The following is a 143,367-nucleotide window of genomic DNA, read 5'->3' as shown; positions in this document are numbered from 1 at the left end:
GCAGGAAAAGAAAAGGGGAAATGCTATAATTATAATCTCAAAAAAAAAAAATAAAAGCAACAAAAACTTCTAAAAAGCCTAGGATGGCAGTGTGTAATTGTAATCCCAGTGCTAGGGGCTGACTGGTCAGCCAGCATTGCCTAATCAGTAGGCCCTAGGTCCCAGTGAAAGAACTAGTCTCCAAGAAGCAAGGTGAAGAGCTCCTGAGGAAAGCCAGCAGAAGTCAGGACACACACACACGCGCGCTCACACACACACACACACACACACACACACGCATGCACGCACATGCACACACAGATTTTAGAGCATGCTTTTCCATCTAACAGGAACAAAAGAAAGACAGATCCACGATTATGAGGTAGAAATGTAGCACTCTCTCCCTGTCCAGAGCAGACATTGGCGTCCTCAAGACTTTCCTGTTTGCCACGCCTTGCCTTCTCTACTTTCTCCCCAGCAGTTCTGTACCCTCAGCTCTCTAGTGTCATCCATCCCAGAGCCCTGTTCCCTCCACCTACAGCAAGGGCACAAACATTGTCTTTTCAATAGCCTTCAATGTGCATGTACAAATGTGTGTGCATGAGTGTGTAAAGGCCAGAGGACAACGTCAACTTTCATTCCTCAGGAGTCACCCGTGTCTCTTGAGATCTCTCACTGATGAGGCTAGACTGCCTGGGCAGCAGAGTCCCCAGGGACCCTCCTGTCTGCCCCTCCCCAGTGCTAGGACAACAAGCATGTGCTTTTCAAAGTGGGCTCTGCGGATGGAACTCTGGTCCTAATGCTTCCGTGATTACACTCCGGCAACTGAGCCATCTCTCCCTAGCCTGTTGTCCATACTTGCCCTGTGCTTTGCAAAACAAGGCACTTATGTACATCTCAAGATATACATAAAAAAACCTGTAATCATCACAAAGCTTTTCAGAAAATATGAAACCTGGGTTTTAGCAGAGAATGTTACAGTTCTATCACACAGTTACAGGCCTGCTTTCTCCATTCCTGCCGGACAGAACTGTTTAAGACTTCTTAAAATTCTATTTCAATGTCATAGGTGTGTTTTCTCAGGCTCTGGGTTATACTCAGGGACAGTGTGTCCTGCTCAACAGGGGACCCAGTGGTGTGGGGACCCAGGGCTGTGTCCTGGTCAACAGGAGATTCAGCTGCACGGGAGTGTCAGACAGAGTTCCTGCAGAAAAGGGGCCTGAGCTGACCCAAAAGGAGCAGCAGGCTGCAGAGACAGTGAGCCCAGCATCTCTTTTCTGCTAAGCAAGCACACAGGCAAACAAGGCACAAAGAACTGGCTAGCATCCTCTTCTTTCCATGATAATCCCATCAGGAAATGAGTTCTTTTCCCAAAATAGAAAGATAACAAGAAACCAGATAGTTACATAATCAAATTCTGAATCCTCTCACTGGGTAATATCACCAGAGGGAGTCAGTTGTACATGTATTTTTATTTTGCCAGTGAAATAAACTATATTTAGTCTAGCTCTGCTGGAACAGACAGAAAAGAAGTCACACAGTCAATGCCCTTGAAACCAGACTTGACCCAAAAGGAGAAGTCAAACCTTGAGTGAAGAAAGAAGGAAGCCCACTGGATGTAACTGGAGAAGGGGAGAAGAGACAACAACAGCATCAACTGTGTGTGTGCGTGTGTGTGGGTGGGTGTGCGTGGTGTGAAATGTGCATGAGGAAATGGAGGTCGACTTCAGGTGTCATCCTCAGGTGCTATTCACATTGTCTTTTCAGACAGGGTCTGTTACTTGATCTAGAGCTCATCAGCTCAGCGAGGCCTCCTGTCTCCTCAGCACTGGAGTTACAAGCACATGCCACACCACATTGGGCTTCCTTTTACATGACTTCTGGAGACCGAACTCAGGTCCTCATGCTTACAAGGCAAGCAGTTTACTGGCTGAGTTATCTCCCCAGCCCTACGCATCAACTTGAGGGACAAATGACACATTTGCTTAAGAACGTGAATAGAAGGCATAAAGGCGAAGGATCTGGATGAAATCAGCACTTGAATCGGTACTCAGTATGCTCAATAGAACAGCCCTTCCTAGTGTGAGTGGTCCTCATCCAAACTAGTAAAGACTCGAATGAGACAAAGAAACATGAGCAAGAAGAAATTCTGCTCCTTTGTGTCCTCAGCCAGATGCGACCCAGATCAGGTCACCTCTGTTATGTCACCATCTTGACAACTCCAGGACTTGGAATGTCTTACTGGTCCTCATAGTCGTATAAACACACACACATACACACACACACACACACACACACACACACACACACACACACACACACAGTGTCTTAGTTAGGTTCTTTTGCTGTAAAGAGACACCATGACCCAGGCAACTCTTATAAAGGAAAGCATTTAGTGGGCTAGCTTACAGTTTCAGCGGTTCAATTCATCATCATCATGGTGGACATGGCAGCATGTCCAGACACGGTGCCGGAGAAGGAGCTAACAGAGCAGAAGGGGCTACATCTTGATCCTGCAGGCAACGGAGGGCGATCTGAGACACTGGGTGTGGCGTGAACATATATGAGACCTCAAAGCCCACCCCCACAGTGACACACTTCCTCCAACAAAGGCACACCTTCTAATAGTGCCACTCCCGTTGAGGGGCATTTTCTTTCAAACCACAAGAGACAGAGGAAGGTGGGGTGCTCATAGGGTGGGGTTGTATCCTGTCCTGGTTTCTTTTCCTGTTGATGTGACAAAATACCTCACCAAAACAACTAAAGGAAGGCAGACTTTGTTTTCACTCACAGTCTGGGGGTGCAGTCCATCATGGAGGGGAGGGCTTAGAGCAGGAGCTGGAGGCAGCTGGCCACATGGCATCCACAGTTGGGAAAGAGAAAGAGATGAACACTGGTGTGTTTTTCATTTTTATATAGTCCAGAAGCCCTGACTATAAGATTACACTGCCCACATTTAGGGTAGGATTTCCTCTCTCCGGGCGGTGGTGGCACATGCCTTTAATCCCAACACTTGGGAACGGCAGGGAGATCTCAGTGAATTCCAGGCCGGCCTGATCTACAGAGTGAGTTCCAGGACATCCAGGGCTACACTGAGAAACCCTGTCTCAGTACAAAACAAAACGGCAGAGAGGATTTCCTGTCTCAGTCTAATCAAGAAAATGCTTCATAGGCATGCCTTGGGGCTGACCTAATCTAGACAGCCTGTTATAGCCATGCCCAGAGGTTCCTTCCATAGATGATTCGAGGTTCTAATAATCAATATAAACCACCACATATCCTAGTAAAGCTCTTAGGAGTAAAAAATGTGTTACTATGCCTGACCACCGAAACACTTTAGCTTAGCCTTTCCTGCCTTGACCATGCTCCAAACAGTCTCAAAGGCAGAAACCAGATCACTTATGGAAACTCTGTTTTACAATGCTGTGCTGAGCAGTTCTTGTGGTCTACTTTACTATACTGAAAGTAAAGGCAGAATGTGGTTGTTATACTTTTGTGCCATCGTATAGAACAATGATGAGCAACATCACTGTGTCAGACATCTATGAGTGTATATTCAGTACACCTAACAGAAGAGCTGAGGTCATAAAGCAGGTCCTGCCAGATCAATGACATGAAGAGACAGACAGACAGACAGACAGACAGACAGACAGACAGACAGACAGACAGACAAAAACTGGCAGGCTGAAACAGACATGCAGAAACAGGGCTGACAAGAGCTGGGGATATGGCTTGGTGGTAGAGTATCTGTCAAGCAGAGAAACAGGGTGCCTGACTAGCATGTGAGGTGCTAGGTTAGATTCCTGGCAATACCAGAGAGAGAGAGAGAAGCAGATGACAGGTACACAAACCCACATAACCAAGAAAGCAGACAGGCACACAGTTATCCAAGCAAACAGAAGCCAAAACATAACCACAGAGAAACAACAAAAATCTCATGATGTAGCCTGTGATTTCCAAGGCTTTGTTTCTGTATTTCGGGAAACACATGTGGGTGGTGCAGATGACCCTTCCACTTCAACCTCCTCTCTGCCACAGACACCTGTCAGCCGCCCACCTGCGCCGGCTGCACAGAGCCCAGGTGGGGCCATCAGCCCTGACATCCCCCTGATACTCGGGAGCAGACCCACAGCTGCTCCACCAGCCTGAGACATGGTTTCACTTCTGCAGATGACACCTTCTAAGCAAGACAGCCCAGCACAGACTGGACATCTCGGCACAGCCGCCAGCCAGAGTAACCCAAGGACCTGGAGTGTTCCTGAACAATTTCATCCAAATCTCCAGGGCTGAGGTACACTGGTATGTGATGCTGGGTCCAAACTACAGAGAAATGCAAGCAGCCAGGTTTGATGCCATAAGTATATGACATTTAAGTTACCATCCACAATTTGAACTTTTTTTTTTCTTCCCTCTCCTCTTTTTTTTTTTTTTTTTTTTTTTTTTAGATGCGGTTGTGTCTTGTGATTTAGCCCCAGCTAGGCTGGTTCCACCCATCCCTAAAGATTTACTGACAGTTAACTATTGCCAGAGGAGGGACTTATGAGGCCCCGCCCCTCCTGTCTGAGGCTATATGTGCAGTTAACTGTTGCTGGGGAGGGAGAGACATTTTCTTCAGTCATGTAGCCATCAGTAAGGCACCCATGCTCCTGTAAGCAACCCTTCATGTGCACATATGCACGTGTGCGTGCACACACACGCGCACACACTCACACATAGAAACATGAAAGTCGAAAGGTGACTGATTGAAAAGAGGAAGGAGATCTGCAAGACTAGGAGGGGTCAGGAGAGGGAAATAAGGGGAGGATATGATTATGAAAATTCCATAATAAAACCCACTCCTATATAATCACTATATTGTCTTAGGGTTTTCTATTGCTGTGAAGAGATGCCATGCCCATGGCAAATCTTATAAAAGAAACATTTAATTGGGGTGGCGCACTTGCTCTGCCAGAGGTTCAGTCCATTATCATCATGGTGGGAGCATGGCGGCGTGCAGGCAGATGTGGTCTGGAGCTGAGAATGCTACATCTTGCAGGCAACAGGAAGTCGACTGAGACACTGGGAGCAGCTTGAGCAAAGGAGACCTGGAAGCCCACCCCCACAGTGACACACTTCCTCCAAGAAGGCCACACCCACCTTAACAAAGCCACACCTCCTAATAGCGCCACTCCCTATGCGATCATGGGGGCCAATTACATCAAACTACTACGATAACAAGAAATGCTAAAAGTTAATATGTGCACTAAAAATACCCATATGCACTTTTTAAAATCGAGGGTCAGAAAGGGGAAGTATTTACCAAGGTCAACAGCCAGTGACAGCATGCATGGCAGAGGCAGGTTGAACACCAACATTGCTCTCTAGCAGAGTGCAGAACCACGCCCAGGAGCCACTGGAGTTGGGAGCAGCAGGAAGGGTGTTTGTCAGCAATAAGAATAGAACCCAGTACGCTACCACTGACCCCCATCCCTATCCAGTTATTCAATTCTGGCTTTGCGAGCTAACCACCATCAAAACCTCTGAGAAGAAGCAAGGATGAGGAGCTAAAGCCCCTTCATTGACTTTAATTAAGCTCACAGGAGAAGAAGGGCACAGGGATTCCACAGAACTTTCTGCAGCTTTGTGTTTATTGGTTTTAATTCCAGAGTAACAAAAAATGTTTTTCCCAGTTCACCAGGATGGAGCCTATGCTATTCATTAAGAAACACTGCCATCTACTGTCGTGTGTTCACCATTGTTCAGGTAAACCAAGAAAATTGCATAGGGTTGCTAATGCTCTAATATGAATGGTTTCCAACACAAAACCCTTCTTTCCGAATGTCTATTCCACACTTAAAAATGTATATTATTTTCTTTTACACACACAAATGACAAATGGGTTTGGAATGATACTAGTGCTTTCAAATATCAGCCTTGAAAAATGGAGGCTACAAATTAGGATTTGAGTAGGTGGCACCGTCTGGTAGCAGGGCCTTAGTTGAGAAGCCAAGGAGCTCAGTGTCCACGTCATTGGGGAGCTGCACCGCCAACCTGGAAAGGCACAAGCTCCACAGTCCACAAAGCCAGGTACCTAGGAATTCGCCTAAAAATAAATGCAGAAAACAATTCAAAACACCTTTCTAAGCATGTAGAGGCTATGGAAGTGTCTCGCAGAGCTTGCCTAACACACACAAAGCATCCCCAGCACTCCATAAACTGGCTCAGATGGTGCCTATCTGCAATCCCAGCACTCAGGAACCAAAGACTAGAAGATCAGTTGAGGTCCTCTGCTCTCCCCAGCCCCACACCAGGCTTTACACAGCAGTCACACTGGCAAACCACACACTTAGCTCAAACTCCATGTGCCACATGATGTTTGCAAACAGTTTTTAATGAAACACAGCCACATTGTTTTCATAGTACCTATGCCATTAATACACACATTAACAACAGCAGAGGTGAGGATGGACTGCAGCTTTATGCATTATTAGTAAAACTGTAAATTAGCCTAGCCACATGGAAGTTCATTAAATTTTTTTTTTTTTTTTTAAATGGAAAGACAAAGGAATCCAACCACGCCCCTCTTGCAAAGGCAGGATTCAGTAGACACAAGTATTATTCTCATGTTTATCTTGGCACTACTAGAAATGGCCAAGCCATGAATTCAGCCTAGATACCTGCCGACAGACGTGTGTGTGTGTGTGTGTGTGTGTGTGTGTGTGTGTGTGTGTGTGTAAACATTCTCAGCCACAAAGAACAGTGTAGTTTCACAGGGAAGTGTGTGGATGGAAGGCCATCAGATTAAGCAGAACAAGCCAGACTGAGCAAGGTTTCTATTGACAGGTGCAGTGATGTGCACGTGGGATCCCAGCACTCAGAGGTGCCCGCAGGACAGTCAGGAGCTCAAGGCGATTCTCAGCTATATTATGAACCTGAGGCCAGCCTGACATACATAAGACCCTCCCTATCTCAAAACAAAAAGGAAGGAAGGAAGGAGGGAGGGACGGATGGACGTACGGACAGAGGGAGGGAAGGAGGAATCGAGGGAGGGAGGGAAAGAGGGAGGGAGGAGAGAGAAGAGAGAAGGACAAAGGAAAAAAGAAAAAGCCATGTTTTGTCATTATTGGAATCTAAAAAAATTGAATGAGAAAGACTATTGGGGAAGAGGGAGGGGTCAGAGAATGAGGGATTATTTGAGGGTAAGGAACGGTGAATGTGATCAAGGTATGTCACATGTGTCTGTGGAGAGTCAGGGTGAAGTCATCTTGTGTAAGTAATACAGGTTAGTTAAAATGGGGCAAAAGACAATGGCAATGTGAATGGTTGTGGGAGACCATACAATGCACGAGGCTTAGTATAATTTCCATTTGGCCTTTTACAGGCACTACAGCTGTCTGTTTCTACTTTATTAATTTTCCTGCGTTATAATTGTATTTTGCAAGACACACACACACACACACATCATGCATAAGATAAATCCACTTCCTTTAAACGTACAATCAACTCTTGCTTTAATTAAATAGGTTAATTACCTAGACAAATCGTACTTGTATCCAGAACTGACTAAACTCAGAAATCCACATTGGCAAGAAAGTGAATCACCTGCTTTCATTGCGAACGCTTTGATGATGTTTCTTAAAGACGGGTGGATGGTACTTGACGGCACTTGGCGACAAGTGCCTTGCCAAATGTTGCCACATTTCTATTTGAGGTGCTCTTAGAAGACAGAACCAGGTATCTATAAACACAACAAAACTCGGCAGAGGGATCGTGTTCCATCAGCCCCATTTAGTCAGTAATGTTTGGGAAGGGACTGTTGAAGTAGCCTCTCTGCACCCAGTAATTCACCCAGTCAAAAACCTTTACCGAGAACCTACCGCCTAAGACTTCTTTTATTCTAATGACTAATAGATATCTCTCAAACGTTTCGTATCTGTCCCAGCCTTTCACAGAGGTGAGAAACACGCTTCTCTTTATGATTCAGTCTCATTGTGACATCGAAGTGGGGCAAAATAAAATGGTTCTCAAACACAGCTCAGCCCTTTACAGAATTCTAACATGCAAGGTGGACACAAAGACACCGGGGAGATGGGAGTGGGAGGGCCTCACCCTCGTCATCTCCCTGCTGCACAAAGCCTTCCCACTATGGGAGCATGGTTGGAAGCTGCCATGATGCTGTACGGAGGTGGGTAAGAAGGCTGGTGCTGAACGCAGGGACCTGCGTTTCTCTCCGGGACTGTCTAACCTGTACAACTCCACTTGCTCTGTGGTGTGCAGGGTGTCCACAGTCCCTCCGGGTGGCTGTGAGTCTCCCTTCCGGGTCTGGCCCCTCTGCTCACCCACCCCTGCTGCCCGTGCTTCCTGAAGCTATGGGCTGAAGACCCCCAGGCTTCCAGAAAGAGTGGCATGATGGTCGATCTTAACATAAACCTGATGGGATTTAGAGTCACCATGGAAACAAACCTCCGGGCATGCCTCTAATGGGGTTTCTAGACTGTAATAACAGAGGTAGGAAATGCATCCCTTCAAACATGGGTGTGGCTCTCTTTCATGGCTGCAGTCGGCACTGGGCGGAATAGAAGGGAAACTGGGGTGGGCATTCATCTCTCTCTCTTCTCTCTCTCTCTCTCTCTCTCTCTCTCTCTCTCTCTCTCTCTGCTCCCTAACTCTGGATGCAATGAGAGCGGTCCCTAAAGTTCCTGCTGCCCTGCTTTCCTGACATGATGGACCATATACACCCTTGAACTGGGGGCCCTAAATAAACTCTCCCTTCCTTAAGTTGCTTGTATTGAGAGGCTCTTGCTTGAATTGGTAACAGTCTTTGCGATTTCCCAGACATTTTCTCGCAGCAACAGCAAACAAAACTGACATAGTCCTCTCATTACTTATTGCCTGCTCCCTAACTCGTGTGCTGAAACCTGATCCCCAAAATGGTGATATTAACAGTAGAGTCCCGTGGGGAATGCTGAGGATGGAAGTGGGAATTTCATGAATGGAATTAGTGTCCCTATAAAACAGCCCCAAGAAAGCTGCTTCTGCCTTCTGCCTTCCCCCGTGTGATGATACCGCAAGAAAACCATATATGGGCCTGGGGATGTGGTAGGGTACTTGCTTAGTATCATGAAGCCTGGGCTCCATCTCCATGTTCGGGAAAAGGTCCAAGCTCACATCCAAGTTTTGAAAAGCCACCAATCCCTAAGCTCAAAAAACCACTAATCTCTGAGTTCAAAATCCCTCCAGTTCCTGTGCTCAAACGCCCACCAATCCCTGATCTTGCCCCAAGGTAAGGTCACAAAATCCCACCAATCCCAGGCCACCCTGGGAAGCTCTACCCACCCCAACCCCAAGAAACCCTACATAAAGCCTCCTTCCTGCTCAGTTCCTTGCTGCTTCTCAACCGAGCAGAGGCAGCGCCCTCTAGTGTCTCTCCCAATAAATCTCTTGTGTGAGGTTTGTTGTGCTGTGTGACTTTGTGCTATTCCTTGGCTCCGGGCTGTCAGGATACCTTTCCCTTCTGAGCTGTAACACTCACTCGTATGAGCTAACCTTTCCCCCTAGCGCTGCAACACTTACAAGCACTGCATAGACCGGGTTTAGTGGCCCACTCCTGTATCCCAGTGCTGTAAGGAGGAGGCGAAAGTTCACGGTTTCTTTTGCTACATAGAGAACTTGAGGTCAGTCTGGGCTAGAGATCCTGTCAAGAAACAAAACGAAAGGCGGGAGAGAAGGAGAGATGGAGGGGAGGAAATACCATCTATTCGTGAGTCAGGGACTGGTTCCAGCAGACAAAGATCTGCCAACACCTTGATTTTTGCCTTGTTGTTTGCAGCCTTCAGAAGAGTGAGCAATAAGTTGTTTCTAAGTCACCAACTTATGGAATCTGCCATAAGCGATCAAACTGACTGAACAAGAATTTGTGGCTACAAATCACACTCCCCCTTAAAGCAATTAACAGATGGCCAAAAAGGACTAAAATTAAGTTCTTTTAATACACACACAGGGTGGTAGAGCATTTGTTTATCCTGAGGTATTTAGCTCTATGGTTAATTCCTAACACAGCAATAAATAAACAAACAAACAAATAAAGTGCATCATTCTAGAAAAAGAAAATCTGCAGAAACATTTAGTCTGACACAAACTATGAGGTGTTATGGAAATTATCATATATTCAATGCCACCTCCCAAACTCCCAGCTCTTTTAGCTTGCTAACAAGGTCGAGAACAAAATCAAATTGTCTCTCACCTTTCATTTGAGAAGATTTGAAACCTATTGCTGCTCTCAAACAAACATCAAATTTATAGATTAAAAAAGCCTTCTTAACTATATCAGAAGGGTGCCAAGCCACATGGAATTATTCAACAGCCCTGTACAAACTGATAAGACTCAAAGTACGCCCAAACCACTTCAGAAACTGCTGTCACTTCTGCTGAAAATATTAATGGGACACACACACACACACACACACACACACACACACACACACACACACACTTAAACTAGAGTCAGGGTACCTGTCCTATTGACACTGGGGTGTTTCATTAACTAACTGTACTCACTGAAAGACCACAGTCCTTGAAATCACACAGAAATGCTTTGGAGACCCCTGGTGGTGATATATGATTTTGCGAGCAATGTGGAAATAAGCGTAAATGCAGCAGTTGGGGCCTGAGAACTGGCTGCATAGACTGTCATATGCCTGACTCCAGCACCATCAGTAAGTACAGTTCATCTCTCCCCAGCATAGCTGATTTGACCTTACATTAAGCAGCCCCCTACCAAAGAATAATATCATTTTCACTCTCTCTCAGTTGGCTATTTCTCAGCCAGACTATAATTGCCCCATATTCATCCGGCAACATCTCTCTCGCTGATTTTTTCTTTTCAAAACAATAATCTGTACCACTGGGTACTACCTTTCTTTTTCAAGTCTTAATTTTATACATTTTCAAATCGCATGTATTCGTGTGTGTCTTTGTGAGGATATGGGTACACGAGTGTAGTTGCCCACGGAAGCCTATGAGGCCTTGGATCGCTGGAGCTGGAGTTATGGGCTGTTGTAAGATGTCTGACATGGGTGGAGGGAGAACTCAAGTCCTCTGCAGGAGATGTGCATACTCTCAACCACCAAGCTATCTCTCCAACCCTACTACTCACTGCCCTTCAACAGTTTTCTAGTAACTTACAGAACACATCAAACTAATTCTGTTTGGTTTATGAGGCCTATAAGCCAGTGGCTGCCATTATTCACCTCCCCGGGCCCAGCTCATGATCCCATCTGCTTGAACTTTTCTAACATCTGCCATGGGAGCCTTGGTCTCTTTCTTTGAGCTCCCCTTGGCACCAAACCCCACTGGAACTTCACCCTTTTTACCTTGAATGTCACCCCACCTCCAGCTCTATTCACCCTCTGTCATTCATCTCCAGGTGATGTGGGGATCCATCATAGTTACAGGATTTGGAATCACCTAAGAGACACACCTCTGGGCACGTCCGTGAGGGCATTCCAGAGAGGTGTAACGGGGTTAGAAGCCCCTCCCTGAATGTGGCCAGCACCATTCACTAGGCTACTGTCTCAGACTAAATGAAGGTACCCATACCAGAACTCATCTCTCTTTGCCTCCTGCCTGTGACTGACATGTGAACCGATGCTTCACATTCCTGCCACCGTGGCTTCCCCACCCTCAAACTGGGAGCCAAATAAACCCTCCCTCCCTTAAGTTGCAATGTCTGGTGTTTTTGTCACAGCACAAGAAGGAACTCACACAGGTAAGATGATACTCCCTTTGGGAATGTCTGTGTCACACACCTGTGCTTTTGAATGCCATAAAACTCAAGTCCTTCCCAAATAGCAAACACTTCATAATGTCACTTCAACTATCAGGGATAGTGAGATGGCTCCGTGGTCAGGCACTTGCCAAGCCCGATGACCTGAGTTCAATCCCCAGGAATCACGTGGCAGAAGGAGAGAACTGATTGCTAATAGCTTTCCTCTAATTGCTATGGGCACAGTAGCATGTACAAACACACACTTGTACACACAGACACGTGCACACACATGTACACTCAGACACGTGCACACACATGTACACTCTAAACAAAATGTTTTAAATGAGTAAAAATTTAAATTAAAAAATAAAAACACTGACCAACCCATAATATACCAGATTAGTAGCAATTAATAACAAAAATACATATTCCAGGGTTTCCAAAGATGACTCAGTGATAAAAGTACTTGCTGCTTTTTCAGATGAACAGAATTCGATTCCCAGAACCCATGTCAATCAGCTCACAGTCACCTGTAACTCCAGCTCTAGAGCATGTGATGCCCTCTTCTGGCTTCTTCGGACACACATACACACACACTCATACACACACACACACAGAGAGAGAGAGAGAGAAAGAGAGAGAGAGAAGGAGGGAGGGAGAGAGAGAGAGAGAGAGAGAGAGAGAGAGAGAGAGAGAGAGGGAAGGAGGGAGGGAGAGAGAGAGAGAACTCAAACAATAAAATAAACATTCTTAAAACTTGTATTTAAGTAAGTGAATGCCTAGTCATTTGAGAAGACTCAACAACGCCATGTCATGCTTGCTTACACTTCCACACTCAGAACGCCATGGGAAAAGAGTCCCAAATGCAGACCATCACAGGGCTGCGGTGCCTGCGACTCACACCTCCATCAACAGCTTTGTCACCAAGGACAAGGGTTCCAAACACAAGACAAACTCTCACGGGTTTCCAACAGCAAAGACAAACCGTTCCCTGAACTGGCACCGAATTAAAAGCTATGAGACAGCTTTATCAAGAGTTAACAAGACACCTGCTTTCAACGAGATCCATGACAACAAAAGTCGAAAAGGCCCCAGACTTTTAACTTAGGATACATTGGTATGGACCAGGAAAATGGCTCAGTGAGTAAAAGTGATTGGAAGACTGACAACATGAGTTCAACCCCCAAAACCCAGGCTGATGCTGTAGCACAATGTATTCCCAGCATGCCTACAGTGAGATGAAAGGCAGAGACAGGAGAAGCCGCAGCCCAGCAGCAAAAAACAAGACAGACCCTACTTTGAGTGAGGTAAAAGGACTAACTCCTGCCAGTTGTCCTCTAACCTCTACAGGTGTGAATGCACGTGTGTGTGCGCACACACACACACACACACACACACACACACACCAGAGAGAGAGAGAGAGAGAGACTCTGATATGATGTAAATTATTTAGAAATATGATAGCATCTACCGGAAGAAAACATTAGAAAGTTATAAGCAAGGTAGTACTGGATTGAAGATTGGGAGTGGAAGGCATATTTCTCACATGCATTAATGTAATGTAAAATAGCTTGCAGATATATATAACAGGGAGCCCAGTTCCAAGCACAGATAAATAAATACTTGACTACTCATCAAATGCTCAGCAGTCAGGTGGGATGAGACTCGGTTCCTTGTGTGCTAGACTGACTGCACTTTGAGGTGGGAAAAAGGGGGTCACATTCCATTCCTCTAACACAAAATGTCTCCAATTATATGAGGACAAATGAAATGTTCTCACAAATTGTACCACTCCCTCAGTGGTCACACTGCCCCTGTGGAAGAGTAACAAAAATGTCACCCATATTGTGTAACCAACTTACATGCTCCCAAAGACCCCTGGTTCTGCCTTGAGATGATTCAGTCACTGAGAAATGCTCCCAAACTCTCCTACACTGAAAATACATAGAGGAACAATTTCATTTACCAAGCATGTGCATTTTTTTTCCTATGTTACTTCCCAAACAGCACAGAAGAAAATTCATTTCCAGAAAGCTTACATCATGTTAGGTGTTACATGTTATCTAGACATGATTTGAACTCTGGGGGAATGTACCTAGCTTCTATGCAAACATTACAGTATACGGGTGCAGTGCCTGGAGAGACCGTGTTAAGGCATCAGACGCCCCAGGGCAGGAGTAAAGTGCAGCTGTGAGATGTCCCTGGGGATGCTGGGGAAAGACCTTGAGCCCCCTGGAGGAGTGGTAAGGGCTCTTAAGGACTGAGCCTCTCTCCAACCCCTCTGTCATTCTGTAAGAGAGAGTGGAACTGTGCTGAATTTGGCCTTGGTCTGGGGAAAGTCACACATAAGAAAATACTCTTGGGTGTCAGGTCTTAAAATCTTTCTTGTTATAATTAATACACGTTAAGTCTCTCCCTGTGTATGCTTCTCTTGTAATTGATTAGGTTGTATTTATCAAGCAATATAAACCTACCAATTTCCAGAATATATTGGTGTCAAGCACCCGGTTGAAGGATCTGGCAAGACTGAAACACTGGGATGGGGATTTCAAGACAGGGGAATATGTCTAAAGAATAAGCATACCCTACCTTGCATCTATGACATATTAGGACCTTTTAAAGTTAAGCAATGCACACAACAGGAGCTAAAGAGATGGTTCAGCAAGTAAGATCATTTGTTAAGCAACCATGAGAGCCAGAGTTTAAATCCAGCATCCACATTAAAAAAAAAAAAACTAGTGTGGCCACACACTTCTAGCCCTGAGCTGTGGGGAGATGGAGACATGGAGACAGGAGGGTCACTATGCTTGCTGGCTGCTAATCTTGTTCTGGGTTCAGTGAGAAACTATGTGTCAAGGAGTAAGGTGGAAAGTGGTAGGAATAGGACACCCATGCATAGAGAGAGAGAGAGAGAGAGAAAGAGAGAGAGGGAGAGGGAGAGGGAGAGGGAGAGAGAGAAGGAGGGAGGGAGGAAGGGAGGGAGAGAGAGAGAGAGAGAGAGAGAGAGAGAGAGAGAAAGAGAAGGAGGGAGGGAGGGAGAGAGAACACACAGTCACACACCAAAAGTATTTTTATTTTTAAAAAATAGTCAACTATTTCAATGACTAAACAAAGCAATCAGATGTTTGAGAAAGATGAAAAGCTCCACTGCATTTGGGATAATATTTCCAAGAGGTATAAAGAATGGACCATGAAGGTATCACTGCAAACAACAGCCAGGGTTCAGGAAGGGACGTAGTTAAGAAGCCTTCTCTCTTTAAAGAACAGGTTTTAAATTAAGTATTTTAAATTAAGATGAAATAACATGTGAGCTACTTAGAAATAGGACAGTATTTACCAAAAAAAAAAAAAAAAATGAGTTTAGGAAGACAAGGCAAGTGGCCATGGGGACAACAGATGTGGGAGTCTCATTTTTCATTGTAAATGCCACACCACTTTGTACTTTTCATGTACGCAACTGTTACCTTGGTAACTTTTAGTTCTTGTGAAAGGATGCGTTTATCCCCTTGAGTCCTGTATTTGTGTGTGTGTGTGTGTGTGTGTGGTATTATGTATTCCCAGAGGAATAACAGAGTTTATAGAATGAATGTGTGTATGTGTGTATGTATATATGTGTATATGCACATGAGAGAGAGAGAGAGAGAGAGGTGAGAGATGGGATTTATTAGAATGACTTACAGACCACAGACCAGAAAATCCAACAATGGCTGGATGTGAATGTTGTCTAAGAACCTAGGACTTGCTCAGTCTATAAGGCTGGGTGTCTCAGCTGGTCTTCAGCATATGCTGGGATCCCAAAGATGTGGGCTCTAATGCCAGCAAAATGAGGGCAAGCATGCAAATAATAGAAGCTCCCTTCTTCCATGTCCTTATGCAGGCGTGTCTTCCTGCCTCGTGATCCCAATTAAAGGCATGGGTCTTCCTGACTCGAGATCCAAACCAAAGGCGTGTGTCTTCCTACCTCAAAAGCCATCTCTTCCAAAGGAAATACATGACCATGGGTGCTGCCCAAAGCCCTGCCCACTGTGAAGATTTCTCTTCACCATCTTTCAGGGTTGCCCCGGAAATGGGTTGCGATGCCGTCCACTTCTGAGTGGTGCCTGCATAACATACAGAACCATCAGTAAACCAGGCCCTAGTGTGCTTTTCCTCAATCAACAGAGATAGGGAACACCCCAGGAGGCTATAGGTGCATGCTTGGCAGCAGACAGCGCTGTAATGGAGTAGAAACCATAGGCACTCGGTAAACTTACTCATGTGTTTGAATGCTTAGCACACACGAAGTGGCACTATTAGAGGATGTGGCCTTGTTGGAGTAGATGTGGCCTTGATGAAAGAAGTGTTGTCACTGAGGAGCTTTGGAATCTCATATATGCTCAAGCCACACCCAGTATGACAGCCTGATGCCTGCATATCAACATGTAAAATTCAGCTTCTCCAGCTCTGTATCTCCCATGTCTCACCATGATGGTAACGGACTAAGCCTCTGAAACTGTAAGCCAGCCCCAATTAAATGTTTTCCTTTATAAAAGTTGCTTTAGTCATGGTGTCTCTGCACAGCAACATAACCCTAAGACCCTAACCATAATAGCCCTCGCTCCACAAGGAACCAATATGAGAATTCTTCCAACTTTTAAGTATAGGTACCTATCCCAATTATACATTCGGATTGAGAAAAGAAAAAAGAAAAAAATAGTGTTTGGGGACCTTCAGAACCTACCTACTGTGAGTCAAAGTTCAGGCAAAATTCTATTAATCACCTGACCTCCTATAGTTATATTATTATTTTCCTACACTTTAACTGGAGGAACCAGTATCCAACAGACTTCAGAAAGTCTGATTGTTTCATTATCCCCAGTGTATAATGACCCTTGTAAAAGGCTGTAGGTCCCCTTGGGGAAGGACTGGAGAAAGGCTAACAGTAAAACTTTTCAGGAGTTTTATCAAGGTCTTTCCTCAGGGGAACCTGGTCGCCCATTCATTCGAGGGGTCTGGGTCTGCAAACTGGCTCAAGTCTGGAAACTGATTCACTTTTCTTTCATTTGCTTGAGAATTTTTCCACTTCTACAGACCAAACAGAAATTCAGTAGGCTTCTTGTCTATCTCATGCCTAGAAACGCCGTGATTAACTAGCCGGTACCAAAAGCCCACACAAGTCATGCCGCCATAAAATTCACTTTGCCGGTGCTGACCATTATGGGTTAGGCAATTCTGGACACTGCTTTGTCTATACTCCCATCATGATAACTACGATCACCCTGTCCCTGGCAATTCAGGCTTGCCACCTGGCCCCTGCTACCTCAGGCTCAAATAAACTCATTGTATTTAATTTGCCCAACTGAGCAGCAGCATCTCCAACCCTAAGGTCTGGCACAAAGAAAAGGATGGCAACAAAACGCTTCAAATATGCTGGCACCCTCTCACCAGTTTGCATCTTATAGGAAGAGTGAAGGGCATGCATCTGGGCCTTCCCATTGCGGAGGATTAGGTTTTACACTCCCATTAGCCACTCCCATTGCAATTCCCCAGAGCCTTACAATCCCTTCGTCAACACTAAACCAGGGGATATAAGGCATCTCCAACTCCTTTTGACAAATGCTTCAGCCAACTATTCAGACAAACTTTTGACACATTTTTTTTTAACTGTGTGAGCTTCCATATTAAAGCTAGAATCCCTACTCAGAGGGCCTATACCAATAAACTAAGCCCAGTTTTATGTTCCTTCCACCATAATCCCCAGACTTCTACTTGAAGGAATTAACAAATTTATAAGGTCTCTAGTAGTGTAGCACCCCTTCTCATGAACTACACTTCCTACCTCCCTCTAGAAGCCTGCTTTGCCTTAAGTCTGGTTATTTAGCTCTGAAGGCAACTATTGGTGTGCCCTGAGGGACATCAGTATTGTCTGACATTTCCTTCCGAGAAAGGCACTGCTGGTTTACCAGGCGTGACATTAATTTCCTCAGTCAAAGGTGAAAAGGGCAAAGTCTCAAGCAGTGGGACTGAGGGTACCACTTCCTCAGACAAGACAAACCCTTGAAAATCTGAGGGTTCAAGGTTCTCTGTTTCAAAGGGCTTCTCCCAGGCAACCCCAACCCCAGTTCTAGTATCCCACTCTTTACCAATTAATGCACTTACTTTACCTGCCAATGCACTCTAAGGCTGAGACCTGAATTTTGCTATAACTCAGCCAACCTTATAATGAGAGCTTGGTTTGATTTTCTATAGTTCAAGCTTTGTGGCTGCCAGAGAGAAGATTCTCTTTCAGGACAAACTTAGAATATTTTAGACTGTTTAGGCACATTTGGAGCCACTCAATTTTATCACTAAGTCCATTGTGGCCCTTCACTATATTCTGAGATGCCAGACATTGATTAATTTTATCATGGGCTCCTTCCTATTCTCTATCAATTTATCCAGAGATGCTAAGAGCAACCAACCAGCAGTATAATTTCCCTTATTTCCCCCTTCTGGCATGTAGACTTACATGCAGACAGAATACTTCATACATATTTCTAACAATTCTAAGGGGTTGGTAAAATAGAGTGATTTCTTTTACCCCATGAATCAAAGGCCTTCTCTTTTTGATTAGAGTATATGAATCTACTTTTTACTTTATAAACATTGCTTTTGGTTTACGGATTCCAGGAGAAAATTCGAAGAATAGAATGGGTAAGGCATAGTCTGTATAAATTAAATGGCCCAGGGTGTATTGTGCATGTATGTGTGTACATGCATCTATATGTATGTGTGCATAAGTGTGTGTGTGTGTGCTTAGCTGTGTGTATGCTTGTATAAGTGTGTGTATGCATGTATGTGGTATGTGTGTATAAGTGTGTGTATGCATGTATGTGTGTATAAGTGTATCTATGTATATGTATGTTTAAATGTATGTATGCATGTGTATGTGTGTATGTTGATCAAAGGATTGCATTGTATTAATCACAGTTCTCTAGAGTAGACAACTTATAGAATGAGTGTGTGTGTGTGTGTTTGTGTACACATGTATACAGAGAGATTTATTAGAATGACTTATAGGCTGCAGTCCAGTTAATCCAACAATGGCTGGCCATGAACAGAAAATCCAAAATTCCAGTAGTTTTTCAGTTCACAAGGCTGGGTATCTCAGCTGGTCTTCTGTATATGTTGGATCCCAAAGAACTAGTCTCCAAAGCCAGTGGAGGAATGGATATATATGCCAGCAGGGCAAGGGCAAGCCAGCAAAGAGCAAAAGTCTTCCAGCAGAAGGTGTGGCCCAGATTAAAGGTGTGCCTTCCAACCTCAAGATCTGGATCAAAAGTGTGTGTCACCCTGCCTCAAAAGTCTGGACTAGAAGTGGATTCAGCCTCTTCAAACCAAGCAAAAATAATATCTCACTGATGTGCCCTCATTTCTGTACTGTAGTTCATTCCAGATGTGGTCAAGCAGACAACCAAGAATTGCCAGCACAGATGTTCTCAGGCACTGTCCACCTTGAGACCATTTCTTCTGGGCCTCGGTCTCACCGGGATGCTGGCCACTGAGCCCCACTACAATTGCCCTCCTTTCTATAGGGAGTAGATGAACTCAAGTCTGTGTGCTTTCAAAGTGTGCAATCACTTTCCAGACTGAGCCATCTCTGCAGCACCAATTAAAATACTTCTACACCTTTAGGAGCAAGAGTGTAGCTCAGTTGGTATGGTGGCTGCCTACATGAAAAAAGACCCTGGGTTCAAAACCCAGCACTGCAACACTGAAGACTCCATTAGCAAGCCACACACACACACACACACACACACACACACGCGCGCGCGCGCGCGCCTATGCACAATGGATGCTGAGCAAAAACTTCACCCAAATATTCATTCTGACACTTGGATCAGGTAGTGCATGAACTTCCTGTCAGTGTGTGCTCTGTAACTGTGTTTTTGTCTTCATGGAAGTCGTGTAAAATCCAGTGTCTGACCTATGGTGTCACCTACCACACAACTAGCACAAGATAAATAAATAATTTGGAGAGCCCTGAATAATCGAGGGGTTGTGAGGAAAGACATTTGTATGACAAAGCGCCAAAGCAAGAAGGTTCTGTTTTAAGGGGAAGGGACTAGCCTAGACATTGCCATGTGAAGGCCTGGAACTCAGAGATCCACTTGCTTTGTCTCCCCAGTGCTGAGATTAAAGGTCTGCACCACCACGCCCACCTCCCAAGCAAAAAGCTCTGAAGGCTTTAAAAGTACTCAGGAAGCAGAGGCAGATGGATGTCTGTGAGTTCGAAGCCAGCCTGGTCTTCAACGCAAGCTCCAGAACAGGCTCCAACGCTACACAGAGAAACCCTGTCTCGAAAAGCCAAATTAAAAAAACAAAAGTTCTGACCGGAAAGTAGTGGAACCGCTCTGGCAGTGAAGGGAACAGAGTCTGAGCCACGAGGATTCTGTCTTCCAATTGGCCCTTTTTGTCCAGTCTGGAAAAGTCAAAGTCCTCCAGGGGCCAAGGGGGAGCTGCGCGAAAGTCGGTCTCCAAATTGACTTTGGCGCGCGTCGGGCACCGCTTCCGCCCAGAAGCATTTCCGCCCCATCGCGCGACACACTTCCGAGTTCCAACTGCGCACGTGCATCCGCTGCTCAGTGCAGCCGGCTGGAGAGGCTCGGCAACATGTCGCACTTACAGATGAAACTCCTGCGCAAGAAGATCGAGAAGCGGAACGTCAAGCTGCGGCAGCGGAATCTGAAGCTGCAAGGTGAGCTGTGCTGAATCCCGAAACTCCGCCGTGCGACCGGGCAGCTTCTGGCCCGCGCCTGGGACGCGCAGCCGAGCAGGCCGCCTGGGTCTCAGTCCCCGTGGGCCTTTCATTGGTCCCAGCCTTTGCTCCCGTGGGTTTCTCCGATCAGGGTCGGGGCACGAGGCCTGGGGCTTGCTTCCCAGGCTCCTGCTGGCTGGGCATCCGGCAAAACCTAGCTGTGTCCCTTCATCTTAGACGCCCCTGTCCCCTGTGGGCTCCACGTAGAACTTTAGACCTAGGTACCATGCGTTTCCGTACCCGACTTCTACTGAATTGCTGGATCTCATCTCCCGCCCAAGCTTAGGAACTTTTTCCCCCTCGGCGCTTTCCCAGCAGTGATACTCCTTTCCTCTACCGTCGGTTCAAGCCCGTTCTCTTCATCCCTGCAGCGATCCTCGTCACTTGTTAAACGCAGAACCCTCCCCGGCTTCTTGTCACACCCAAATTAGTTTGTAAATCCCTTAACGTCTTGGTTTTGGCACAACGACTTACATGCAAAGTTGACACAAAATATTGCTTTTCTTGATGCAGTTTCTGTAGCTTTTTACCTGTAGGATACAGGTCAGTGGTCCCTAAACTTCCTAATGCTTCCTAATTATTTTCGTTGCTGCTTCATAACTGTCATTTTGCTTCTGTTATGAATCATAATGTAAATATCTGATATGCGACTCTTTGAGGGTCGCGATGTACAGATGGAGAATCGCTGGATAGATGCTCTGGGAAGTGCTGGGGGCTTATTGTCACATCCCACATAATATTCAACAGATAGCAACTGAAAGAAAAACCTAGAGGGGGGGATAGGTTTGAGGTAAGTTCTTTGATTTAGTTCTGTAGAATAATTAGCACCAATTTTAGTAGCTACTTGGTGCGGGTAATGTAAACTAAAGGTAGTGTCGCTTTCATCCTCCTTTTTTTCTATGTACAGGGAAACTTTGTAAATGTAGTTTGGGGCTTTAATAGGGCAAGCAAGTGATTTTCATTAACTGAATTTTCAGTTCTCCAGAGTCTAGGAGAGTTGAGTTTGAATGATGTGAAATTATATACGCAATAGTTACAGGAAGTAAATGTCATCCAGTTATGTTTATCAAATACTTAATGTTAAAACTGTATGTCTTCTCGTGGCTGTTTTCTAATTCCATTGTTGGCATTTCCTGTCACAGACTTCTGTATATCCTTAAACAGATAAGTCCCTTTTTTATTTGTTTGTTTAATTTTTGGGGTTTTGTTTTTGTTTTTTTTTTTTTTCCCCAGGGTTTATTTGTGTATCCCGGGCTGGCTGTCCTGGAACTTGCTTTGTAGATCAGGCTGACCTGGAACAAATGGAGATCCACCTGCCTCTGCCTTCCAAGTGCTGGCATTAAAGGCATGCACCATAACACCTAGATGAGACAAGGTCTTTTGAAGTTAAAATAAATCGACTCTCCTTTCCTGACCTCCTCCCACCCCCATCCTTGTTTCCTAAAGAAAGCAGGGCCTTTTCTATGCAGGTGGTTTCAGCTGTGAACTCAGAAGGGAAACTAACTGATGGGGTTCCAGACCCCGTGGAATTTCTCCCTTCGAGGCCAGTTTATAAGGAAGCTTGCTCTTCCTTGTCACAATGTGAGTTCTGTGTTTTTAAACAGAAGCATCAGACCCAAGCGTATCACAGCCTCAGAATGGAGATGTGCCTAAAGAAGGGAAAGCTAAGAAGGCCAAAAAGCATTCTGTGAGTGCGGGCTCAGCGGAAGCACAGAGTGGAGGCCTGCCTGAAGAGACAGTGGGACACTCGGAAGCTAAAAACTCACCGCAGAAACCTACCACTTTAACGAATGGAGAGACAGCCGCGACTCCATCTCCTGACTCAGAACCGAAGAAGAAAAAGAAGAAGAGAAAGAGGAAAATGGCAAATGATGCGGGACCTGGTAGGCTTGTTTTGAGTATGGGCCATTCAGATAGCTTTCTAGGCTGCTGTCCTCATCCCTCCATGTGTGCTTACAGCTTCCTGGTGTGCACCAGCCTATGAGAGATCAGCCTGGCAACTGCATTTTACTGGTAGAGAAGGGAGCTACATCTTAGTTTTTTCCCCCAAATTTGTCTCATGTTTTTAAATTCTCTCACTGCAGGAAAAAACTCACACTTAGTAATAATTTCTTTAGATTTATAATACTCTACAAAGGACTGGGGGAAACAGTTGGGCTTTTTAAATAAACTGAGTATATCTTGGCAAGCATTTTGCATATTTGAGTTTCAGAACTTTAACACTTTAGTCTGGGCTGGTGATGGGAAGTATCTCTTTGGTCTTAATTATATGAAGGTACTTGCTAATTTTATAAGGTGCCTCTTAACTTACTTGTCTTTTGCCCGTGTATTTTCTGTAACTCCTCTCCCCCATAAGGAGGCTTCCTTGCAGAGCATATAAAATAACATGTAGAAAAGTTGTGAACAAATAGAACACTGATTTCCAAGTGTGTAGAAAGGACAGGCAGGGTTTGAAGAGCAGGAGGATAGATGAGGATAGTAAATTCTGGTGAAGGGGTGAGCCTCTTGTTGAGATGTGAACAGATTGAGATGGTTGGGAAAGCCAGGTCAGCAACCCCTCCAGCTCACTTGAACCTGGTGTGCAATGCTTAAGAGTCATGGGTAGAATCTACTGAACTGTAGCCGAGCCATCCTGTGAAAGTTGAGAAGCTAGAAGGCTCTGCCTCTCCTTCCCCACAGCCGTCCAGTCTCTGTCATCCAGCTAAGGAACCGAAGCCCTTGCTTTAGTCTTAACTGTCTGTGGGAATGTGAAGAACCCCGAGCTTTTAGTAGTGTTCACGTTCAAAGCAGAAGTGACTTGCAGAAATGTAATGGCATGAGGAGAAAATGTTGGTGTTTGTATGAATTTAATTTAAAATTGCTTCAATTGCACATGTGCCACTTTTTTCATAAATTGTGGAGCTGCCCTGATATTACTTAGTGGGACTCAAAAATGTCTTTTTAAGGATAGGGAAACACTTTAAGAAACTTTAAAGCATTGTTTTGCTTGCAAGTCATTTCTACCCCCAAATTTTAAATCTTGAGCAAGACTCTTCCTGAAAAAAAGTTTCTAACAAATAAATGTTGAATGGTGTTAAACTTTGAAAAATATTTCTTTACATTATAAATCTTTTGTTTTGAAGGGGTTTTATTTGTTTACTTTTTTGTTTGTTTGTTTAAAACCAAGACACCAAGAAAGCAAAACCGGCAGAAAGCACTGGGACTCAAGAGGAAGCAGAAAGTGGCGGGGAGAAGCCGAATGACAGGGAGGTGCCCAGCCTGCCCCTGGGACTGACAGGTACAACTGCCACTCTCCTCTGTTGCTGTTGAAGGTTCCACCGTGACTTTTAATCACCAGGGAAAATTAATTAACAGCAAGCGATGATTTTTATAGCTTTGTGCTGTTTTTCTTTATCTTCGACTTTGTGATACCAAGGCACTATTTCCATGTTTGTTGGTTTGGTTTTTTTTTTTTTTTTTTTTTTCTAATATTTATATGGTTTCTAGATAGAACAATAAATTCTAATCTAAATTCTTGATATTTAAGAATCACAGAAACTGAGTCTGTGAAACCTTATATTCCTCTCTGCTCCTTTTCAACCTCCTGGGTGGGATTAAAGATGTGTGACTCCCACGGGCTGAGATTCAAGGTGTGAGCTACCACTGCCGGGCTCTGTTTCTCATTTAGACCAGGGCAGCCTTGTGTAGCCCAGGGTAGCCTTGAACTCACAGCAATCCATCTGCCTCTGCTCCCAAGTGCTGGGATTAAAGGTGTGTGCCACCACCGCCTGGCCTCTGTGGCTAACTGGTGGCTTGGCTCCACACTCTGATCTTCAGGCAAGCTTTATTTGGTAAAGAACAAGCAAAGTATCGGCACACTGAGCCATCTCTCCAGCCCAGTGTTTACACTTTGATTTCTCCGTGGGCTACTTCCTCATTACTACCAGGTTAATGCTCCAGCATTAGTCTCTTCTTACTGTAAAACGCTCTAAGATTGGCTCGGATTAGGCAGCTGTGAGGGCACTCACTGTAAACAGACCAGCTTGTTGACCGTAAACAATCTTCCATGTAGGCGCTTTTGAGGACACTTCCTTTGCATCCTTGTCTAACCTTGTCAATGAGAACACTCTGAAAGCTATAGAAGAAATGGGCTTCAAGCGCATGACTGAGATCCAGCATAAAAGTATCAGGCCACTTCTGGAAGGCAGGTACGGTTGACATTGATACTGGGACATCTGTGTCTGCTCTTAAGACGGGAGCTATGAAAGAAATGCATGTGTATCCCTCTGCTTTTGTTCTCTGGATTCACGCCTGGCTTACGTTAAAGTCTTGAGTTACTTGCTAGTGTTTGAAGAAAAGTGTAGCAGTCTTCCTTTGTGAGTGGGGTGCATCGAAGGTGTCTAGGCAGGGACTGTCTGTGCTTTGGAATTGTCACTTAGTGCCTGGAACCTGCTCATAGCTCATGGCGGCTGTTCGGTATGCATCTGCATGAGTCGAATGAATGCCCTTCTCTTCTGCAATACTCAGGGATCTTCTGGCAGCCGCGAAAACAGGGAGTGGTAAAACCCTCGCTTTCCTCATCCCCGTGATCGAGCTCATTGTCAAGTTGAAGTTCATGCCTAGGAATGGTGAGCGTCTTATCTCTTTCTGCTGTAATTAGCAGGAGAGCCTCCTGAGGACTTGTGGAGATGTCCTTCTGTCGCCCTTTGCTTTTTAGGAACAGGAGTCCTGATTCTCTCTCCTACCAGAGAACTGGCCATGCAGACCTTTGGCGTTCTAAAGGAACTGATGACACACCATGTCCACACGTATGGGCTGATCATGGGTGGCAGTAACAGGTCTGCTGAAGCACAGAAGCTCGTCAATGGCATCAACATCATCGTGGCCACCCCAGGCCGGCTCCTAGACCACATGCAGAATACTCCGGGGTTCATGTACAAGAACCTCCAGTGTCTGGTTATTGATGAGGCTGATCGTATCTTGGATGTCGGGTTTGAAGAAGAATTAAAGCAAATTATTAAACTTTTGCCAGGTGAGTAATCGTCATCTGCATGGGGCTCACAGAATAATTAGCGGTCTGTGGTTGGTGATCGTGTAGGAAAAATAGTTTTAATACCAGAATTTCACTGTGGCTATGTGAGGAATTTGTACCTGTCAACTTCAGAAGTACTCTGAAGTGCCTCAAACTTCTGCTGACTTCTCACAGAACATTACCATTTCATAAGCGAAAATGCAAGCTTAATGGTTTTACTGTAAAGATTCCTTGTAAGAGTTGAGCAGTTGGGCTGAGTCCCTGCTCCCTGCCATCCCTTCTCACCATGTAAGCTTCTGTGTTCTGTTCTTGGCTGAGGTCTGTCTACATGATAAATTGCTTCTGTTTATAGTAATGCTAGGATCCTGTACCTTGTACAGTGCCGTACTGAGATACATAATTGACAGAAGAAACCTATGTTATTAGCCAGCCAGGTCATCCCTGAGACCTTCACTCCAGAGAGTTTGACCCCAGAGCTACATGAGACTCTGCCTCAGAAAACTGGCCGAGTGCCTAGAGGGTGGCTCAGCAATTAAGGACACATACTGCTCTTGCAGGGGACCCAGGTTTGGTCCTCATCACCCACATCACATGGCCACCACCTGGAGGCACCTTAGTTAGTACGCAGACACACATAATTTAAAAATAATGAGTAGACCATTCAAATTAAAATCTGTGGGTTTTTTTTTTTTTTTTTTTTTTTTTGATGTTCTAACATGTGTAGCCCTGGAAAATCATTACTGCAAGCGAGATGGTGGGCATGTCCTCGCCCCAAAAGTTCATGCCCACTTGCAGCCAGCCCCCACCCCCATACAGCTGTTCACCTGCTTTCTCTGTCCTCAAACATGAGCCTACATTTTCTAAATCTGGTAGCTTCTTTTAGATTCTCAGTGACGCTGCATTCTGAGTACTGTATGTTTTTTCATTTCAGCTGTTGACAGTTTGATGCTGTTAGTTGTAGACATTTCCTATAAGTGATCACTTCCAGGAATTCCTACTTAAAGTGGAAGCATCAGGTGACTGTGAGATTGTTTGGGAGGTTTGGGTTATTTTTTGTGTTGTTTCAGTCCGCAGGCAAACCATGCTCTTTTCGGCCACACAAACTCGAAAAGTTGAAGACTTGGCAAGAATTTCCCTGAAAAAAGAGCCATTGTATGTGGGTGTTGATGACGATAAAGAGGTTGCCACCGTGGATGGGCTTGAGCAGGTACTGTTATCCGTAAATAACTAAAGCCCGATAAAGACAGAGCAAGTGGATTGGCAGGCCTAAATGGGAGCAACAGACATGGGTGTGGGGTCTGTGGCTTAAGTATACAATACCGTGAACTCAGTGTCCCGAGCCTCTTTGTTGGTGCTGCTTTCTATGTAGGAAGCATTATCGGTTGCTGCTGATTTTCAGTGCAGCTAGAACTTGCTTTTAATAATCTCCATAAAGTGCAAGGGAAGTTGGGAGAGAGAGAGTAGGCTACCCTGGAGGGAGCAGGAGCATTGCTGTGCAAGATAGGAAAGAGGTGCCAGGTCTAACTGAGTTAATGAAAACAAGATTAGTCTTAAAAGTGTGTGTGTTTGTGAGAGTGAGTGTGCACATGCCTGTGATACCGGATGTCTTCCTGAGCACTCACCATTGGAATATTGGGGAGGGTCTAATTCATTTACCATTGGAATATTGGGGAGGGTCTAATTTGAACCCAGGGCTTGCAGACTCAGCTAATCTAGCTAGCCAGCTTGCCCCATTAATCCCATCTCCTGAGCATTGGGATTACATATTGGCTGCCACACTTACCCAGCATTTACATGGGTGCCTTTTGGTCCTCAGCCCTTTACATGCTGAGTTGTCTTTGTAACCCCAAGGTAAACTCTTGACAAGTAAACAGTTCTGTATAATTGGAGTTGATGAAGTCCTTAAATGTGGCAGAAAGGCCTTATGGTACATTGTTATGTCCAAACACTTTGGCTTAGTGAAGCTGGAAATGCGTTTTATCTGTTCATTTGTACCATTTCAGGGATATGTTGTGTGTCCCTCTGAGAAGAGGTTCCTTCTGCTCTTCACATTCCTTAAAAAGAACCGGAAGAAGAAGGTGATGGTCTTCTTTTCCTCGTGTATGTCCGTGAAGTACCACTATGAGCTACTCAACTACATTGACCTGCCTGTCTTGGCCATCCATGTAAGTGGTGTGGTGAGCGTGTTGAGGAATGGCTTAAGCCTGTGAAGCTCTGTGCACTGGAGGAGTGGTTGACCTCCCAGCAGATGATCGGTGGTGTGGGGGTAGGGGACAAGGATCTGAGAGCAGCTGTGACTGAACAAGATTGGACGTTGGGAGGGACTGACTCTAGTGAGGGTCGATGGGAAGCTAATGGTTGTTAGAGAGACGTCTTCAGTGGTGTAGCACTGGTTGAATGCCCATGTGCCTCTCACTTGTGCTCTTGTAAGGGTATTGGATCACAGGCAACGTGAAAGGGGAAGGGCATTGGTTGGGGGAGGAAAGAATCTGCAGGAGGGGGGCGGGGACAGGGGAGGGTAATGGCGTCGGTGTGATCACAGTTGTGATAGTTCACAGGAAACTCGTAACTAAACACAAGTAAACGCAGGCTAATAAAATCTGTAAACGAGTACTAAAGAGGGAGCGAGAGAGACACCCTCGCTCTCATAAGGCTTGGGGTCCAGGTGGGGACGTAGGGCCTGGGCCAGTGTAGACTTGAACTAAAGTGCGGTGGCTCCACAGTTGACTGGTTCTACATTCAGCTCTCACAAACAACCTGAACGGGTTTGTGCTCTTGTTGCTTTTGAACCTAGGGAAAGCAAAAGCAAAATAAGCGAACAACCACGTTCTTCCAATTCTGCAACGCAGATTCAGGGATACTGCTGTGCACAGATGTGGCGGCCAGAGGACTGGACATCCCTGAAGTGGACTGGATTGTTCAGTATGACCCTCCTGATGACCCCAAGGTATGGTGTCTTCAGAGTGGATCTATGCGAGGGACGCCTGGTGCCCAGAGAGAAGCATGTCATTTCACATCCATGACACTTACCTGTATGGGACGGCCATTCGGTCAGCTGTAGGAACTGGTGTTAATAAGTGTCAGGGACCTTGCGGGGCCAAGAGGGGTGTGTGCAAAGAGGTTTGAGGGGTGTTGGTGACTTTAAGTTAGGAATGTGAGATCCCTGAACTGATGTGTCCAGTGGTGTGTGAAGGAAATAGCAGTGTATACGACAGTAGGTAAAAGTCAGTAATGTCTGTAGTAAGATAGGTCCCTGTGTTAAGGCCAGGCCTGGTAGAGTGTATCTGTAACCCCAGCGGTGGCAGGAGGAAGGAGGGCGAGGGAGACAAGTGGGTTCTGCAGGCCACCTAACTAAAAGAGCAAGCTCCGGGTTCAGTGAGAGATCGGCCGGCCTCGAAAGACACGGTGGAGAACGATAGAGTAAGACGCTTGGCTCATACCTCTGACTTCCACACATGCATGCATGGACCATTCATGAAAAGAGTGCCTTCAGTAAGCAGTGAGATGCACTCACTTATTGGTCACTTATTGGCTAGCATTGAAACACGATTTTCGTAGGAAGTGACTTTGAAGATGAACTATATCTAATAGCTACCTTAGTAGGTCAGCGTTGATGGGACTTACACGGTGTTGGTGTGGCTGGAGTGTGTAGCTTCTCTTGTCTTGGGGCTTTGCCCTGTTAAGGGGTGGAATCTGCAGAGGGGATGCTGGCCCAGTGTGCAGCGATTGTGGTGAAGGTGAAGTTGGCCCTGCCCTGTGATCGCTATATATAACCATCTTATACAGGTGTCCGTCCTGGCATGCTTCCTTCAAAATGCTGGTTGTGGATTCGTGAAGAGGTCATAACCCAGCTTTTCTTGCCTTGCCACAGGAATATATCCATCGTGTGGGTAGAACGGCCAGGGGTCTGAATGGAAGAGGGCACGCCCTGCTCATCCTACGCCCTGAAGAATTGGGTTTCCTTCGTTACCTGAAGCAATCCAAGGTAAAGGCCTTTTGTTGGGAAGCCCTAAGTTGGGAGGAAACTCCTCTTGCTGTGAGGGTTCTTCTCAGGTACCATCTCCATGGATGGCCGAGTAGGGGCTGACTGAAGTTGTGGCTGTCAAAACAGGTGCCGCGGGTCACTAGGGAAGACAATATGTGCTCCTGGCCCAGGAGGCCGCGACCGAAGGGACCGGCCCATGGCCCAGTCCCCAGCTCTGTTCCCTCTATCTGTTGGGGCTCTCCTTTCCAGTTCTCTGCAGCCCCGTTCCACCCTGCCTGCTCCCCCTGCAGCCTGCTGTGTGGATCTCTGAAGAGCAGCAGGCCTGTACTCCCCTGTGCCAGCCTCCTCCTCCCTTGGCTCTGACTCTTGTGACCCCAGTGCTTTACCATCTCAAGTCTCCCCGTGCAGCTCTGCTTCGGCCCTCGCCTCTGCCTCCTGCGGCGGCTCCCTTCCGTCAGGGCTGACCACGGCCCTGCCTCTGCTCCTCGGCCTGTGTTTTTGGGCATGTGCCTTGTATATTTTTCTGGTCGCCATTTGCTCAATCCCCTACTTACCTGACTTTGCCCCTATCCCAGCTTGCCTGAGCCAAATACATCCAGACTACACTTGGCCTCCTTGTTGATAGGCCTGCTGAGTGCATGGCAGGCCTGCTTGTCCCTGACACTGGCCCTGTGACACACTCCTGGCAAGGTCTCACTTACCGCATGAATTTTCCTTTTCCTATAATGAGGTACAGTTCCCTCAAGCTGCCCAGAGGCCTCTGTACCCTCGCCTAGCTGCTCTTCCTGGATCTCCACAGGACACTGGTTTTGGTGGGTTGTCTGATCTCTAGCGCTCTGCTCCCAGCATACAAATGTTCCATCACTTACCTGCATGCTCTGTGGGACCTTAAGCATTCTGTCTGGGCTAGTCCTTGCAACCCTGTTTTCTTCCCCTGTCTATAGCACAAACACAGGAAATGGGTAGTAACTGATGGATCCTTGGGGGAGCTATATCATTCAGGCATGGGCTTGGTCTCATAGGCGTCAGACACGAGGCAGAGTGGTACAGAGAAAAAGCAGCAGTCATCCCTGGCGTGGGCTACACACCTGGCACCCAAGAAACAGGCAGGAGGGTCTCAGCAAGTTCAAGGCCTGCCAGGACTACGTAGTGAACCCCTGTTGGGGAAAAAGGAAAAGAGAATGTAGCCATTTGCCACCCTGAATGCCAGCGTCTGGGAGATCCTAGGGAAAGCCTCAGCAGCCGCTTGCCTCTGCTCATTTCCTCACCTCAGCGTTTGAGGCTCCCCACGCAGGAGTCAGGCTAACTCAGCAGGGCAGAGACGGAATGCCCTACTGACAAGAAGGCATCTCTCTCCAGAACCACTGCCCTTTGCTGTCATCACTACTGACAGGACACTTCACCTTTCGTATAGCTAAAACTGGGAGCCCTCTTACTGACATTTGGACTTCTCTTTCTCTAGGTTCCACTGAATCAGTTTGACTTCTCCTGGTCTAAAGTGTCTGATATTCAGGCTCAGGTATGCGTTTTGTTTGCGTGAAGTATCTTCTGGGGACCAGGTCGCCTGTCCCAATACTGCCTTACAGAGTTTTGGGGCCACTCCCCCAAGCTCCCGCCTACTCGTGGATGATGCTGGCTTGGGCTCTGGGCTCCTTAAGGTTTCCTTCTGCCTGCCTTCCCAAGAGTTCAAAGCTAAGTCAAGTGTACTAGGACGAGTGTTTCTGTGGGATAACTGTAGTGGCTGATGTCTGCCCTTTTCTTTGTTTCAGCTGGAAAAGCTGATCGAAAAGAACTACTTTCTCCATAAGTCCGCACAGGAAGCTTACAAGTCCTACATACGAGCCTATGACTCCCACTCGCTCAAGCAGATCTTCAATGTGAACAACTTAAATTTGCCTCAGGTGGCTCTGTCTTTTGGTTTTAAAGTCCCTCCTTTTGTTGATCTGAGTATCCTTTTCTTTGTTATTACATTGTGCTGCAATTAAGGGCTTTAGTGGGGCTGTTGGAGCTTAGCAGTGAGTTGGTACAGCTGCCAGCCAAAGGCTCTGGTGCTCATCCCGTGTCTGTCTGTGTGCAGCAGCGTAGGACATGGGACTAGGAAGGGGTCGGCAAGGACTGGTCACTAAGGTGGAAATTACCAGAATAAGGCAGCTCATGATTTAAGTCTCTAAAGAACTTGGAATAGCTTGGTGGGTAAAAGCGTTTTCCCAGCAAGCCTGGCGACCCAGGTTTGACCACCCACCCTCCCCCCCCCAGGACACTCGATGGAAGGAGAGAACCAAACATCTCAAAGTTGTAGCACACTGCATCCATACACATCGAATAATACTGGGGGCAGCCAGGGTATGATTGTCAGTGAAAGATGGGTTGTTGTGCCTTCAGGGTAGAAGCAGAGAGGTGGGAAGTAGCTGGAGAGAGTGGGTAAGAGCTTTCAGGGTTCCCAGTGTTGTATAGCCATCAGAGGGTTAGTATCTACAAAGAAATAACAAGGCTGGCCACAGGAAGCAAGCCTAAGCCTGGCTCCGTCCAGGTAAAGAGCAAAGGAGCCTCCCAGTTGGTCCCATCGCAGTGCCCGTGCGTGCATGCATATTGACTGTATTTTCAGAAGGAAGAACCCACTCTGAAGACTTCAGTGCTGCTACAGTAGCTCGTGAGGGAATTCCTCACGATTGGTTAAAGTCATGCCTGTTGACTTGGTCTACAAGCTCATCCTCAGTCCTGGTCTCCGGCAGGTTCATTGTCCAGCCTCAGCCCCCCATGCCTGCATTTGTCAAGCAGGGAAGTGCACAGGGCTGGTGCTGGCCATGTGGGGCTTTCTCTAATGTGGCCTGTCCTCTTCCTTGTGTGGCTTCCTTAACATTCACCTGTAGACGTGAGCAGCCACGATGGCAAGCTTAAAAAGAGAGGAGGTGGCGGCGGATTCGGCTACCAGAAAACAAAGAAAGTGGAGAAGTCCAAGATCTTTAAACACATCAGCAAGAAGACGACAGACCGCAGGCAATTCTCTCACTGAAGGGGGCGGCCCCCGCCTGGACTGACTTTGCCCTAACTTCCCCTTTCTCTTTAAAAAGGAACCTTTTTTATCACCTTTAGAATCTTCTTGTCTTTACTATGCTGATAGTATTTTATTTTTAAATATTCCCATAAAACAAATCCTATCGTTGTTCTAATGTATTGTATACCTTTCCCTTTTGGTATAAGGAGGGTTGCAGTGATGGAGAAAACGGGCTCTTTTATTAGATCTTAGCAATAACGTGAAGCCCCGGGAATCCCACAAATATATAAGGGCAAAGACTGGTGGGTGTAAATTAGTGCATACCTCTAGTGTTGTCCCTGGGGCTCAGAAGATGTGGATAAAGTGCCCACTGCACAAAGACTAGGACCTGAGTTCAACATACACAAAAAATGTCGAGCATAGCAGTGCGCGTAACTCCAGTGCCGTGGAGCCAGAGACAGGCAGGTCCTGGCCAAACACAATTCCATTTTCAGTGGGAGACCCCATTTCAACAGCAATGTGGGAAAGATATTCCAAGGTAGCTTCTGGCCTCTACAGGTGCACACCTAAACGTGGACAGAAAAGTAGTGCGGCTTTTGTGTATTCCGCAGAGCACACATGCCAGGGAGACATAGGCACCGCCCTGTGATGACTGATGGCCTGTGGGTTTGAAAGAAGACCCTGTCTCAGTGGAATGGCTATCACTCAGACCTCTGCTCCCACACACATACACGTGAAAATGAGAAAATAGGTAATGTTCATTTAGATTCTCCATGTGTAAGAATGGGGTGAACCTCATCCAGCCCAGGATACAGGGGACAAACATGAGCCACCAGCACTCCAAAACTTCATCCTGAACGGTGCTTGGCCTTGGGTCAGAGCTGACTTGGAGAGCCCTGTAAACTGTCCATTGGGATGACAGCTGAAAGTGAACAGAGGTCAAGTCCTTGCTCCCTAGAATGCTCTGTATGGCATTTAAACTACAAAGCTGTAGTTTGTTGTCATTTTTGAAATCCAAAATTGCGGGATGTCACTAAATTCTAGCTACCTTTCTTGAGTTTTTGCTTTTAGTTACCTGTATACATTTTCTGCATGTGTGTGAGTACAGTTACCTTGCAGTCCCTGCAGACAAGACACTAGGGTTGTCTTGGCACACCCCGGGAGGTTGCTTAGCTGATTACTAATGCGGCAGGGAACCGGACTGAATGGTTCTCCTTGGGTTTGGAATTCTTGAGCCCCCCTGTGTAAGTCTCTTAGAGCACCTTGTCTGCCCTGGCCATCTCGGTTTTTTTTTTTTTTTTTTTTTTTTTTTTTTTTTTTGACAGTCTCACTGTGTAGCTCTGCCCGGTGCTTGCTCCGTGGACCAGACTAGCTTCACATTTGCAACAGTACCTCGGCCTCCTGAAGGTTCACATCATGGGCACTCTGCTGTGGCGTTGACCAGCACAGGAAATGGTGTTAATATGTGTAGTCATCCACAAAGCATTGTTATCCTCAGGAGGCAGATGCTCAAGCTTGCTGGAGGGAAGCAGCTGCGCCTTTGATTGAATGTCTTGTGTGGGAAGAAGCACGCTATAAGGCAGCCTGGGATTGCTCAGTAGTGCCCATTCACTCTATGGCTTGGAATCCACACAGGAGATAAAACATTTTCCTTGGCCCTGTGCCCTTTGGAAGGAAGTCATCCCCTCTTGATTCAGCATCCACACCTGTGATGGGAAGGATGGATTTTGGTTTTGAGTTGGTGTGTAGCATCTACACTTCCTGTTTGGGAACCATACTGCTCAAGCCCTGAAGGGCTGCTGAGGCCACCTGAGGTGGTTAATGGTGACAATCCAGTTGGTGGGATTTGGACTCACTGAGAACAGCTCTCAGTGTGACAGCACTATTCCGCCATAGGCTGCAGTCCTGCAATGTTTCAGCCTTCACATCCCTGCCCCCTGGCAGCAGATGCTCCTGCCTTCCCCCACATGGGGCACTGTGCCTCCAACTGTGAGCCACAGTAAACCCTTCCTCTTTAGTTGATCTTGCCAGGTATTTTTTGTCACACCCGTGAGGAAAGTAACAACTCCATCAGAAAAGCAAACAGCTTTCCTGTGACTTGGTCTGAACCAGCCAGGTACATCTGCCCACACTGATTCAGATATAGATTGAAGGAGCAGAAACAAGCATTGCTTCTTTGGGAACAGCTGGTTCCCGCAGAGCATCCAGGCAGCAGCTGAACTTGGCACCCCACTGGCAGCAGACATAGCCACCCACCCTCTTTCCTAAGTATTTTCCAAGCTGGTTCTCTACCGCCATTCAATAGTTTGTCAAACAAGGTGCCCCGTGTCTGTGATCCCAGCCTGCCGGAGGTAGAGACAGGAGTTCAGGGCCATCCTCTGTTACATAGCAAGTTGTGAGGCCAGCCTGGACTACTTGAGAATCTCAAAACAACTAAGATGTTTTTCCAGTTCTCCTTTATTAAATTATTAAAAAAATTTTAGATCTCGTGTAGTCCAGACTGACAGCAAACTGTGGTCATGGCTGACGGTGAACTTCCAATCTTCCTGCTTCCTTCTGGAATGCTAGGATTATAAGCAAGCATCCCACGACTGTTTCAGTGAACTGGGGGGCTCTGCGCACGCTAGACAGGCACTACCCAGCGAGCCACACCACCAGCCCCAGGTTCCTTTTTAATCACTGGCTAAGAACCCAAAGATGCAGCTCTTATGACATGCTTTCTGTCTCTGCCTCTGCTATTTGTGAATTGGTCAGGCAGTTCACTGTATCCCTGCTCTCCGGGGCCATTAATCAGACTGCTTGCTGCATTTTGTTCTCGGGGACCACAGAGCCTAAACTCGGGGAAAGAAATTACTTTCAAGCAGACGGGTTTGGGAACATCTAGGCCAAGTACATAATCAAAGGAAGCACGTGAGGGAAGCTCATCCTGGAACAGCCTGCCTGGGTCTAAAAGCTTCAAGGGCATTAGGGAGTGGGGATGTTGCCACTCCTCCATGGGGAGTATCAATAATCTGGAGAAGGGCAGAGCAGAGAATGTCACAGCTTCCAGGACAGCTTCTCCGGATCCTGGGAGAGCCTACAGTGAGACATTGAGCAAGTGACTACCCCTCTCTGGGCCAGCTGTTCATCCACAGGAAGGCAGGAAGGGAGGTCCAGGGATCGCATGCACGGTCAAGCCATGAGCTCACAGAAAACAAAGCTGTGGATATCAGCAGTCAAACAAAAGGTCCTGCCCCTCACACCCACTCCGCATGAAGCCTACTTTAGGATGCTTTAGGCTAAGAAGCTGCCAAAAGAAACCTTCTTGGGGGCTGGGGAGATCCACATGGTTCAGTGGGTAGAGGCACTCTCCACCAAGCCTGATGATGGGAGTTTGGTCCACATAACCCACAGGGCCCAAGGAGAGACCCAACTCTTACACATTATTCTCTGATCTCAACAAGTGTGCTATGGTACATTGCACTCTCTTGTGCAGTCATTTTTTGAAGTAGTCTTTTTTCAATACTACCAGTTCCCCCATGTTGCCAGCAGAGGGCCTCTGAGATATGCCCAAACCAAAGAGGACAGCTACCTTGATAGGCCTAGCCTGCTGGCTGGGCAGGGGCAACTTGGACCTGAAACAGTGGAGCTTTTATTTGTCTTTGTAGGGAGGCACAAAGCAGTAAAAGACCTGAACGACATACTGCCAGGCCCTCTCATGTTTAGAGCTGTTGGAGAAATGAATCTGACCCTATGCTGACCAGGCTCTGAGCTAAGTAAGGCCTTGAGCATCTCTGATCTTCCTGCATCATTCAAGAGCACCAGGATTGCAGGTATGTGCCATCACACCTGGTTTTCCTGAGCTAAGCCTTTCCTGAGCCTTGCCTTCTCCAAGCACCTGAGCAAACCTGACAGCCATGGTCTCATCCTAGTGCTAATAAGGATTTAACACAAACTAGAAGAGGCCATACATAACCCATACATAACAGCTAATGAGTGTCCTGGCCCGAATCCACCCCAGAGCTGAAATTCTTCCAATCTGATGAAAGCTAACTGAGGTGGCCTGTTGTCCTCCATTCTTCCTGTAGAAAAATGATGGCTGAATCCAAAGACACAGGCAGGGGAAGTCACAAGAACCAGAGTCCAGATGTAGGGCTGTGTGTGAAAGCAAAGACCAAAGGCTTAGCCTCAAGCTGATGCTGCATAGAGCTGCTGACAGCAAACCAGACACCACAGCAGCAATGCCCTTGACCTCACTCTCATAGCATGTATTTGAGCATCTGAGAAGAGTCTGGGGGTGCAGGAGCATCACAAGTTCAAGACCAGCCTCATCTATTTAGTGAGTTACGAAACCAAATAATGGTTTTCATACTGGATTGCCCACATGGACACACTGCGATCTTGGGATCTTTATGAGGCTAAAAGAGTAAGGGGCCAGCCAGGTGTCTGGATAAAGGCACTTGCTGCCAAGCCTGATCACCAGGATTTCATCCCTGATCCACCCAGATGGTGGGAGGAGAAAACCAGCTCCCACAAGTTGTCCTCTGACCTCTACACACATGTACTTCTCACACATACAAAAAAAATGTATAAGTAAATAATTTTCAAATCAAGGTCAGAACACAAGATAAAACACCAGAGAGATTTGAAGGATGGCACAGCTGGCTTTGAATAGATAGATAGGACCCCGGCCATGCAGTGTCTGCTCTAGAGCTGGAGCAGGCAAGGAAGCAGGCTCTTCTCAACACCGCTGGAAGTTCAGATCTTCTGACTATGGGATAGGATTGTGTGTGTGTGTGTGTGTGTGTGTGTGTGTGAGAGAGAGAGAGAGAGAGAGAGAGAGAGAGAGAGAGGGAGGGAGGGAGGGAGGGAGAGAGAGAGAGAGAGAGAGAGAGAGAGTGTTTATATGTGAAGGTGCATGAATCAAATATTGCTTTTGGAGATAGGGTGTCCCAGCGTACAGAAGGACATCCCCCATCAATAGGGGCTTTCACTGAACCTTGAGATGAGTGATCTGATGGACTGGCTAGCCAGTGAACTCCGAGATCTGCTTGTCTATGAACCCCTCCCACTGTGCATCATGCTCTTGTGTGTGTGTGTGTGTGTGTGTGTGTGTGTGTGTGTGTGTGTACCATCACATGCATGTGGAGGTCAGAGATAACTAGAGAGAGTCAGTTCTGTCCAACAATGTGGGTCACAGGGACTAAATGTAGGTTGCCAGCCCTAGTTGGTGTTGGTTGGCTGTCTCTGCCTTACTGCCTGCGACAGGGTCTCTGACTAATCTTGAAGTTAGGCTGACAGGCAGCAAGCCCCAGTGATCCCCCTGTCTCCACTCTCCACAGTGTGGGGGTTACAGGCACCTCCTGTCATGTTTGACTTCTCATGTGAGTGCTATCTGTGTATTTGAAGTCAGGTCCTCACACATACACAACGAAAGCTCCTAACCACTGAGCTGTCTCCCCAGCCTCTGTGTTTGCTATTTTAATACTTTTCTACATTATGTAACGATGGAATAAAAATAATTAGCATCTCCATCCCCTTAAATTTTCCTTAGTCCCTTGGGATGAGAATACTATATGTTTAAATTTGTATTGCTTTATTAAGTCATGTGTATGCATGCTGTGTGTGCCAAGGCACAAACGTGAATGTCAGAAGGGTCTGTTCTTTTTCCACCTTTATGTGGGTTCCAGGAACCAAACTTTACCAGCTGAGCCATCTCACTGGCCTGGGATGAAAATATTCTTCTTTCAAATACCTTTTGGTGATTTTGGAATCTGGAGTGCTCTGAGTTTTACTCCAATTTCTTTTTGTTCAACTCTAAGTATCTATTTTCCATGGCACAGTAAGTTACCATGGTAACATGATCTGAGCAATAGGTGAAGTGATCTGCACTGATGCAGGTGTCTAGGAGAAAATATCAGTAATCAAGAAAAATCTACTCATTGAGCAGAACCTAAGGCTACAAACATATAATGGATGGTTCTGGAGGCATCAGGAAGTGCTGATGTCACCAGCTCAAATAAAACTCACTGTGGGAAACCACACTCCATCCTCAGTGTCCACCTACCCATCTCCAAACCCTCATCCAAGCTGCTCAGCTGATTAATACAAACTGGGAGGAAGAGCTTGCAACTCAGAACAAGCAAAGGATGTTGCACAGAGCTATCCTGCGGAAATTCTGAGAGGTTGGCTGCCCCCACAGACCGGAACACAATGCAGACATAAATACAGATAAATCTGTACTAACTCAGGCCTGTACTTCCAGCTGCTGAGGAGGCTAAGTCTAGCCTGGGCTACCTAGTGAGAATCTATTCTGGAGATAAAGACTAAAAAGCCACAGACAAGTTTGTTATTCACAACCCCTTCCTGTCTTATCCCTCTGCTTCCTGTCACCATGATGTGACCAAGTCTTCAACACTCATTCCTGCTGCCATGGTATCCTGTGGCACGCCCTGACAGCACAAACTGAAGTAAGTCCTCCCTCCCTTAATTTGTCCCTGCCAGGCAGCTTGTCACCACGATGAGCAAAGTAACTGATGTGATTGCCTTTGCCAAGAAGAAACTCACAGTTTGGCAATGTTCAGGGGAGGGAAGGGTTTGTTTGGTTCATAATTCCATGTCACTGTAGTCCCTCATTTCAGCCAAGTCAGGGCAAGCTGATCATATCCTATCCACAGCTAAGAGCAAAGACAGAGTACGTGTGTCCTTGCTTGCTTGCTCTCAGCTAGCTTTCTTCCTCTTAAATTGTTCAGGACTCACTGCCTAGGCAATGATGCTTCCCACATCAATTTACAAAACAGTCCCACACAGACATTCTCACAAGCCAGTGTGATCTCGATAACTCCTCATCAAGAGTCAGTCTTTCCGCAGGTGGCTCTAGGGTGCTTCCAGATCACAATTAAAACTAATCAGTACCAGTAGCCTGGCCTCGTTACAATGACTAGTTCACCCTCCCCGGAATATGGGGTGAGAGGATGTGAGGGGCAACATAGAAGGAACTGGACACACTTGGAACATCAGCACCTTTCTGGTGCGGTGTCAACGCTTCTACAGCCTCAGATCCTAACTCTCCCTCTACACCCCACCTTCCTCGTTTCCAAACCAACAGAAGTGAAGTGCTCCGTGATTCTAATCAATTGTGTGATTCTGTCACAGCGCTATGGTTCTCTCAGAGTCCAGGCACTCTTCACTCCCCATTGGGATCTAATTGTGACTGTCATCTGTCGTCTGTCATGCTTTGGATCTTGGATCTTGAATGCCCACCCTAGACCAAAAAAAAAAAAAAAAAGGAAATATTTGTGATGCTTAATTTATTTCTTCATATGCATATCTGTGTGTCTGTCTGTGGGTGGATGTAACCCTGGGAGAGTGGGCCTGAAAATGAGGTGGACTAAAGTCTCATGCAGTAGCCCACTTTATTGGGAGTATCAGACAATTTATACTCTAAGGGTTAAGAGTCACATGAGTAAAGTGTCCAATCACAAGGATAAGCCACATGTGGGAAAAAAAAGAAAAAAGAAAGAAAGAAAAAAAAAAAAACTTGGGGCACAAAAGCACATTCCAAGAACAATTCTGTGTTCTTGAAGAAACTGAGGGCACAAGACTCTAGTCTTTTTTTTTTTTTTTTTTTTTTTTTTTTTTTTGAGTTTTCTCATAAACAGAATTCACACGTGATTCCATTCTTGGACTGTGTTCCAATAAGTGTGTATACATACATGTGTGTGTAGGTAGCCACAGAGGCCCAAAAGAGAGCATTGGATCCCCTGGAGCTGGAGTTACAGATGTTTATGAAGCACCCAACATTGGTAACTGAACTCAAATCCTCTTCAAGAACACAAAGAGCTCTTAACTGTGAGCTGTCTCCCCAGAGCTGCTGAGGTTCTTTAGGTTATTGGAGCCCTTCCACACCAATGGATGTACCACTGGAGAAGACTGTGGGCCCCAATCCCTTCTTTGCTCCTTGCCCGTGTGGTTGGGCTAGTTTTGCCTTGATGTATGCTCATGGGTCTTTCTGTGCATGTTATATTTGAGTGGAAAATCATGACACTTCATTAGCCACGGATTTGTGCTGCAGCATCTACCTGTCTTTATGTGTGTGTGGATGCCTAAAAAGGCCAGAAGAGGAGAGTGGATTTCCCCTGGAGCTAGAGTTCTGGGTGATTGTGAGCTTCCCAACATGGGTGCCCAAACTCCAGATTGCAAGAGCAACAAGTATTCCTAACCACCCAGCCATCTCTCCGATCCCAGAGTCCATTAAATTCCTTCCTCTGCATCCAATATCTTTTGCCTTCCCAGCATTGGGATAACAACCATGTGCCAGCCATAAGCAATTTGATAGTTAATCTCCGTTCTCAATTGGATGAGCCTTAGAATCACCTGAGAGATGGAGCTCTGCCTGCCCACTGTGGGTGACACCATTCCCTGGGCTGGGATCCTGGATTGTATTAAAAGGAGGAAGTGAGCGGAACATAAGCATTCCCCATTCTCTGCTTCCTGGCTGGAGGCAGTGTGGCCCGCCGCCTCTGGTACCCTCCACAATGAACTGTGACCATGACTCCAAACCAAAATAAACTCTCTCTCAAGTTGTTTTTACGTGGGTATTTTATCACAGCAAAAGAAAAGCAACTAAGACACTGGGCTCTTTTGTAAGAATTCTTGGATCAAGTTCAGCCCTTCCTGCCTGTGGGGCAAGTGTTTTACTGACTTGGCCACCTCCCACCTCCCCTCCCCTTCCTTCCCCACACCCCTTCCCTCCCACATCTCTTGGTGGGTCTAATTGGGAGCAGAGTGAAAGAAGGCAGTAGCTCCCTGCCAAAGGTGGGCATCTGTATTAGATACTCTCCTGGTGATGTGTTAGAATACCTTGACCAAAGCAACTCAGGGAAGAAAGACTTACTTTGGGCTCACAGCTCTGGAGAAGACACAGTTCATCCTGAAGAAGGAATTATAGCAGCAGGAGTGTGAGTCTGACCTGACCGGAAGTAGCGTGATCACATTTCATCTACACACAGGAAGCAGAAAGGGAAAGTTCAGGAGGTAGCCCTAGGCTATAAACCCTCAAAGTCCACTGTTACGAGTAGTTTTTCCCTGCCTCCGGTCCCACCGCCATGCCTGCCCCCAAATAACCCACACAGAGATGCTGTAGTAGATATAAAGCTGTTGGCCTGTTACTAGCATTTCTTACTGGCTAGCTCTGTCTTAAGTATTAACCCATTTCTATTAATCTAAGTATTTCCACGTGGTCTCATCTTACTAGAGAGTGGGCCGGGACCTCTGTTCTCTCCAGTCTCTACATGCTGACTCCTCCCTACTACTTTCTCGAGTCCTCCTTGTCTCCTAGTCCCGCCTATTTTGCCAGCAGTGCTTTATTCATTGACCAGTATGAGAAACATATTTACAGAATGGCATCACCCATCAGTCCATCCTCAGTGATATGTTTCCTCTAGCAAGGCTCAGCCTCCTAAAGGTGCCAAAATTTTCCTGAACAGTGCAAAACTGGGGAGCAACCATTCAAGCACATTCAGACCCCCCAGCACCCTCTGCACCGGCCAGCTAGCTCCATGAGGGGTGGAGGGGCGGCAGGAGTTAAGGGCATGTGTTGCTGTTGTAGAACACCTGGGTTTGAGTCCCAGACGCTACCTGGTGGCTCACTCTTGTTCCCGGGGATCTAACGCTCTCTTCTGATGGGCAGCAGACATGCACATGGTACACATATAAACATGCAGGCAAACCAATCATGTACGTACAATAAAATAAACAAATCTCCAAAATAATTACAAGTTTAAAAAAAGACAAGCGTCATGACCTCAGGTTCTCCATTGCCCCCCTACATCACTGAAGGTCATCAAGACAATCCTTCACGTTATTAACCTGACAGAGACAATTACTCAACTGAGATTCCTTTTTCAGGTGGTTCTAGGATGTGCTAAGTTGACAACTGATGCTAATGATTCCCCCAGCCGATCTGTCCTGTGCAATCACTCGGTGGGGTCCATCGTGTAGCCCTACAAATGAGTCCGCACATGCACACGTTTCTGAGCTACTCAGAAGAGCCTTACTTTCCCTTTCCTGTCCCGTCCTCACATGCTGGCTAAGCTGGGGCATGCTTTCCTGGTATTTATGACTTCTCCACTCCTTCCCCAAAGCCCTCCCTAGTCAAGCTTTTCCCCATGAAGCCACCCACTGTCCGCCATGCAGCTGTTTACAGATGGCTTGGACTTCTCTTTTCCTCTTCCTCTTCCTCTCCCTCCTCCCAGCAGCTGCCAAGGCTCCTAGCTTGTCTGCTCAGTTGTTTTCTCCTAAACTCTAACAAGATTGACCTTAAGGTCCTTTTGTGTCCATTTCTAGCCTCTTTTATTAACACCACTAAACCCTGACTTCCCTGGCAACACAGTTTTCAGTGATGAATTTCAGAGTGACCGTTTTCAAATTATGAGCCTCAGAGTCCTTTGATTGATTCTGCCATTTGTCTTTCGTGTTCCATTCTTTGAATTTAGACATTGAATCTGTTGGCTTTCTAAGGCTGTGGATCCCATGACCAGATATGGGGTTAGAGTCTCTGAACCTTGCTCATGAACTGAGGGTTCAGGATGCAAATTAGCTGTGAAGGTGATGACCATTCCCAGGGTTCATTCCAGCCTTCCTTCCCAACGTGGCCTTCTGTGAGCTTCTTAAAATACAGAAGAGACTAAGACAAACATGGTCTTCCAGCCCCTCACCCATTCTGGTGTGTGTGTGTGTTTTGTGTGTGGCACTATTCTTAGGGAAACATGAACAAACATCTACTCACCCCCTGACATGGAACTAACAATAGACCGAAGTAAGGACATCACCAAAGCCTAACTTGGTATAAGACAGAAAATCTACCAGGAGGAGCTAACCAGGTGCTGGCAGGCTTTTATTAACTCTATCAGGCTCCACTCAGGATAGGAAGAAATGCAGCCCAGGGGAAGTGACAGATGTGAGCTTCAGTGGGTAGGAAAGGAGCAAGCTTGGGGTGGGCTAGTCAGGCCCTGATTGGCTGCAGCCCAAACAGTTTCCAAATAAGGGCACAGGAACATTCTGTCTAATGTAAATTCAGAAGATGAGGAGTGTGTGTAGTGATATAGACTGAGGATCCAGAAAGCAAAGTCAGCCACAAGCCACTAAAGCCAGGCGCATACCTTCAATCCCAGAAGCCAGGAGGTGGTGGGTACACACCTTTAATCCTGGGACTCGGGATTAAGAGATAGACAGATCTCTATGAGTCCAAGGCCACTTAGATCTACAGAAGAGTGAATCAGTCTAAAAGAGAATTATAGCTCACACCTTTAATCCCAGCACTAGAAGGATAAAAAAGACAGGAGCAAGAAGTCAGTATGAGGCATTCATTCCTCAGCCACGCTGAGAAGAGGTTACAGTCTGAGGCTTGGTGGAGACAGGATCAGCCCAATCAGCTCGAGGTAGAGGTAAGAAGCTAGTGGCTGGCTGCTTTGCTTCCCTGATCTTCAGCTTGAACCCCAATATCTGTCTCTGAGCCTTTTATTTATTCATGTTACGTATTCGTGTCACAGGTGTGTCCATCAGAAGGGTCAAGACCCATCTATGTTGTTATTGACTGACACAAGATGGCGTCACCAGTGTTAAACCCTATGCATATATGTACCAATGGCTTTTATTGATTGAATCGATTCAAAGACAGCTGCATTACCAAAAGCCCACTCCAGTAAGGGTGACAGCTCATGAGAGCTGGGAACCTGACGCTCACTGCATAATTTACAGGCCGCTCAACAGGCTGGAAGTGTCTTTTCTAGATAAGACAGTGTGGCTGATCCCCTTCCTGGCCGGTCAGCTGGCATCTCCCTCTTCCAGGCAGCTCAGCTGGTCTGAGCTTCTTGTAGGTCTCTCAGCAGGTCCTCACTGCTGAGGGCAAGGCCTTCGTGCTCACAGACAGCACTGGAGAAATCAGCAATGTTAAACAAGCAGGATGGCATTTAACTTGTATAACTTGTTTTGCACCCAGAAGTCTGGAAATGGAGGTGCCTAAGGACCTAGGTAACCCTTGCACTATCTTTAGGGCCAGGCCATACCTGAATCCCCTCACCTCCCTCAGCCACGATGGGAAGTGGCTAATAGTCTAGATGACCTCCGCACTATCCGTATGACTGAGAGCACATGAGGTCCTCCCCCAAACCCTTAAGTTAACACAGGAAGCCTAACTCTAGAGCCCATCTTCATGGAAGAAGTAACATGTGCTTTGAGAAGGGTTTTGTTATAATTGTGCCTCCTTGTGCACAAGGGATCGTGTTGCATAAGGAAACTTTTTTCCCCCTAAATTGTATTGTACTTAAACATGCTTAAAACAAACCGCCTCGTTTCAGACTCTAGAAGGTTGAACCACCTCCGGCTACTGAGTCGTACTGAACCAAACTTTCTTCTTGCCTCACACAGATGGTTTACTGTACTGACTGTGGCTTTTGCAGAGGCCCGCCCCTCCCCCACTGCTGATGTAGGCTGGAGGAGGAAGGTGCACAGTGATTCTAGCTGATTCTAGGGACTTCCTTGGCACCATTGAGTTGTTTCCTCCCTGAATTTTCTCGAGCTTCCCTGTGTCTTGAGGCATTTTCTTCCGGGCTGGGATTTCTGTTTAAGAAGTTGGCTATGAAGCAGGGGGCGGGGAGAGCGTGTGTGTGTGTGTGTGTGTGTGTGTGTCGCGGTCACCTGAGTGGACCGGGTTCTTTTCTACCGCTGTTGATTCCAGAAACCCTTCCGTTCTCGGTGACTGCTGCTCTTAGTGAGGAACCGGCATGTTTGAGAGCTGTATTTGAATGTGTGGAAGTTTGAAAAATGACTTTCGGGTATAGGAAACGAGGCAGCTGGGAAGACGGAGGGAAAGGAGCTGCTCTGCTAATTAAAACTGGGAGACAGTAGGAGGAGGAACAATTACTCTAAGGCACTATATCTCCCCACATTTCTGCAAACAAATTAGCTTCAACACCCACGCAGTAGGAAAAATAAATGGCAATTATGCTTAGATGTTTCCTGAACTGTTTGCTCTCTCCATCTGATCACTAACGTTACATTGATAGTGGGTTGGAGTAGGCCTGCTGCTTTTCTGGATGAATGATTTCCTCCTACCTTTCAACGAAGCCAAGACCATAGCAGTGAGGAGGCTGGGACCTTGTACCGCACTGAGAACAGATAGAGCAAAGGCTCTGGGTGGGTCAGCATCAATAGCAGGCTTTTATCTACAGAGGCGGAGAGTGAGCATTGAACCATTAAATTTCAACAGAAAACTTAACGGAACACATATGTTTAAAATAGTTACATAAAGGCAGATGAAGCTATGGCATATGTCCCTGAACAAAAGATGTAACTTTAGGAGCTTTTGAGATGGCTCAGTGGGCGTGGGCACCTGCCACCAACCCTGATGTCCTCTGTTCAATCCTTGGGACCACATGGTAAAAAGGAAGAACTGACTCCTATAAGTTGTCTTCTGATCTCCACATGTGCTCTGTGGCGCATGCACACACGCACACAGAGATAGAGAGACAGACAGACAGAGATGGGGAGGGAGGGGGAGAGGGAGAAAAGGGGAAGGAAGGAGAGAGAATATAAAGGAAAATCATTTTAAGAACCAACCTCACATTTGTCTCCAATGTAGATATGATGCCTGACTACGGTAGACCACAAGATATATTTGGGGGAAGTAGTCTTCAAGTTTCAAGTAAACACAAGTAACAAAACTACAATCAATGCATGCAGTTTTTTTTAATGTGGGCATACTTTTTTGATCAGTTTCTATGTGTGTTTGATAAAACTTGATGAAGCCCGAGTGAGATCATGTAGGGAGATGGCGATCTCAAAGCCACAGGTAAGATGACTTGGGAGCAGACTGGAACAAGGACGAGAGAGGGAAGATCCCAGGCGATGCCTGCATTTCAAGTTCTTTCATTTGATGCTCCATTCCAGGCATCATGGTGGACTGAATAACTCCGGTTTTGGGGAATGTACTTCTGAGGGGGGTTGAGTGTTGTTGTCTAGGTGAGCAGGGACTAGAGCAGGAGAATTCTTTTTGTTTCTGACGGGAGCTGCACTGGACTGGGCCTGTCAACGGTCAATCATGGATGGGGGAGGGTCTCAGGGGGCACTACTTCTCTCCGCTGAACTCAGATGTGTTCTTGGAGAAGGGCAGCCATAGTCACCACTTAGATCACCAGGCTTCACGGTACAGACCTAAACCCATGCTCACAGAGACAGCTCCTGTTTAAAAAAAAAAAAAAAAACAGTGTGCCACAGAAAGGAAACATGAATATGGAAAAGAGACTTGTGAAGTGGGGGGGTGGTGGGGGGGGGTAATAGGGAGAAAGGAGACTAGGGGGTTAAATATCAAAGAAGATATTTAATGAAAGTTAATTTCCGAGAAGATGCAGGCATCACGTAAGGTTGTGGATGTGATTTACCTGGGTCACATCGCATGACTTATGAGGAGTGTTTAGTACAGTGACTGATAAAGGACTCGGTGTTTTATACAATGTTTTATACAATGCTTCATGGTGCTTTCCATGGAGGAGTGATTGACATGGAGGATTTAACAGGCAGACAACGGAAGAGGAAGCGAAGAGCAGCATGCTACCCTAGAATGGTGGTCATGGTGTGTTCCTCACCAGCGCAGCCCCTGGGTGGAATGTCCTGGTCCCCGGCCCAGAGCTGACACTTAGGGCAGGGTCAGGAATCTGCCTGTTAGCTGCTGCTCCAGGTAACTAACTGATGTGCCCAAGGGTGACACCCGGTGAATCCTGGGTACAGCTGCACCACAGGAGTGATTCCCAGCCCTGCCAAGGGTCTCTATTCACTGTAAGTGATGTGAACATAGGGGAATAAAAACAATTCCATACTCTTTCCTTATCTTCCTCCCCTCCTCCCCCAAGGCAGTGTCTCATGTTTCCCAGTCTACTTTGAACTCACTATGTAGCTGGGAATGAACTCGAACTCCTGACCCTTGTACCTCTGAGTGCTGGGATCTAGGTGTTTGTCCCCAGTTTATGTGGTACTGGAAACGGAGCCCCAGGCTTTGTGTAAGCTTGGCAAGGACTCTGCCAGCCTGGCTCTCCCTGGCTCTCCTGCCTTTTCTCTGGCTATTTACTTCCTTTATTTTATTATTATTATTTTTTTTTTTTTTTTTTTTTTTTTTTTTTGGTTTTTCGGGACAGGGTTTCTCTGAGGCTTTGGAGCCTGTCCTGGAACTGGCTCTTGTAGACTAGGCTGGTCTCTAACTCACAGAGATCCGCCTGCCTCTGCCTGCTGAGTGCTGGGATTAAAGCGCGCACCACCAACGCCTGGCTTTCACTCTTTCGCTGATATATTTTCCTCACTTTTTTTCCTTATTTTACATATCGATCACAGTTCCCCCTCCCCTTCCCTTCCTCTTTTCCTCCCTCCTTCCCTCCCTCCCATGCACTCTTGGAGACTACCTGCCTTCCCTGATGCCCTGAAACACCCAGAAATAGTCTCTTATCTTCAGTGAGCTGGTATTAGGTCCCTCCCTCCCTCCCTCCCTCCCTCCATTCCTCCCTCCCTCCCTCCCCTCTGCCCTTCTTTCTTGTTTGCTTGTGTAAGCCAGGCCTCCAGTGGGCAGCTTTGTGGAGATCCCTGGCCATATCCACCAGGAGCTTACCATCTGGTGGGGAGGCAGAGGCAGGCCCCAGCTGCATGCTGGCTTCTGAGTCCAAGTCCAGGTAGAGTCCAGGTCCCAGGAGAGCTGAGCCTGAGGCAGAAGAGCAGTTTCTTTATAGTTAACGTCTAAGAGCTGATGAAACAGGAAATGGGCTTGATAAAATAATATTAGGAACCATCTGGAAGAACACACAAGAGCAACAGTATCAAACAATGAATTTTTTTTTAATAACAGCATGAAAGATCACCGCAGGAGACATGGGAGGTCTGGAGAGATGAAAGGTCCAGTTGAATAATAGTGGTAGACCTGTTCTATGTACATTTTATTTGTCTCCCTTTTTATTAATTTTTATTAGTGTCGAAAATATTAGGTCTCAGGGCTGCAGAGATGCTCAATGATTAAGAGCATTTGCCACTGTTGCAGAGCTCCAGAGCTCAGTTCTCAGAACCCATGTCTGGCAGCTCACAGATGCTTATAACTCTGGCCCCAGGGGTCCCAGTATCCTCTTCTGGCTTCTGCAGGCACTTACATATACAAGTACACACACACACACACACACACACACAGGAATAAATCTTCCAAATAAAGCAAAAACAAAACAAAAAAAAAACCAACAACAACAACAAAAAACAAAGTATTAAGTTTCATTATGGTAGTTTCAAACAAAATTTGTCTTTGTTTCCTTTTTCCATGCTTTTGGTGATATTTTGTCACAGAAACGACAGCAGCAAGATAGCTAATCCAGGCATCTAGACTGGATTCACTTCCCTGATATTGTGAATAACGCTCGAATAAACATGGATGTGTTGGCATCCCTTTAGTAGACACAGAGTTCTCTGGGGACTCAGAAGTGGTAGAGCTTGGCCACAGAGAAGCTTTATGTTTAAAAATTATTTAAATAAAATGTTACCAATTGTATTCATTCGTGCATGTTTTAGAAGGGGGATGCAGGCACCACCAGGCACCACAGTGTTCGGGTGGAGGCCAGAGGACAGGAGCTGTGTCTCTCCTTATACCTTGTGGGGCCCAGGGACGGAACTCAGCTGTGAGGTTTAGCAGCAACCTTTATTCTCTGAGCCATCTCTCTGGCCCTGTTTTTTGTAATTTTTTAAAAGATACTTCCATGCTTTCAATTTTTCTCTAAAATCAAAACTTGACAAGCCAGAAGTAAACAGACTGCTGCCGAGTCAGGGATGAATGAACTGTTGTTTGCTCTCTGGGGATGAGGGGGACAAGGTCTTGCCTAATCATTCTCGGTAATGGTTTGGTTTTATTCTGTTATTCTTGTTTTGCCTGCTCTGTTCACCTTCCTCCTCCCGCCAGGCATGGCTCTTACCTCCTCTCTCTCCAATTTCTCAATGAGATCCCTATATTTAATGTCCAAGTCAGAAGCAGCCTTTCCCCAAGAGGACCTTTGTTAAGTATCTCTAACTGTCCAACACATCTCGTTGCAACATGGCTATTCTATAACTAGACCTGGTCTCTGGCAGATGGAAGGTCTTTGTCCTAGTTAGCGTTAACTGCCCACTTGATCCAGCCTGGAAATCACCAGAGAGGAGCACTTAAGTTGAGGAATCCCACTGATCAAATTGGCAGGAGTATGTCTGTAAGGAATTCTCTTGACTGTTAGTTGACATAGTAGGATCCAGCTCTGCTTACTGAGGGCACTTCTGTTCCTCAGCTAGGCAGTCTAGGGTGTACAAGGAAGCTAACTAAACATTTAAATTGATATATAATCAAATAAATACCAAGAGTCTTTTAAAAGTGGATGCTTTTTAGATGGGGCCCTGGAGATGGCTCAGCTGGTAAAGGAATTTGCCACAGAAACCTGATGACCTGAGTTTAACCTCTCTCCATTTTTTCCATCTGCAAATGATAACTGCCTCAAAAGGCTGCAGGTGGTGATGGCTTATACTGATTGTCACCTTGACGGGACCTAGACACACCTAGGAATGGAAACTCTGGGCATGCCTGTTGTTCTTTTGATATAATACTTGCCTAAGAAACACAAACACGAGACTCAGTGCACACGGGAGTTTATTGTTAGAGGGGAGAGAAAGGGGGGTAGCTGGTGGCCAACTGAAAGCAGGGGAGAGACAGAGAGAGAAGAGAGCAAGAGAGAGAGGCACACTTGGCGTGCTTGCTTTAAAGGGAAACTTGTGCGTGCATAACTGAGTCCCCTGCGCAGCCAGGTAAAGCTTGAGCAGCCAGGCAAGTCATGACTTAGAGAAGACATGGCCATGAGCATGTCTTAAACTATTTTGAGAGGTGTGTGTGTGTGTGTGTGTGTGTGTGTGTGTGTGTGTGTGTGTGTGTGTACACATCACTGTGCAGGTGCCTACAGAGACCAGAATGGGCCCTGTAGAGCCCATCATCAGGGGGCGGGCTCAGCAGACTGCTGGGTTCCAACAATGCCTATGACTTTATAGATGAATTTAAACCACTGTGGATGTTAACTATACCATTTGAGTGACTGGGATCCTATACTGAATTCAAAGGTGAAAGAGAGCTGAGAGCTAGCATTCCTCTGCCTCTGACCAGCTTATCATGCTCCTGCCATCAAGCCTATCCTGCTATGATGGATCACATCCTCAAACTGTAAGCCAAAATAAACCTTTCCTTCTTTCAGTTAGGAGGTATTTTATCATAGCGACAACAACAAAAGCAGCTAGCACATTGGTAGACAACAGAAAAGTGACTGATACACTGGTAAAGCCAACTAAGAAGCATGTGAAATAAAGTGTTTTGTCATCATGAATACTTGGCAGATAAAAACCCGTATAAAAAAATGATCACACTGAAGACCAGAAAAGAATTGATCAGAAGGTCTGGGTATGGAGCTAAAAAGAGCAGAAACTGTCAACACTTACTGAATGCTGGCACACCCCGTGATGCTGGCTTTATCTAATGTCACTGTCATACAATCTCACATGAAGTATGATAATCTCCATTTAAAGTATTTTGAGAGGTAGGTGTGTGTGTGTGTGTGTGTGTGTGTGTGTGTGTGTGTGTGTGTGAACATCACTGTGCCTACAGAGACCAGAATGGGCCCCATGGAGCTGGAGTTATGAGGTGATTGTAAGCTGTCTTGTATGGCTGAATGGACCTGAATTCAGATCCTCCACAAGAACTGCAAGTGCTTTTAATCCCTGAGCTTCTCTCCAGCCCCAATTATCTCCATTTTTTAAGATAAGACAGCTGTTTCAGAGATTCTAAGTAGCCCAAAGTTCTTCAAGTGATAAATGGTATCACACACACACATACACACACACACACACACCACACACACACACACACACACTACAAAGAGAATATATAGTAACATGAAAAACATTGAGGGAAATGGGCAAATAAAAAATTGATTTTTGGCATGAAAAATGTATGTGAAGAGAGGATCAAAGACTAAGAATAAAAGCATGCCATGAATTTTGTGCAAGGTGAATTTTCCTACCTTTTTAACCTCCTTGCTCTTTGTTCGATAAGCTGGGGAGAATATTATTGCACATGTATTTTTCTTAAAGGATTCTTTTCATTCCATTTGTTTCCTCAAAATCACCCACTGTTCAACCTGCAGCCATTGGCTGTGTGTGGCCCAAGATAACTAGGAATGTGTCCAGACACATAATATCTGAATCATACATCTGTAGGGCAAGATTGCCCAGGTGCCAGGGATGATGCTTCTAGCAGAATTAGAGAAGAAAGTCCATTTTTACTGGGGCTGGGGCTTAGCAAGTAAAGCATTTGTCACACAATTGTGAGGAGTGGAATTTGAATTCCCAGAGCTCATGTAAATGCAGGCTGGGCATGGTGACCTATAATCCAGCCTTGGGTGGCAGATGCAGAGCTGACAATCTCCAGAGAAAGCTGGCAACAGAGAATAGCCATGTTACGAGAGACCCAGCCTCAGTGAATAAGGTATAAATAAGAGTTATTGAAGATCATTGCTGACACCAACCTGGGACCTTCACATGCACACCTTACACATACATATTACACACACACTCACACACACACACACACACACACACACAGAGAGAGAGAGAGAGAGAGAGAGAGAGAGAGAGAGAGAGAGAGAATCATGAGGTCAGAGAGCAACTAAAGGAACTGTTGTGTTGTCTCAGATCTCAGGGATGGAATTCACATCTATGGAATTCAGATATTTAGACTTGGTGCCAAGTGTTTTTACCCAGTGAGCCATCTTTCAGGATCCCGATTAATATCTTAAAAAGCATATCAAGGAGCCAGGCAGTGGTGGCACACGCCTGTAATCCCAGCACTCGGGAGGCAGAGGCAGGTGGATCTCTGTGAGATTCTGGTCTACATAGCTAATTCCAGGACAGCCAGGACTACAGAAAAACCCTGCCTCGAATTAAATAAATAGTATGTTACTGATCTGTAACTGAGAAGGCTAAGCTGGGTGCTCAGAAGAGCTACTGAGCTCTGCAAGTTGTTAATGAACCCCCAAGAGGATGACCCAGAAAGACCTCCCAGGCTAAAGCAGGGGAAAGGGCTTCCCCCGGCCCCATCTCTCCCTCCCTCCCCCTCTGTCACACACACACACAGACACACTTAAAAATGTAAAAATAATTTGAAGTATGAAAATGGGAAGAGAATTGTTGGTGGATGGTGAAGAGAATTTCACCTACGGTTTTTTGTTTTGTTTTTTGCTTGTTTGTTTGTTTCCTTTTTACTTAGCTGTTGGGCGCTTGCTGGGCTCATCCCCAGGACTACAAGGCAAGATTAAAATTTCAACAACAAAACCTCTGGCTTGAACTTGGAAGAGGGTGGTAGTACTATTAGGAACGGAACACAGGGAAGCACCCTGTTAGGGGTTTGGCAAGCAGGTTGGAAACCGTCCCTCTTCCAGATCTCTGCCAAGAGCTTCAGCCTGGAGCTTTTTGCAGAAGGCACAGAGGGAAGTGGGGTGAGGGCGGGAATAAACTCCAGTGCCCAAGAAGCCCTCCCTCCCTAGGACCTGGGAGCCAAGCTATCAGGATGAAGATGAGCTCAGGGTTTCTCTCACTCCAGTATTTGGGACTCTTGCTCCGGATACAGGTAGAGTCCGGGCTCCAGGAAACCACGATGCCTTTGGCTGGGACTCCAATGTCTTCAGCGTCTAACAGAGCCACCAAGGCCGCAGGAGGGCTGTGCGGAAGTGGTGGCTACGGAATCATGACAGGACTGTTAAAAACCTTCCCGGGAGGAGGCGGAGGCGACTGCTGCTAGGATTCTCTCCGCCCGCCACGCCGGCGGGAGACAGCTGGGACAGCGTTACGGCTCCAGCTCTTATTGGTGGAGGCTCCATACCTCCTCCTCCCACTTCAGCTCACACCAGGAGCCCCCCGGGTTCCAGCCGCTATCCAGGGGAAGTCTCTCGGAGCCATCCCTGCGCTCAGGCATCGGTCCCCAGCCCTCAGCAGCCAGTTACCCCACGACCACAAAGTGACAGGGGAGACTGATGCGTTGTGCAAAGCTGGATTAAGGAGTCCCACTCGTTTTTAATCCCCCTTCATCTGGAAAAGAGGGCTCGCGAAAGCCACCGAAAGAAACGCTAAAAGGAGGGAGGCTGCAGTCTGGAAAAAGAACCAGGGTGGCGCGCATATTTTGCCACCCTATTCACAGTCCATGCCACCGCGCGCACATCTGCCCAAGAGCCGAAGTCCCTGAACAATGGAAGTCTCTAACCTCTCAGGCGCCACCCCCGGCATGGCCTTTACCTCGGAGCCTTGGAGCTGCAGTGACAGCCCAAGTTCCAACAGGGGCGTGGGGGCCACCCCAGGTGGGCTCCTCTTGCCAGGCCGTGAGCCACACTTCTCTATCTTCACTGTGCTCGTGGTGACTCTACTGGTGTTGCTGATCGCGGCCACTTTCTTATGGAATCTGCTAGTTCTGGTGACCATCCTGCGCGTCCGCACCTTCCACCGCGTGCCGCATAACTTGGTGGCCTCCACAGCTGTCTCCGACGTGCTTGTGGCAGCCCTGGTGATGCCACTGAGCCTGGTAAGCGAGTTGTCGGCTGGGCGACGTTGGCAGCTGGGCAGGAGTCTGTGCCACGTGTGGATCTCCTTCGACGTGTTGTGCTGCACGGCCAGCATCTGGAATGTGGCTGCCATCGCCCTGGACCGCTACTGGACCATCACGCGTCACCTTCAGTACACGCTGCGCACCCGGCGCCGCGCTTCCGCGCTCATGATCGGGGTCACCTGGGCACTGTCCGCGCTCATCGCGCTCGCCCCGCTGCTCTTTGGCTGGGGCGAAGCCTATGATGCTGGGCTGCAGCGTTGCCAGGTGAGCCAGGAGCCCTCCTATGCCGTTTTCTCCACTTGCGGAGCCTTCTACTTGCCTCTGGCGGTGGTGCTCTTCGTGTACTGGAAGATTTACAAAGCCGCCAAGTTTCGCTTTGGCCTCAGACGGAGGGCTGTGGTACCCTTGCCCGCCACCATGCAGGTGAGAGGGACTGGTTGTGGATTTGGGGGAGGGGGATGGGACCCTGGGAAGGATGAAATTTAGAGAAAGGGAAGAGTAGGGCAGAGCTTGCATATTGGAGCATAAGAGGAAAAACTGTCACATCGGGAACGCGGGAGGAGATGGCCATCTGCTCTTATGAAAAGCACATGGGATGGCTTATCGCTTGTGCTTCTAGCCAACTACCTGCGGGATATACCCCTGTGAAATGGTTTCTTAGCTTGCACATTAGGACTAGTGCTGGAGACCCCAAACCGTGTGTTTGTGTGTGTGTGTGTGTGTGTGTGTGTGTGTGTGTGTGTGTGTGTGTGTGTTGAATCAGATTCTCATGAAGCCCAGACAAGACTTCAACTTTCTTTGTAGCCAAGGATAATCTTAGATTTATAATCCTCCAGCCTCCACCGTCAAAGTAGAAGATTACAGACATGCACCACCAATCTCCCTGTATGCAGGGAGTGGGACTCAGGGTTTCTTGAATGGGAGGTAATTCAGTGTACCAATTCAGCTACATCTCCTGCCTGACTTTCTAGATGTTGTCAAATCGCATCTAATTAGTTGGGCTCTGGCAGGCAGGATGGCTTATCTGGTCAAGGCACTTTCCACCAGGCCTGACAGCCTGAGCTCCATCCCTGAGACCTCCATGTGGACTGCCCCTGCACACAAATGAATAAATGTTTTACACACACACACACACACACACACACACACACACACACACACTCTCTCTCACTCACTTAGCAGCACTCTTTATTTCTTAGAGACTGGAGAGGCTCTGTCCATGTCAGTTTTGGAGCTGCCAGCTTCTTGATCCCTGCTAGCCGGACTGTCCCGGATTGGGGTGGGGATGTCATTTCCTTTAATATACACAAATAAATCCATGTAGCTTTCACTCGTTTCTGCTACTGAATCCATAGTCTTCACAGTCCAGTGACCATATTCTAAAACTCTAGAAGCCACTTCCCTGACAGTGTGTGTGTGCGCGCTTGCTTGTGCGTGCGTGTATTTTAAAACAAAAATTCTATCACCACTCTCCTTTGTTTATCGCAACCCCAGTGATGTCCCCTGGAGACCTGGGGCATGGAAACTGCTGCAGTTCCAATCCCAGACATCCATTCCTTGTGACTCGTTTTTCCTCACCTTTACACAAGTTGGTTATTACTTTTAATTTCGTTTTTTGAAGGCGGGTGTTACAAGTTGACCTGGAACATCCTGAGTAGCTGAGGATGGCCTCGAACTTCTGCTCTTCCTCCCCTTACCTCTCAGGAACTGGAATTAGAGCCAAGCACCCCTGCCCCTGCTTTATATAGAGAGATCTGGGAATGAAGCCCACAGCTTTGTTCATGTTGGGCAAGCATTCTACCCACTGAGTCACATCCCCAGCCTTAGGTCCTACTGTATGAGGCCCCCGGTAAGGATCCCACCAACTGAAAAATGGGAAATATGCACATAGCACTGGCTCACGGTGGGTGGCGAAATTAGCAGAGGAAAGGATGTCTTAACAGCCCGCCAGTTTAGGTGAATCAGTAGAGCTGCAGGTTCAAAGAGAGACCCTGTCTCAGAAAACAAAACAAAACAAAACAAAAAAAAAAAAAGTTGGACAACAACTGAGAAAAATAACTACTGTCACAGAGCTCTGGACCCCACACACAGGCATATATACCCATGCGCATACACACACATACAATTCGTGGGCCCGGAAAGGGGTCAAGTTAAAGAGAGCTCAAGATAGGAAAGACTGCCGTAGTTTGTTTGACTTGTGCAAGTGTATGCATGCGCTTTTAGAAGTAGATTCTTTTCCATTTTAATTAAATGGCAGAGGGATTTTTTTTTTTCTTTAACACGAAACAAGAATGTCAAGTCTATAATTGGAAAATGTTAGAAGGCGAGTTTTATTCAGAATTAATGATGCTCTTTGAAAGGTCCCTCGGAAATGCCCGGGGTGATCATAGCTTCTCCGTCGTCTGATAGCAGGGGTAGGGCTGACTTTTAATAGCTCCGTCAATCATGTATGCATGCGCCTAGGAAAATCACAGTGAACGGACGCCCGAAAGGCTTGCCAAGCCTGATTTTACTCTTCGTTTTGGTAGAAGAAACAGTTTTATTTATTTATTTACTTTGGTTTTGTTTGCTTACCTTGCCCATCAATCAGAGTCGGGACCTTATGCTACGAAACACAACTACCACTTGGCACTACCCCTGGCCCTTGCTGTTCACTTCAGACACAGTCTGTTTAGAAAGGTCATATGAAGAGGTTAAAGGACAGCTGGCTGGGCAGTCAGAAGCAGCCTGTGATGGGGATAAAGAATTCCAGAAGGCAGGGCCAGAACTGTACTGAGTTACTCTTTAGAGGTAGAGGAAGGCCCACCTCCACTCTGGGCCTGGGCTTCTACAATGCACACTATTATCCCTGTGATGCTTTGAGTGTGAAGTGCCCCCCATTGGCTCATGTGTTTGAGTACCTGGCTCCCAGCTGGGGACGCTGCTTGCGAAGGCTGTGACATCTTTAAGAGACAGAGCCTCCCTAGAAGAAATGAGTCACCTGGGATGAGCCCTGATATTCCAGCCCTATTTTCCTCCCTTCCTAACTAGAATGCAATGTGACCAGACACCGCCTACCCTTGCTACCATGGTTCCCTCTCCATGACAGACTGTGTCTGAGAAAGGTAAGGAAAGCAATACAAAAAAAAAAAAAAAAAAAAAAAAAAAAAAAAAAAAAAAACCTCACCCCTTAAATTGCTTTTTGTGAGGTATCTGGTCAGAAAAATGTTTAATGCCACGAGATGGTTTGCTTGTTTATTCATTCTGTGCTTGCTTGCTTGGTTTTCATTCATTTTGAGGCAGGTTCTCTCTAAGCAGAATAGACAAAGCCCCGGGTATTCCAAGCTTGGCCTGGAATCCTTGATTAGGGAGATGGCTCCGTCAATAAACTGCTTTCCTTGGAAGCATAGAGCCTGTGTTGGGCACCCAGAATCATAACAAATGGCTGAGAGTAGTTATGCACATGTGTGACCCCAGTGGTAGGGAGGTGAAGATGGGTGGATCCCTGGGGCCCACTGGCTGGCCAGTCTAGCCTACTCAGCTAGCTCCAGGCCAGTGGGAAACCCCACTCAAAAAAAAAACAAGCTGTGGCTGGAAGGTCATCCCATGTACCATTTCCAGCCTGCCAGCATGTAGGTGATGACCTCTCTGGAGGTCAGGAATGGAACTTTCGGCCAGTGGTGTCATGCGGATGCTTACGAAGTTTAGATCTGGGGATGCTTTGGATTTCTGGGTTTTGCAGCAGAGCTGGTCCTGTAAGACTGATCACACGGGGTTGGTGTGAAGATGAGTTAGTTCAAAAGGTTAGAGTTCTCCACAGTACCTTTCCATTCCCCTGTGTGTGCGCTGAGTACGTGTGGGTGCACTTGTGAATGAAAGCCAGAAGACGACCTCTGTTGTTTTCCTTTGGGTCTTCTTCCTTTTCAGACAGGCTTTCTCTCGCTGCCTTGGTGATCAGCGAATAGACTACCCTGGGCAGCTGAACCCAGGGATCCATCTGTCTCCACAACCATGCCCAGCTTTGTCTTGCTGTTTCCTTCCTTCCTTCCTTCCTCCCTTCCTTCCTTCCTTCCTTCCTTCCTTCCTTCCTTCCTTCCTTCCTTCCTTCCTTCCTTCCTCTATTTGGTTTCTCTGTGTTAACAGCTCTGGCTGTCCTGAAACACGATTTGTAGACCAGGCTGGCCTTGAACTCAGGCTGGCCTGCCTCTGCCTCCCGAGGGCTGGGTTCCAGGCATTCGCCACCACCACCGGGCTTGTCCCTCCATTCTCTAATGGAATTCACATCTTGAACTGGAAACGTGAAAATTAATTATTATGAGCAACTGACTCATAGCCTTGCCCCCTCCCCCTTCCCACTGCATCTAGGGCCCCCTGTGTGCTATCCAGACTTTACCACTGAGCTATAAACCCAGGCCTTTGTGGTTTCTTAGAGGTTCCCTTCCCTTCCGGTGTCCCTCTGTGTGGGGGCGTCAGGCTCAGGCTGGAAAGCCGTGAACACGGGGCTTCTGAGAACACGCAGTGAGAGAGCATCCGTGGACTCAGCTGCCTGCTTCCCTGGCGGAGTCGGTCTCTCTTGAATGAATGATTTCATCAGTAGACTTCCCTTCCCTCGGGCTCTCTTTGAACTTAACGCACCCCATCCATTTCTCACACTGTCTAGCCTACCGTGGACAGACTCCAGTGAGTGGGAGGTTCTTAGCATTTTTTTAAATTTAATTTATTATTTTACATGTCGATTCCAGTTCCCTCTCCCTTCCTCCCTCCCTCCCTCCTTCCAGCCCTCCCTCCCTCCTTCCCTCCCTTTTACCCTCTCTGTCCTCTCACAAGCACTCTAAACACCCTCCCCTCCCATCCCCCACCCCAATTCCGTATGTAGGGGAATGCCATCCAGTTGGGGTCATGTAGATCTGACAGGTCCTGTGAAGTAGGGACTAGGGCTTCTCTCCTGTCTCTAGATTAAGGCAGTTATCCCTCCATGGGGGATGTGTTCGCAAAGTCCTTTTGTGCACCAGGGATACATCCTGGCTCCACTGTCTGAGGTCCCTTTGACTGCTCAGTCCTTCTGGCTGAGACCCATATTCAGGGGGGCCTGAGTCAGTCCCATGCTGGCTTCCCAGCTATCAGTCTAGTGGAAAAGGCCCTTCTTTTGCCCAGATTTCCATGCATCTATGTTTAGACCGACTTAGTGATTTTTTTTTCCCAAACAAACAGAGATAGGACCATGGGAAGATAGAGCAGGAAACAATCTGAAGAATTCCCAGTGCAAAACCAGGACACCTGGAAACCCCACGTAGTGCTCACTTTTATCGGAGCTACACCAGGTGAGAGAGGATGGGCAAGTAGATGTGCTGAGAGCACAGAGTCCAGCATCCTTAGTCCTGCTGTGGTCCTGATGGTGATGGCTGCCTCCGGGATGGCTGGATCTGGGAGAAGAGCTGGAAACACTTATTGCTTGGCATCTTCCAAGAAGGAAGAGAGAGAGAGGCAGATGCAAGCCACTGTGCTGTAACACTAAGCCATTGGTTGGGTGGCTATTTCCTGGGTACTACCAGGGAGCGGGGGCTGATGCTAGGTAGTTCCTGTACAGGTCCTTCCCCTATTTCAGATGCAGACATCACACGCATCGTCACCCAAGCTGCTATAAAGGCAGAAAATAAGGTTTAAGGTCTTAGTAACGGGAGTCATGGATGAATTCAGAGGATCATAGGACCATTGTTTGGGAACCAGTACCCCAAGAGGTGGACAGCAACTCTCTCTCTCTCCCTCTCTCTCCCCCTCCTCTCTCTCTTACACACACACACACACACACACACACACACACACACACACACACACACACAGAATGCACAGAAATGGTAGCTAATTTGTATTATTTTGTCTGTATATGTGTGTTTACATGCTAGCTTTTAAGTGTGGGTGCACAGGCATGTGTGTGCTTGTGAATGTGGAAGCCGGAGGTTAACACTGGGTGTCTTGCTTGATTGCTCTCCACCTTACCTCAGGCTGAGCCAGGCAGGGTCTCTCATTTGAACCTAGAACTTGCGGATTTAGCCAGCCTGGCTAGCTAGCTTGCTCAAGGGATCTGCTGTCTGCATTTTCCTTGCTGGAATAACAGGTGAGCTGGCATGTCTGACCAGCATTTACATGGGTGCTAGGAATCTGAAATCTAGTCTTTACCCATTGAGTCATCTCCCCAGCCTAGTTGTTACTAGGTTTATGATACAGAGGCATTTGGAGTTTGTTTTCTTTTAATCTACGCAAAGCGGAGTTATTACATTTACCGTAGCAATTATACGACACATTGCCATGTGCCAAGTCTCTCTAGAGCAGATTCTGTAAGGACCAGGGCTGTGTCTGCTCCACCCGCAGCTCCAATTCCAGTCCCAGTCTCCACCATGAATATGGAATGGGTGAATGTGTGTGTCAGAGGCTGCTCTGGGCATGGACTGTGTATCCAATGCTCATCTTCCTTGATGCCTTGGTGGAGGAGGAGAATCTCATCAACCCGCTTCACAGATGGGCAAGCACGGAGAAGCAGAGAAGCTTGCCCAGTTTCAACCATGGGTCTGACACAAAAGCTTTTGTTCTTGTCATCCGGTCTTGTGGGGGACCTTTATTCTTCTCCCAAAGAATCTTTAGACCTTACCTTAACCTGTGTTTTTAATAGATTTTTGTCAAGGATTATCATAGTTTTCTTCCTTCCTTACTTCCTTCCCTCCTTCCTTCTTCTTTCTTAGATTGTTAGTTGGGTTTATCCTTGTAGATCTCTGGGCATTTCCCTAGTGCCGGATTTCTCCTTAAATCTATAATGGCTCCCTCTATTATGGTATCTCTTTTCTTGCTCTCCTCTGTTCTTTCCCTGTCTCAATCTTCCTGCTCCCTCATGCCCACCTTTCCCTTCCTCTTCTCTGCTTCTCTTTCTCCTAACTCCCTCTCCCCTCCCTCCATGCTCCCAAATTGCTCAGGAGATCTTTTCCCTTTCCCCTTCTCCTGGGGACCATGTATGTCTCCCTTAGGGTTTCCTAGCTTTTCTGGCGGTGTGAATTGTAGGCTGGTGATCCTTTGCTCTATGTCTAAACTCCATATATGTGTGAGTACATACCATGTTTGTCTTTTTGTAACTAGGTTACCTCACTCAGGATGGTTGGTTCTAGTTCTATCCATTTCCTTGTGACTTTCAGTATTCCATTGTGTTTTTCTGCTGAGTAGTACTCCATTGTGTAAATGTACCACATTTTCTCTATTCATTCTTCAGTTGAGAGGCATCTAGGTTGCTTCCAGATTCTGGCTATTACAAACAATGCTGCTATGAACATAGTTGAGCAGATTTCCTTGTATGAATGAGTATCTTTTGGGTATATGATAAGAGTGGAATTACTGGACCTTGAGGTAGACTGACTCCCATTTTCCTGAGGAACCGCCATATTGATTTCCAAAGTGGCTGTATGAGTTTGCATTCCCACCAGCAGTGGAGGAGCCCTTTCTCCACATCCTCTCCAGCATAAATTGTCTTTGGTGTTTTAGATTTTAGCCATTCTGACAGGAGAAAGATGTTGTTTAGATTTGCATTTCCCTGATGGCTAAGGATGTTGAGCACTTTCTTAAGTGTCTTTCAGCCATTTTAGATTCCTCCATTGAGAACACTCTATTGAGTTCTGTACCCCACTTTTTAAATGGATTATTCGCTGTTTTGGTAACTAGCTTCTTGAGTTCTTTGTATATTTTGGAGATCAGCCCTCTGTCAGATGTGGGGTTGGTGAAGATCTTTTCCCATTCTGTGGGCTGCCGTTTTGTCTTGTTGACTGTGTCCTTTTCCTTACAGAAGCTTCTCAGTTTCAGGAGGTCCCATTTATTAATTGTTGATCTCAGTGCCTGTGCTACTGGTGTTATGTTCAGGAAGCAGTTTTCTGTACCAATTTGTTCAAGTGTACCTCCTGCTTTCTCTTGTAAGAGGTTCAGTGTGGCTGGGTTTATGTTGAGGTCTTTGATCCATTTGGATTTAAGTTTTGTGCATGGCGATAGATGGCTATACTACATTTTTAAAAGGATTTATTTTTATTCACGTGGGTGATGTGTGTACGTGTCCCTGTTTATTCATGCCTATTCCCCTCAGCGGTGAGTCTCTGCGTTCACTGGTTTCTATCTTGGAAACAGCATCTGAGCCTTGTGAGCTCACTTCTCTGACGGAACTGAGAAGAGCTGACTTTTTTTTTTTTTTTGTGCTCATCTGTCTCCCTTGTTCTGCGATTTTAATTCCATATTCCTTTTGTTCCTAGGCAAAGGAGGCACCTGAGGAGGCTGAAATGGTGTTCGCAGCACGTGGCCGAACAACAGTGACCTTCCAGACAAGCGGAGACTCGTGGCGGGAGCAGAAGGAGAAGCGAGCAGCCACGATGGTGGGGATCTTGATCGGTGTGTTTGTGCTGTGCTGGATTCCCTTCTTCCTGACGGAGCTCATCAGCCCGCTCTGTGCCTGTAGCCTGCCACCCATCTGGAAAAGCATATTCCTGTGGCTTGGGTATTCCAATTCCTTCTTCAACCCCTTGATTTACACAGCCTTTAATAAGAACTACAACAATGCCTTCAAGAGCCTCTTCACTAAGCAGAGATGAGAAGGGCTGGGAGATATAAGGGAAGACCAGAGAACAGCAAGGGGATTTGCAATTCCCATTTCACCTGAGAGACCAGGGACCTTGTCTCCACCACAGAGTAATGACACTTCCAAAGTCATACCGTTGGGCCTGGAATGTGGACGGGCTCTCATGAAGGGTGGCAGCTGTTTGGCAAACACACTCATGCCTTCTATAAAAGGACATGACAGCCATCACTAGTGGATTGTGGTATACATGTCTGCACTAGGCAGCAACCCTGCCAGACAAACCCCTACAGGATGTATTTTAGGCATTACTGATAATGCATTAGACTTGACCCGTGACAAAGCTGATTTGCTTTTGTTTTAATAGTGTGTTCCTCAGCAAGGGTCTCTCAGGGCTTTCCTGAGACTATGTCCCTGACACAGCTTCTCCTCTACCCTCAATCCACCAGAGGAGTCCACCTTTCTTAGTCACATACATACCCTCCGCAAGGCGATGATTCTCAGTTTGGGAACAGATGAACCTCATCAGAAACCTTGTGAAAAAGTGTTCCAAGCAGGAGCCGGTCTTCAAGACTTCCCAGTGGACAAAGGCACCTGCCACCAAGCGTGGCCACCTTGAGGCTTCTGAGCCTTGGACCCACACAGTGGAAGGAAAGAGAGAAAGTTACTGCAAGCTGTCCCTGACTGCCACACTTACGCCAGCTGCCCTCTCCTCCATGCGCACCCAAAATAAATAATGCATATAAGTCAAAACTAGAAAAAGTGTTCAGTAATTCACAGACTGAGCCAGACCCTCAAAGAGGCCTAGTGGTCTAGTATTGCAGTGTTTTTTCTGTCTTGTTTTTTTGTTGTTATTTGGAGATAGGGTCTCCTATGTAGCTCTGACTGAGCTGGGACTCAATATGTAGATTAGGCTGGCCTCTAACTAAAGAGATTCACCTACTTCTGCCTCCTGAGTGCTGGGACTAAAGATGAGCATATTATCATGCTCAACTTTTTATTATTTGCTGGTTTGGTCTTTTAAAAATAGTCCATGTGAGATACTCCTGGGTGCTTACATTACTCTTCAAAGTTTTGTTTTTTTTAATATTTACTTTTATTTTTACTGATGTGTGTATGTGTGTACATGCTGGTGTCTGCAGGGATCAGCAGATGGTGCCAGCAAATGGAGCTGGAGTTGCAGGCAGTTCTGAGGTGCCCCATGTGGATGCTGGGAACTGAACTCTGGTCCTCTGCAAGAGCAAATAAGTACTCTAACTGCTGAGCCATCTCTCCAGCTCCTTTCTTTACTCCTTAGACCAGTTAAATGGGCATTTCTGGGAACGATCCAGAGAGCAGGACTTCTTGAAGCTTCCCACATGGCCTGCTGTGAAGTCTTCTATTACAGGGACCGACAACTGTGAGAGGCTGCTCACGCCTGTATACCTGCAGGCACACACACACACACACACACACACACACACACACACACACACACAGAGTGTGTGTATGTGTATGCATGTTTGTGTGCCTATTGTCTGCGTGCCTGTGTGCTTGAGTATGGATGTGTGTCTTTGTGACTGAGTTTTTGTGCCTGTGTGTTTGTGTGCATGAGTATGTGTGTGTGTGTGCCTGTGTGTGCATGAGTGAGGATGTATCTGTGTGACTGTGTGTACATGAGTGTGCTTGTGCCTGTGTGTGTGTGCCTGTATGTCTGAATGTGTGTGAATGTGTGTGTGTGTGTGTGTGTGTGTGTGTGTGTGTAAGCAATAAAAATACCTCCGAGGTATTCATTTCTTGAAACACTATCAATTTATTTATGGTTCCTACTCCAAGATTGGGAGTGTAATGCTCACTGTGGACTCACAACCCACACACAGATGGAAAACTTACAGGCTGTGTGTGGTTCAGGAAGTCCAACAATGGCTGTCTAGTTCACGAAGCTGGATGTCTCAGCTGGTCTTCAGTATATACCAGAGTCCCAAAGAAATAGCCTGTAATGCCCGTGAAGGAATGGAATTTACAGTGAGAGCAAGCACGTAAAGGGGGTGGGGATGGAAGCTTCCTTCTTGTGTGTCCTTTATATAGGCTGCCAGCAGAGTGTGGCCCAGATAAAGGGGGAACCTTCCCACCTCAAAGATCTGGATTAGAAGTGTGTCTTCCCACTTTAAGTGATTTAATTAAGAAAAAGTCCCTTGCAGGTGTGCCCACTTGTTTGGGTTTTAGTTAATTCCAGATCCAGTTGACATCCAAGAACAGCATCACCCTGCTGACTCCAGTGCTTTGCTTTGTTAAGAAAACAAATTAGCTGGGCATGGTGACACACGCCTTTAATCCCAGCACTCAGGAGACAGAGGCAGGTGGATCTCTGAGTTCGAGGCCAGCCTGGTTCTACAAGGCAAGTTCCAGGACAGCCAGGGCTACACTGAGGAACCCTGTCTGGAAAACAAAACAAAACAAAACAAAACAAAAAAACAAAAACAAAACCCAAAACCCTAAACCAAAAAACCAAAACTCCAAAACCAAATACCCAAATCTACTGATGGGGGGCAGAGGGGAGGGGCGATGTAGCTCATTTGGTAGAATGTTCACCTATCATGGAAGAAGCCTCGGGTTTAATGCCAGTCCTGCATGAACTGGTTGTGGTGACAGACACCTGTGATCCCAGCACTGGGAGCTGGAGGCCAGAGGATCAGAATCTCAGGTTCACGGTTGCTAAACAGAGTTCGAGGCCAGTCTGGGACACGTGAGACCCTGCCTCAATACCATGTGTCTGTCCCCCCCACCCTGAAAGAAAGGAAGAAAGAAGGGAGGGGGAGGAAGAGGAGAAAGAAGGGAGGGAAAGAGGGAGGGAAGGAAAGAAGGAAGCAGATTAATGGAGGTGGAATCTTCTCCCATGATTTTAAAAAAAATGATGAAACCAAATGAAACTTCAAAAACTATTTATTTTTGAATAGATAATACAAAAATTCCAGAATACAAAAGACAAGTGGTGAAAAGTCATTCCCACCTTCTACCAAGTGGCCACAGAGGTTGGCAGCCTACAGGGACACTCTAGGCACAGGCAGGCAGGCGTATCACAAGCATTCGCGTGAGTATATGCACACACACACGTGCATACACACACCTACAACACATGTATTTGTCTCTGTCCCAAACACTAACATTTCATGCAGGTTTGTGCCTGTTTCCTTTCCCCCATGTAACCAAGTGGCTCTAAGAGCCGGCAAAACATGGGGCAGGTCTAGTCTTTTAACTGTCTGCTAAATGCCCCATTGTAGAGATGGGCCGTGGCTTTTCACCCCTGTTCTGAATTAGTGAGGGTTCCTAACTTTTCGTTATTACAAAGGCTGCTTTGATAAAAGTTTCTGTATATAAGAAAAGTTCCTAGGCATCGGCACTGCTGGTTCAAAAGGCTTGGACTTGTGATATATGTGTTATTCAATCGTCCTCCAAGGAGGCCGTGGGTCTGTAGCTCTGCCATCACTGTATGGGGTGCTGCCGCCGCCCACAGTTCAGAGCACCACCCGTTTCCGTGGATTCCTGTGGCACAGGTGCATCTACCATAGCGAAGGGAGAACACACACATGATCCTATCTGACATTAACGTGCCCTCCCTGCCACAATATTAAACATCTCCAAAAGGTGATCCTGGTTAAAGGTTGGAAACTTATGGGAAACTCTCTTTCCATTCCACCCTTCAGAGATAGCGGCTGGTGAACCCACGCCTTACAGAACGTCTCTAACGCGGCTGACTAGAACTGCCATACTGTTTCAACCGGAGCATGGATTAGGTTAGATCTATATTCTGCTATTAAAGGAGGTAAAGATACAATCTGGCGGATAGAAGTGGAATGCTCTGACCTGACCGCCTGAGGAACTACAGTGAGGTGGACAGGGTTCCTGCTTCTGCTGCCCTTACACATTTCAGAGGCAAAGGACTGGGGGCCTAAGCAGTGTCCTTAGGACAGACAACGGGGATGTGGTGGGTGGACTGGGATGTGATCAGGAAGCCAGTTTAAAAGGGAGCACGCAGGTGACCATTGAAAGCCACTACCCAAAACCAGGGAGAGGGCAGAATCCTAGTCAGAGGGCACGTGAGGAAAACACCCATGGAGGGTGAGCTGGACCCATCTAGGAAACTGATCCAGGATGATGAGGATACACGGGCAACCCGCCGTGGTGCCAAACACACTGCAGATGAGGTACTAACGCCCTGCTCATGACCTTATACATCTCGTATATTCTGAGAAGATGGAAAACGTGCATTACTTTTCTGATATGCACGTTCCTATATGTGTACAGTGTGTGTGAGTGTGCCTGCGTGTATAAGTCATTACTTTTCTGTATATGCACGTTCCTATATGTGTATGATGTGTGTGTGTGTGCTCGCGCGTGCGTGTATAAGTCTGTGCATCTGAAGACCAGAGGTCAGCTCAGAGTCTTCTTGATTGCTCCCCACCTTACTTTATGAGACAGGTTTTCCTACTGAATCCGGTATTTACCAATTCAGCTAGTCTGGCTGGTCAGTGACGCCCAGAGACCCTCCTGTCTCCGCCTCTCTAGTGCTGGGGATACAAGAGCATATGGCTCTGCTTGGCTTTTTATATGGTGGCTGGGGACCCTAACTCAGGTCCTCATGCTTGCAAGGCAAGCACTACTGACTGAGCCGTCTCCCAGGTTCTCCCTTTGGCCTGCTGCTAGAAGGGCGAGCATGGTTGACTCTGAGACTCTTCCCCTGGCCACGCTCAGCCGCAAGAACAGACAGAGGCATCCACGTCACTCTTCCTTGTACTGCCCTGCACTCAGGCGTTTCTCTTCTTGGTGACAAGCCCCGGAAAATGAACGCATCCTACAACACCCCCGTACAGTACTTCTCAGAGCATATTTCAACTCAACCACCCGAACCTTCACAAGCCAGTCACTGTTAGAAGTTGTTGCTAGGATGCCCCGTCCCCTTAACCTGACGGTCCATCACCGGGAGAGCAGGCGGGACAGAACCAGGGGGAGGCAGAAGGGATGCAGAACATACAGGCTGCAGGTCAGGCTGGGTGTTGCGGATACACCTTCAGGAAGTGTCTACTTTACTCAAATAGACAAGGTGGCTTTGTCAAAGTGACAATCCATGGGACGGCACTTTGTGAGGTAGTAACAGGGCTGTTGGAGGGCCTGCCCCATGTGTCCTTCAGGGTTTTGAGAGGTTTCCAGGGACAGTTTGAAGAGGAAAAGGTCCTGCCTGGTGATACCGGTCTGTGTCTTGACTGTTCTTGAACCAAGGGCTACAAACCCGCAAGATCAGGGGCATATGCCCAACATGGACTCTGCTTCAGCAGGGAACACACCACCCCTTTGGATTCAGGTTGGCAGCTGCGCTATGGCACCCTGTGCTGCTGGCCGACTAAATATTGAACACGGGAGGAAACAGAATGTCCCCACACCATTCCAGACCTTTCACTATCACCTCATTCTTGCCCAGCTCACAGCTGCTCTGAGCTTGATCATAACCAGAGCACCCCCAGGGACTCCATGAGAAGCAAGAGGAAATGAAGGCCACTCCTGACCTAGAGGATGGTCCTAGAGAATGGCACCAGGCGCCAGCCCTGTAAACAACCTCACTGCTCGGAATCTGGTTTCTCTTAAAGTGCACCCTGAAAAAAAAAAGTCACTTACAGATGTTTCTCCACTGTTTTACGACTCTGGTAAAAAGCCAGTAGGCTCAGAGAGAATGCTACACCACATCTGGGCACAGAGGACACTGCTCTGGTAGGCCCCTCCCTTTCTCCAGTCTCCAGGTAGATTCTGTAATAACCAGGGTCCCCGGGGGAATCTCCTCTGTCTACTTCATGCTGGGAATTACCCACAAAGGTGCTGTCTTACGTTTCAGGATGTCGGAAGCAAATGTCAGATTCTCAGTGCTGGCTTCTGTAGCATAATTCAAAGAGTTGTTCGACCAACCCAGCCAACCCAGAAGGCTCCAAAACAATACAGGTTAGCCATTGCTCATGGTTGACCACAAGGCGAGATTGTTCTAGAACTAGACACTACTACTTTAGAATGTAGGTCACAGAGAAATCAAGATGGTTCTGAGCTAGAAGCTTCCTCCCTGGTGGCTAGCTTTCACAGTGACAGGTGTTGGCTGCTGGGGAGCGTGTCATCAACAGTCTTCCCTAGCTATGAACTTGCATGCTATAAGACCAACCAGCCAGGCAAGAGAAGAGCATTGGTATAATAGTGGCATGACTGTTATGGAGGTAACCAACCGTATTTTGTTCAGATCTGTGGCCTGCTCCTCAGGAGGGAGTTCATACCTGGTACTGTAGAACTAGCAACCTGAACCTCTCACCATCTATATTAAACCTTGTGGGTTAAAAAAAATAGGACGAGGTATCTACTAATTTCTCTCTACTGGGAGTGACCAACCTTTCAATAGTATAACGTGATACTGTCATCTACACAAAGTACACATAGGACACATAATAGAGTTTGGGGGGGGGGACAGAGACACAGAGAGAGAGGGAAAAGAAAGGACCTCAGTGTTTTAAATTACAGTTTTGTGTTGGGTCACATTCACGGCTGTCCTTGGCTACAGGCAGCCTGTGGTTGAACATGCTTCCAACCATACCAAAAGTAACTCCCTAGAAACAATACCAAATAAAGGTTTCCATTTCCAGAGCCAATTCTGGTTGTTTGAGATCAGTTACTCCACACCTCTCCCAGACATAGTGCACTCCAGAAATCTTGACCATCACCTGCCCCCCACATCCCTACACCTACTGACACTGGCCAGGGCTCCTCGTGAACGGGCTTCTTCTCAGGATAAGACAGACAGATGGTCCTCTCCCCGGAACTATAGTAGTTCTAACACGGTCAAGATGCTGTCTCCCCCTTCAGAGCACTACTCTCATTTTTATTAGCATCATCATTATCTTACAAGGATTTAGTGCAGTGACCGCGCAGGTCCCTGCGGAGGCGGAGGTGCACACAGAGCTCACTAGGAAGCGTGTGGCACAGGGGAGTGATGCTTTAGGTGCTGCTGTTCCTACCCAGCTCATCACGGCTCAGTGACCCTGGTCCAGGAACTGACGATGCTGTTAAGCCTGCATGGCAGACAGCCGTATGTAGCCCAGGCTGCTTTCCACGTTGCTGCTTGGCCTAGGATAACCTTGATCTCCTGGTCCTCCTGACTCCACTTCCTGAGAGCTAGGATCACAAGCGTGCCCTGCCATTTCTGGCTTATGTGATGGTAGGGATGGAACCTCTCAAGCACTCTGTCAGCTGGGCCCAGCACCTTTCCTCTAAGTCTGTATGACTCATGCCTCTTAATCACATACATTAGGAAAGAAAAAATGAACGTTGCTTCTGTGGCCGCCCAACACCCCACCTGCCTCACATAGTTATGCTCCTGTCAAATGGCCCCAACCTGCTGCTTAGGTCACGTGTGTGCCAAATTTATGCAGAATGGAGCACAACCCTCACCCTGGGGTTTACTGAGCACGGCCCAGTTGCTAGGTTCCTGACGGCTCGGGGGAGCACTCTGCAATTGCTTTGGTCTGTTCATTTCCAGAGTCTAAAACCAAAGCTATTAAAGGCCCTCCCTCCCATCTCAGCCAACATCCTGTTCCTTTTAGATCTAGCCCAGTACCGTTTCCTTCACGGAGTCCTCGTGCTCCATGCACAAACGTGCTTTTCCTCCATGTTCAGCACCTGGTGTCTGTCCCCATGTCTGTCCCGACAGTACCAGACAGTATCCTTAGACTCTGACATCTGCAGTGCAAGAACATGGGCCCATGCATATAGGAAACTTCCAACTCTTATTGAAGGCGCATTTGCATCACCTGAACCTGGGTGGTGTGCAGGATTAAAGGGATGCCACCGAGCTACCCTGACAGCTACCCTTGACCACGTGCAGCCCAAGGCCTGGACACACCTACAGCTACACCGAAGGAAACACTTGCGAAGCATGGCTCCAGATGGAGGGTTCCCTGTTTCCAAAACCCACCACAGTCACTTTGTATCAGTCTTCTCCACACAGACAGGCGGACTCCTGTAAAGCCAAACCTCATTGCTTCTATCAACCCCTGTGGGCTAATTGCTCTGCATGCCAGCCCAGCCAATGGTCTGTATGCACTGTGAGAAGCCGGAACAAAGGCACAACGGCAGGTGCGTAGCCAAAGCCAGCAGCATGAATGGGCTGCCTGCTCACCCAGCAGCCTTCTGAAACACTACAAGGGACAAGCTTCAGGGGTCAAGTGGGTTGTATCTGCTCTCTGGGCCCTGCCAGAGGAGAAGGGGCAATGTTCTGCATTCTGCTACATTTACCTCAGGGCTCATTTTTCAGCATTGCTCAATTAATACTTGCTGACCATAATGCTCTTTATTCTCAGGGCCCGTACAAATCCAGGTACCTTCATAAATGCAGTGTTTCTGGAGAAAAAAAGCTGAATGGACAGAGTGAATGAGCACCGCCCACGTTTCTTCATAGGGGCTCTAGGTGTCAGCCAAGCCACGGCGTCACTCTATCTGAGTCCCCCCCGGCTGCAGCCAGGAGAGATGAAATGAAACAAATGGGAGAGAGCAAACATCCATTCAGAGAGTTGAAATGAATCTTCCTGCATCTCTCTGCCATCACTTTCAGAACCGTTTCAGGATCCTGCAGTCTACACATGCCATTAAAAAAATATCAGCAACATACAGAGATGGAGATGGATGTTCAGGAGGCCTTGGCTTTGATCTTGGACAGCAATAGCTCATTCTTTCGGCCCTCCTGGAAGCAGAGCAAGAGAGAAGCAATGGCTGTTAGTCACTGGGACTCACGTGGGGCCTCCGAAGACGCCCTGACCGTTGCCCCAGTCCCAGTAACTGCCCTTCCCTGGCCCACCACACTTTGAGGCAGAGACTCAGCCTAGGTTGGTCTTGAACTGGCTATGAAGCCAAACATGATGCTCCTGCCTCCACCTCCTGGGTACTAGAATGACAGCCGTGTTCTCAACTGCCAAGCAAGCACGCTACAAACTGACCTACATCTCTTGCCCCTTAGTGGCCATTTTCTGACAAGTCAGTCTCCTGGCATGAAGCCACCAGGATAGCGCCACTCCCTGGTGACCTACTAACTTGTGCCGAGACAGATGTGATGAAGCCTCTGGACTGAAGGTGGGAAACCAGGCACTGCCATTCCTACAGACAGAGCTTTCTACAATCTCCAAGGGGCAGAAGCAGAAAGCGGACAGGTATCTTCCAGTCTGCTTGGGGAGGTGAGAGAAGGGGCCTGGGGGACTGTACCCCACGAGGTGAGCAAGGTAGCCCTAGTGTAGACCCAGCAGGTGAAACACTGAGGGGTTCTAACAGCAAAGATGCCGAGCATCCTCAGCCTTAAGAAACAAGTGCACAGGCGATGTGACGAGAGCTGTTCATGAGGGGACTTCCTTCTCCCACCATGAGATGTATAAGGGCTATGACTAAACACTTTGGCGTGCCATCACTGACAGATGCCACTGGTCCCGTCCCCTGCAGATGCTGTCCAGTGTCCTGAGAAACCACTTACCCTTCTGCCAAATTCTAGACCTGTTCACTTGACAGTTCAAGACTCTTTGGTTAGCAAACCCCCAACAACCCCAGGTCCTCCCCAAAGCTTCCTCACGGCTTTGACCAAAAGGGAGCTGAGGGGTTGGGGAGGTGGCTCAGTGCATAAGTGTGCCTGCTGAGGACAGAGTCTGAATCCCCATCACCTGCACAAAAAGATGGACACTACTGAGCATGCCTGTAACCCCGGTGCTGTGGGGATGGAGACAGAGGACTGCTGGGACTTCCTGGCTGCCAGGCTAGCTCTAGACCCAGCGAGAGATCTTGTCTCAAGAGAATATAGCAGGACAATAGAGCAGACATCTAATATCCTCCTCTGGTGTCTGCATGGACATGCATGTGTGTTCTTACACACATATGTACATCACATAAGTACTCCATCCACATCAGTCGCTGGGCTCTTCCTGTGCCTCAGGACCTTGGCTGTTCGCTCAAGCGCCCTTCTCTCCCCACAGCTGAGCCCTGATCAGCCCGTAGAGTATGCCCGTCTGCAAATCTGCATTTGTCTCTGTGCATGGGAAAGTTTGCGACTATTAATATCATTTCTTTCTTAGCTTCTCATCTGTATCCTTCAACACAGTGAAGCCCCATGAGGACAGAGACCATATCTGTTTTACAACCTGATTTATGCCAGAGGCAGCGTGTGGCTGCCAGAGTTTTCTTGTAAAACAGAGGGTAGGCCAGGTAGAGAAGAAGGTGGAAGAGGGGACAGAATAATCCTTGAAAATAATCAAGAACATCATTGGTATGGAACGTTTTCTTTTCTTTTTGTTCATGTGTGTATGTGGGTGTGTGTGCTTGCACACACGTGTACATGAGCCTGTGGAAGTCAGAGGTCAGGCTTAGCTGCTGCTCTTCAGGCACTGTCTACCTTCTTTTTAAAATTGTATTTTCTTTCTTTTTTTGATTTTTCAAGACTGGGTTTCTCTGTATTGCTTTAGAGGCTATCCTTGAACTAGCTCTGTAGACCAGGCTGGCCTCGAACTCAGCGATCCCCCTGCCTCTGCCTTCCTTCCGAGTGCTGGGATTAAAGGCGTGCGCCACCACTGCCCGGCTGTATTTTCTATTTGTTTATTTTGTGTGCACTTGTGTGCCTGCCACAAAGATCACAGGGCAGGTTTGTCTCCTCCCACTTTGTGGGTACTGGGTACCGGGTACTGAAGCTAAGTCATCAAGCTTGGTAGACAACACCTTTACTCACTAAGCTATCTTGCTGGCTCTACCTTAGTTTTCTGAGACAGGGTGTCTCGTCGGCCCGAAACTCATGGAGTAGGCTAGGCTGGCCGGCCTGCAGGCCCCAGAGGTCCTCCTGCCTCCTGTTCTCCAGCTCTGGGGCTACAAGTGGGCGCCATACCTGTGTGTGTGTGTGTGTGTGTGTGTGTGTGTGTGTGTGTGTGTGTTTCCTCCCTGTGGGTCCTGGGGAACGAACTCATGTACTCCCATTTTCACTGCAAGCCCCTCACCGACAGAGCCCACTTCCAGCCAGCCTTGGCTGCCATCTGTCCGGCCCGCGCCCTCTCACCTCTTTGAACTCTTTCACAGTCTTGAAGTAGAGCCGTCGCTTCTCCAGAAGCCCCAGGTACTGATCGTTCAGCTGGTCCCTTCTCATCTTGTTCTCCTGCTTCTTCTTTTCCATCTGCCGGAAACATGTTGGCGCGTGAATGAATGGGCACCCTGACAGCGACCGCAGCGGGCAGCCAGCCTTGGTTAACATTACTATCTGCTTCTTCCAGGATGGCCTGTTTCCTTGAATGACAGATAGCATCTGCACGCTCTATGGTCTGTGCGGTGGCTCAGTGGCCGTGGCACAGTAAATGTGTTCTGGAGGTATTCTCCACTGGGGGCTACTTTGTCTCTAGAGGGCGTTTGTGAGTGAGTGTCTGCGAAGGTGCTGGGGGTCACCATCGCAAGGACGGCGTTGCTGGCACCACTGGCAAGGAGAAGCTGCTAGCGACCCTACAGGCTCGGGGCCGTGATATCTGGCACAGAATGTCACCTGTGTTGTAGGTGAGCAAGCCTGATGTATGTAACGGTGTATTTATAATAAAACAGCCCACCGCTGTTTTCTCGTAACCGTGGCAAAGGATAAGCTATCTGCAGTTACCTCGACTACGTTATAGCTTGTTTGCAGGATTCAGATCTTATACACAGACACTAGATGCTGACTTAAAGAAGTTTTCCAAGATAGCCAAAGGCTGGAGGAGGTTGCAAGGGGAGCTTGGGGGACAACTTGTCACTCATTCCATCATGTGTCTACACCGAGTTAAGCCACCTAGTTGGTCCCACCTTGTTTGAGAGACGGGGACTGTCACCGGCCTGAAACTTGCCAAGTACCCCGTCAGGCCCCAGGGATGCTCCTGTCTTCAGGCCCCAGCTCCAGGAATACAAGTATACACTAACAGCACTACACCTGACATCGTCTCAGAGTTCTAGGGACTAGAAACTCAGTTCCTTTATCGATGGCTAAACAGTAATGGGTCACCTTCAGAGAGCCTAAAGGTAGCAGTGAGCAAGCAGAGTCTTTGCTCTCACTGGCACCGTGTCAAAACCAAGCAAGCAAGCAAGCGGCTAACAAAGGAACGCCCATTACAGACCTCAGCAGCATCAGTGCAGGGGGAAACGGAATGGGGTGGGACGGTGAGGGCACGCGGACTCTGTGATGCAGAAGGCTGGGGTGGGGGATGCTCTGAGCAGGGGCAACTCAGCGGTGTTGTCTGTAGGTAGACTTCATGGACGGAGCAGGTGCTGCCTGCACAAAGCAGTGATGGTGTGTGCTCACGCTTGCGTGTGTATCTGTGCAAGCATCTACGTGCATGCGTGTGCGTGCACAGAGCAGGGGAACAGGCTTGGCTGTAATGCCCTCGCTTTGATTTTTGACACAGGTCTCTACCTGGCCTAGGACTGGCTAAGTCGGCTTGGAGGGCTGGCCAGTGAGCGCCAGGGATCCTCTGCCACCTCCCCCCAGTATCAGAACCATCAACGCATGCCACCACGTCCTGCTTCCTTCATGTGGAAGGACACCACGTCCTGCTTCCTTCATGTGGAAGGACACCACGTCCTGCTTCCTTCATGTGGAAGGACACCACGTCCTGCTTCCTTCATGTGGAAGGAGTAGGTTTCGGGGTGAAACGTCATGAGATAAATCACCGGGAGGAGGTGGCTGGATGAGATGGCTGCTAGGGAAGGGCAGGCTTTATCTGTGAAGCAGGGGAGAGGGTAGGGCCTCTTATTCAATGCAGTGTATGGGGGGAGCGGCACAGTGCCTGGAAGCTATGGCTAATGGCGGTGTGGAGGCCTAACCCCGCAGAGTCTTATGTCTGGTGGGAGGGTGCAGTCAGGATGGAGACCCCAGGCCTAGGACCTCCTCACCACACCGAGGCTGCGGTGCTGTAGAGTAAGCTAGCTGACCTTCATCCTGTTTTGTTTAATGCCTTCGACGATTTGTTCCATCTGCCTTAAAAACTGGTCCCGGGAAGCAGGGGAGGCCATGGCTCTGAAAGACAGGACAGCAGAGGTAAGTTCAGCACATGGGACTGTTAGGAAGGCTGTGGGAGACGCCAAGGAGTCAGCCCTGTACCTCCAATGTGCCCCAACAGTCAACTAAGTCTTTGCAGGGTACAGTGGATCCAGAGGGCCACCGAGAACAGCAGGCAGTCAGTGGTCCAAACCCTTGATCTAATAACCGAATGGGAGTCTTGTTTCCCATTCTCCCTATGTTCCCATGGCAACAGACTGCAGGAGGAGCCAGATGGAGATGGATTCTGAGGAAGACTATGCCATCCTTAAGTCTACATAGACAGGTATGCCCCGCCTCTTTCAGCAGCAGGATGCACACAGGCAACTTTGGGGAGGGGGGGCGCCTTTTCCTTTCAACTTTTAACCAATCTGTATTTTCTCAACATAAAATGCCGCCACGAATCACGGCATGTTCTGCTTAAGAAGTGAATTCCGTTCTGTTTTTAGGACTCTGAGGGCAGGAAGATGTCCCCTGGAACTGGGGGGGGGGGGGGGAGGGCATGTTCTGAGTATTCATAGATCTGAACTGGGCAGCCTAAAACTGTGCTGGAGGCAGCATGTGGGATGTGGGGGGAGACCTTCCCGGTGTGCCTGCTATTCCTCTCTCTCTCCCCATACCCAGCCCTGCAGAGGGATGGGGGCCAGAAGGGTCAGAGAACATCGGGGCTCAGGGCTCACAGCACTGGGGGTTCTCCCAGGGAGTGGGCTGTCAGAGCAGAGGTGTCGTGGTTATCAGGGAGACAGCAACACTGTCTGTGAAGGGCGACAGGACCCAAAGGCAGGTGCCACACCCGCACCTCCCAGGAAACTGGCTGCTGGTTTTTTTTTTTTTTTTTTTTTTTTATTTCTTTCCCTTGTATGCCATGGGTCCTAAGGTTCAGACTTGGTGGAGAATGCCCTAGCTCCGCTGTGTTTAAATGAGAAAAGATGTAGAAACCCCTGATTCTGGAGGAACTTGGTCTTAAAATGTTTCTGGTCTACTGCCAGGGGCCCACAGAGGCTTGCGATAGAAAAAGGAAACGTGCTATTCTGGGAGCAATCCTTGGGGAATCAGGAGGGCGGGTGGCTAGCTCACCCTGAACACACTCCAGAGCTGGTGCAACCTAGTGGCCTTGCTATATGATTTATAGAGATGCCCTCGCTATTTATTTTATTTACTGGGACAGAATCTCCTGCAGCCCAGGTTGGCCTTGAACACACTTTGTAGGCAAGAACGATCTTAAAGTCTCGATTCTCCTATCTTCCCTTCCAGGCGCTGGGATTACAGGTGTGCACTAAGAAGTCCCAGGTCATGTAGTGCTGGGAACTGAGCCCAGGGCTGCATACTCTGTACCAGCACACCTCCGCTGAGCTAAATCCCCACTTTAGAGGATGTATGTTAATCTACAGACCACACCCTTCAGGCATCCCTCCTCACGGTCCGCCCACCTTGCCTATCTCAATGGCCTGGCATTCACTGGATAGGCTAGGCTGGCTGGACACGGAAGCCCAGGAACTGCCTCTCTCCACCCCCTCAGCTGTGGGATTACAATCATGATACTACACTTGATTTCCTGTCTTAGGATGGAACCCAGGTCCTGGTGCAAGGCAGACTCTTCACCCACGGCATTTTAGCTTGCAGAACCTTCCATTAAGGCATGCCTGCCCTGAGTGCAGCAGGAAGAGTAACAGTTTCACGTCCCAGCGCCAGGCAAGTCTCGCCACCCAGTTCTCAGGCACGCCACAGCAAGATCGGAGGGTGGGGGCGGGGTGGGGGGGGGTGAGGCTGGCGGCCAGACAGCAGGGGAGGCAGGGTACGTGGTACTTACTGTGAAAAGTTCTCGTGAATTGAGTTAAGCAGGCTGATCTGGGGGGGGGGGGCGGTGGAGAGAGTGAAAAAGAACCACGTAAGTAAAAGGCAGTGACATGGCTGGGGTAATGCCACCCAGAGGAATGCGGTAGCCGCCAAGTAGGTCCAAGTAACACGAGAGAAGAAGAGCAACATGTTCTTGCCTGCGTCGTTTTCCCCTGGGAATCCATCTCTATCCACTTAAAGAAAACTTGTCCCTGGGATGCACGATCACAGCCCTTTCAAGGACCCGGTTGCCGGCTGAGAGGACTCTAGCAGGCAGGGCTCTGGGGGCAAACTGCCAGCACAAGTCATTTTTTGTCTTCCCAAATATCACTCTTTATTTTGAGGCTATCAGCCCAGGATGGGTCAGCGGTGCTGAGCGGAGACGATACTGCCCGCCTTCCGCCACCCCACCCCCAAGTCAGCCAACATGGCCAGCCACTAAGCGGCCCGGAGAGCTTCTGATAAAACATAGCCTTCATGGTCCTGTTACCATGGAAACTGTCTCTGCTGTCACATCTGGACCCACCATCGGCCCCCGTGAGGCTTGCCGGGAAGAGCTCTGTCTGGGTCTCCCTGGCCGGGCGCTGTTTAACCTGCTGGCTCATCCCTAAGGGGTCATACCTGGACTTCAGACTCATGACACACAACACAGGAATGACATTCTTGCCCTTAATTCTTTGGGAAAAGTGTGGGTTTTGTTGTTGTTTTCTCGTGTGTTTTTGTATTTCTATGCACACTTGCATGTGGAGACCAGAAGACAACCTCATCTGCCATTCCTGGTGATACCACTCTGCTTTTTAAATCAGGGTCCCTCACTGGCCTGTTGCTTACCAAGAAGGCTAGGACGGAGCGGGACAGTGATCCCCAGCGCCCTGTCTCTGCCTTCCCAGTGCTGAGATTACCAACTTATTACCACACTAGCTTTTTTGTTTTTGTTTTTTGTTTTGTTTTGTTTTAATGCGGGTTCTTGGGACTGAACTCAGGACCTCATGTTTGGCAGGCAAGCACTTTATGGATTAAGCCATCTTCTGAGTCCCTCATGATGGTGTTTCTCACATGCTATCAGAGAACAGGAGAACGCCAGCTTTACTTCACTACTTCGCTGCAGTGAACTTCCAGGCAATCCCCTGCTTCGAGGTGACAGACCTCGGCACTTGGCCCAGGAAGAGAGTCTCTACTTATACTAAGCGCCTGTAGGCTGCAGGTCCATCTGAATCTTCTGGAGCGTCTATGCTCATCGGAGTTATCTGGTTCCATACAGGCTCTTACTCAGGCCAGCCTGATGGCTTAGTGTAAAGGTGCCCGCTGCCAACCCTGACGACCTGAGCTCTATTCCTGGAGCCCACGTGGTGTGAGGAGAGGACTGACTGCTACAAGCTGTCCTCTGAAGCCCACATGTGCGCCACGCCCCTGCAATAAATTTTAACACGTAATTAAAAAATGCAACGAATAATCAAACAAAGGCCCTTACTTCCTTCTCCAGGTAAACTTTTCTGTCGTCCAGGGTATTGTACAAAGTGAAGAATTGCTTGGTTTCCTTGTGCACCGCAGAGACTGCAAAAGAGAATCGCATTTTGGTGCAAGAGCATCAGTCGACCAAAGCATGCCAACACGTGACAGGGACTCATGCACACCATGAAGGCCTTTGTCTCTGTGCATACATGAGCGAGCACATCTACAGGGCGGACAGTCAGACCTCAGGACAGCTCCCAGACCTGTTCAGCAGGCCCGATGATGAGGCAAGGCTCCTTGCAAGGTGGCATTTATGCACTGTGCTCTGGCCACACTAAAGTGGATGGAGCCCCTTGCCTCCCGCCCCTCCCGAGGCCCAAGAGCCCGTGTCTGATCAATGCACCTACTCTGACGGTAGAGTTCAATAAAGCGCTTCTGATACTGTATCAGCTCAGCTCGACTGGGCACTTCGTCAATCTTGCGGTGCAAAATCGCTATTTCTCGGTTTCTTCGTGCCTAAATGTAAAGAGACAGGGAAAGGGTTTCTGTGTTTGCCTGCACCCCACGTGCCCAGCCAGCCACACAGACACACATTTGGCTACTGGCTTGGGGTCCTCACGCGGGACTGTGACTGGCTGTCCTATTTTCGGACATACGGGGTGGGGGCTGCAGACCAGGACCACAGAAAGAGTCAGGGTGGCTCATCTGAGGGCAGTGAAAGGGGGGTCCCAGGTGACAGGTGCCATCTGTGGCCTCCCTAACACGCATTTCCCAATCCCTCAGCCTACTTGGAGGCCCCTAACTGAGCCCTCAGGCCCTTTCCCAGGCAGACCGTCTTATCAGGTGTACAGCACCGTTCTCCAGAGCCCTCGTCTCTCCTCTCCATGGCCCTGCCAGTCCTCTGGCCTGCCTGTCTCAGCAGCAGGGATGGACATCTAATTTCCAAGGAAACGCAGCCTCTAGGCAGGACACCCGCTTCAGTAACCAAATCTTAAGTCCAGTCTATGTATCTCTGGGCAGAGGGGCGCAGAATAAGGCGATGCTCCTTGTAAGTGCTGAGCTTGACCTCTATTTTCCCCAGGAATATTGGGTACAACCATTCAATCTTCAAATTTTTAAAAAACACGTTTGTTTGTTTGTTTGTTTGTTTGCTTATTTATTGTGCATGTTCTCTCCTTCCACAATGGGTTCCTGGGGATTGAGCTCAGGGTGTAAAGGACAGAATCCACCTCTAGGGGGAGACATGCCCTCGTCTCCTCCCTTAAGTGTTTAGTCCAGAGGGACAGGGCAGGGACCAGTCCAGGAGACTGTGATAATTTTCCTTTCCAGAATTCCTGCTCCCTGGTGCAGTCCCTACGAGCCACCACCAAGCTTGGCTGGGTCCGCCTGCCTGCTTGCCTTTCTGAGTCCAGACTCAGAAGGGCGTTAACTATTCTTTTTTCTTTCTTACGCCGGCAAGAGCCTAACTCACTCTACTTTTAAAATGGCCAATTCAAGTGGCCATTTCCCTTCTTCTAAAGCCCCCATTCCTTCGGCGTCACTGACTCCCATGTTTAGCTTCATTCTCCTTCCAGGCAGCTCTAAGATTCAGTCTGCCTGCCTTCGGGTTTTCCTTTTAAACTCTAATTAATAAATTGCCCTTGAGGTTCTGCTTGAGTGGGTTCTTAATTCTTTTACTAATGGAACCAAGAACCCCATGAGGAAATCCCAGTTTCCCTAGCGCTGTACGATGGCTCTGTTGGACTCCCCAGGATTCCCAGTAACTTCTTTCCTGCCTTCTAACTCTTTAATAGGCGACAATGACGCCATCCCCACACCCCTACACAGTCTACACGTCATCGATCTGGGTGGCAAGCATCTTTGCCCTAGGAGCCATCTCATACCAGCACAGGTGCCACCTTTTTATTGTGCCTTTATTTCTAGAATGTTCTCCATGTGTGGGTACCTCTGGATACACTGTTCAACATTTAAGTCTGCTCAAGTCCTTCACTTGAAAAACTCTTGCCCTGAGCTACAGTTTCTTTCTCTTTTCCTATTGCCCTGGCAGCCAGGGATGCTTAGTGCCCCCCTCCTTCAAGCCACAGTCCCTGGGCCTCTCTCCCCTCGACACACGTTAAACTGGAACTTCCTCCCACTCGGGACATGTCTCGGGGTAGGGGGGCTCAGGAGACTCGGGAAGTAAACTCCACACTCTGAGAAAGCTGAAACTGGTGTTAAAAGATTCACTAGGCCCCTCCTCAAGGAAGCAGCAAACGCCTGCTGGCCGAGGAGACTGGGTAGCCATGATGCCTAGGAAAGGAGTCAAGCACACGCCCACCTCTCATCTGTCTGTAAATGGTGCTGGGTTGGGGGGGGGTCGGGTGCAGGGTGGGGGGGCCTTCAGGGTTGCAGCTTGCTGTCACTGTGTAAGGGAGGGCTTTTTGGTGAGTGAGTTACCCCTCACCACCACTCCAGCTCCACCGAGGCCACTTTGGTGGGACCAAACTTTGGGTTCCCTAGCTGCAGCGATTAGGAGAGTGTATCTTGTGTCTCACATGACTTCAGTATCACTTGACAAGTCTCCCGGGGCACCGGGAATGAAGAAGTCTGAGCTTCCAGCTCCTCCAGTCCTCAATCATTTCCCATGGGTATTTTCTCGTTTGTTCCTTTTATTGAAAATGGGTTCTTTTCTCATATATTAGATCCTGATTTGCGTTTCCTCTCCTTCTACCTCCTCCCAGTTCCTCCCCACCTCCCTTCCCCCCTGGATCTACTCCCCGCCCGTCTCTCATTAGAAAAGAACAGAATAACAACCAAACATGAAAAAATAAAATATAGTAAGACGAAGCAAAAACTACCACGCCGAAGTTGGTCATGGCAACCGAGGCCGTCTGCAGTCTCTGGGAACCGCCCTTGGTTCGTCTCACCCCCCCCCCCCGCCCCTTGTTCTTGCTTTATTTGCTCACTGGGGTTCAGTCTTGGGTCTTGCCCACATGCCCACAGCCTTAGCATCCACATCCACACACTGCAGAACAAGTTCCCCCGCCCAAACTCTTTTGAGTTGGAGCTGATGCCAATCACGCTACGTGGCGGATTACTGGCCCCCCCCACTTTTCATGCGTGCATGCATTGTGTTCACATGTGGTGTATGAATGTTGCTGCTTGTGCTCATAGACACATGTGCACATCAAGACCTCAAGTCGATGGCAGGAATCATCCCACTGAGGCAGGGAGTCTCAATCCCACCCAGAGCTCAGGCATGCTTAGTTTTACTAGCCGGCTTGCTCTGGGGACCTTGTCTCCCTCCGAGGTATTGTTATAGGTCACTACGTCCACCTGGAATTTACGTGGCTTCCAGGGATCTGACCTCTGGTCTTTACACTTGTGAGGCAAGTACTTTTTAAACTGTGGGCCTGACCTCCAGCAAACCCCGCTCCCCACGTAGCTGGGAGATTGCTAACACTTTCCTTCATACTGCCACGCGAGTCCCTTCTCTTCTATGCCCGTTTCCCAATGATTTCCACGTGTATGTACCTATGAGTCAGGCACCTGAGCATCAACTTGATCGCCTCTCATGGGGTCATCACTGAATTCCATTAGATGTAGCATTTCCCTTTCCCATGCTGGCTGCCTCTACCTAGGCCAGGCCCTCAGCAAGCTACTGGCTTCTTTGCAGCTCTCTTGTCTAGTTTGGCCTCAGCCTCGCCTCAACAGTAGTTTAAGTGGCATTGCCCACAATACACAGCCTTGTACTTTGGCATATAAGGGGAGAGCTTGGTCCCCAAATAACCAGTTCACAGAGGGCAGGTCGTCCCAGTTCTTGTTTCTGGGGCTGGACGCATGGCTGAATAAGAAGGGAGTAGCCAGCCAGGGTCTCCAAACAGAAGTAGGGCACAGATTGTATTAATTCTATGTATCTTTAAATATTTGCACTTGGTCTTGCTGAAGGCTGAGAAGCCATCTTTAAATATTTGAAAGGTAGTCATGCATGGTGGTGCATATCTATAATCCCAGCACTTGGAGGGTGGAGGCAGGATTATCAGCTGTTCAAGGCCAGCTATAGCTAGCTACACAGAGTTTGAGGCAGCTTGAGCTGTGAGACTCCCTCTCAAAACACTAACATGAAAATTACAACAGTGACCTTGCATCAAGGAAATATTTGACTACTCTGAATTTAACCAACTATCTCACAGAACAGTTAGGAGCCAGGAAGATGGGAATAACCCCTCACAGGCCCCTGGAGCCCCCTGGCCATTCTCGTCAGAGCTTGGCTTTCCCCTCCCAAAGGAAAGAAGTGTCCCAAAGCAACACGGGTCATTCGTGGGTTTAAACCCCCATGAGCCAGACACTGGCAACATAATGGGCTTACAGTGTTGACTGGTTAGGTTAGGAGCAGGCTCTACATGCTCCACACCCTGTGTGTGACACCACTCTCTCAGATCCCCAGTTATCAGGTAGACCTGAACTTGAACCCTGCCTTGGGGACCTATGCCAGGCTTGCCTTTGGAGAAACAGTCTATTTGAAGCATTTTAAACAGAAGATCTTTATTTCTTTTCCTTTCTTTCTTTCTTAATATTTTTTGCCATTTTATGTGTATGGGTGTTTAGCCTGCATGTATATGTATGACCGTGTATCATGTGCATGCTTAGTGCCCCTGAAAGACAGATGAGTCCCCAGAACTGGAGTCAAAGATGGTTGTGAACAGTCATGTGGATGCTGGGAATTGAACCTGGGTCAGCTGAAAGAGCAGCTGAAAGAGTCATCTCAGCAACCCCAGTTCATTTTCCTTTTTAATGACGTGTAGCTGTGTGTGTTTGTGTGGAGGTATGTGCACATGAGTGTAGGTACCTGTGGGGTTCAGAAAAGCCTGTCCCATTCCCTGGAGCTGGAGTTCGAGGTGGCTGTGACTCAACCGATGTGAGTTCTGGTCCTCTGCAAGAGCAGCAAGTGCTCTTAACTTCTTAGCCATCTCTCTAACCCCCAGAGCCTAATCCACCCCCCCCCCCATATAGAGTAAGCTTAATCATACCTACTCTTCAAGCAAGGTGAAGTTCAACTCCAGATAGCAACAGCCATCTGTGATGCTGTCGGCAGCACCTCAGGTCATGGCATGACTGGACACAAAGGCAGCAGTGAGCAGAGCCTGGTCACAGGCGCTCTCACACACCTAGACCTCCCGTTCAACCAGGACATGACCATCAGCCAGACACCTGCGCGCCACTGGTCCTTACAGTCACCCACCTGTAGCAAGCGGATCTTGTACAGCTTCTCTTTCTCCACGTTGTACCGTCTGTCCAGGTCCTCCTGAGAATGAGACCGGGCCACAGTTACCTAGAATGGGGCTTCCACTCTGCGATGGAGCCTTTGGAAGTTGAGTATATCTAACCATGTCTTCTCAGCTTGAGCCTCAAGTTCCTTCCCTCAGATGGCCAAGTTTAGACCCTCCCACCCGTGGGATACTTCCACGCTGCTTCCTAACACCTCTTCTGCTGCCAGCATCCTGGCTGAATCCAGTGTTCTTTTTAGAAAAAAAAAAAAAAAGTATTTATCATTACTGTGTGCGTGTAGTGGGGGACATGAATGTGAATTATGGAGGTCAGAGGACAACTTTGGAGTTGGTTTTCTCCTTCTACCTTAAGTGGGCTCTGGGGATTGAACTCATGTCATCAGGCTTGCAAGACAATACTTTATTGCCTCCTATGGACTGTCCCCACCCCCATAACTTGGAAGACTACAAGAAAAGGGAGGCAAAACACTACCTTCAGAGTCTTTCCCTACATCTCTGTGTCTTCAGCTAACACTGGTTTTTTGTTTATGTTTCTGCCTGAACCTGATGTATCCAAAATGATAAGCACTAATCCTACATGTCAATTTAAACTTGCACCAATTAAAATAAAGAAAAAAGTTAGCGCCCCCCCCCCCAGTTTCAATGGCCATGCGTTATGTGTGGGAAGATGCTCAGGCAAACATCTTCATCATTACACAAAGTTCTTTTGGGACAGAGCTAATGCACAGGTGTGGCTCTATGGTGAACCTAGATACGGGAAAAACAGCTGGACAGTCTGGACATAGCACATGCACAGTTATTTGGACAGGGCCCAGCTATAGGTGCCATCCAACACATTGCGGAAGGAGTCCCATGTCCAGTCTAACAGGTTACAAAGAACCACCCCAACAACTGTGCTCAGAGGAGGCCCCGCCTCTTCCCGGGCCCTCTTCCTTTCTCTTTACGAGTGACAAATATTGTTTTGACAAGGCTCAGCAAACCAGAGCACGCCACAGAAAGCTTATACCTCAGAGCCATGTCTGACTCTGCCTATTTCTGTAAATAGAGCTGGGCTGGGGTAGAGTCATGTTCGTTCATCTATAATACACAGGGCACGATGTCATCACTCACAACATTCATGCTTGAAAAATGTGCAATCAAGTAAACAAACAAACAAACAAAAAACCCCCTCATAATAGTGTAAGTTTATAACTGTGTTGAGCTGCCAGTTGGACACACCTGGCACACAGACGGCATGGCAACTTCAACAGTGGCCCTGCTATGGTGCAGCTAAGAAGGCAGATTTCCCTTCTACCACACCTGGGATCTGCGGCTCTCATGCCTCGGGTCTCATGGGGCTGACACAGGCCTCTCCCAGCTAAGGAATGAAAGGTCTAAAATGGTACCTGCGCCCCCGCCCCCTTCCGGTGAAGGCAGGTACTGCACAGACTAGACTCTAGGCAGGAAAGCTGAGCAGGAGAACAGTCTCTCAGGGTGAGGGTACTTACGTTGTGAGTCATGGTGGGGGTCAGGGCACCCTGTGGCTCTCCATCGGAGACAGTCTGAAAGGATGGAAACAGACAGGGTCAGCACCTTTGCAGGCGCGTGAGGGGAGCAGACGGAAGCTGAGCATCTAGGCTCCGCAGACAGGAGCCCAGAGGAGTAACTGGGGGCTGACATGTACCTCGCCTTTCTGAAGAGTGGCCAGACATTCGAGAAACCCAGATTTTAGACTCTTCTTTGAAGTTTGCCAGGGACACCCAACAGACCCCACTGTGGCTCTTCTGAGTGTGTGAATGTGAAGTGTGTGTGTGTGTGTGTGTGTGTGTGTGTGTGTGTGTGATGTTGGGTGTCTTCCTCTACCACTGTCCACCTTATTTATTTATTTTTTAAAAAAAGTTGTATGTGCTTATTTATCATGTGTGTATATTCACATGCTGGTGTGTGTGTGTGTGTGTGTGTGTGCGTGTGTGTGTGTGCGCACGTGTGATCAGAGGACAACTTGCTGTTCTTTTCCTCTGCCACGTGGGACCCAGGGTTCAAACTGAGGTCATCCGGCTTGATACTAAGCACTCTCATCTGCTGAACCATCTTATCCATCTTGCCTTTTTTTTTTTTTTTTTTGTATTTTCTTTTCTTTTCTTTGAGGCACAGTCTGGAACCTGGAGCGTCACCAGTTTGGCTAGTCTGGCTGGCAGTGAGCTTCGGGAACCCTTCGGTGTCCACCTCCTTACTGCCTGGCTTCTTTCTACATGGGTGCTGGGATCCAAACTCAGGTCCTTGTGCTTGCAGAGCGAGCAGTTTTAGCCTTTGGGTCAGCTCACCAGCCCCATGTGGTTCATTTTCAAAGGAAGAGTCCCTCTGAGGGGGTATGGTGAGAGGGGGCTGTGACCTCTGCCATCTCAGAGGCCTGGGGGTGGGGGGCAAGGGTGCCTCAGCGGCTCAGGGCTGCAGAAGGACCCGAGGACAGCCTGGCTGTATTTCCACCCCTCCTCTCCCTCACAGAGGAGGACACCTCCGACTGAAACGGCACAGCGGCTCGGCTAGAAGGCCTGGGTCTCTCTGGCTGGGGCAGCAGGTCTGCATGGCCTGGTGTCCCCTGGAGTGCCGGGCACAGTGGCGGGCCACCCTGGAGAACACCAGTGTTGGAACCCTGGGCAAGGACCCTCCCTAACTCCCCGCTGCAAGCAAGCGCCGGGCAGGTTCAGTGAGTGGGCTGCATGGCCACGACCATCCCACACCTGGGGGGGGGGGGAGGTAAGCTTTGAATCAAGTGTGGCAAGGGAAAACAATTTCCAACAGATCCACAGGGTCTGGTGGCTCAGGCCTGGGATCCCAGCTACTCAAGGTATACTGGAGAAAATTAAAAAACAAAACAAAACAAAACAAAAAAACAGGCTAAGTGGGAAACGGAGCTCAGACGTTTCCTATGGAGGGAGGAGTCAGAGTTTTGGGCCCGTGGCTGCTCCTTCCATACCCAGGAGGAATCATATGGATAAGATGCAAGAAAATCACAGGAGAAAGTTGAGAAATTCAATGTGGTGAGGCATGTGTGGTATGTGTTGAGGCACGCACACGTGTTGAGTGTGATGTGTGGTAAGGCATACTCGTGTGCAGAGGCTGGAGGAAGGTACCCAGTGTTCTGCTGCATTTCTCTGCCTTATTCTCGAGACCAAGAAGTAGGCTGATGTTCAGGAAGCCCCAGCAACGCTCCAGTCTCCACTCACTGCAGTGATGGGGTTTATAAAGAAATTTTGACTTTGATTTTAGGTGCATGAGTGCATGGCGTGCGCCACATAGTGTCACGGGGCAGACATCTGCTGCCCTAGAACTGGAATCACAGAAGGCTCTGAGTCACCGCGTGCATGCTGGGGAGGGGATGAGTGTCCCTGCAAAAGCAGCAAGCGCCCTGGACCACACAGCCATCTCTTCAGTCTGTCAAGCTTGGCTTTTTACACAGGTGCGGGGGATTCGAACTCAGCACCTGTAGCAGGTGCTCTCACCCAGGGAGCCATCCCTGCCCTTTTGGGCAGAACATGGCTGTCTGCTCTGTCCAGGGTTGATGTCGCTGTTGCCATCTTTAAACAGATTAGTTGGCAGAAGCAGCAGAAGGCCCTTCAAACAGACGGAGGGCTCATGAGAGCTCCCCGGCCAAGATAGGTAAGAGGTAGGTAAGCTACTGACTGAAGTGGTTTCTCAGTTTTGCTGCTGGCCTTAAGCTGCCAGGGGCTCCCTTTGTGTAGTTGCCTGTGACACCCAAGCCCCTGTAACTAACCCCAGTAAACGTATTTTTGGTTCACCAAACTGGACTTAGGACAGAACGCTTCCTTTGGCCTGTCAGTGCCCTTTCTGTCGGGAGCCAATGGAAGTTTCCTCACATTTCCCCAGGAAGAGTCATGGCACCGAACCTCGGTAATCTTTCCACACACCAGCCAGAAGGCAGCTGAGGGCACTGAGGGTTAGTTGAAGCCCTTACCTTCTCGCCCGGTGTCCTCTCAGCTTTCAGGGTCTCAATTTCCTGCTGTAGCCGAGCCATCTCCTCCTGGAAAAGCAAGGTGAACCTTTATAAAGCTCAGGCAAGCTACCAACCAACTGGAGGGAACCGTTAAGTTCTTCACAGGGGCTTTGTTTTTACCTTTGTGTTTGTGTGCACATGCACACATCTGGTGTGCACTGCACGCGTGCATTCATGTTCACATGTGTACCATAACATGTGCAGTAGTTCAAGGACAAACTATGGAGTCTTTTTTTTTTTTTTTTTTCTTTTCTTTCCACAATGTTCGTCCCGGGGACTGAGCTCAGGTTCTCAGGCTTGGTGGCAAGCACCGTTACCTGCTGAGCCACCTTGCCTAACCAGCTTAACTATCCAATGGAGACATTTCATCTTCACTTTTCACTGGTGCGTGCCAGGACAAAAGTCAACAGGGAACCCGGTGCTCTGCTCCCACAGGCAAGCTGGTCTCTTCCTGGGAGAAGGCTCACCCAGGCTTGCCAGACCAGAAAGCGCTTTACCCACAGTCTCCTCCCCAGCCTGGGTCGGTATCTACACGGTGCATTGGCTAGCATGCCCCAGCATCACAGGGGAGGGGAGACCCAGAGCTTCAGCGGAGCTGCTGCCTGCCCATCAAAACCACAGGACACCTACCCGGCAGTGTGCTTTAAACTCCTGCTCCTGGCTTTTCAGGTTTTCATTCATGGCTACCAGTGCTCTCAGGCTCTGTAGAATGCTGAGGAGGAAAAGAGCAACAGCACAGGGCAGGCCATTATCATTTGGTTTTAGGAATCGAGCATAAAACCACATCAAGAATACAAGGAGCTCCTTCTTAATTTCCTTCGTAACGGGAGTGGCCACAAGTGGTCATGATTTCTAATTCTGATTGTGCATTTGGACTCTCAAGCCCACGGAGAGGTGAAAATCACCCAGGATGGGATTCTAGAATGCAGATGTCCAATGAGCTTCAGTGGTTCTCATTTATCATTTATTCAACTGTACTCAGGGCAAACGCACTACCATTTACTGTGTGTGTGTGTGTGTGTGTGTGTGTGCGTGCGTGTGTGCGCGCACGCATGCATGTAGAGGCTAGACCACAGTTCCAAATGTTGTCCTTCAGGTGTTAGCATCTATTTTCCTTTCATTACGGCATACTTTACTACATTTATTTATTTGGTATGTGTGAGTGAGTGAGTGTACTTGCGCAGCAGGTGTGGGGTCAGAGAACAACTTGTGGGAGTCAGTTCTCTCCTCCTACCTACCATGTGGGCTCCGGGAACTGAACTCAGGTCGTCTGGCTTCCTAGTAAGCACTTTACCCCTGCACAGCTATCCCGGAAGCTTGTTCCTCCTTGTGTTTTGAGACAGGGGCGGCTCTCACTGGCTTGAGACTTGCCAAGCAGTTTAGCCTGGCTGGCCAGCGAGTGCCAGGGGCCTTGTCTCTGTCTCCTGGGCTCTGGGATTGCAAGCGTGTACCACCATGCCCAGCCGTTTCAGGTTGGATCTGGGACATAAACTTAGGTTCTCATGCTTAAAAAGCAAGCGCTTGACCCACAAAGCTGGCAGCCCTGTTTCATTGTTTTTAAAACCCGAAACCACGGCTTGGATCCCAAGGAGAGCTGCAGGGAAGGACTCAATTTGGTCCAAGGATCTCATTGGTCCCTTCTGACATTATCTGAATGGAACGGAGCTCCAGCCCATGACCTCTGGCTAGTCTGTCCCTCGATGAGACAAATCTGTCATCAGACACTGCAGCCAGTTTCCCCAAAGGAACAGCACATGCCAAACCCCCTTACCTCGGGTCAGCTTTGGCTTCTAATTGCTCCAGGGCTGCCTGTTCTTTGTCTAGTTTCTCGCCATGATTCTTCAGCTGCAATAGAGAGCAGAGGTGTCACTTCCAAAGACCCTTAAAATGGAGCAGGAGGATTTGCCCCATGACCCACCCCCGTTCCTGGCTCATCTGGGAGAGAGGACCGAGTCCGTTGGCTTTGGTTGCACACTGAGAAAACAGATGAGCCCGGCGGATGGGATGGAGGGGGTAGAGGCGGAGGGAGGTCAGAATCAGAGTTTGGGCAATGGTGCACTGGCTGTGGAAACACAATGACTTCACGGTGCAGTGAAAACAGTCGGGAAAGCCCATGCTGAGGGCAATGGCTTTGGAGTAGGAAAGTGAGCGTGGGGGACAGGGGATAAAAAGTGACAGAGAAACTATCTGCCTAGCACTGTCACAGCAGGGTTAAACCTTCCCAGCCTCTTGAATGGAGTACTACTGGCTTTATGTCAACTCGACACAGGAGAGAGTTATTCCAGAGGCCTCAATTTAGAAAATGCCTTCATAAGATCCAGCTGCGGGACAGGTTCTTAATTAGTGATCAATGAGGGTGGTTCCATTCCAGGGCTGTTGGTCCTGGCTTCTATAGGAGAGCAGGCTGAGCGAGCCATGGGAAGCAAGGCAGGAGCAGCTCCCCTCCAAGGCCTCTGCACCAGCTCTTGCCTCTGAGATCCTGCCATGTTTGAGTGACTTCCTTTTTGATGAGCAGCTGATGGGAGGTGCCATTCTGTAAATATGTTTCTTCTATTGTTTAATGAATAAAGCCCTGTTGGCCAACAGGAAAGCAAGATAGGCGCGGCTAGGAGATGAGGAGAGAGGGAGAAGTAGGGAGGAGATTCAAGATGGAGGACCTAGAGGGCAGAACTCCAGGCCCTCTCTCTGGTAAGATAAGACCACATGGAAATACTTAGATTAATAGAAATGGGTTAATACTTAAGACAGAGCTAGCCAGTAAGAAATGCTAGTAACAGGCCAACAGCTTTATATCTAATACAGCGTCTCTGTGTGTTATTTTGGGGCTGACGCGGCTCCGGGACCAGGCAGGTGGAAAAACAACTAGTAACAAAGAGCAATATGGAAGTGTAAGCCAAATAAACCCTTTCCTCCCCAACTTGCTTCTTGGTCATGGTATTTCACCTCAGTAATAGAAGCCCTAACTAAGACCAATGGTTTTATTTTCTCTTGATTTAGTAAGTGGAAAAACATTTAACAAAATGCAGATTTTAATGCAGAGCGATGCACATTCATGTGTGTTATGTGAGGGTGCATGTGGGTGTGTCCAGAAGTTCCTCATTTTTTGCTCCTTTAACTTTATTTTTTGAGACCTGATCTGTCATTGGAATAGAAAGTCAAGGCATTGCTAGCCTATTTGGCCAGTGAGCCACTGGGATCCATCTATCTTTGTGTCCCAGTGCTGGGGTTACAAGTGCCACCACCTGGCCAGGCTTTTACGTGGATGATCAGGTTCTGAACACAGGTCCTTATGCTTATCAGCAAGCATTTTTACCCATCGAGCCATCTACTGTTAATATAAGGTACATCTTTTATAGTGACCTAGAGAAAAGGTCTAGAGTCGTGAACACAGCAAACTCCCAAAGCGTATAAAGAAATATGTACGTATGGGCTGATGAGATGGCTTACATGTGGCACTTGCCACTAAGCCTGAGAATCTGAGTTCAGTCCCTGCAAACGGCATGGTGGAAGAGAACCAACTGCCACAAATTGTCCTCTGACTTCCACACAGGCACAGTGGCATGCTTAACAGCCCAGCAACATACATACACTAAATAAATATATAGACATTTTTTTAGAGCAAATGTGTGATGGGGGTTGTCCTTCTATATACGTTTCTCATATTGGTTAATGAATAAAACACTCTTCAGCCTATGAGGCAGGAAGATAGGAGGGTCTAGGAAACGAGGAGAATTCTGGGAAAGGTAGGCAGAGTGGGCCTGCCACACAGAGTCTGGATGCTGCCGAAGGAGTAACAACATGGCAGGGCATTACCGGGTAAGCCACAGACTCATGGCAATACACAGATCGATAGAAATGTTAATAATTAAGGTAGAGCTAGCCAGTAAGAAGCCCTAGTCATCGGCCAACAGTTTAATAAATAATATAGCATCTGTGTGTTCATTTGGGGCTCAAGGGTGGCGGGCTGGTGGGAAAGAACCTCTGCAACAAATGTGCACAAGTAGAATATGATTGCTGTGTAATCATAAAAGACTCAAAAGATCCTTGCTGTAGTCACTAACCCGGAGAGGGCAGACAGATGGATGATAGGTTACAGGAGTTCACTTTTTGTATTTGTGAATTTTCGAACCATGTGAACATGTGTTCCATTCAAACAAAACAGGTTTTGAAAGTTCCTAGGTGAAAATGGCAGTACAGCCAGCTGTACCATCTAATCACCTCACCTGGAGCCTCAAAATAATCCAGGGTGTGATGCTGGAACACAGAAGTGGGTTAACTCATGGGAAGACAAAGGGCTGGCAGATGGGAACAGACGGAAGACAGCTGCGGAGAGCTAGCCAGCATAAGTGGGAAGACTGGCTTGTAGGGCTGAGGCCTGTATCAGAAGAGCCAGGTTGACAAATTGCTGAAGCATGCCTCAGTTGCACAGGAGATCATCTGAGAACCCCAGATGGCTGGCAACAGCAAAGAGAATGGGAGGCTTCCCAGCTCTGAATATCTGTTGCCATCAGCTGATCTACCACGTGGAAGGTAGCAGAGAAACTGAGCTGCTGCGATGGTTAATACTGTCAACTTGACAGGATCTAGAGTCACCCATGAGACAAGCTCTGGGCACGCCTGCGATCCATCAGCCAGGCTAGGCCAGCCTCTGGGCAGGTCTGTGAAGTTTTCTTCATTAGGGTCACTGTGCTGGGAAGACCCACCCTCTAAGTGGGAGGCACCATCTCTGGGCTGGTGTCCTAATCTGCTGGAACAGGAGAGCACTGGTATTCATCTGTTTCCTGACTGCCTGTGCTGTGACAAGCCGCAGTCAAGTGCTTGCTGCCTTGCCTTCGCCACCACGGGGACTGCATCCTTCAAGTGTAAGCCAGACTAGAGCCTTCCCTCTGTAAGCTGCTTTTTGTCAGCAGTTTCGCCACAGTAACAAGTCAAGTAGCTGTAGCGTGGACACAGTATTGAGAGACGGTGAGAGGAGATTTTAAACCAGATGAACATATAACCAAGAATCCTCAAAACATTTGAAGACAGGGGGTAAAATGGTGTATTAAGTTCTAAATGAATCCTGACTAAAGAAAGAGCTATTGAGCAAGATACACTTTAGAAGACAGCGTCCATCTAAAAGGAACTGGGCTCCCATTAGGAGAGTCGGAATTGGGACTGTAGGGATTGCGATACAGATAGATTGGAGCTGGTAGACCATGCTGCTGATGCCACAGTCAGTCAGTGTCCTGGCTTTCCTGAGGTGGCTGTCTCCATGTCCCCTGACCTGCCTGCCTCCTTCCAAGCCCTGCTTCCATTGACCGAGTGGGAAAAAGCAGCCCCTTTTCATCGCATTACTGTACCCTGGAAGGGCAGGCTTCATAGAAATCAAGGCTAGGTCTGTGTCATGAGCGGGCCCAGCGCGGGAAGTCTGACCGATGGGTGCTGCAGGAGGGAAGCTGCTCTCCTCTGCTGGTGTGAGGGAAGGTTCTGCCCTCGGAGTCTAGTTCACAGCAGGGATGGGAAGTTTCATGGTGCTGCTTGACCCACACGGGCAGCTTATCCACACTGCTGTCACCTGACCTGGCAGAGGTGGCCGTGAGCCCCGAGGTCCCGCTAAAGGAGGAGGGAGACCTGCTTACCTCTGTCAGTGTCTTCTTCATGTCACTGTACTTGGCTTGGAGACTGGTATGATTCCTTTGCAGCTGTGAGTGAGAGAGAGAGCAAAGACATTTGCTTGAATGGCATCGTTTTCTCGGTCCAGACATCGACGGGGGCCCCTCTTTTACAATGAGGAGGCAGAAGCCCGGGAAGGTTGAGACTGATTTGAACTGCAGGACTTTCGTCTGTATTTTTGTAACAGTTCTCTATTTACTTACTTTGGTGCTAGGGTCCCATGTGTAATAAACATGGAGTCTACCGCTGAAGCACACCCATAAATCAGTCCGGCTCCCTGGCCTGATGTCCTAGATTGCAGAGAAGAGATAGTACGCCACACCCACAAACCAATGTGGGGGCACCTTCCCGGCCCTAAGATCATAAACTGCATGCCAGGCTTCCCACAGTAGTCTTTGGGGACCCGAGCTTAGGGTGTCATGCTTGCGCAGCATGTCCCAAGTCTGCATGTAGGCTTTTATAGACCACAGACTGCCCCTGAGTCACACCCTCTACCTTCTTTTTGGTCTGCTATCCAGGGAGAAATATATGGTCTTCTAAAACAGTCCCACCTGTCACCAAGACCTATAAATGACTAATATAGCTCTCTTAAAAAGATCATTTGGGGCTGGTGGGATAGCCCAGGCAGTAAGGCACTTGCCACCCTGGGACCCATTTGGTAGAAGGGAAGAACTAACTCCATCAAATTGTCTACTGACTTCCATGACATATGTGCCCCGCCCTCAGAAATAAACGGGAAACAATGGTTTGTTTCTCTCCCTCCCCACCATCACCAGCTTACCTACTGCACCTGCCTACTAAAGTCTGGGACTCCCTGGCCCTTCCTGCCCACACCCCACATCATACAGACTGACAGACAGAGGCATGCCACTGCTCCGCTGGGACCCTCTGTGGCTTCCACAGTCCTAACAAGGACCTGGAAGATGCTCTGTCCTCAGCTGGCCCACTGCACACTCAAAACTCCTCAACCATCTGACAGGAACTGGCCAACTCTTCCTCCCTTCATCTTTGCTTACGTTGCCTCGTAAGTCTCCACCTGGCTCCTTAACATCTTCATGTAGGCCTCCCATTCAGTCTGCCCATTCATCTTTCTAGACTCTGTCAGCCTGGACCTCAGGCTTAGTGAGCTCTATTAGTCACCCGGCTCCCTAGACCTCCCCATTCAAGCCCTTATCACAACAGTAGCTAAAGGTAAGGGAGATGAATGCTTCATTTACTGCAGGTGTCCATTACACCTTAGGGCGCACACCTGTCCTTCATTCACCCCTACGGCTTAGCTCAGCACTTAGCACGCAGCGCTATTTGTGAAGAAACACCATTCTGGTCCTGTATATCCCTCCCTCCCTCTCTGTCTCTGTCTCTCTCTCTCTCTCTCACACACACACACGTGAAAGCACATGCACGTGTGTGTGTGTTCATATGCATGCATGGTTTTGCATGCATACAGATTCCTGCAAAGATCAGAAGAGAGGCTCGGACCCCCTGAAGCTGGAGTTACAGCTAGTTGTGAGCTGCAAATGTGGGTGCTGGGAACCAGAACTGGCGTCCTCTGCAAAAGGTTGATGGTTGCTATCTCTCCTGCCATACCCTGGTTTGTGTTTTTGTTTGTTTGTTTGTTCTGTGATGGATGGGTCAATAAACTTTGCCTATAAGGGACCAGGCAGCACACAGTTTATGCTTTGTGGGTCATTTGATCTCTGCTACAACTACTCAACTCTGCTATAGTAACTTGAAAGCGATCACAGAAAAACAGGGAAGCAAATGAGTATTTAGCTGTCCCGGTGAAACTTTACTCAGGGGGATGGGGAGCGGGCCTAGTGGAGAGAATCCCTACAGTGCAAACCTGAAGACGGAACACTGGCTCCCCAGAACCCATGTGAAGGGCTAGGTGAGTGTGGCAGCTTGCCTCCAATTCCAGTGCTGAGGAGGCAGAGGCAGGGACAATCCTGGCAACTTAGCTAGCCGCACAGGTCAAGCTGGTTCAGAGAGACCTTGCCTCGGTAAATTAAGTGGGCAGTGATTAAGGAAAGCACCCAGCAACAGCCTCTGGCTCATCCGGCACATGTATGCACACTTGCACACAGGTACTCCCACATACCCACAGACACCCACACAAGCACACATCATCCACATACACTTTACTTACAAAACCACATGCAGATAGACTGAAGCGAAGGCTGTAGTATGCCTGGGCTAGGATTCCCTTTGACCCGATCTCCCCCTCCTGGAAGGAGTCTAACTCCAGTGGAATTATAAAAACACTCACCTCGTCGAGATGCTTGCTCTTCTGCACAATCTGCTTATTCAAGGAAATTACTTTCCGCTGATGCAGTTGGGAGGTCCCCAGTTTTTCCGGACTTTCTTCAGCAGACAGTTCAGATTGCTGTGGGAAAACCCAACACAGATAATGGACTCACCCACGTTCAGGCTGTCCATCCCCTGAGTGTGAGCAAGGCAGTCTGGGCAGCCAGTCTCACCCAGCCAGGGTGTCTACAATGTCCTGCTCAGAACCAGAATGTAGGCAGGGACAGTCAGACACGATGACTTCCGCCCTGGCCAGCAGTCTGCTTTGGAAAAGCAGGGGAAAGCATGGGCATAGGCTGCCCAGCTAAAGCTATGGTGAAACCATCCAGGCATCAACACCTGTGGAGGAGACCCAGGAGGTCTTAGTGGTTTCTTTATGAGACCATCTGAAATCATCAAGCGTTACAAACCAGAGCTGGCAAGATGGCTAAGCAGGTAAAAGCATTTGCCACCACGCCTGATGAGTTAGATTCCCTAGTCCTTTGGTTGGAGATTCCCATAGGTACAGGCTATCCTCTAATCTCCAGATGTGTACAGTGGTAAATACACACACACACACACACACACACACACACACACACACACACACACACACGCACGCACGCACGCACAGCTTCCCAGCAGGACAGCTTTCTGAAACACCCATTTGACCCAAAGGCTAGTTAGCATGGACCTGCACGTACTTGTGCTTGTCATTTCACTTAGACTAGAGAAATGTGTTAACATGGAGCTCCTCAGAAACCTGAGTTTATTAATATTAATTAATACTTTATAAATGAAAATGTAAGAAACTGCAGGGTCTAGATCTCTCTCTCTCTCTCTCTCTCTCTCTCTCACACACACACACACACACAACTCATTTCTGTTCCTCTAGAGAACCCCAACTAATACACTCAGTCATCTCAGTGACTGGAACGCAATAATTGAGCCACTGTTTGGGAAAGTAAATTGCGGGAGGCCACCAGGATGTCAAGGAAGAAAGGAAAAGATCTCTCTCCAGTACACTCTCTCACCGAGAATCACATAAATGGAGAGAAAACGCATGCATAGAGGAAAAACCCTGAAGGCTTTTAAAGCCTTGTTATTTCTTTATTAGAATATGCTCCAATCTGTTAGTGCTAAGTAAAAACTCACATTCTGTGGATTCTTCTCTTATGTGTTCATGCTTGTGTGGATATGTGCACCTGAGGGTCACATGTACATGTATGCACGCATGTATAGGAAAGCCAGGGGTCTCTCACTGAACTTAGAGGTCCCTGATTCAGCTAGGTGGCTTGGCCAGTAGCCCCCCAGCGATTCCCCCTGTCTCCAGCTTCCCATGATGGGATGACAGATGTGTACAGCTGCATCCCACTTTTTAAATGGATGGCGAGGGTCTGAACTAAGGCCCTCATGCTTGTATGGTACCTTACCCACTGAGCCATCGTCTCTCTAGCCCCTGTAGTTTCTTACATTTTCATTTATAAAGTAATAATTCATATTAATTAACTCGGGATTCTGAGGATCAGCCCCACGTTGACACATTTCTCTAGTCTAGGTGAATCCACAAGTACACATACATGCAGGTCCACTGTACTAGCCTTTGAGCCTTGACACGCATTTCAAGAAGCTGTTTGTCCAGTCGGGGAGTTTTTAAACAAAGCAGCTCACTCTGGAGCTATGGTGAAGATAGTTCTTAACCAAACACACTCCCCATTGAACATTCTGAAATTTTTACTTATTTCAAACTATCTTCCTAACAGCCAGGAAAACCCAGTCTGAAGGCAGACACAGGTCTTTGGAACAGGCCAGCCCATCTGACAGTGGCTGATGGACAGTTCTAGTGGGAGAGTTGGTGATGAGGACAAAGGCGTGCTTTTAACAGTAGTACAAAGTAGGTCAGATGGAGAAGATAGGGCAGGGCTTTCCACCCAACCCTCAACGGGAAAACGTTTAAATCCCAGGTATCTTAACAGTCTATTTACAACACACAACATCTGTCAGAAAGGCCAGCCGTTGACAAGCACACCCTTGTGTCCACCGAGGGGCAATGTGCGGATCTCATTTTGTTCAATGATTGCAGATTAAGAACGTGCCTGTAAAACCACAGTGTGGATTAAGAGAGCCTGCTGCAGATCTCATGTTTTCTAATGTGACGGACAGAGGTGACACTTGTTCTTAGGGGAGATGGCTTTAAATGGCACTTGATGGCATCAGTCCAGTTCAAAATGTTAAATACCCAAGAGAAATAAGAAATGATTACCTAAAACGCTATCCTTTCAGAATTGGATGAGTCCCCAAAGGTTACCTATGTATTAACCTCCACCCTGTTCTCCCTCATTCAGTGCTAGGGATCAAACCCAGGGCGTTGTGAATGCTAGCGCTCTACCACCAAGCTATGTCCTCAACTCTAACTTTCTTCTAGTTCAGGATGCTCCCCCTTATGAGTCCCTCAGATGAGAAGAGGAGGACCCCTGCACACCCACCAGGATCCAAGTTTTTCACAGTGACCTACACAACTTAAGTTTCCAGCATCTTTTAAGCCTCCAGCTGAAATCAAGCAGATGACAAAAACAGGCAGCTAGGTTCCCCTCCTGAATAAAGCTACGAGCGAGAAAGAACACTATGCAATTCTGGAAGGCCAAATGGAAGTGAATGTGGTAATCTAGAAGGCGTATGCCCTCACTGAAGGTGGCTTACTTCCCTGAGGGTATTTTTCCAAAACCTTGTAATGTCGATTACACAGTCGATTAAAAAAGGCCTCATGTTAGCCTTTGCATTGGCACAAGAGGAAAAGGTCGCAATGAAATGAAAGAACAGAGGAGCAGCTTCATGGAGTTCTGCCAGCTAAACCCACAATGCTCCCTGCATGCCTTCAAAACTGCAAGCCAAAAGCCAAGTGTGGTGGTGCACACCTACAGTCCCAGCACTTGGGAGATGGAGACAGGAAGACCACGAGTTCAAAATCATCCTCAGAAGCGGAGTGAGTTGAAGCCAGCCTATACTCCAGGAGACACTGTCTCAAAACACAAAACCAAACCAAACACCTGCTGGTCGGGACCCAAAAGTGGACCAGTGCTGAGGTGTCCCCCGGTGCCTAAGAAGCAAAGCTAGAACAGAGCTGCCGACACAGAAAGCTTGCAGTGAAGTATGGTGAACCCACAGTCAACACTCGCAAGCAGGCTGGAGAGATGGCTGAGTGTTCAAAGGCACCTGTCACCAACCTACCTGAGTTCAATCCCCGAAACCCACATAGCACAAGGAGAGAACAGACTCCTGCAGTTGTCCTATTGATCTCCATGTGATCATGTACACCCATGTGTGTTCACCATGGTGTGTACACCCACCCCTAACGTGTAAACGTACTTGACACCTCTCCACAATCACTCAGAGCACCGTGAGCCCAAGCCAGCAGGAACAGACCACAGAACCAGGCTTGCTAGCACTGAAACACAGGAATGGTCAACGTGTGTGGGAATACCTACAATATACCTACAATTCTTCTATACCAGGGTGTCAGTGTTTCTCACTGCCTTTCCTGCTGTCCCTCTGGCACACCATGGTGTCCAAGTGACCCTTCTGATGTGCTCCCATGGAATGGGACCATCTATTGTTCCTGGTCCACATTCTGCTCCCCTGTAACTTTTTAACATTGTGTGTGTGTGTGTGTGTGTGTGTGTGTGTGTGTGTGTGTGTGTGTGTGTGGTTGGACATGATGCAAGTGTGTGGAGGCCCCAGATCAAACTCTGAGTGCCATTCACGTGCTGTTCATTCTTTTTTCCTTTGGGACGGGGGTCTCTCACTGGAACCTGGAGCTCAATGATTACGGTAGGCTGTGTAGCCCATGAGACCCAGGGATCTTCCTGTCTCTCTTCTCCAGCGTTGAAATTATAAATGTGCCCACCATACCCATCTTTTTATGTGGGCTCGGGTCCTCATGCTTGTGTGACTGAGCCATCTCCAAAGTCCCCAGTTGTCTTTATAACTGTTTTGAGAAGCTTTTATACATAACCTAGGAACAGTGGCCAAGTTGCAAAACCAGGGTAGTTAAATAGCGCGAAGACAGGAGCCACAAGTAGGCAGATAAAGCATTAATGTTTTTTTCTTCTGGTCCCATCCTATCAGATTTAGGACATAAATGTCCTGAGGGCCTCTGGGTACTAGGCACCGCGTGCTAATTTAATGACAGCAGCCTGTTCCTGTGGGAAATCACAATCCCCAGTCTATGGAGGCACTGCTAACCACAGATCCCAACTTGGATACAACAAACGGCCCAAGGAGAAAATAAATGACTTGAGCCTGTCAAACAGCAATGAATAGCTCAGGACTTCATACAAAGACATGGGGGAGGGGGTGGCAGGGAGATGGCAGTATGACTAAAATAGTCTGTGGCCAGGCCTCCAGGGTGAAGACCTTGAGAAAGGATGGAAAACATGGGCAAAGTGAATGATAGAACTGAAGAGGCATGCCTTTCCAATCCATTCATGCTGCTGTGTGAACTGGGCAAAATATTGAACTTAAGTGACTATTGGTGCCCAGTCGTAAATGGGACAGCTATGTCACTCCCTCTGAGGAGCACTAACGGCAGGTGGACAGGAAAGGAAAGAATGGAAAAGCCAACAGGGTGGCAAGGGCTGCTGTGAAACGGCCTCCCAGACATGACACGGCCACCACACTGATGGACTCAGATGGCTTTGGCTACCAGCACAAGACCCTCATAAGATCAAGCCAGTCAACTTCCCGAGCTGGGTGGGGGATCATGAGGCTTCGCCTGGCAACCCAAGGAGCTGCTGTCAGTTGATGGTTGCTGGGGGAGGGAGAGTCACTTTTTACAGTTATGTAGGCACTGGAAAGTTCTGCCCATGCTACAGTAAACAGTCCTCATCTGTGCTTATCCGGTTGCCTTAGTTAAACCCAGGAGGATGTGTGTGTGTGTGCAGGCGGGAACACACACACACACACACACACACACACACACACCAGCAAAACACAAAAGATGAAAACAGGAGAGTTTGTTTGGAAGAAGGGTTCAGCGAGTGAGGTGAAAATGAACAAGATACATTACATACATGTAAGATATCGTCAAAAATATAAGTATAATGCATTTTATGAAAATATAAAAAATCATTGTGTGCGCATGTGCGTAGATGTGCGTGCGGCTGGCATTTGCAAACCTGTGCTGATGTATTCTCCAGAGGAAGGGCTCTTTCCTTTGCATTTTTGTGTGTGCATCCTGGGACCAGCGCTGGGTCTAATTATCTGCTGAGATAAAGGTGCTCTCAGGACAGAGGTGAGTTTCTGATCAGCTGCCAGAGCGCAGCCCTCAGAAGCAAAAGGTCAGGAGTAGCGGCCCTTCCAGAACCAATTAGGAAAAGAATGCCTTCTATAAATACCCTTCAATGAGATGACGAAGGTGACAGAACCCAGGCTGAGACAATGGGCATGTGTTCAGAAGACAACTTGTGGGAGCCAGTTTCCTCCCGCCTTGCTTTTCAGACTCGGTGGCAAGTGCCAACCCTTTGGCACTGAGATGCTGTATTTTAAAAAAAGAGCTATATGAGAATGTCATAATATGTTCTATAGTGACATGAAAAATCATTGGATACCCCAGAAGGGAGTATCTATAGCTTCCACGAGGCAACAAAATGGGCTCAGTGGTAAAACGCCCTTGCCATACAAGCCCAACAACCTGAGTTTGATCCCCATGACCCAGTTAAAGTTGGAAAAAGAAAACCAATTTGACAAAGTCATCCTCTGGCTTTACATGTAGAACATGCACACATGCCCCCATCTCTCTCTTCTTCTCTCTCCCCCCTCTTTCCTTCTCTCCCTCTCCCTTACACACACACACTCACACAATAATAAAAAAAAAGCTAAAAAAGGAAAAAAGAAACCTCAGCACCCAGCAGCCCTGTTGAGATGCTGTGTGAGCCCCAGGATGTACCAGGTCCCCTTACTCCTGTGGTCCATTCCTAGCACACTCATCCCTTCCCCAATACAGCTCTCAAGGCGGCTGGTGGAATGGTGAGCATGCCTGAGGAGGCATAGGGTATTTGCAGGCTCAGGGGGCAGAACTTTGGATGGCACACACAGTTCCACTCTTCCTCGGTGACCTTCTAGCTAGCTAAACAGACAGGATCTAAAGCAGCGGCTCTCAACCTGTGGGTCACCACTCCTTTGGCAAACTTCTATCTCTTAAAAAAAAAAAAATAACAGTAGCAAAACTACAGTTATGAAGTAGTAATGAGAATAGTCTTTATGAGGAACCGTGTTAAAGGGTCGCAGTATTGGGAAGCTGAGAACCACTGCTCTAAAGGCAGGTGACCCTGCATTCGAACCAGGAATGTACTAGAGCTGCACAGGAATGCAGAAATGACTGAGCCTCCGTAGCCTACACTTTTTTTTTTTTTAATCTGCAAAATGGGTGTAATATTATATACTTAGTTACCCAGCACCAACGCTTGCAGTACCCAGGGAGTTGTCCAGTTCAACAACAGAACGTGGTATACACCGACACCGACAGACAGGTATCATCAGTAGAGATGGAGGGAGGCGATGCGTAAGAAGACAGCCTGGAAGAATCAAATCATCTTGGGCCAGCAGGATGCTCACTGAGTAAAGGCCACCACCATGCCTAGAGTTCAACCCTAGGACCTACAGGGTAGGAGAGAGCCACGTCCAGAAAGTGTCCTTTGACCCCCACAAGTTAAGCCGTGGCACCCCCTCCCCCAGCACACAGAAGCACACAAGTTAATAAAGTGTAAAAAGAGAAAGAATGAAACGATCTTACAGAGTTAAAAAGTGTTGCTCAGGGGATGGGTAGAAACAGGAGAGTTTTCTGGAAACAAACGGGACCAGCAAGCCTGTACAACCCAGCACAGAGCAAAACAATAGAGACTGAATTCAAACACCGGAGGCAAACGCTGAGTGCTGAGGTTGTCATTAATTCACACACCGGAAGTAAACGCTGAGTGCTGAGGTTGTCATTAATTCAAACACCGGAGGCAAACGCTGAGTGCTGAGGTTGTCATTTGTCCTCCCCACGTGTGCCGCGCACCTATGTGCACGCATCGTACACGCACACATAAAGGGAAGTTGTGAAGTCCCAGAGTTTACAAACTACCTACAAGAGAGGGCATGCAGATTTGTGTTTCCAGAAGGCAGATCTACCTGCAGGCAGGCCTAGGGAATCCTCTGGGACTGCATCGGGATCTCACAGACATATCAATGGAGGCTGACTTAGCTGGCTGAGCACCAGGGTGTCAAGATGGCAGGTGGTGCACTAGCAGCAGCATTAGGCCTTCTGAAACATTGTGAGCGTTGGGAACAGGGAGATGACAATACCAAGCGCAGGACCTCCAGATGCTTATGAATTACACCCACAAAAGCTTTCTCACCCTGCTGCCTTACACGGGCCACATTAAACTGAGTTACATAGCTCACAGACGTCTTTGAAACACGCGGATTACATACTACACTACACTGTCACAAGAACCTGAGAACCTTACAACTGAAGGATGAGTCTGGTACTTATTTACTTATTTCCTCTTCATTTGTACATCCCAAAGCTCAGCACCTCTCAAGCACTTGCTCCAGGCAGGCTGCTGAATTTATTCCTCATTCACAAAACTCTTCATCACCCACCCCACCCCCCTTAAAGCAGCCTGGTCCTTTCCCCTCACTAAAGAAAAATGCACGCAGATAGCAGATAGCAGTTCCGCTTGGGCCTTTACTCAAGTGATACTGACGGGGCCTCCCTGGAGCACTTTGTCCTCATTGCTAGTCAAGGCTGTGTCACCCCCGCAAAACCAACAGCAGCAGCAGCAGCAGCACCAGTCTCAGAGGAAACAGCAGAGCCCAGTTTCAAGCAAACCCATGGCGCTGAGACAGAGGAGGCAGCGAGGCAGTGGGCGTGGGCTGTGTTCACAGGCCCTTCCTTGTAGCATGGGACACAGAGCAAACTCCCACACACTCACCCTTTCCCAGAGCACCCAACACAAACCCAACACAAACCCAGACCCGACAGCAATGATGACGACGATTGTGATGACGACGATTGTGATGACGAGGACGAGTCCTTCCCTTCGCTGCTTCCTTTGCCATGCCGTTCTGTCTTCCCCTCCCCTGCCTTCTATCCTTCCTTCCTTACACAGTCTCACGGGCTAGCTCATGCTTCCCATGCCCCTGCGTGTCTTTCTGGGTACCACAGTGCCTCGTGTGCCGCATCTTTCAACATCATGCGTGTCTATCTGGGTACCACAGTGCCTCGTGTGCCGCATCTTTCAACATCATGCGTGTCTTTCTGGGTACCACAGTGCCTCGTGTGCCGCATCTTTCAACATCATGCGTGTTTTTCTGGGTACCACAGTGCCTTGTGTGCTGCATCTTTCAACACCATCTTAACCAGCTGCTGCACAGCCCCACTGAGACGTGACTTCCTGCAACTCGAGCAGCAATGTGCCCAACACGTTTCACCCCAACCGAGGGCCAACCTGAAGGCAGTCAGTCTTTGGCTGGACACACTAACAAAACAACGAACGAGGAGCAAACAAATACAGCAACTGCAAGGTTCCATGATGGGACCTGAAGCAAAAAGACGTCTAATAAAACAAAGTCAGCTTGTATTCTAATTAGACAGAAAACACAAAAGCAGAGTAAAGCTTAAGGGCGTCACGGAGAAACAAAGACAAATGAATACAAAGACCAGGGCAGATCTATACATCAGAGTCAATGAAATCTAGTTAAAGTATTAATTACAGTAAGAGATTAGTTGAGGCCAGTGAGCTGGCTCAGGAGGCAAAGCCAAGCCTAACAATATGGGTTCAATTCCTGGGGCTCATAGGGTAGGAGGGGACCAATTCCCACAAGCAATTCTCAACCTCTGGCCTACACACACACACACACACACACACACACACACAGAGAGAGAGAGAGAGAAACAGACAAACATGCATACGCATACACACATACATAAATATATATACAAACGGGCACACACAAACACATACATACACACACCGAGCAGAAAGATATCTACTTCCCATCCCTGTTACAAATCTGATAAGGCTAATTTTTGGCAATCTAGGCCTGCAACAGATTCACAGCCTTGGCGCTCAGGAGAATGAGTGACAGGAGCTCAGGAGAATGAGTGACAGGAGACCACGGCACTCGTAGGGCAATGCCTTTCACTCCTCTTGCCACAACTATGCATTGCAGTCTTTTGAGTTTATTGAACCTTTACAGTAAGCAGAATCGTTCCCAGTTCAACCTCTAATGACACTGGTCAGACAAGACCTTTGACTCCTTGAGAGATGGGCAAGAAAAATCTACATTCAGAAGCATCCACGTGGAGGACAGGGGAAAGAAGGCACCCCACCCTAGACATGTATCTGTTCACTGCCCGGCTCTGAAGCTCCTCTGCTTGGTACCAGGGAGACCTCTCCCCAAGCACACCACATTCACAATCACTACACAAAGGTTAGGCTCAGCACACAGAGTGGCACTATTCTGTTCCGAAGGCGTCAGAGCCAAGAAAATCAGAACGAGCCACTCCAGCAGCCATGACACTCGGGGCGAGGCTGAGGGATGAGGGGACAAGACCCTTCTGTTGGTCAGTTTAAATGCAAGCTAGACCCGACCCGATCTAGACTCCCCTCACTCCGAAGGGAGTCTCCGTGGGGGACTGTCTCGATTAGCTTGGCCTGTGCACAGGACTGTGAGGGAATTTCTCAGCTGGCATAATCGAGTGGGAAAGTATGCAGGCAGCATTTCATGGGCTGGGTCCTGGGCAGAAGGAAAAGGAGAGAGCCGAACGCGTGCACGCATGGGAGCGCACGCACACAGCCACGCATGCGCGCACACAGCCACGCATGCGCGCACACAGCCACGCACAAATGCACACAGCAGTTGATGACTGTCACAGCACCAGGAAACGAAATGACTCTTTTCCTGTGCTAGCCAGTTGGCTCCCTGGTAAGGTAAAAGGTGCTTGCTGCAGGAGTCAAGAGAGTCCCCATTAAAGGAGAAAATCTAACCCACAAAGTGTAGTCCTCTGATCCAGACATGTACGGTGTGACAGCCTGCCTCTCCATACAAACACATTAATAAAAAAGGAAATATTAAAACTATTTAAAAAATGGCTCATCACTGTACCTCTGAAATATTTAAGGTCCCTCTGTCTCGTATTAGAATGGAAAAAGGAAAAGAAAATAATGTTGAAGTGCGACCGAGGCTTTGTTCATTCTATACCCTTTTTAAGAAAATTGAGCAAAATCTTTTGCCTCGGGCTTGGCTGAGTTATAGAGTTTATCTCCTAAATGGCAAAAAGCACCATTTGTCAGCCCACTTGCCAAACCAAGCCTGTGTTATAAGCAGCCTGACAGGGAAGGAAAACTGATTGCCTGGTCTGCAGACGGCGACATATTAGATGTGATTTCTATTTCAAGACAGGCTTTTTCCCTTAGTATTTATAGAAAAAAATGGGCACCTCGGGACAAAATGAATTTAGCTCATGGGCAAATGCAGATGACTGTGCATGGTCAAGTCTGGTGTTGGTGCTTCTGACAAATGTGGCTGATGAATTCCAGCTACACTCCATGGTTACACAGGGAACGAGATGGGGATGCAGGAGGGTAAGGCTGTGATTGTGACTTGAGGCCAAGGCTCTGGCAGACAGCAACCTACCTTCCCTGCGTACTCAGACACAATCTGCTTGATCTCGGCAGAACAGAGACCCACGATCTGGCCCACGGAGCTTGCGGTGAGGCGGCTCTGCAATCAAAGGAGGTGTAGTCTCAGGGACAATCATAGGACTGAACATGATAACAAAATACACAGCTTGGCCCCAGGAAAGTGACCTGGCTTTGACCACTGACTCAGCCACAAGACTTAGGACAGTAGTCAGAGCTACCCCTCCATCTCCAGAGTCAGTCAGTAGCTTTGCTAGCTTCCCCTTACTTGGGTCTTGGGTACCCTTGCCGACTTCCTTTTGGGCCCTGGGTATCCCTCCTAACTCCACCCACCCCGACCTTGTATACCCCTCCCAATGGTAGCCCTGATAACTTCCCCTCAGGTCCAGGTTCACTTGGACTAGCTTCCTTTTAGGCCCTGTGTACCCTAGGATTCCATCTTCTTCTCCACCACCATGTCCAGGCCTGGGACTCATAGACAGGAAGTAGAAAAGGAACTATAGGCCCTAAAGTATGTCTTTATTACCACAGGTCTTTCCTGGTTTTCAAAGAAATGATCCCATCCAAGGACACAGCTAATCCTTCCAGGAAGGCCTTGACCTGTGAGGGTTCACTGGCAACTCAGGATTTCATCTCCTACAGAGCTGGTTTCGGAAGGAGATGGGTTCCCGTGGTTACAGAGACCCCTGCTCTTCCTCAGGGGCCCAGTTAGCCACCCCTGTAGGGATGTGTCACTCCAACAGGTTCCTTACGCTCTCACTCACTGAAGGCCCCCAGAACAATGCTAGGCATTATAAAAAGGCTTCCTGCAAGGGGGACACAGACAGGGCTCAGGACTGCTTAAGACAGGGCTCTGAAGACAGCGTGCCCCTGCCTCTAGAGCAGAGGGGGGAGGGGCCACGACGCCAGCCCTGTGTTTCCCCGACACCCCCATCCCGACCCGAGCCTCACCTCCGCATTCGCCATGGCAGTCATCTTGGTCATCAGGGACTGAATACGTTGCTGGAAGGGAAAGGGAACAGCGATGAGCGCTTCTGACCACGCGAGACGGAAGCGATTGCCTGCCCGGGTCTTTGTGGTGAACCCCCTCTGAGCTGATGCTTTAATGTGGGTTACTGGTGAGCCTCACAGTGCTTCCAAGACGGGAACTGAGAGGGGTGGGAGGCAGCCAGAGAGAGAGAGAGAGAGAGAGAGAGACAGAGAGAGACAGAGAGAGAGAGAGAGAGAGAGAGAGAGAGAGAGACAGAGAGCTGGGGGTGGGGCTACATCTCCCCTCAAATGGGCCCCACTGGGACCTCAGAGGGCCACCACGCAGGCACACACACCTCTTCAGCAGCCTGAAGTTCATCTTCTTCATGAGCTTCCGTTTTCTCTGTGGCTGACAGCCCCGCAGCGAGCGCTGTTTTCTTGTCCTCAGCCTAGAAGGGAAGAAGAGGAAACAGCTGGGCAGCAGAGCTGCAGACTGGGCAGAAATAAGACAAGCCTTCAGAGAGGTAGCCTGTGAAAGAGAACCTATGTGGGGTGGAGGGGGGGCGTTCAAAAGAGAAGGGCTAATCTAGGGCCTTCAGGTCAGGTCAAGTTCCAGCCTCCAGAGCGGGCCGGGCAGGCATGGGTTGGTGAGGCAGGCCCGCCTCGTGCCAGGGCCCGTCCACCTGCTGGACTTCAATTATCTTTGATCTGTAGCTCTGGGATGCTTCCGTTGGCAGGCTAGAGATGCCGAGACGCCCAAGCAGGGGACAAAGGCGGCTGGTACACTGCCAGGACCCCTGCCTGCCCAGAGCCTGGAGCTTGGTCAGGGAGGGGCACCCCTGCTACCCAGCTACTGCTGCCACTCTAGGTCTTTCTTACCTTCTCCGTTTTGTTGTGGCGACTAAATCCATATCTCCTGTAAGTCACGAGAAAGAGTTTAATTACCATTCAAAAACCACAATAAATTCCAACAAGGGTATTTATTGACACATGTGTACTGGGGCAAGCAACATCGGGTATCTCCATCCTCACTCACTTTCCAGCTTCTTCTGAGACAACTTCTCTCAGTGAACTTGAGCTTACCAAAACTGGGCTCGAATGGCTGGCTGGTGAGACCTGGCCTGGCCTGTCTCTGCCTGCCTGGCACTGGGGTTACAGGCACACACCCTCACAGCTGGCTTCTGCATGGGTGCTGGGGACTCAGCTCAGGCTTCATGCTTGTGTGCCAAACACTTTGCCGACTGAGCCATCTCCCTAGGGCTGGGTTGGGTTCCTCTATGAAAAGCACCGAAGGCTGCTTAGTGCTGGGAAAAAAAAAAAAATACTTCAAACGCCTTTTCCGGAAACACATCTACCAGCTCTTGAATATGGCCAGTCATGTTATCTGCTGTACACATGCTCTAAAAAGGGGATGCTGAGATAGTACAGGGTATCCTTAAAGGGTACTCACTGCTCTTCCAATTAGGAGCTGTATCTCAGAACCACACTGCAAGCTGAAACCCTTAAAAACGTCTGTGTAAACAAACTATGTATTTCCTAAGACCAAATCGGACTCTAATGTTACTTTAATGACTTCAAGCCACGCCAGTGTTATTTTCTAACACAACCCAAGCGTGATGTCAGTAATGTGTACTCACTGCATGGAGCCTTAAATTTAAAGGGCGCCCAGACACATTTCAGCTTAAATGGCTTTACTTCTTGGCTCAAGACAAGCAAAACCTATGCCTTTTTATTTTAGGCAAATACAACAGCAACAAAAAAGACTCAGCCAAAAAACAAAAGGCACAAGGCAAACACCTAGTCTCACAGATTTTAGTTCGGAAAGAAATAAAATCGCATGCAAGCAGTGAAGAGCAAACAGGTTAAGGTTCTGCTCTGCCCCTGTTCAGGCCATGCCTGGCCTGTGGGATCAGTGTGCGGCCCACAGGTCCAGTGTCTGTAGTTCACTCCTCCTGTTCTTCCTCTGTCCCGACCCCATGTCACATTAGCAAGATTGGCAGGCTCTCCCAGCTTCCACACATCACCTCTTCCTTCCTCCTCCAAAGCCCCGGTCAGCATCATACAAGCACCTCTTGCTCCACCTACCGTCCACACAAAGCGTTACACAGTCCGACCAAGCTCCCTTCACCTGCTCTTGGCTCTGCAAAGCTTCCATGTGCACACTACATACATGCAGAGCCAAGATCTGTCCATCTAGGCCTGGAAACGCCCCCACGAGGGCAGCTATGACCAATCATCTGAGCGCGAGTCTGCACCCTTCTGGGGGATGCAGCTGTTTTCAGTCTGGAGGTCTAATGTTTGCTGAATGAAAGAGTACAAATGGAAGAAGATGCGGAAAGTAAAATTTTATAGCACTTCCCAGCTTTGCAATCCCGACACAGAACTGGGAGAGACAAAAAGGGACAGAGCAGGGCAGTGGGACCAAGTACATCAGATTTACTCTGAGGCTGAACTCTGGGTCTGCACCACCTTCCTGTAAGGGACATTATGGCGACCTCTGCAGCCTAATCAGTATTGCTACTTCAGAGTTAAAAAAAAAAAAAAAAAAAAGGCAGAAGGACTACAACTTCAGGGCTGTGGACAGTTGGAATGTAGTAGATGCAGAGCCGAACTATCTTGAGGCTAGCCTTAACCCTATTAGTTGTCATCCACTGTCTACCTCTAATACGATATAAACGTTTGGAATGACTTTAGCATGCCTCCTGCTTCCTCTAACTCCATAGCTAAGAATGGTACCAGATAGGACCCCTGCATCACGGCACACATCTCCTTTGTTAACACACCTACCTGATGTAGATGGAAAAAAAAAAAAAAGCCTTTTGTTCTATAGAGCTTCAGGAAACTATGTAGACTATGTTATTTTGGGCAACCTGAATCTTTGTTCCTGGGCCTTGGTAATTTATATTTGATTCAAGGATAAACTACTTAAAACACAAAAAACAAACACACCTAATGTTTCACTAACCAAAAGGCTGAGACATCAGATAACACCCAAGGCCTATGGCTATGAGTTTCCCAAGTGTCTATAACCCCTGTGCCCACCTAATGTTTCCACCAGTATGTATATATTCATATATGTAGTTTCATTACATTCCTTTATTATTTGAGAGTGAGTGTATGTGTGTCTGTCCACCTCATTTTTAAGACACGCTCTTTCACTGGCCTGAACTCACCCATTAGACTAGGCTGATGGCAGTGATTGTTTCCGCCTTTGCCTTTCTAGCCCTGAAATTACAAGTGATGCTACCACACGCAGCTTTTTTACTGTGGGTTCTGGGGGCTGAACTTTAGTCCTCATGATGGGAAAGCAAACAATTTACCTAATGAGCCATCCCTCCAGGCCTTCGTTAATCATTTTTAACAAGGGGCCATGCATTTTAATTTCGTACAGTCCCTGCCCCATCTCAAAATTATGTCCCTGGTCTGAATGGACTCTGAATTGGAAAACATATTCTCGGCAGCAAATGATGAGCTGGGCTCATCACACAGGGCTTGGACCAGAATGACATCAGCAGCTCTTGAAACATACTAGTTTCAATTGTGAGAAGGAAAGAGGCTTGGCCTCAGATATTCATCTCCAAACAAGCAAATAAACAAGACTGAACAACAACACACCATGAGAGGCAGATGGGCTGCCTCAGTGGGTAAAGGCACTTGTCATGCAAGCCTGAATATTCCGGTTCGATTCCTAGGGCCCATATAAAGGTGGAAGGAGAGAACTCTCTCTCTCTCTCTCTCTCTCTCTCTCTCTCTCTCTCTCACACACACACACACACACACACACACGCACATGCACCCGCGCACAGCCTTTCCTTGAAAAGCCTAATTTCTTCTTGTTTGTCACTGTTTCCCAGAGGAAGGTGTCATGAGCCACTCAGGGAGATGCTAGTGAGAAAGAGCTAGTATCAGCCACACAAAAAAAGGCAGGGACACTCTCCCCACACAAAGGCAGGACACACAAGGCGCATACTCACATCAAGGGACTGGTCACCCTGGGTAGAGAATGCAGGACATAAGGGGAGGTTAATATCCAGGGTTGAGCAAAGCATTCAGAGGGAAGTATGCACTTGCAAGTTTTTCGAAACAAGTGAGGCCACAAAAGTAAAACTCTTTCTTAAGGACAAAGTAAGTTTAAGAAGTAATAAAGTTTACTATTGAAGTTTTCACTTTTCTAGTCAGGGAAAGCTTTGCCCCAAACCAACAGGATTTCCACAGGGCCCAAGGAGACTGGTGCAAGTCCCCTGGGACTGTATTTAAAGGGAGGGCCAGGAAATACACTCATGCCCTGGCCTCTGCACCACCAGGACCCCCAGGGAGGCCAGAGTCTATGCACAGCAACACCCACATCTCCAGAGAACTAGAAAGGCTGGGCACACAGACACAAACTTTAACCTGGAAGTCATAGCTGCAAACAGAAAACTCACCAGGCAGAAACTGCATGAGTGAGTGTGTGTGTGTGTGTGTGTGTGTGTGTGTGTGTGTGTGTGTAGGGTCTCATTGGCCTTGGCTAGCCTGGAACTCACTCTATGGACCAGGCTGGTGTCAAATTCACTGAGATCTAACTGAGTCAGTCTCCCAAATGCTCAGACTTACAACATGCCTCACCACTCGAGCAGCTGTCCAACTTTAATTCAAAAGAAAGGAATTGTTAGCTTCCTTCCTTCCTTCCTTCCTTCCTTCCTTCCTTCCATCCTTCCTTCCTTCCCTCCTTCCTGCTCTTTCCTTTCTTCCCTCCATCCCTCCTGAAATATGGTTTATTTCCTGGGGATGGGAGAGGGCTAGTAAGCTGACACAAAAAGTCAAGATGCCTTTATATTGACATGGTTTGGTTTTTAGTACAGGAAGTGAAAGCTAGGAAACAGCGTTGTCCCTCAGGACACGGTTTTCAAGCCGGGTCCCCCACTGGCTTGGCGATCACCCAATGGGCTTAGTTTAGGCTGGCTGACCGGGGAGTTCCAGGGTCTCCCTGTCTCCACCTCCCCAGCACTGGGGTGACAAGTGTGTGCCTCCACTCTGGGCTTTCTTATGTGGTTCTGGGGACTGGACGCAGTTCCTTGTGCCGCAAAGCAAGCAAGCAAGCAAGCACCTGTGACTAAGTGAGCCCTCCAGCCCCAGCTTCGCTCTGCAATGGCATTATGGGACATGGAACAGGTGCCCGCACTGTACCTGCCATATTCCAGAAGCGTGGAGTGGACTCGGGACTCCTCGTCCAGCAGCTCTTCCGCTCCTTGCTGCCGTCTGTACTTGCGACGGGGCTTGTAAGTGTCCTGAAGGGACAAGAAAGGCAAGGCATGGCAGGAGAGGCTCCCCTCGGTGCCTCCAGTTAGTGGGGCGAGTAGACTTTCACAACAGAGTGGGGCAATCTGGTTAGCTCCAGTCAGGGGCCTCGGACACAATTTTCAACTTGACATCATCCAGGAAGAGTCTAGGCCTGTGAACACGTCTCTGGGGGGTCATCTGGATTGCCTTAATTCCTGTGGGGAGACAGCCTAACGGTGGGCGACACCATTCCCTGAGCTTGGGCCCTGGACTGTGTAACTAAGAGACAGCATTCACTTTCTCTACTCTTGACTGGCCGTGACTGGCTGCCTCCAGTTCCTGCACCGAGTGCCCCACAAGAATGGACTGCAACGGGGAAGTTCAAGCCGAATAAACCTTTCTCTCCTAATCTAATCTGCCTTTTTGGTCAGGGTGTTTTTTTTTATCACAGCAACAGAAAGGAAACTCGAGCACAAAGTTCTGGAAAACTCAGGTGACTGGCTGTGCTGGAGCTGTCCCCACCCCTGCGACTTGGCAACCATAAGTCTCATGTACTGAGAAAGAGAAAGGTGTCCACCATAAGCCTCGTATAGAATGGTCCTGCCGCCGCCAGGAAGCTCACTGGCAAGGCCCGCCCTTGTCCTGGTGTTCTTTTCTTTCTGCCTTATGTAGCTGAGGATGGCCTTGAACTTCAGATCCTCCTGCCTCCAGCTCCAGACTGCCACACCTGGCTTTTGTACTTGGGTCCTAGGGACCGAGGTACGGTCATTTTAGCAATGTTTCCATAATTCCACATTTTACATTGTCACGGGCACACTCGAGAATCACACGGGAAGAGACTCTCAATAAAGAATTGTCTAGATCAGCTCAGTCTGTGGCCATGAACCGTGAGGGTTACCTTGTGAAGCCTCGGTCCGGTTAGGCAGAGTTTCATGAGCAGAGAAGGCTACCAAGCACTAAGCACACGCGCGCCCATTCTCTCTGCCCTGACTGGATGTGTGGTAAGCTCCTGCCTTCTCCCCCTATGACAAGACTGCATGCAACCGAGAGTGGCGGCCTCAAGTCAACTCCCTAGAGGGTTTTACCGTGACAACGGAAAGGAGGCTACAGCGTGCAACTTACTGCTTAGGCAAGGGACAATAGAAACAAGCCAACAGAGGCTGGGAATTGGTGGCGCACGCCTTTAGTCCCAGCACTCAGGAGGCAGAGGTAGGCAGATCTCTGTGAGTTCGAGGCCAGCCTGGCCCACAGAGCTAGTTTCAGGACAGGCTCCAAAGCAATACGAAAAACAAAACAAAAAAACAAAACAAAACAAAAAAAAAAAAAAAAAAAAGAACTGTTCTCTCTGTTCCCTGAAAACAATCCAACTTATTGAACCTTAGCTTACCTGTCTTTATGAGATGTTTTGAGTATCTACGACACACATATTCTCACTTTTTAAAACACGTGTGCTCATGCTTGTGCATGCAGAGGACAGAGCTCATCTTGTGGGAGCCGGTTCTCTCTATAGGGATGGAACTCGGGTTTGGCAGCAAGCCCCTTTACCCACTAAGCCATCTCACCAGCCCATCTCACATTTTACTTTTTGCAGAAAATATCCAGCATGACGCTTGAGGGCTGTTCTCATGAAGCGCTGCCACAAACATCCCTACTTCACCCCCAGTGTCTACACAAACAGCACGCTATAAATACCGCCAAGCAGACTCAACACAGAAATGAAAACCAGAATGAACCCTGACACTGTGGCCGCAAGTAATTGAATTTCCACCAAGCGCTCCTGCTAAAATAGCACGGAATAATTAAGCCTGACTGCTATCCTCCTCAGTTACCATCGAGAGAGCCAATGGCCACTCACAACAGGAAACTGGATTCTTCTAAGAGAAAGACTTCAAAACAATAGCACGGGGAAACCCAAGGCCAAGAGGGCCTCTTGGTCTGCAGAGCGGCAGCAGGCTGGCTCTGTGTACACTCTAAGGGTGTCTCTTTATATATGCACCCTACCTTTGGCACTCTGACACCGATACGAGACAGAGCATACAGTGTTATTTTCGACTTCAGACTAATGAAGCGGGGGCTGGGGATACAGCTCGGTCGATAGAGGCCTTGCCTAGGGTTCACGAGGCCCCAGGTCCCATCCTCAGAACCGCGTAAGCGGGATGTGGTAAAACGTGCCTGTAACTGAGCGCTCCTGAGACAGAGGAAGTGGATGAGAAGTTCAGGGCCACCCTCAGCTACACAGAGATGCCAAGGGCAGTTGGGGGCACTAGCCCAAGATAACAGTAGCCTCCAGTAACATTAGGGTTAGTGCAGCACTAGCCTAGGAGAGAGCTAGGCCTCGGATAGCTTGGCTTCTAATCTCTCGGGCTAGTCACTCGGCTGGTCACTCGAGCAAGCACCCATGGGCTGCCTCCCCAGCTGGTCCTCTCACAGCCTGTAGCTGAGACACGGTTTGCTTGAGCAGTGAAGATCTAACACCAGCTATTACAAGGCAACCGGAAAGAGCTACTGCTAAATCAGTCTTCAGGGCCACATGCATCTTTCCCCAGCTCCGCCACCGACGGCCTCTGCGATGGCGAGGAAGGCAGCTCCCTCCCTTCAACCGGCCTCAGCTAGTTCCTTAGCTGTAAAATGATGGTGACCGAGCAGATTTTACAGGATATACCACAGTGTCTCCTTCACTGATTGTGTCGACTTCAAGTCAGAGAGCAACAAACGATACTGTTTGACACATGACTGGGTTCACTTTTTTTTTAAAGTGCCACGGGGCCAGCCACATGGCTCAGCAGGTTAGAGTCCGTACCGCTGACCCTTATGGCTGTGGTTTGATCTCTGAGACCCGCATGGTGGAAGCCGTACTCCCCGGCACGTGGGTACCCACACATGTATACATACACAATAAAGAAACCAAAACACTTTTGAACATTTATACAGAGCCACCTTACTATTTCTCTCCTTTTTTGTACATGTGTTTCCTGGAGGGTGCCTTGTTTTGTTGTTGTTTTTAATTACGTTTTATTTATTTGCTTGCTTATTTAGTGCATGGCATACACCCACATGCAGACACATGCCCCGGCATGGGGGTGGAGGTCAGAGGACAACTAGTGGGAGGTTTTGTGCTTTGTTTTTTCCTTTTTTTAGATTTTATTTAATGTGCAATGGTGTTTCGCCATTGCCTGGACCTGGAATTACACAGTTGTGAGCTGCCATGTGGGTGCCGGGAACGGAACCCAGCCAGGTCCCCTGGAAGAGCAGTCAGTGCTCTTAAGCACGGAGCAGTCTCTCCAGACCCTCAGTGGGAGGTTTTTATGAGAGAGGGTCTCTCACATTTACCAAAACTCACTGATTTGGCGAGGCTGTCTGCCAGCACGCCCCAGGGACCCTCCTATCCGGTCACCTGCCAACTGGATGCCAAGCTCATTATCACCACGCCTGGCTTCCTCGTGTGCCTTCCAGGGAGCATTTTCCCCACGGAGTCATGTGCCCAGCCATACCGTTTTGCTCTAAGCGCATGCCAATCCGGCACTGGCAGCTCCATAAACACTGCCCACACCGTTCTTCTCTGTTTATAGACAAAGCCTGCAGAGTTTTCTCTACACTACACATCTTATTGCATGGCTGGGGGAGGGTGCACACACATGCCAATGCCATGGTGCACATGCCGAGGTCAGAGGACAATCTGTGGGGATCATTCCTTTCCTTCTACCAGGCGATTCAAGGGATGGGACCCAAATTTGGGTCATTAGCTTAGGAAGTGTCCCTACCACAGAGCCACCTCACTGGTCCTGAGCTGAAGCAACCTGCCCATAGCTGACAAGGCATCAAGTGACAGGCATGACACTGGACGGGGCTCTTCAGGTCCTTTTCCTCCCTCCCTCTGATCATCTCTCCTCACCGGCTCTGACATTTTGCCTTGGCAAGTGGTAAGGACACACAAATGGCATTTAAAAGTTAAGGTGACCCTTAAAACTGTGTGTCGGATGGCAGCTTTGCTCGCAGGGATGGTTACAGCTGCTTTCCTCTGTCACAGTGACACCCCTGAGCCCACATCCGAAATGGCAGGTCAGGGAGAACGCCACCGACCGCTGAAGTGTCAAACCTGTGATCGCTGCTCTGACAGTTGCCAGGGACAACTTCTTTATTGGAATCCAGGGAAGTAAAGCACCACTAGCAATCTTGTGTTCGACACTCAAAGACTCTAGTGGGTCACAACACACCCTGCTCAAGAGGGAAGCTGCCCCCGCTGGCTGGCGACCACAAATCACTCATTCTCACAGCCTAGCGCGGCTGCTCAGGTTTCCTTTCTGTTACTCTGATAAACTACTCCGACAGGAAGTACTTAGGGAAGGGAGGGATTGTGTAGCTCCTGATTCTAGGTTATAGTCCATCCCAGCAGGGAAGTCAAGGCAAGCGTGGGACAGCTGGCCACATCACATCCGCTGTCAGAGCAGATAGATAGAATAGATGATGCATCTGGCTTGCTTGTGGGTGCTCAGCTCGATGCCTCCATTTTTACACAGCCCAGAAGCCCGTCTACAGAATGGCGTTGCTCACAGTGGCCGGGTCTTCCCATGTCAATTAACAATGAAGGCAATCTCCTCACAGGACAACCTGTTCTAGACCACCCCTCATCGAGACCGGCTTCCTAGGTGATCCTATAGTGGGGTCAAGTTGACACTCAAAGCTGACCATCACAGCACCTCTAACAGGCACCCTGCAGTCGAGGAGCTGTACGTAAATTGCTTCCCACACGCCAGGGCACTAGAGGTGCTAACACCCTACCCCACAAGCAAACAGCTGTAACTTACAAACCCGCCTTCTGATTTTTCCACATTAATAAAACAGCAAACAAATCAAAAGGCCCCGGATACTAAGTGACAGAGACTCTGACACAGACAGACAGACAGATCAAGGCCCCTGAGTACTAAGTGACATAGACTCTGAGACAGACAGACAGACAGTACTCATTTGTGCATGCTTCTCTAGACACAGCCCAGACCTCGTCCTGTGTCTGCCCTTTCCACGAGCACAGCTCTGCTACGGGCCCTACCTTCTTCTTATGGGTCCAACACAGGTGCCACGTCCAGGGTCCATGACTGCACCAAACTGTGCAACTAAGCTGGACATGATGGCGCACACCTGGAATCCTGCCACCGGGAAGGGCTGAGGCAGGAGGATTACCATAGTTTCAAGGAAATCGGGATACATGGTCAAACTTTGTCTCAAAAACAAAACTTGGAGGACTTTCTCCCGCTTTCCACATGGAATGGGGCCTACAAGCAAACAAGAAGGATGAAGTGACAGAGACTTTGCTTCGCTTGAGTCCCTCGTGTGTTTTATCATCAAGTGACTTGTTCTTTCCAGACTCATCACTTTGAGATAACACAAGTCCAGAACTATTTCTCTGGAAACATTCCCTAGCGCCCTCACAAACTCAACTTCCAACTTTAGAATGCAACCCTGTCACCTGCATTAAACACACATTAGATATTTAATCTGGCTGGGTTACTATTATTACTGGTTTCTTGAGACAGGGGTGCTCTGTGGAATAGCTCTGACTGTCCTGGAACCTGCTCTGTAGACCAGGCTGGCCTTGAACTCACAGAGACCCACCTGCCTGAGAGCTGGGATTAAAGGTGTGCGCCACCACTGCCTTGTTTCATTCGAGAATCTTTAATCTTAGCTCTTCTGCGGGGACGCAGACAGTGGAGACAGGAGAATTACCAGGAACGCTCAGGCCTGCTGTACACTGTCAAAAAGCCAACAAAAGTAGCCTATCTTAAACAAGGTGAAAGGGGAGGGCTAACACCCGATCCTTGCAGATGAGCTGCAGTAGAATGGTAGATATGCTATGGCACAATGAGGTTATAAGCCCTGTGTGCTGCTTCTAGAAGGGAGAACTGTGCGCCGGGCATAGAGGCTCTGTTCTCTTCACTCAAGGCCAGAGGCTTTAGTCTGACTCTGGCTCAGGGCATCTTATCAAGGCTCCCCACCCCCACCGGGGAAGTGGATCATGTGTAAGACTCCAGGGATGAAAATGCACCATGTATGGTGACGTTCCTGAGTAAGCTCAAAGCTGTTCTGTCTTCCCAAAGCCATCATGGGGATGCTGGCGGGGCACCGAGTTCCATTCATCCTGTGTTCTTCAGCTGCTGCTACTCCTGTTGCTGGTGTAAGAAGCGGTGCTCTACATCCTAACCTTTCTCCCTTAAAACAGGATCTAAGCACTTGGGGCATGCCAGGGGGTGCCTGTGTCCTGGTGCTGAGTGTGTAAAGCAGGCAGGGATACTAGCAAACATTCTTCTGCTGCCACTCCTGGGTGACGTGGGATTTTGTTTTGTTTTCTATTGGCTTTTTGAGACAGGGTTTCTCTATGTAGCAGCCCTGGCTGTCCTGGAACTCACTTTGTAGACCAGGCTGGCCTCGAACTCACAGAGATCTGCCTGCCTCTGCTCTCCAGTGCTGGGATTAAAGGTGTGCGTCACCACCGCTCGAACGGCTGACATGTGACTTCTAAAGGAGGTGTCTGAAGGCTATGCAGTGCTGGAACTGAGGCACACGAGCAAGGGGACTTACTGAGAGGTCAACGATGGTCTTGATGGCCTTGTCTTTTCTCTTTATGAAGTCATCGTCCTGCAAGACAGAACACAGGAGTCAACCAGTTCTACCGAGGGCTAAACGCAACTGGGCATACAAATCTCCCTCATCGAACAATTGCTCATCACTGCTACAGATTTGCTTTTGAAAATCTGTGCGTATGCATGCATGCATGCATGCATACGGAGGAGAGAAGGCAACCAGAGATGCTCTTCCTCAGGTGCTGTCCACCCTGTGCTGGTTTGGAGAGTCTCTCACTGCCCTGAAGCTGGGAAGCCCGAGAGCCCTAGGGACCAGCCTGTTTCCACTTCCTCAGAGCTGGTATTACAACCTACCTTTTAAAACGTCAACTCCAATTCAGGAATTAAATTCAGTACCTCCTGCTTGCAAGGAGCTATCTCCCTAGCTCTCAGTTTTCTTATATATTGGGATATATCTCCCCAAAAGCTAGGGCCTTTGCAAATAATGCAGAGGCTTACAGTTAGTAGGAGAGAGAGGCTATGGAGGGTAGTGATTCAGACAAACACCTGCATGCCCAGTCCTTGAAAGCACTGAATGTTCCAGCAAGAACCTAAACTCTAAACTTCAGTTCTGCCATCTACAGAACAGGGGACCAGTGCCTACACGATGGAACAGTTGACAGAATGAAGATGGAAGGCTTTGATGGTGTTTAGTAATCTTACTGTCGCAAGTACTATAAACTGCGCCTACAGGAAATGTACTACACAAGAAGTCTCCTAAAAAGCTTTCTACAAAAATAGAATCGTTGTCTAAGGAGGTGTGGCTCAGTCACTAAAGCACCCGTCTCACAGGCATGAAGCCCTGAATTGGACACACCCCAGAACCCAAGTAAAAAAGTCAGGCCAGGCAGGGCTTTGGTGGCCCATGCCTTTATTTAATCCCTCTGGAGGCAGAGGCAGGAGGATCTCTGTGAGTTCGAGGCCAGCCTGGTCTACAGAGCTAGTTCCAGGACGGGTTCCAAAGCAACATGGAGAGAAATTGAACATATAGAACCGAAAAACAGCTAATAAATAAGCAGAAGGTGGAGAACAGTACTGACCTCCGGGAGGCTGTAGGTCTTCTGGAACTGGGATATAGAATAGGAGCGGATGTAGTCACCCATCTCTTCCTTTGTTTCTATAGCTCGCTTCACCAGCCACTGGGGAAGAAGGGGAGGAAGTGTGAGGTCACAGAGACGGGCTCCTACTGCAGTGAATGTGCTCAGCCTGAGGAGGAAGTGTGAGGTCACAGAGACGGGCTCCTACTGCAGTGAATGTGCTCAGCCTGAGAACTCAAATCGGCACGACCAAACTGGGGAGAAATCATGAGCACACACTGTTCCACTAAGAAGAGCATCTAGCTGGGCATCTGAGAAGCCAAGCCCAGGTGACCCTGTGTGACCGGCCGTAAGTAACTGCAGCATTTGAAAGCTATAGTCATGTCATCAGACCTGTCTGCCTCTGTCAAGGGAAGGCAAGCGGCAGAGACTCTGAGACCAGTCCAGCAGCCCAGAAGAAGCGGGGGCCAGGGCAGCTGCCTGGAAGAGGTTTAGACCTAGGAAGGGCACTCTCCACCTGTTGAGCATCCTGCAGGCTATGCAGCGGGCCCGGGGTCCACTAGCGGTCAGCGAGGCTCGGATGGGCCTTGGTGATGCAACTGTATTGAGTCAGTTCTGCTCCTATAGGTAACCCCTCACCCATACTCCTGTAAGTAACTCTAATAAAACTCACTGGTTCACCAGGTTGGACTTTGGTGGTAGCCACACTCTGGTCTGTTGTAGACAGACATATGTGTGTGCCCTCCCCAAGAGAAGTTTGGTCATACAACGTGCACAAACACAAATGTGTACAACACATACACACACACACACACACACACACACACACACACAATGCAAGCACTGAGCATCTACGTCTCCTTCCTACTCTTCATTCATTCTTTCCATCATTCAAGAGCACAGTGGAAGAGAGAAGCATTTATCAAAATCGACAGTCCCTCCTCAGAGGGCGCTGCTACATCCTCAAAGCAATTTGGCTCAGCACACTTGACCAGGCTGAGTTGCCTACACCCATAGCAAGGTAATCTTGTAGGAATGGGGAAATTCTATAGTCATTATTATTATTATTAATTGTGTGCAGGGTACACACCTGTGGAGTCACTTCACTTCTCCCAAATTTATGTGGGTTCTGGGAATCACACTGAGGTCTTCAGGGTTTTACAAGTGCTTTACCTAGAGAGTCATTTCAGTGACTCAAATTCTGCGTGTTCAGAAGGCAGCCAGTACAAGTAAAAGGCCGCGAGTAGGAAGCAGGTGCCCAAACTAGGTTGGCTTCCGAATATAACATGCTACATAGCACATACACCATGGGACATGTGCCTGTGCTGTATATATCCTAGGATGAATGCTTCTGTTATTACCATCTCCCATTTATTTCTACATCAACCCCTCTGCCAGCAGACACTGCCTGAATTCATAAGCAGGGCAGGAAGAGAGAATTAGGCTGTACTGGAGCCTCCTCTATTCCCATCAAGAACCATGGCCCTGGGTCTCATGGTGCCTGCCCTAGTTTCCTGTCTGCTGCTGAGCTAGAAAACCGTGTAGGAGAGGAAAGGTTTCTTTCATCTCAGTTACAGGCTGCAGGTCTATGGCTGTGAGGAAGTCAAGTCAGGAACTGCAAACAGTCACATCCCAGCCACAGCCGAGCGCAGAGAGAAAGGGATGCATGCAGGTCTGGTGTTCTGCTAGCTTTCTCTACTCACTGCAGGCTGAGTCTTCCCACACCAATTCCAGCAACCAAGACAATCCCTCACAGACATACCCACAGGCAGGCCAATCTACACAGTACCGTGCTACTCCCTTCCAACGTGGCTCTCACTGTGTCAAACTGAAGATGAGAACATGAGAACTAACCATGAAGTCAGGGGTGGCGGCGTATGCCTTTAATTCCAGCAGAGACACACAGATTTCTGTGAGTCTGAAGCCAGCCTGATCTACAGACTGAGCTCCAGAATAGAACGGGCTACACAGGGAAACCCTATCTCCAAAAAACAAAAACCCCAAGCTGAGCTTGGTGGCGCACGCCTTTAATCCCAACACTCGGGAGGCAGAGGCAAGAGGAACTCTGTGAGTTCAAGGCCAGCCTGGTCTACAGAGCAAGTTCCAGGACAGGCTCGAAAGTTACACAGAGAAACCTTGTCTCGAAACACCAAACCAAACCAAAACCAAAACAACAACAAAAAAACCCAACCAACAACAACAAAAATGAACTAATCATGCAGAGTTCATCTCAGTCCATCTCTGTCTCTTGTGGAGGGATCACCGGACCCCGAGTCTGACCTTCATGTCTGTTTCTATTCCATCTTTGGAGATGTTCTTTGTTGGATCATAGAGAAGGTAAAGGAGGCTGCATCCAAGGAGCCTCTCAGAGGAACTGTTCAGTCAACGGTAATGGAGGGAACCTTCTTACCATGAATCCTCTAGCACTTGGGAAGAGTATCTACTTTCATAGACTCAGATCCAGTATGGGAGAAGACAAGTCTTAGCCAGCTGGTGTAGTCTACTTGGCAGACACCTAATGATCAATGACCAACACTGTTCTCTGGCTTTCACATGCATGTACTCATATGCACATATACATGTGTATACCTACATACACAGACACCTACACATACATGTATGCCCCTACACATACGCAATTCCACACTGGTGCACTAAGAAACCTATATATGCACACTCATGCGCGCGTACACACACACACACACACACACACACACACACACACAGAGTTAAGAAAGAAAAACAAAAGCATCTAATGGGAATGTTCAAAGATCGTAGCAGAGGCCAATGTGAAACTATGGCACATGGAACACCAGCTGCCTTTTATGAATGATGGCAAGAATCCCCATCAACCATGCTGCGCCAAATCCATCCGGCACTCACTACACCCACGATCCAGGCTGGGCTGCCTGAGAGCCAGGTGTGTTCCAGGGACTCTTGGTTCAGAGACAAGAATCTCCACAGAAGCCCTCACCTGCACGACAGGGAATATGTGAATGAAGTCCATGCCCTGGATCTGGTGGGGCTCCAGCTGGTGGGGACACTTCATCCTTGGGAGAACCGAGACAATCTTTTCCGATAGAGCTCTGTGCAGAAAAAAGAAAAAACAACGACGAACAAGCAGAGTGAGGGTACTGAGCGGCTCTAAAGACATCGCTGATGTTTAGGCAAATCCTCCCCAGAAGTCTCAGCACGGGAGAAGTGCAATGAAGCCGTGTGCGTGCAAGGTCGCAAAACTGAGGCTTCTTATAATTTATTCTCTCTCTCCCTCCCTCCTTCCTTCCCTCCCTCCCTCTCTTCTCTCCCTCCCTCCCTCCATCTCTGGTCTAATGCTAATACAGCTCAGTCTGGCCTCAACTTGCTAAGTAGACAAGGATGATGCTCCTGCCTCCGCCACGGTGCTGGTGTTAGAACTTTGTGTCACTGTACCCTATTGCATGTGGTGCTGGGGGGGGGGTGTCATCTACCCAGACTCCACACTAAGCCAGTGGAGAAAAACAGCTCTCTCTCTGGTTCTAAGTACTGGCTCATGGGGTCTGTCTCATCAGGTCTTTATGAGCAGCACACTGTCATGATGTTCTTCAGCGGGAGGGGTGCTCCCTCTAGTGGGCTGCAGAGCTATAGCTTACAAAAGAACCATTGGGTCACTTAAAATCCAAAGGGGGGGGGGACTTCAACACCACCCAGCCAAGCTTCTGCCTACAGAGAGGGTTCTCCCTGGCCACTCACTCCTCAGAGCCAGCTTAATCAGGCAATTCATAAACGCCTGGAGGGAAGGATACAGCAAGCCACTTTGGGTTTTATGAGCCTCTTAAAACTGCCTCCCAGAAACTATAGCCAAGTCCAGACAGTCCTGGGGACAAGTGGGAGTGGCTGCCAGCACTAACCCTGAAGGCAGGAGGCAGGGAAGGAAGTGGAAGCACGGGGCGGGGGTGGGGCAGGGGAAGGAAGTCAGGAAGATGTTCTAGAGAGGGCCATCTGCTTTACCGGGGGAAGTCGGGCTTCCTAAAAAGTCAGAAGGAGGGGTGTCCTAGTGAGTAAAGCTCTGTCAAGCTGACGCAGCCTTGTGTCTTGGGCCTCAATTGAGGAACTGCCCAGATCAGACCGGCCTGTGTGTATGCTTGGGGGAATCCTGTTAACTGCTACAGACTGCCCAGTCCACGGTGGGCAGCACCACCCCTACGCAGTCTGTCCTGGAGTGTGTAAGACAGTTAGCCAAGCGTGAGCCTGGAGGTGAGTGAGCCAGCAGGGTTCTGCTGCAGACATGCTCCCATTCCTGATTAAGTTGCTGCCCTGACTTCTTCAAAGGTGGACGGTGACCCGTGAGCCCAATAATCTCTGCCCTTCCCTAAGCTGCTTTTGATCATGGCGTCTACCACAGCAACCGAACAGAATCAATAAAACAAGGGACAAGTGTAGGTCACCAGGCAAGCTTCCCAGCTTAAGATTTTAGTAAGACCACTGTCACTACAGGTGACCTACAGGCAAGATCTTGTTATATAGCCCTGGATAGCCTCAGAATTATAATCCTCCTGCCTCAGCTTCCTGAACGCATGGATTATAGGTGAGCACCACCACACCTAGACAAGTCTTTTTGAGCTTTCAGTGTTAGACATACTGTTTCCTCCTCCACTACAGTCGATTTGTCCTGGATCTAAACCCCAGCCCTATCAGCACCTCTAGGACTTCTAGTGAGTCGCCAGCGCCAGCGTGTCTGGCAGACCCATAACAAAAGGAGAAACAACTGGGACTGAAAGGTTACTCAGAGGGTAAAGGCATTTGTGGCAAGGCTGACAACCTGAGTCCAGGCTCCAGCAGCCGCATGGTGGGAGAGGAGAACCAAGTTACACACACACACACACACACACACACACACACACACACAGAGCAAAAAACTTAAAACGTGGAAGGAAAAAAAAAAAAAAAGAATAATGCTCATCTCACCTGCTCAAAGGCAGGCCAAATGACAAAATGCAGGCACAGAGCTGGGAAGAGGGTCCCTTCACCTAGAACCCTTTCCCACAGTGCCACCCTGCTCATGCCACTCAGAACTGCACGTCTCTGTCTCCTTCAAGATTTACTCTTTAATTATGTATGTGTGTGCCCAGAAAGAGGCATCGGATACCCTGGAGCTAGAGTTAAGCTCGGCTCGTTAGTTCTATGTCAACTTAGTGCAAGCTATTGTCATTTGCAAAGAAGGAACATCATGAGAAAATACAGCCACTAGAACCTGTGGACAAGCCTGTGGCACATTTTCTTTGACTGAGTATTTATGGGGGTGGGGGGAGCCCAGGCCGCGGTGTACGGTGCCACCCCTGGGCTGGTGGCTGCAGGCCGAGCAAGCCTTGGAGGGCAAGCCAGTAAGTAGCACCCCCTTATTTCCTGGAGAGGTTTCTGCCTTGACTCCCTTCTAAGGTGGATTGTGATGTGGGAATGTGAGTGAAATAAACGCTTCCTCCCCTAGTTGCTTTTGGTCCTGGTGTTTTATTCACGACAGTAGAAAAATAACCAAGACAGACAACACAGAGAGCTGTGAGCTGCCCAATGCTGGGGCAGAGCATAAAACTTTCATCCTCTGCGAGAGCAGTGTGTATTCTTAACCACGACGACATCTTTTCAGCCACACAGTTTACTCCTTATTTGACATCTGTGTCACACTAATTATAAGCCTTACGGAGGCAGGGCACGTCTCCTCAGCGTTCCCAAAGAGCCCACAATAACGTCTGACCTACAGCATTCATACAGACCTGATGAATATTTATTGGAAGGGTTAACAAAGAGACTCTTTCCGTTTTCTCCTTAAAAAAGTGCCATTTACACTGGCAAGGTGGCTCCGTGGGTTAAGAAACTTGCTGCTAGGCCTGACAGCCTGAGTTCAATCCCTGAGACCTAGTTATCTTCTGAAACACACACACACACTCACTCACACACCACACTGGGACCTAGTTATCTTCTGATACACACACACACACACACACACACTCACACACACACACTCACTCACCATACTGGGACCTAGTTGTCTTCTGATCTGCACATACACACATAAACTTTTAAGTAGCATTAGGTCAAGAAAAATACATTTCCTTATTTTTTGGATCCCATTCTTATATTTAGTAATTACTATAAAAATGATTATACATTTAAGAATCTACCTGCAGATAAATTATAGAAAGTTAATTGTTATCATAAACCTTATACCCTTTATCATTTTGAAGGTAATGTTAGGATTGTAGTTGGAGGTAGCAGGCCAAATAGAGAGGTTAAAACCTTCTACTCTTCACACTTAGAAACTAGGACAAACCATATGATGTTAATGGGTTAACAAATAGAATCTTGGGCCGGGGGTTGGTGGTGCACACCTTTAATCCCCCAGGACTTGGGAGGCAGGCAAATCTCTGTGAGTTCTAGGCCAGCCTGGACTACAGAGCTAGTTTCAGGCCAGGCTCCAAAGCAATACACAGAAACCCTGTCTTGAAAAGACAAACAACAAAACAGAACCTTGGGCTCGGGAGAGGGCTCAGTGAGTAAAGGGAATGCCTTGCAAGTCCAAGGACCTGAGTTGTAATCCTAAACCCATGCAGGGAGGCAGTAAGTGAGGCAGGGTGATGCACAATTATAATCCCAGCACTGGAGAGGCGTAGACACCCTGGAAGACACTAGCTTGTCAGCCTAGCCTACTTTGCAAATTCCAGGCTAGCGAGAGATGCTGTCCTTAAAAAAAGTAGACAAAGCTTTAGAAGCAAGAACCTAGGTTATCCCGACTTGTTTACAGACACACACACACACACACACACACACACACACACACACACCAGATTAAATACAGCTTTAAAGCATGAGAGAAGAAAAAGAATGTGTATATAAGCATAAACATGCAAACACCACCTCCACCATAAGCCCCCACCCCCATTAGATCCTTCTATGGCAAACCCTGGCAACTTACATTTTTTGACCAATTGTAGAGTTTTCCTGAAAGAGTAAATCAACATCCACATCAAAGTTGCAAGTGGTGATACACCATGTCATCCCTCCTACTACCTGCAAGAAAGGAGAGTGCTGTTTCTCATGAGCCCCTCAAGAGGGGCGGGTGGGGGGTGGGGGGTGGGGGGTAGGGGGGAGGGTAGGGGGCGGCGTGTGTGAGCCGAATTCCTAAACAGTTCATACAGACTCAGTAAGTACACAAAACTATAAATAACCGGCTGTGAATTGCACGTGTGTTCGTGGGTGTGTGCACACATGTAGAAGCCAGACACCAAACACTGGCTTCCATCTTCAGACACTGTAGACCTTGTTTATTGAGACAGAATCTCTTACTGGCCTGGAACTTGCCAGTTTGATTAGGCTGGCTGGCCAGAGAGCTCCACGAATTTTCCTGTCTTCATGTGCCACATGATGACAAGTGTCCACCACGGCACCCAGATTTTGATATGGATCCTGGGGGGGGGGGGGAGGTTGAACTGAGGTCATCTTCACACATGTATAACACTTACTGACAGCTATCTCTGCAGCCTTCCCAAATAATGCATCTTTAAAGGGAACGTGTCTTCCTTACCCACCATTCCTCAGCGAGAATTGCTCTAAATCCTTCTGCAGTGGTGGCCATGTCTCTCCCCATACTGTGTGCTACGGACGCTGCCATCCCTGCATGGCTACTGATCATTCAAAGTGCTGCCAGGGCCGCTGAGAAGCTCACTGTTAGTATGAAATGGTCTCATCACTCATCGACCCTCTTCCAAAGCAACGGTCAGACATTATGTGTTCAGGGGCTTCTTTTGTATGCGTGTATATGATGGGTGGGTATGTGTGCATGTGTTCACCTGTTCGTGGGCATATGAGAGACATCAAGTGTCCTTAACTACTCTATGCCTGAAGCTTCCGAGACAGGGTTGCTCACTCAACTTGGAGCTCACCCCAGCCAGGGAGCCTCATGGATCCTCCATCTCCCCAATGCTGGGAGTACAACTGCCCACCACCACGGCTAGCCTTTTACATGCATTCTGGAGCCTGACCTCAGATCCTCATACTTGTGTAGCAATGAGAGCTGTCTTACCCGGCTTCTTACTGCCAGATTGACTGAAATTACATGTTTTACCCACCGGCCACACAGGCAGCAAGGCTGACATTCTCTGGCTCCTTATTTAACAGCTGAGATGTACAATAAAATACACATTTCCAGGTCCCCAGCCCAGACCTGCCTAAGCCGTTCAGTGGGGGAGGTCTGGACATGCTTCTTATAAAACATCCCTTGAGGGTTCTGCTACAAACAGGAAGAGGACACCCCGGAGCAGGCAGCACAATTTCCTGGCCTACCTTGCCATTAGTCCCAGATGCTTGAGGAACACAGTCTACTCAGTATCATATAGTCCCTCCTGTTGGTTCACTTGTCACACTGTGACAGTGGAGCTCTCTGAGGGAAGGGCTACTGTCCTCAACACCTCAGTCTATGTCCTATGCATGATAACCATTCACAGCTCTCACAATTTAAAAAGCGTGATCCTAGGGCTGGAGAAACGGCTCAGCGGTGAACAGTTGCTCTAGCAGAGATCTTGAGTTTGGTTCCTAGAACCCACACTGTAACTCCAGCTCCAGGAGGTCCAATGCCCTCTCCGAGCCTCCATGGGCACCTGTACACACTGACACACACACACACACACACACACACACACACACACGTAATTAAAAGGAAAATAAATCTTAAGATGCCATCCCATGGTGAAGCTCCGGCCTCTAAACACAGCAGCTGCCATCTACAGAATAGCTGCTATTGTTTCCAAGCACGTGATATAGGATAACTATGAACTCAGGTTATTTTCTACATATCTTGTATAATCCCTACCCAAACTGCAGGTTCCTTAAAAGAGAAACAATTTCTTGTGTGTAAGTAGTGTTCATGCATGTGCATGTGTATATACACACACATGCATACACATAGTTGAGACAAGGTCTCTCACTGTCCTAGAACTCATTTTGGCTATGCTGGCCAGGGAGCTCCAGGGATCGGAATTACAAGCATGCCACCATGCCTGGCTTTTTTTTTTTTTTTTTAAACGTGGATTCTGGGGTTCCATGGCAGCTCCCCGTGCTTTCCCAGCATGCATTTTACTGACAATCTAAGCCATGTCACAGCCTGAAAAAATAGCTCCTTTGCTTGTTTACTCCTAAAACACTGCACAGAAAAGGGATCCAATTGCATCTACTGACTTGTAGCTGGAAGTCTGAGTACACCCGAGACGAATCTGCCTGGGGAGACACCATCACTTCATCCTCCACTATCTTGGTTAACCATGCAATCCTTCGAAGAACAGCGCAGTGGTTAGCAAGACTTTCTCTTACCTTGTCAAAAGGAGACAAGCCTTTGATTCTTGCTCTGAAATACCCAGCTGCAACCAAGAGCTCCAGAATTTCAGTCAACTTGACATTTTGCTCTTCATCTTCTCTCGTTTCCACCTAGAACAAAAGGGATGTGTATAACTGGTAAAGGCCATCTTGACTGAATGGAAACAAAATATACTCTTCCGGTACTACAGTTGCTTTGCCAAAGGTCTGCAGACTTCCTCTGAATCACTGCAGTATTTTCTCAAAAATCCCAAGATGGCTTAGTGAATGGAGCACGTATCCCATTAGCACAAGGACCAGAGTTCAGATCCTCAGAAGCCATGTAAATGCTGGGCAGGTATGATGACCCACCCGTGGTTACAAGCTTGGAAAGCAAAGACCACACAAACTAGCTATTAGTAGCTAGAGTAGCCCAACTGGTAAGCTCTGGGTTCAACTGAGAGGCCTTGCCTCGATGAATCAGGTAGAGATTGACTGAGGAAGAAACCTGATGTCCACCTCAGGCCTTCACACACACTTACACATCTGCACATACACATGTACTCACACACGTGAACATATGTAAACACATACACACACACATGCACAGTGTGAATCCTTCAAATAGTCAGTCTTCACGTGTCATGAAGACACTCCAAGAGGACACTACACGCCCAAGGACCATCTACCTCCCACCTCAACTCACGTGTACATCATTCCTTTGGGCGCCCATGCAAGTGAATGGCTCAGGCCTCTTGTCCACTCACCCCAGAATGTAGAACTGAATTTTTGCAAGAGAACCAGTGAAATAAGTATTGACACAAGACACTGAGTAGGGATGCCTGGTCCTGAATTCACTTTACCCATTAGCACTGAAACAAAATGGGAAGGTGCCATGGGCTGACACACAGAAAACAAAAGACCATCGCTTCTTGAAACCATAAAACAACCACTACACACTGGTTAATACATCCAGTTACTAAACCAGACGACTGAAGGGCAGAACGATAGTTCAGGGCTTAAGGGAACACACTGCTCTTCTAGAACACCCATGTTCAGTTTCCCTAGCCCACATCAGACAGCTCATAACCACCTGACCTCATCTCCAGGGTACTTGACACCCTCTTCTGGTCTTCATAGCCCCCCCCCCCCCAAAGTCACTGGCACATGAAGACACACAGACATATATAGAAGAAGAAAATAAATAAATCTATAACCAAAGCATTAATGAAGACGAATCACCATGAGCCCTTAAACCAGGCCAAATAAATTCCCAACTACCCTGCTCTCCACTGTAGCTCACAGAAGCTAGAAGAAGGGTCTAGCTCTCTTTCTTTCTTTCATATAGACACAAAGGAACTTAAAAACTGAATGACATGAATTAACTGGATTAGTGAGAGCCAAGTGACAGGAATGTTGTTTTGTCTCTTAAGATAGGGTCCCATGTACCTGAGGTTGGCCTTGAACTTGCCTGCAGTTAAGGACAATAACTTTGAACTTCTGATTCTCCTGCCTCCCCAGGTCTGAGATGACAGGCATGCACCACCATGGGATAGAACCCATGGCTCAAGCATGCTAAGCAAGCACTCTACCATGAATCCTCATTATTTGGATCTTTTACATTTTATCCTTGTGCTATAGTTTTTAGGAAACAAAGCCAACATCTTTTCTTAAACGCATACCTACCTATATACTATATAATATAGGCATTGGTTCTTTTGAGACAGGGTCACACTGTGTATGTCACCCTGGCTGGTCTAGAACTCTTCATGCAGACCAGGCTAGAGAAAAGTGCATCAAACCAGAGCCAGCCTCCCGCCATCCATGAAGAGCCCAGCAAACTCATAAGAGTGGTTTGTTTGCCAAAAAACACCCGCAAATTTGAAGGCGTTACGGTAGAACTAGAAGCCTAGACAACACTCCATAGCAGAAGGCCAGGAAAAGCCTCGGAGGGAGGACAACAGCTCACTTGCGGGTGCTTGCCTCACCCACATGAGGATCTGAGTTCAATCCCCAGATCCCACACAAACACGGCAGGCACGGGGCTGTGCACTTGTAATCCCAGGACAGAAGGATCCCTGGGACTCACTGGCCAAGCAGTGTAGCCTATTTGGCAAGCTTCAGGCCAATCAGACTGTTTCAAAGCAGTTTTCAGTGTTCTTGAGGGTGGCAAGGGAGCATATATTCTGGCCTCCATAGACATGAACACACACACACACACACACAGATAGAGATAGATAGATAGATAGATAGATAGATAGATAGATAGATAGATAGACAGACAGAGATCTCAAGTGGCAAAGAAACCTTGAACTATTACAGTGCAGACCCCACTCTTCACAATCCCAGGTAAAATCAGAACAACACGTCCGAGAAGTTTGACCTAATGGAGTTGTGACAACTGATGGCACCTTAGCTCTTCCACTACTACAGCCTCACCTGAGCACAGAGAACACAGGGTCCCGGTACTGTAACAGAAAGATCTGTGAGCAGCACAGGAAGGCAAGATTGGTGCAGGCGACTATTGGTGGGTATTAGGCACAGTGCCAAAGAACCAGGCACGCCTCTGCCAAAGCCAACCTTAGAAAGGGGTCCAAGTGCAGCAGGGGTGTTCCCTATTTCTCTCTGGGAACCGGGTCTCTTCACTGACCATTGGGCTTTGAGTAAATCCGGTAGCAAAGCTCTAACAGTGACCCAAAGAGGATAGCTGAGCTTTTACTCCAAGCAAGCATGGAAATCCTGTTCCTAGGATCGAACTCTCGTACTAATTGAGTACCACCAAACCACACCACACATGCAAAGGTCGTCCCTCTTTAGTGCAGTCTTCCTGTCCAGGCACAGGGCACCACAGGAGAGGGTGTCCTCAACTCTGCCGCCACCCCGATGTGCACAAGGCTCCCTCCCAAACTTCCTCCATCTTCCCGGGCCCGGGAGCGATGAATGTGTGTGCCGGGGGGGGGGGGGGGGGGGGGGCGTCTAACAAGCCGGTAAGGTGGCATTCCTTCCCGACTAATGGGAATGAGAGGTTGCCACCTGGACCCCCACGGAAGGAGACCTGAGTCCCAAGGTCACCGCCCTCTGCACACCCGGGGCCAGGACAGTCCCTCTGAATGTCTCGTGACTGCTGAGACTCCTGATCGCAGCAGTCTTGGCCTCGGGGAGCCAGTCTCACAACGTCAGGGGCTTCCAGACAGCCCGAGTCAGGACTCCCGGGGACATCGTCATGTGTGAGGTTGCAGCTGGGCAGGGACCGCTCGCCCTGTCCCCCAGAGGATCCAGGAATCGTTAAGTTAGCATCCAGCAACACGCTGCACCCTTGCACGCCGGGGGACCAGTCAGCGGTTCCTCCAGGGTACCCAGGGCCCGCCTTGGAGCAGACACATCTGAGCAACCGCAGAGTGTCCCCGCCGCCTCCCAAGCCGGTCCCTGCCCGTCCCTGCCCGCCGCCCCGGGCTTGGCCCTCTCTCCGCCAGCAATCCCAGGGTGTCAGGGACACAGGTCCTCACCTCGGGGAGCCCCTGGCCCTCCGGCCCCTTGGGCAACCCCATGGTCCCGATGCGCTGATGTGGAGCGGGAGGGAGCCGGTCCTACAGCCGAACTGTGACCCGGGTGGGGTGCAAAGCGGAAACTTCCTTCACAGGAGCTGACACTACCACAGCCGGTCGGAGAACCGTGGCCCCGTGGAGCATGCGCACTAGGGCGGAAGCGCTGTGCCACTGCGCCTGCGCAAGGGCAGAAGGCGCTGCTGGGCGGGGCGGGACCCTGGGTACCGCTCCTCCCCTCAGGGGCGGCACCGAGCTCAAGATTCCGCCCAGGCTTCTTCTTCCTTTTTTTTTCTTTTTCTTTTTAATTTTTTCTCTTTTCTAATTTTTTTCCTTAAAATACTTTTTTTTTCTATTTTTCCTTTCGTTTTTCTTGCTATATAGCAAATTTACGATACTCCACACCCGACATAATGAGATTATAGGTTTATCTCACCATTCCCAACTCTATTTTTTAAAAATCGATTTACAAAGTAGCAGATTTCCTTATGGCATTTTCGTAATCCTTAGTTTTACTTGAATGCCCATCCTGTTTTCCCTACTATTCACTGCCCCATCCTCTCGCTTCCCAAATCCCTCCACCTCCAGTATTCCTCCAGTCAACCGTTTTGTAGTTGTTCCCATCCCGCTGCCTCAAAGCCTCTTCTCGTCCTCTTAAGAACCGTCTTCTAGTTTCTTGGCCTCCACGGAGCTTCTTAAAATGTATTTCCCTATGTCCTGAGGATTTATAGCATTTTTACCCCTTCCCTCCCTTCTTATCCCCTCCCCTCCCCTCCTCCTGTGAGTTCTGATGCTGTAAGTTCAGTTCTCTCCAGGCCTCGCTTTGGAAGCTCCTAGCTCCCGAGTCAGTCCTTGGGCAGATGCACTTTCTCTTGTGCCAATAGTGGAGAGGCTACCTTAAATGTTCTTCCATAATGAGATTGATGACTACCTTAAATGCCATCCTAGAGCCTTCATCCAGTGGCTGATGGAAGCAGAAACAGACATCCACAGCTAAACACTAAGCCGAACTCCTGGAATCCAGTTGCAGAGAGGAAGGAATGATGAACAAAGGGGTCAAGACCAGGCTGGGGAAACCCACAGAATCAGCTGACCTGAGCAAGTGGGAGCTCATGGACCCCAGTCTGACAGCTGGAGAACCAGGTTAGGACCAAACCAGGCCCCCTAAACATGGTGTCAGTTGGGAGGCCAGGGCAGTCTATGAGGCCTCTGGCAGTAGAACCAGTATTTACCCCTAGTGCTCGAATGGGTATCCCTATGGAGGGATACTCTTTCAGCCTAGATACATGGGGGAGGGCCTAGGTCCTTCCCCAAAATTGGATGGAGGGGGGTGTCGGTGGGGCACATGGGAGGATGGGAGGGAGAAAGAACTGGGATTGGTGTGTACAAGAAGATTGTTTTTAATTTAAAATTAATTTTATTTAAAAAATCAAATCAAATGCTCCTGTGCAAGTTATTAATATATGGACCTGGGGGCAGAATCCCCCAAAAGGGATTATTTAGGTCTGTTGCCTCCCTTCCTCTGCATCTTATTTCCAGGAAACCTCATTTGAAGTAATAATCCCCAAGCCATCCCATCCTGACGTCCTGAGTCTTTCTGGGAGAAGTACTTCACAGATCGCGGAGTGCTGTGTTCCTGTGATACCAGCTGCTGCATCACTTCATATCCCCCTGTGTGTCCCGGAGGATGGCAGCTAACGAAAGAAAGCCTTGGCTCTTTCCTCACCAGCCCAGCACCTGCTCCACAACCGCTTCCCAGCTTGTTTTCTTTTCTTAAGAGATGGAGGCAGAAGAGGCACTAACTTGTTTGCTGGGCTAGAGCTTTACTGAAGCAGGGGTGTGGCTGGGGAAGCAGGGGTGGAGAACTGTAAATTCTTGTGTTTCTTGAGATTATATCTCTGAATACAATTTTTTATTTCCTTTATTTTAGACGTTTGGCTGTTTTGCCTGCTTGTATTCCTGTCCACCTTGTACTCACAGCAGTCAGAAGGCATGAGATGCCCTGGAATGTGGGAGACAGATAATTGTGAACTAACTATCGTGTGGCTGCTGGGAACCAAACCTCTGCCAGAGCGGTAGGAGCCCTTCACCACTACGCGATCATTCCAGCTCCTGTGAAGGCTGTGCTTGGTTGTCAACTTGATCTGGAAGGAACTACAGTCTAGAAACGGAGGGCACGCCTGTGGGAGACCTTTTGCCTGGTGTGAAGTGGGTGAACCCACTTCTAATCCAGACCTTCGAGGCAGAAAGACGTGCCTTTAATCTGGGCCACATCTTCTGTTGGAAGGGTATAGAAGAAGGAAGCTTTTGCTCTTTGCCTTGCTAGCACACCCTTTCCCTCACTGACATTAGAGCCTACTCTGGGACTCCAGTATATACTGAAGACCAGCTGAGACATCCAGCCTTGTGGACTGAGCAACTACTAGATTCTTGGGCTTTTGGTTCATAGCCAGCCTTTGTTGGATTAGCTGAGTCCAGCCTGTACGTCATTCAGATATTCATTCTGTAAGTTGTTACTCCAGAGAGCCCTGACTGATACAGCGCCTATCCCTGAAGTCTTAGGAATTGATAAGGAAGTGAACGAAGTAGACGTTTGTCCTTTGAGAACTTTGTACTTTGTACTTATGGGTTCAATCCAAACAGAACAGTGGCTTCTCAAAACCCAGGGCACACAAGTGGTAGGAAGAGCTTCAAGAACGTCGTGCACCAACTGGAGACAGAGCCCAGTCTGTAAAGTGATGGCTTTGCAAGCATGAAGATGTGGGAATGATCCCCAGAATCTAGGGGGAAATGCCAGAAGAGGTGGTGTACTTGTATTCTCCTGCAGAGGAGGCAAAGACAGATTAACTTAAATAGCTGGCTGTAAAGTAGCCCAAGCCTCAGGCCCCTAAAACAGGATGCAGAGAGGCTACAACAGGAGTCCCCTGTGAAATGCCTTCACAATATGTTTCAAATGAAAAAAAAAAAAAATGTGTATGTGTCTGTATGTGAGTTTGCTCACATGAGTGCAGGTGCTCTTGGAAGCCAAAAGAGGGCACCAAAAACCCTTGGAGCTAGAGTTAGTGGTGGTTGTGCTGTGTTAACTAATGACACCCATCCTTTGCAATGTTGAAAATAAACATGGGTAGCTAACTTTATAATTTAACCATCTTAGAATGACAGCAGAAGAGCTGGGGTAGTAGTGTTTATTCTCTCTGTGTGTCTCTCTATCTCTCTGTCTGTCTGTGTCTTTACCTGTCCCTCTCATCAGCAAGGCATGATAGCAATCAAGAAGCTTTAAGCAGTTGAAAAGAAAGAAAGAAAGAAAGAAAGAAAGAAACAAACAAAGAAAGAAAGAAAGAAAGGAAGGAAGGAAGGAAGGAAGACCAACTCCAACAGATTGGCCTGTAGGCAAGACTATAGGGGCATTTCTTGATTGATAATTGACTTGGAAAGTCCCCGCCTACTGTGGGTAGTGCCACCCCTGGGAAAGTATAGGAAATCCATCTGTCCACTACAGCCTTGCCTCAGTTCCTCGTGTTTTCTGCCTTGAGTTCCTGCCATGACTTCCCTTCACAATGGAGTGGAAGGAGAAATAATCCCTCTCCTCCCCGTATTGATTTTGGTCACAGTAGATAGGAAGTAAACTGTGGCAGCGTGTGTGTGTGTGTGTGTGTGTGTGTGTGTGTGTGTGTGTGTGTGTGTGTGTGTACAGGAAGGCCGGAAGGGGAGTTACAGGCAATTATAAGCTCTTCACATGGATTCTGGGAACATAATGGACATCTGGAAGAACATCAAGTACTCTTAACCACTAAGCCGTCTCTCCAGGCTGCTGCTGCTGCTGTTGCTCTTTATGTTTTAAAATGTGGGATCTGGGGATCAAACTCAGTTCTCAGGCTTGCAAGGCAAACACTTTACCCACTGGGCTATCACTCCTACCTCTTCTCCCTGAAAGTTCTTAACTGTAAGTTATCTTTAAGTGGTAAAATGTATACAGTTGTGCAATATGCATTCTATATTTCGCATGACTTGACTTCCTTTGCTACTAGGCATTGACTCTGGGGCATTGCAGAAGCTAGGAAGCACTCTACCACTGAAATAACTTCCCAACCCTCTTTTCACTCTTGGTTTTGAGACAGGATCTTACTAAGTTGCCCCAGATAGTTTTGAACTCACTCTGTAGTTCAGGCTGGCCCTGCCCTTGCAACTCTCCTGCACCAGACTCCCGAGTAGCTAGAATTATAGGACCATGCCACTAAGATTGGCAGCATGTGCCTTTTGTACAGTAAAAAGGTAGAGACATACAAGTGGTTCTCAACCTTCCTAATGCTGCAGCCCTTTAATACTGTTCCTCGTGTTGTGACTCCCAACCGTAAAATTATTTTGTTGCTACATCTAGTTGTGATTTTTCCAGATTATTAATCATAATGTAAATATCTGATATGCAGGACATGTGATATGCAACTCCAAAGGGTCATGACCCATAGATTGAGGACCACTGATTTCATCCCTATGTCCTCTGGGCTGAAAATAAAATAACCCAACACACATACACACACCATGAGTTCCTCTCACAATTCTCTAAATAAAGGATAGTTTTATTAATGGATTCCAATAATTTTTATAACCATACTCTATTAATGTCATTAAAGATGATTTGACAAGGACCCAGCTCCCCAGCAGTGAATGAACATGCTGTGGCTATCTGCTGCATTCCCCTAATGAAAACATTTCAACATTCTCTGTCTCCTGAAGAAAATCATACTTAACATTTTATTGGCATTTTCTATGATGGCAGAGCGAGTCGATGTGTGTGTGTGTATGTGTGTGTGCTCACACGAGTTCACAGGAAAGTTTGTGTGAGTTTAGGTGCAAGTGTGTGCACAGATGCATGTGTGTGCAGGTACATGTGTATATATACGTCTGTAAGTATGTGTGGAGGCAAGAGTCAAGCCCTTGATTCTTGAGATGGGGTCTCTCCAGGCTTGGAACTGGATCCTTAGGCTAGGCTTGGCTGGTCAGTGAACCCGAGGGATCCACACCTGTCTCTAGCTCCCCGCAGCTGGGGTTATAAATGCATGCTAATGAACCGGCATTTCATGTGGGTGATAGGACTTGAACTAGGTTCTCCTGCTTATGCAGCAGGCACTTTGCCAACTGCCAGGATCTCCCACCCTGCAAATGGATTTCTAAGACTTCACAGGTGACTCCAGGGAACGGCCAATTTGACAAGAGTTTGTGCCAGAAGTTCTTGGTGCTGGAGTTATTATAGCCAACAAACTAGACAAGATAATTACTGAAGGAAATTAAGCATGCAAATTAATAAGATAATGTCTGGTAGAAATAAATGCTATTAAGGGAAGGAAAAAAAAAAAAACCCTACGGAGCAGTCTGAGTCACAGTCATTTTTACAGGAAAATATCAGGATATAACTCTCCCATGCTATTTGAGGGAAGGATTAAAGCCCAAGAAGGTGTCATAGGAGGCCCCAGAAAAAGCACCTCAGAGAAGGGGCACAGAGGGATGCGGCACACCCTTCCCTGTTCCCTGCAGACCCCTCTCAGAGCACTTCCCTTGTTTGTTGTTATGTAAAGCTGACCAGCAAGGACTTCATCAGCAGGCCCCACCGTGTAATGACCCTTGGTGTGGCCCTTAGGTGATGGATCTACAGCGAGAGTCCTGGAGACTAGGGACCAGGATTGTGGGGTCTGAGGGTAGGGTTTCAAACACATCCTTGGGTACGATACTTGAATTCTCCGCCCCCCCCCCCCGTGTGTGTGTGTGTGTGTGTGTGTGTGTGTGTGTGTGTGTGTGTGTTGTATGTCAGTATTTATGTGGGTGTATGCACATGTGTGGAGCCAGCGGAGGTCAATGCCAGCTGTCCTCCCTGGTTGCTCTCTGCCTCTTGCTTTTGAGAAAGGGTTTCTCATTGCACGCGGAGCTCATTGACTTCACTAGCTGGCGGCCCAGTGAGCTCCAGGGGTGCACCTGTCTTGGCTTCCGTGGCTTTTGGGTTACAGACTCACAGCACGCATGCCACTGTACCCAGCTGCTTTGTGGCTACAATGGTCTGGACTCAAGTCGTCAAGGTTACCCAGCAAGGTGCTTACCCAGCAGGCGCTTCTCTGAGAGAAACACCTCCCTAGTCCCTGTTGCATCTTTATGACTTCTGTCCATAACAATGCTGAACTAAGAAAAAAAAAAAAAAACCCAGTCTTCATGTAAACATCTTCGATAGAGGACAGGTCAAATGTGGCATCTTAATTTGTGAAGCATCCTGCTGTCAGTGAAAACGTGTACTTAGGATTGAAAGGAGAGGGTGAGGTGGGCGGCCCTATAAATATTAACAATGTGTGCCTTTCAAAAAAAAAAAAAAAAGGAAGAACACATTTAAATGCTTAAAGGACAAACCGGTACGGGGATGTTCATTGCTTGTGACAAGAAGAATTACAAACAAGGAAAGAAAATTGAATAGACACGTGAACGGGAGACTTGAATGGAGAATTCCTCAAGGAAAATGGCACCAAACAGATAAGAAAATTTCAGCTTCATTTAGAAAGTCGAAATGAAGTATCCTTCCTGCACGCAAGACACACTGTTAAATGCCGTCGAAGCAGGCCAGTGCTGGCCATTGGATTTCCCTAACATTTCAGGAAGGTGATGTGATAAAACTCTCTGAATGAAAGCTACTTAGAGAAGGGAAGGGCTTTGGCTTAAGTCAGGGCAGGAACTTAAGCAGGAACTGTGGAAGAATGTTGCTTATTGGCTTGCTCTCTGTCCATTCATGGGCTCATGCTCTCTTACACAGCATGAGACCACCTGAGTAGGAATGGCGCTGCCCACAGTGGGCTAGGCCCTCCTGCTCCTACTAACAAACTAGGCAGTGCACCAAAGACGATGCACACAGGCCAATGTTTTTTAGGCTGTTCCTCAATTAAGATTATCTCTCCCTAGGTGGCTCTAGGTGTGTCAAGGGGACAGTAAAAATTAACCAAGATGCACAATGGCTTAATCCCTTGGGATTGCTAACAAAATGTCAAAAGTTAGGTGGTTTACAAACTACAAAATCCATTTCTGGGGATTGGAGAGACGACACACAGTGGTCAGGAGAGCTTGTGGAGTTTGATTCTGCGCAACAATGTCAGACAGCTTACACCACCTATAACTCCAGCCAAATGGGATCCCTTATCCTTTTCTGGATCCTGCAGGCACACACAGGCACAGACACACACAGACACACTGACACACAGGCAAAGACACAGACACAGACACACCGTCACACACACACACACACACACACACACACACCTTTTTCTAATTGATTTCGGACAGTTCTAGAAACTGAGAAGTCTGAGACCAAGACAATGGCAGAGTCAGCCAAGCACCAAACCTATGAGTGTGTGTCAGTGTTCATAATTAGCACTGAAATCAGGATGCTACATAAAGTCTAATTATCACGGCATAAAGGCCAGCAAGACTACTCTGCTGTTGAGCCTTCTTGCTGTCAAGCCTTATGGCATGAACTAAATCCCCAGGCCTCACATAGTAGAAGAGAACTGATTCTTACAAGTTGTCCTATAACCTCCATATGTTCAACATGGAACATGATTCACATACAAAACTCACATGCAATAGAAATAAAAAATGCAATATAATATTATCAAAGTTACCATCAAATAACCTAATACACTGCATCAGAAAGGATTATCCTCTCAAATGTCATTAAGTACCCAGACATTGCAGAATGACACTCAATAGTCTTGTGGAAAATGACACAATTGCATACCAAAATTAGTGCCATTGTGGTATGTCAGAAGGTGGGCGGAAAAAGGAAGGAGAAATCAGTTTAAGAGAATAGTCAGTAAAAGTTTCTCTAAGGACTTAATGCTTAATCCCTGAAGTTGGGCCATGGAGATGGCTCAGTAGGTAAAGGTCCTTCCCAAACCTGACAGTCTGAGTTCCCTCCCCAGGACACACAGAGTAAAAGAAGAAAATTGACTAGTTCAACTTGTTTCCTGACCTCTACATATGTACACATATTGCAGCATGTGTGACAACACACCCACACACTAAATAAGTGAAAAGTTTCAAAAAAACGCCTGAGGGTTAATGAGGGTTACACATAGTGGAGGAAGCACTTCTGGCTGAGGGACAGTGGAGGGACAAATTGGGAAGAGATTATGAACAGGAGACAAAGAGGGGCCACAAGGTCATGGGGTGCCAATGGTAGGGAGCTGAGATTCTACTGAAGTACCAAGAGTCATCAAAGTACCATTTTGGCTCAGTGGCTAAATGAAAGCATTTGCCACCAAGCCTGACAAGCTCTCAGACAACATCTAGGGCTCATATGGTGGTAGGAGAGAATCATATCCCACAAATTGTCCTCTGACCTCCAAGGACATACCCAGGCACATGCATAGAATAAACAAAGACTAAAAGCTAAAAGATGCAAAGGTTAAGTCTCTGTCTTGGTTGGGGTTTCTATTGCTGTGGAGCAAGCAATACTTTAACAGGCAGGCACGATGCTGGAAAAGGACCTAGGAGTTCTGTATCTGAATCCTTGGGCAGCAGGAAGAGGAAGAGAGAGGAACCAGGTCTGGCTTAGGCATTTGAACCCCAAAGGCCACCCACAGTGACACAATTTCTCCAACAAGGCCACACCTTCTAATGCCATTCCATAAGCATTTAAATATAAGTCTATGAAAGCTATTCTTATTTAAAAAAAAAAACCAGTCTCCATTTTATAATCCAGTGAATAAGGCAATTGAGAGAGGAAATTGAAAACACAGACACAGTCGTCAAGCCTGTGATGGTTAATCTTAATTGTCAACCTGCCAGGACTTAGAATCACCTAGGTGACACACCTCTGATGTGTCCTTGAAGGTGTTTCCAAGAAGACTGGACTCAGGAGGGAAGACCCAAATTGAATGAAGATTGCACCTTCCTTGGGCTGGGGTCCCGGACTGGACAAGAAAGAGGAAGGGGCTGAGGACCAGTGATCATCACTTTCTCTGCTTCCTGACTGCTGACACAATGTGACCAGCGGCCCCACATTGCTGCTCCCATGACTTCCCCACCAGAAACTGTGGGCCAGAATAAACCTCCCCCTCAACTTGCTTTTCTCAATCCCCCCCAAAAGAAACAGAATGAATTAACTAATAAAAAGCCTTAAAACTTACAAATCTCCCCAAACTCAAAGCATCCTCATACCGATGAATTTGTTAGCTTCTCAAGGAAGAAAAGAGTTTTGTGCATCTTATTTCTCCGAAGATCTGGTCTTTCTAGATGTCACCATCAGGTCTGATGGTGGCAAAGCCATTAAAGGTGGCTTCATTAGCATAACGTGAACACAAGGGTGGCCACCAGGTGGCAGATGGATGGTTAGTACTTTCGAAAATGAGCCATCAGATTTTATTCCCCACAAAAGGACCTAATCTCTGAAGGACAGAAATCTAGTTCTCCCCGGAACACCTTGTCCCCACACTCCTCAGAGTCACTGTAAAGCAGGGGGTGGGGACTGAGATGTTGATCTCTGCCCTGGCTGGTTATCTAAGTGTCTTCAGTGATGATGGGAAGTTTCACCTTGCTTGAGTAGACAAAGCATCCACTTTAAGATTTACGCTCCCACATGTAACTTCTAGATGTTTCAGTGGGTCTATTTTCTGTCTTTTCTATTG

The 143,367-nt window shown here is 48.0% G+C and overlaps 3 protein-coding genes across 4 annotated transcripts; 2 read left to right on the top strand and 1 right to left on the bottom strand.

The window, feature by feature from the left end:
- The first annotated feature begins 20,311 nt into the window (after positions 1 to 20,311).
- On the top strand, positions 20,312 to 32,652 carry Ddx18 (DEAD-box helicase 18). Its single transcript, XM_051204141.1, has 13 exons — positions 20,312 to 20,441; positions 22,106 to 22,384; positions 23,668 to 23,778; positions 24,553 to 24,688; positions 25,008 to 25,108; positions 25,198 to 25,512; positions 26,580 to 26,719; positions 27,516 to 27,677; positions 28,307 to 28,459; positions 29,384 to 29,497; positions 30,960 to 31,016; positions 31,267 to 31,444; positions 32,368 to 32,652. The coding sequence occupies exons 1-13, from the start codon at positions 20,357 to 20,359 to the stop codon at positions 32,508 to 32,510; spliced, it is 1,974 nt and encodes a 657-aa protein (XP_051060098.1). The 5' UTR covers positions 20,312 to 20,356; the 3' UTR covers positions 32,511 to 32,652.
- Positions 32,653 to 53,769: 21,117 nt separating this feature from the next.
- LOC127236471 (5-hydroxytryptamine receptor 5B) lies at positions 53,770 to 62,765 on the top strand. Its single transcript, XM_051204144.1, has 2 exons — positions 53,770 to 54,573; positions 62,406 to 62,765. The coding sequence occupies exons 1-2, from the start codon at positions 53,797 to 53,799 to the stop codon at positions 62,739 to 62,741; spliced, it is 1,113 nt and encodes a 370-aa protein (XP_051060101.1). The 5' UTR covers positions 53,770 to 53,796; the 3' UTR covers positions 62,742 to 62,765.
- An 8,291-nt stretch (positions 62,766 to 71,056) lies between these two features.
- On the bottom strand, positions 71,057 to 133,882 carry Ccdc93 (coiled-coil domain containing 93). Of its 2 annotated transcripts, XM_051204142.1 has the most exons (24): positions 133,676 to 133,882; positions 130,188 to 130,301; positions 127,798 to 127,892; positions 123,826 to 123,937; positions 120,855 to 120,953; positions 119,774 to 119,830; positions 113,108 to 113,208; positions 108,821 to 108,857; positions 108,298 to 108,390; positions 107,924 to 107,974; positions 106,968 to 107,054; positions 96,268 to 96,384; positions 93,968 to 94,030; positions 90,118 to 90,191; positions 88,977 to 89,058; positions 88,308 to 88,373; positions 85,840 to 85,893; positions 84,307 to 84,369; positions 79,493 to 79,601; positions 79,105 to 79,187; positions 77,608 to 77,645; positions 75,692 to 75,776; positions 73,806 to 73,919; positions 71,057 to 71,468 (listed from the first exon to the last, which is right to left on the bottom strand). In XM_051204142.1, exons 1-24 carry the CDS (start codon positions 133,715 to 133,717, stop codon positions 71,415 to 71,417), a joined length of 1,890 nt encoding a protein of 629 aa, XP_051060099.1. In that variant the 5' UTR covers positions 133,718 to 133,882; the 3' UTR covers positions 71,057 to 71,414. The 2 variants fall into 2 exon arrangements, with proteins under 2 accessions (XP_051060099.1, XP_051060100.1); XM_051204143.1 differs by lacking the exon at positions 133,676 to 133,882 and having other exon boundaries at positions 127,798 to 127,888.
- Between the last annotated feature and the right edge of the window lie 9,485 nt (positions 133,883 to 143,367).

The sequence above is a fragment of the Phodopus roborovskii genome, unplaced genomic scaffold (genome assembly GCF_943737965.1).
Source record: "Phodopus roborovskii unplaced genomic scaffold, PHOROB, whole genome shotgun sequence".
NCBI lineage: Eukaryota > Metazoa > Chordata > Mammalia > Rodentia > Cricetidae > Phodopus > Phodopus roborovskii.
Note: the sequence above shows the minus strand (reverse complement) of the source record. Positions and strands in the feature narration are given on the sequence as shown.

What these genes read in the sequence shown, in the direction of transcription:
- Ddx18 (XM_051204141.1), top strand. Translation starts at nt 20,357, where the DNA reads ATGTCGCACTTACAGATGAAACTCCTGCGCAAGAAGATCGAGAAGCGG. An exon ending in GAAGTTCATGCCTAGGAATG is followed by an intron (nt 25,109 to 25,197) that starts GTGAGCGTCTTA and finishes TTTGCTTTTTAG; the next exon opens with GAACAGGAGTCCTGATTCTC. An exon ending in TGCCTGTCTTGGCCATCCAT is followed by an intron (nt 27,678 to 28,306) that starts GTAAGTGGTGTG and finishes TTTTGAACCTAG; the next exon opens with GGAAAGCAAAAGCAAAATAA.
- LOC127236471 (XM_051204144.1), top strand. Translation starts at nt 53,797, where the DNA reads ATGGAAGTCTCTAACCTCTCAGGCGCCACCCCCGGCATGGCCTTTACC. An exon ending in CCTTGCCCGCCACCATGCAG is followed by an intron (nt 54,574 to 62,405) that starts GTGAGAGGGACT and finishes TTTTGTTCCTAG; the next exon opens with GCAAAGGAGGCACCTGAGGA.
- Ccdc93 (XM_051204142.1), bottom strand. Translation starts at nt 133,717, where the DNA reads ATGGGGTTGCCCAAGGGGCCGGAGGGCCAGGGGCTCCCCGAG. An exon ending in AGACCTACAGCCTCCCGGAG is followed by an intron (nt 119,831 to 120,854) that starts GTCAGTACTGTT and finishes TCTGTCTTGCAG; the next exon opens with GACGATGACTTCATAAAGAG. An exon ending in TGTCTGAGTACGCAGGGAAG is followed by an intron (nt 96,385 to 106,967) that starts GTAGGTTGCTGT and finishes GTTTTCCCACAG; the next exon opens with CAATCTGAACTGTCTGCTGA.